This window comes from Clarias gariepinus, unplaced genomic scaffold (genome assembly GCF_024256425.1).
Source record: "Clarias gariepinus isolate MV-2021 ecotype Netherlands unplaced genomic scaffold, CGAR_prim_01v2 scaffold_36, whole genome shotgun sequence".
NCBI lineage: Eukaryota > Metazoa > Chordata > Actinopteri > Siluriformes > Clariidae > Clarias > Clarias gariepinus.
Window position 1 is genome coordinate 188,701 of NW_026521003.1, and position 144,179 is coordinate 332,879.

Sequence of the window (144,179 nt, forward strand, 5' to 3'; positions counted from 1 at the left end):
AGAGGTAAACAGAAAAGTGAAGTTGTTTAGCTGTTTAGTGTCACTATGTCATAACCAGTGAAACAACGTGGACTCATCGCTGTGCTTGTTGTAACTGAAAAAAAACGCTGAAACTGTTTCAAAGTCTTTCCACTTTCTTTGACCGCTGAAATCCGACACGACACCACGTTAGGATACGTCTTGACTCATTTGCATATCGACGGTCATTAGATGTTAACCGAGGGCTCAGGGGAGGTGTGTGTGTGCGTGCGCGCGCGCGCGCGCCTACTTCGTGTACTTTTATAAACATATAAACAAACAACATACAGCTTTTTTTTCTCAGAGGTAAACGGAAAAGTGAAGGTGTTCAGCTGTTTAGTGTCACTATGCAGATGTTACACTCAGTCTAGTTACCGAAATCTTTGATTTAGTTCTCATTCAGTGGCCACACATCACCTCCACATTTCCCTCGCTTTTATTACATGAACATAAGCAGTGAAACATCCCGCAGGTTTATAATACACCGCGGCCAAGTGAACCGATTAGGCGCGTGGTCCGTAGCCTAGCAACACTGAACGAAACGAGACATATTCGTTGTGTTTGCTTCGGTTATGACATAGCATAGTTTATTATTTGCTGTAGTATATCTGATTTATTCAAATTTAATATTGTTTTAGCGATAATTTCACGGAAGCGAGTTCAGAACTAAATCGCTGCTCCGAGACGTTCAGAAGCTTCAAATAGAATGAACAAACTATTTTCTCTATACGATATAAAATTAAGTAGAGCTTTCCTTTTTGTTATAGTACGAAGCCCCTAGATGGACAAAGGAGGAGAAAAAACGGCAGAAAAAAGTCAAAAACTTTGGGTTATAATTCCAAACATGACTCGTTTTTTCCCTCTGACTTGTTATTTCCCTCTTCGTTTGTCCCCTTAGAGACTCTGTAGTAGGTTTTCTCAGTTGAATATGAAAAAAAGATACCGCTTATTATCAACGCGGGAATGAATGGCGCATTGTCCAAGTGCAAGTTGATTTTGGAGCTAAACTATTTGCTTTGGGTGAAAACGCCATCTAGCGATCATTGTGTGTCAGCAGCAGCTTCCCATTCAAAACAATAGTCGGTCAAATGACCGCTGAACCGCACTTTTAGTAGGTGACATTGGCGCGGCGCTTCTAGTGTTAACTCTAAACAGCTGCCCTCCTACACACAAGGCAGGGAATTCTCTCGACCTTGTTTTCTGCCGCCCTTCCCCAGTCACAGATATCACTACTATTCCTCTTCATAAATCTGATTATTACCTGGTATCCTTCACCATAACCCTTTCTATTCTATGTAAACCATACCACCAAAATGTCTCTTTTACCCGCAAAAACCTTTACTCTGTCTCCCCTTCCTCTGTGTCTTCATACACCCTATCATTCCTCCCAGACCCAGACTCCTTCTCCTCTTTACCACTAGAGACTGCGACTGAAACTTTCCTCTCCTCTCTCTCCTCATCCATAGATCTCCTTTGCCCGCTGTCATCTAAACCAAGGAAGACGTTTTGTCCTGCTCCTTGGCTATCTGATGTACTGCGCAACAACAGGAGAGAATTAAGAACTGCGGAGAAAAGATGGAAGAAATCGCAACTTGATGCAGATCTCATCTCTTACCAGACTCTTCTTTCCAAATTCTCATGTGATGTGACTTCTGCCAAAACTACCTTCTTCAGACAAAAGTTGGAAGCCTCTGCACATGATCCTACTCAAACTACTCAACCCACCGACTCCTACTGCCCCTTCCTCTCTGACTGCTGACGATTTTGCCACATTCTACAATGGGAAGATTGCAGCAATCCGCCGGTCCTTCGCTCTCAACCAAACTCCTACGGCAGAATCTCAGGACCTTTCCTTCCCTCCCTTAGCAGAATTCTCCAACCTGTCATCTGATGAGATTCAACAGATCATCTCGTCATCTAACCCCACCACCTGTTCATTAGACCCAATCCCTTCCACAATGCTCCATGCCATCTCACAAGACCTCCTTCCCTTTACCACAGCCATCATCAACCATTCCATACCATCTGGTCATGTTCCTGCTGCTTTTAAGAAGGCGAGGGTTATTCCCATCCTCAAGAAACCCGGCCTGGACCCATCAGAAGTTAACAATTATCGCCCGGTATCACTGCTCTCTTTTATTTCCCAAATTCTTGAAAGAGCTGTTTATAATCAAATGTCTCTTTATCTCTCACAGAACAACCTTAATGATCCAAACCAATCTGGATTCAAAGTGGCACATTCCACAGAGACTGCCCTTCTGTCAGTCACTGAGAAGCTCCATGCTGCTAGATCTGCTAAACTGTCATCTGTCCTCATCCTCCTGGACCTGTCAGCTGCATTTGACACGGTGAACCACAAGATTCTATTATCTATTCTTACAAGCCTTGGAATTTGTGGAACAGCGTGGCAATGGTTTGCTTCTTACCTAAAAGATAGGTCATATGAGGTAATATGGAGGGGATCTACATCTGCCCCACGTAGACTCACTACTGGTGTCCCGCAGGGCTCAGTACTTGGTCCTTTTCTGTTCTCCCTCTATACCCGGTCTCTTGGTAAGGTCATATCATCGCATGGATTTTCATACCACTGTTATGCAGACGACACCCAACTTGTTTTCTCCTTTCCTCCCTCTGACACTTAGGTTTCCACCCGGATCTCAGCATGTCTGGCAGACATCTCATTCTGGATGGCTGCTCATCAGCTGAAGCTCAATCTCAGTAAAACCGAACTGTTGTTTATCCCTTGTGACTCATTCCCAGGTCAAGACCTTGTGATATCCCTGGACAACAACCAAATCACTCCTTCAGCCACCGCCCGCAATCTTGGGGTAACCGTGGAGAATCATTTGTCATTTTCCCCACACATCGCTAACCTTACTCGCTCTTGTCGATTTCTTCTTTACAATATCAGAAGAATTCGCCCATTTCTTTCTTCACAGGCCACCCAGGGAACCCATCCTCATCTGGGTGAAACAGAGAGCAGGAATTGATCTGCATTCATACTGTTAGGTGGCAGGCAGTTCAGCTATAACAGTTTTTAATTGATGCTAATATGGAGTCCAGGTAGTTATTGGAGAGAACCATCTTCATGGTTGAGTGAAACCGTCCCCAGACACCAGACGCATCCAAAAGAGACACACGGGGCATCCATGTGACGATATCTCCGACCAGAAGCGGGGCACCAGGATGGGTCAGACAGGTCCGGAGGGCAGAGGGAGTCTGGATCACTGGCAGCTCAGGAACGACATGTTAAATTCAAAATTCAAATTCAAATTTTATTTGTCACACACACAGTACGATATGCAGTGAAATGCTTTTTCAACTACCAGTGACCTTAAATAAAAGCTTAAAGATAAGAAATAAATATAAATAAAAGGTAATACGGTAGAAAATAAAGTTAACTGGTAAAATATACTGTACAAGTAAAAATAAATATATATTGCAGTAAAAGGAATATTGCAGAAAAATGAAATTGACTAGTAAAAATAAAATATACTATGCTACCTAAAATAAAATAAGAATAAAAATATACTGTACAAATAAGAACAAAACATATATAATATAGAAATATAAAAGAAGAAAATAGAAATTTGTCCATATAAGTAATGCAAAAATGGCTGAGGTGTGCAAAAAATGGTGTCCTGTTGGAGAACATACTGTCTACATCTTATGTTTATGGTTGTATCGCCGGTATGTACTTAAAGTATAAGTTATAACTTTGTTTTTGTGCAATATGTTGCCCGCTAATTCAGTATTTGGCTTTAAAGATAGTTCTTTTGTTAAACTAATTACTCACGATTTTGGGGGTCGTCTGGGACAGCATTAACAGTACAAGTTCAGATAATTAGACATATGACATGCTGTGTACTGTAGTAGCAATGTGGTATGTAAATCTATATTATGCTGCATATATGTATACCATGACTGTATTTTTGTCTTGTTTTTAGTTTTACCCTTTTGAATGTCAGTAAACCTGTTGACAACGTTCATCGGTCTTCAGAGTGGTTATATAAGAAAGGTGTTAACGCCCCTGCATCAGACATGCACCCATAACGGCACAGTAAAACGGCGGCATCTGCACGAACAAAGATAACTCAGTCATCGCACGCTAGAGTGAAGCTGACCACTACTACGCCTCGCAACAATACGGCATACAGCGGTGAGCCTGCAGTTGTCATCTAGTCAACTCCAACATGTCCAGCAGAGTGTCATCCCTCAAGACCCGGTCCGAAGCTTTGTGTGCCTCCTCTACAGGTTCTGCGGCAGCCAAAGCCAGAGCAAAAGCTGAGGCAGCCAAAGCACGTCTCAGCTTCGCAGCTAAAGAAATGGATTTGAAGGTAGAAAAAGCACAAATAGAAGTAGCAAAGGCTAAAGTTGAGGCATCTATTGAATTTTTACAGCATGAAAAAGATGTAGCCTCAGCCATTGCTGAAGCAGAGTCATTAGAAGCAGCTGCTGCCGCACAGACAGAAACACGCAGCAACGTCTGCCCCTCAGTAACAGCAGAACGAACTAAACAATATGTCAATGGCCAATTAGCATTTGTGAAAAAAGAAAATGATGCTCTTCAACAAGCACAAAATGAAGATGTAACAAAAAGGAAATCAAAGCTCAACTGTGATCAGCCACTAAGCCCTAAAAAAGGAAATGGCTCACAAAAAATTCCAATTGAACCACCATATGATTCTGATTGTTGCCAAAAACCCCCCAGTTATTTCCCCTTTTCCTCATGCTAATAAAAATTACAGCACCAATTGGTCAAATCAAGTGTCAGCATCTAGCTTCCAGGATGATAAGCCTTTATGCAAAGAGCTTAGTGAATCAAATGTGAGTGACTTTATCAAATTCAAATTCAAATCAAATTCAAATTTTATTTGTCACATACACAGTCATACACAGTACGAAATGTAGTGAAATGCTTACACGACCGCCAGTGACCTTAAAAAGAGAATTAAAACTTATAAGTAATAAATATCAATAGAAGAAATATGATAAAAAATTTAAATAAAATGTAACTAAAAAAAAATAGAACCTGAAAATAGAAATATATTGTATACATAGAACTATAATTTTGTGCAAGTATGCATAGAAAAAGTGACTTTGTGCAATGGTTATTAAAGTGACTTTGTGTAATGGTCCAGAATGTAAACGTGAACATGTAGTGTAGATGTGATGTGCGTGGAGTTGTCCATATTGTCCATTGATGTATAAAGATTGATTGATTGATTTTGAAAATTGTGAAAATATTGTGTTAGTTTTGCCTAGTGGTGTGGTTGAGAGACCTTATCGCCTGCGGGAAGAAGCTCCTCCTCAGTCTCTCTGTGTTGGCCCTCAGGGAGCGGAATCGCTTCCCAGACCGCAACAGAGTAAACAGTCCATTGTTGGGATGGCTGAGGTCCTTCACGACCTTCCTGGCCTAGGTCCAGCACCGCTTGGTGTAGATTGAGTGCAGGTCAGGGAGCTCGATGCGGATGATGCGCTCAACTGATCGCACCACCCTCTGTAGAGCTCGTCTGTCCTGCATGGTGCTGTTCCCGAACCAGGTCGTGATGTTTCCCGTCAGGATGCTCTCTATGGTGCAGGAGTAGAAATTCCTGAGCACCTTGGAGGGCAGTCTAAAGTCTCTCAAGCGTCTGAGGTGGTACAGACGCTGCCAGGCCTTTTTTACCACGGTGTTGATGTGACAGGACCATGTCAGGTCCTGCGTGATGTGAACACCGAGGTATCTGAAGCTGTCCACTCTCTCCACTGGGCTCCTGTTGATGATGGGGGTCTGGTAGTTCCTCTCCTGCTTTGTACTGAAGTCCACTATCAGCTCCTTTGTCTTGCTGACGTTCAGGAAGAGATTGTTTCTCTGGCACCAGTTCTCCAGATTTCCAACCTCCTCCAGGTAGGCCGTCTCATCGTTGTTGGTGATCAGGCCCACCACGACAGTGTCGTCAGCAAACTTGATGACGGTGGTGGAGTTGGTAGTGGCCACGCAGTCAGAGGTGTACAGAGAGTACAGCAGGGGGCTCAGAACACAGCCCTGGGGGGCTCCAGTACTGAGAGTGATGGAGGCTGAGACATGGCCGCCCATCCTTACTGCCTGTGGTCTGCCAGTCAGAAAATTTGAGATCCACTGACACATGGATGAGCTGAGTCCCAGGTGCTCCAGCTTGGTGGTGAGTGTGGAGGGAATTATGGTATTAAATGCAGAGCTGTAGTCGATGAAGAGCATTTTCACATAATTCCCCCTCCGAGTGTCCAGGTGAGTGAGAGATGTGTGGAGGAGATGTGAGATTGCATCGTCCGTGGAACGGTTTGGACGGTATGCAAACTGTAGTGGGTCCAGTGTGTCTGGTAGTGAAGAAATGATGAAGTCTCTGACCAGGCGTTCAAAGCACTTCATCACTACTGAAGTGAGGGCTACAGGGCGATAATCATTGAGGGAAGCAGGATGAGGTTTCTTTGGGACTGGAACAATAATGGACTCTTTGAAGCATGTGGGGATCACCGACTGAGATAAAGAGATGTTGAATATCTCAGTGAACACAGGTGCTAGCTGGTCTGCGCAGGCTCTGAGAATGCGGCCTGAGATGCCGTCTGGTCCTGCTGCTTTCCTGGTGTTCACTCTCTTGAAGGCTTTCCTCACGTCGTGCTCGGTGATGATAAACGCGCTTCCGGTGCTGGCAGTGACTTCCTGTCTGCAGCCATTAGCGCCGCTAGCATTAGCATCGCTAGCGTCTTTAGCTGCAGCCTCGAAGCGAGCATAGAAAGTGTTCAGCTCATCTGCCAGAGTCACGTCTGCGTTTATCATACCGGATGTTGGTGCTTTATAATCCGTTATTGTCCTTAATCCCTGCCACAGGCTCCTAGAGTCACTCTGTTGGAGTTGTGACTCTAGTTTCCTCCCGTAGTGCTGCTTCGCCTCTTTCACCGCCTTCCGGACGCTGTATGACGCAGCCTTGTATGGTTCCATGTCCCCCGACGCGAGTCCCGTGTTGTAGGCAGCGGTGCGAGATTTCAGAGCGTCGCGGATGGTTTTATCCACCCACGGCTTCTGGTTGGGAAACGTTTTAATAGTCTTTTTCTCCACGGTATCATCCGCTAGTTTCCCGATGAATCCCACAACCGCTTCCGTAAACACGCTGACGTCACCATCGGAGCTGTTTCTGAACATGTCCCAGTCTGCGTCATCGAGTGCGTCCTGTAACGCGGCCACCGATTGGTCTGTCCAGTGCGCGACCTCCCTCTGAACCGGAACTTCCTGTTTCAGCCTTTGTTTGTATTTTGGCATGAGGAAGATGGCGGCGTGGTCGGATTTACCAAGCGGAGGGCGAGATTGTGCCTTGTAACCGTCCTTGACTGTGGTGTAGCAATGATCCAGTGTCCTTTCGCCCCTGGTGGGGCAGGTGATGTGCTGATAAAAGTTTGGCGCTGCACGTTTGAGGTTGGCACTGTTAAAGTCCCCCGCCACAATAAGCGCAGCATCCCGGTGCTGTGTTTGGTGCTGTGTGAGTGCCTCATGCAGCTCGCATAAGGCAGTGTCCGTGTCCGCTTGTGGTGGAATATAAACGGCGCTGATTATGACCGATGTAAACTCCCGAGGAAGGTAAAAAGGACGACACATGATGGACAGTAGCTCCAGATTTGGTGTGCAGGAGCGTGTGAGAGGAACAACACTCGCGCTGTTGCACCAGCTGCTGTTCACCATTAAACACACGCCGCCTCCCCTTGACTTCCCCGAGTCCCGCGTCCTGTCCATGCGGTGAACCGAGAAGAACTCGGCCGGCTGGATGGCGTGGTCTGGCACCGCTGGGTTCAGCCATGTCTCAGTGAAGCAGAGGAGGTTGCAGTCCCGAATGTCTCTCTGGAACTTTATCCTGGCCCTGAGGTCATCGAGTTTGTTTTCCAGTGACTGGACGTTTGTTTTCCAGGTTTACTGCGGTGTGCACGGGCTCTCAGCCTGTTTCTGACGCTGGCTCGTTTCCCTCGAGGCCGCCGCTTCGCGTCGCGTCCTTTGTTGTCCCTCAGGATCTCACTCGGCCAGCTCGGATCCGGAGTTAAAAACGTCGAATTGTGAGTACATTGTATACCAATAGAAACAAGAGTGTCTCTATCATAACTAATGTACTCCATGGTGGTAATTTGATTGGTTTTAAAACGGTAAAAACTAACTTAAAGAACAAAAACAAAGAAAATCTGGTCGGAGCAGTCGTGACGGCAGCCGACCTCACCGGCGCCATCTTGCGCATCGCACATCGCAAGTATTTGCACATATCAGATACTTTGCTCGTCGTGAAATAGTAGCAACAGGGCTGCTCCAGTTTAATGACAAGCCCTAAAAGCTTCAGAGCTTGGAAATGCTCATTTGAAAATGCTATAAGTGGGTTAGATCTAACCGCAGGTGAAGAAATGGACTTGATGTTGAAATGGCTTGGCAAGGAATCGGCTGAACATGCAGAACAACTCAGAGCCATACACATCAACAACCCAGTCAATGGTCTCAACATGATATGGAACAGACTTGAACAATGTTACGGCTCAGCTGAAACGATCGAGGATGCAATGTTTAAAAGAATTGACACATTCCCAAAAATCTTTTCCAAAGACATTGCAAAACTGAGAAAATTTAGCGACCTGCTCATGGAAGTACAATGTGCTAAAGCTGAAGGAGACCTCCCTGGTCTCGCGTTCCTAGATACAGCAAGAGAAGTAAATCCAATCATCCAAAAACTCCCCTTCTACCTGCAAGAGAGGTGGATCACAGTGGGCGCCAACTACAAACGCACAAAATGCGTCTCTTTCCCACCATTTAGTGTTCTAGTAGACTTTGTCGCACAAGAAGCTGATGCTAGAAACGACCCCAGCTTTAACCTCACACCATCACTTGATGCACCCAGACTAGACAAACTATCTTGGAGAGCAAACAGACAAAAGGAGATTTCTGTGCACAAAACTGATGTCATCTCTCGCTATAGTTCAAGCATACAGAGATTCTCAAACAAAGCTGTGGACGGTGAAAAACTTTGTCCAATTCACAAGAAAGCCCATTATCTCTCAGTGTGCCGAGCATTTCGCATGAAAACTCTGTTAGATAGAAAAACCTTCTTAAAAGAAAACAACCTTTGCTTCAAATGTTGTGTCTCATCTTCACATATAGCAAAGAACTGTAAAGCCAAGGTACAGTGTTCCGAGTGCAATGATGAAAAGCACTGCACGGCTCTCCACCCAGGACCAGCCTCCTGGCTAAAAGAAACTGAACCTGCAGCAGAGCATGGCGGGGAGCCTGACCCCATTGAATCAGAGGAGATTACTTCTAAATGCACTCAGGTTTGTGGTGTGAACGAGGCAGGCAGATCATGTTCTAAAATCTGTCCTGTTAACCCTTAGGAGTCTGAGGGTGTTTTGGAGCTCTGAAGAGATTCTGACATGTCCTGACATTTGTGTATTTTTCAGCTACTTATAAACTTATAAATGTCTAAAGTCTGATATCATTTTATTCAGCACAAACTGGGCAACAATAATATATGAGCAGCATGTATGTACAAGTTTGTATATTTGAGAAAAAAAATGTTATGCGTGATTTTTGAAAACAACAAAAAAACAACTCACTGAAATAAGACCACAAAACACATTCGTAACATTTGTGCACAAGACTTTTGTGACCTGGATCTTATAATGTAGAGGTTTTACTTCAAAATGATGTGACAATCACCTTCCTTACTCATTTACAGAAAACAATACATTCATTTAAATTTTCAAGGACACTTTTTGTTTAGAAAGGCAGTATGCGAGGAGGCGTGAATGATCATGAATAATGCTGTAATTCACGCCAGAGAAGACAAAGAATCGCATAATGAGCTGTATAATTACCCCTTTCATGTGAAAGTGTTACACAGAGGAAAGTGTTACAAGAAAATAATTAGAAGACAGAAACATATTACTTTGTTTGTGGTTTATTTAGAATAACTTAAGATTCACTTGCAAAAATTCCAGAAACAGTTCAAAATAAATAAAAAGTGCAAAAAGTGCACACAACATTCATGGTAAAATGGTGCAAACACCTGAGTGGTGTCCTGATGTGAGGTGCTGGTAAAGGCAAGGGGATGCAGACACATTCCTAAAAACAAACAAACAAATAAATAAATAAAAAAGTTAGCCTATACTGTTCATAGTAAATGGATGTGCAATTAATAGGTATGGACACTTAATAGGTATAAAGTGTATACATTTTGTGCCCCTCTGTGTCTGTTGATGGACAATAGACTAGACAAGTCTAGTGCATCTCAAACATTTACACCTGAGGCATTAGCAAACAATCCACCTGACATGCTTTACACACATATTTAACACATTCTAAACAGGTATTTGTAAATACAATCTTAACAAAGGGCATTATGAACATTTACACCACAGAAATATTCATAAACATTCATAAATTCATTATGTCTCTTAGCTACATATGGCAGTATTTTAGCCAACTGGAGCTAGCTTGTTTGTGCTAAATAACATTACCAATAGCAGTGTTATAAGCTAACCAAAACGGATCCAAATATATATTAGCAACCATAATCTAAAGCTATCCAAAACGAGGTGAAATACATTAGAACATTTATAAACATCTGTAAGCTCCATAAAATATTAGCTTAGCCACCGGGAAACAACATGTTTGCTCCATAAGGCAGCCTGTTAGCAGTGTTATCTACATGCTACACTAAACTATATAAATGGCATTGAAAGCAAATGTGTCACACAAGCTGACAAGAGCTAGCTGAAGTGAGGGAAATATTTACTAATATTAGTTTAATATTATCAGAATAAGAGTTATATAAGACTTAATAACTTACCCACTGACACTGCTGGATCTGTTCTCTCCTCAAAATGCTCCCGTTCACCATCAGAGTTACACGGTCTTCTCCTGAGATAAATGTAAACTCCTCCTCACTGTCCAAAATCATCTAAAGAGTTTCCTCGGCTGTACAGCGCGCGCCATCTTCCAAACGTGCAGAAAACTTACTGAATCCGAGTGTTTTCAAGCCGGTGTTCCGGGAAATTCAGTTTCCCTATGTTTCCCCGGTCCTAGGGTTAGAGTACAGCAGGGGGCTCAGAACACAGCCCTGGGGTGCTTCAGTGCTGAGAGTAAGGGAGGCTGAGACATGACCGCCCATCCTTACTGCCTGTGGTCTGCCAGTTAGGAAGTTTGAGATCCACTGGCACATAGATGAGCTGAGTCCCAGGTGCTCCAGCTTGGTGGTGATATGGAGGGAATTATGGTATTAAATGCAGAGCTGTAGTCGATGAAGAGAATTTCCACATAATTCCTTTTCCTAGTGTCCAGGTAAGTGAGTGATGTGTGGAGGAGGTGAGAGATGGCATCATCAGTAGAACGGTTTGGGCGGTATGCAAACTGTAGTGGGTCGAGTGTGTCCGGTAGTGAAGAACTGATGAAGTCTCTGACCAGGCGTTTAAAGCACTTCATCACTACTGAGGTGAGGGCTACAGGGCGATAGTCATTGAGAGAAGCAGGATTAGGTTTCTTTGGGACAGGAACAGTGATGGACTCTTTGAAGCATGTGGGGGGACTGAGATAAAGAGAGGTTGAATATCTCTGTGAACACAGGTGCTAGCTGGTCTGCGCAGGCTCTGAGGATACGACCTGAGATGCCGTCTGGTCTTGCTGCTTTCCTAGTGTTCACGCTCTTGAAGGCTCTCCTCATGTCATGCTCGGTGATGATGAACGCGTTTCTGGTGCTGGCAGTGTCTTCCTGTCTGCAGCCGTTAGCGCCGCTAGCATTAGCATTGCTAGCGTCTTTAGCTGCAGCCTCGAAGCGAGCATAGAAAGTGTTCAGCTCGTCTGCCAGAGTCGCGTCTGCGTTCGTCATGCCGGTTGTTGCTGCTTTATAGTCTGTAATTGTCCTTAATCCCTGCCACAGGCTCCTAGAGTCACTCTGTTGGAGCTGTGACTCTAGTTTTCTCCTGTAGCGCTGCTTCACCTCTTTCACCGCCTTCCGGACGCTGTATGACGCAGCCTTGTATGGTTCCATGTCCCCCGACGCGAGTCCCGTGTTGTAGGCACCAGTGCGAGATCTCAGAGCGTCGCGAATGGTTTTATCCACCCACGGCTTCTGGTTGGGAAATGTTCTGATAGTCTTTTTCTCCACGGTATCATCCGCTAGTTTCCCGATAAATCCCACAACTGCTTCCGTAAACACGCTGACATCATCATCGGAGCGGTTTCTGAACATGTCCCAGTCTGCGTCATCGAGTGCGTCCTGTAACGCGGCCACCGATTGGTCTGTCCAGTGCGCGACCTCCCTCTGAACCGGAACTTCCTGTTTCAGCCTTTGTTTGTATTTTGGCATGAGGAAGATGGCGGCAGGCTCGGATTTACCAAACGGAGGGCGAAATTGTGCCTTGTAGCAGTCCTTGACCATTGTGTAACAATGATCTAGAGTTCTTTCGCCCCTGGTGGGGCAGGTGATATGCTGATAAAAGTTCGGCGCTGCGCGTTTAAGGTTGGCACTATTAAATTCGGTGAACCGAGAAGAACTCGGCCGGCTGGATGGCGTGGTCCGGCACCGCTGGGTTCAGCCATGTCTTGGTGAGGCAGAGGAGATTGCAGTCCCGAATGCTACATGCGTAGCTCAATTCAATTTTTAGTTTATTTACATAGTGCTTTTAACAATGGTCATTGTCTCAAAGCAACTTTGCAAAAATGAAAGAAATTTTTAAAAGAAAATTTATGGAAGTGTGTATGTGTGAGAAAAATGTGTCTAGAGAACAATGAGATGAATGATGAATGAAATGTCTCTGATGAGCAAGCTATAGGAGCCATGTAAACAATGTGTGTGATGTCATGTGACCGTGGGAAAATTTGGGAGTGTCATTAATTACGTCAGAATTAAAGCACCTGTGGTGGGGAAGGGAAGGAAGGAAGGAAGGGGGGTGAGCGCGGGAAGCACGTATTTGTTTGTTGACCGTAAATTCATCCATTTTTGCCTTGATTCAAGAATAATCTTTTAAGGTTTTGTCATTAAATAAATTTCAAGATGCAAGATGATTGACGCGTCACAAGTTATTCCCACACTCAGCTCCTGCGGCTTTGGTTGGCTTTTAGCCGCTACAATTAGGTCAACAAACAAATTGTTTTCGGATGGATAAATTGATTTCGGATTACGTAAAGAGGCCCGTAAGGACAAATGGAATGAAGCAAGTGCACATTGACTGAGTATGGATCTACACTCACTTGTTCTAATGAGAAGGATTGCACGTCTGGATTTTTGGAGCAACGTGTCGATGATTTTGGATGTATTTGATGACATGTATTTGATGACATGTTTTCGGATGGTTTGAAATAGCTGTGGCGGTTTCTGTTTTGTTGCTGCAGCGCTGTTGGTTTGTTTGAGCTGTTGTTTGGGCTTTCGTTAATGTGTTTGAAATGATGATGTGAAATGCTTTGTTATGAAAAGCGTTTGTTTGTTGTGGATGGCGCTCGCGAGTTTTGGGTAGTGCTTGTGTGTTTTGAACGGACGCGCTGAAACGCGCATGTGGTAATCATGAATGAATGTGAATCCAGTCAGGACGTTGAACCTGAACAGGACCAATGTAAAAAAAAAAAGGGAAGCTTACCGCAAAGGCTTTGGCTAATAAAATTGAGCAACTACAGAAGGAGCGAAAACGAAACGTGAATAAGATTAAAAGTTCTATACCAGCCATCAAAGAACTCATGCAAAAAAATTAAAACGTTCCATCTGTTCGGTCTGAACTTGAAAACTTGGTGCAAGTTATTGAAGAAACAGTCAAACTTCATGATTCTGTGCTCCCTTTATTACCCAGTGATGAGCAAACCAAACAGAATGAGTGGTTCTCAAGTGTATATAAACACAGTGATACTTTTATAAAAGACGCAAAGCAGTGGATAAGCGTAATTGAGAGCTCAACTGATAATGCCCAAGATCAACCACTGGAGGCAGCTGAATGTCCTCTAGATTCAAGAGAACAGAATATGTCCCAAATTTCCGTGTATGACCAAAATAAGATAAATCCAAATGACAGCATTTCTAATGTTGGAAGTAAAGGATCAAGTAAACAAAGCTCTGCCTCAAGTCGTTCAACAACATCGTCAACCTCTTCAGCACGCATCAAAGCAGAGGCTGACAGAGGCAGCTCTGTTGGTACATCAAAATTTAATGAAGGAAAAACATTTACTTGAGGAAAAAGAACAAAACATAAGGAAACAGAAGGAGGAATTTGGGTTGTGAATGGAAATTGCTGCAACTATGGCAAAAGTGAAAGTACTTAAGGGCTCAAGTGTGCATTGTGTTAAGAGTGATGTGACGCATCATTCTGATGGAATGAATTCTTATGTTGATAATGGACAACAGACAACTCAGACACTTAACATTGACGCAAAATCATTTCCTCCTAGAGTTGAAACTCAACAAATGGTTTCTTCAGGTCCAAAGGTAAACGAGAGGAATATTTCTCAAACCATTTATCCTCAAACAATCTCAACTTCAAGTCAGCATGGAAATGTGAAAGCAAGTGCCCAATATGCAAACAGTTTCAGTGCTGGTTTTGGAAATACTGATCAAATTCTTCACCTTATGGACAAACAAAATGAAATTACATCTTTACTGATACAGCAACACTGTTTATCATCTTTGCCTAGAAGGGAATTCCAAGTGTTTGATGGCAACCCTTTGCAATTTCACTCCTTTATGAAATCCTTTGAAAGTGGTGTGGAAAAGAAAACTGAAAGCTCCAGTGATCGCTTATACTTTCTTGAACAGTATACAAGGGGTCATCCAAGAGAGCTCGTAAAGAGTTGCCAACATATGCCTGCTCATCATGGCTATTTAAGGGCCAAAGCTTTACTTCAAGAGCATTTTGGTGACCAGTATAAAACTGCGTCTGCCTATATGGAAAAGGCTCTCTCATGGCCAAACATCAAAAGTAAAGATCTCAGAGCTTTACAAGATTATAGTATGTTTCTAAGAAGCTGTGGTAACTCCATGGAATACAGTCAGTATTTGCGTGAGATGGATACTCCTTCTAATATGTTGACTGTAGTGAAGAAATTGCCATACAAATTGAGGGAGAAATGGAGATCAGAGGTCTGTGACCTACAGGAAGTTGTCAATCAAAGAGCTACCTTTAGCGACATTGTTAACTTTGTTGAAAAGCAAGTAAAAATTATGACTGATCCAGTTTTTGGAAACATACAGGATGTCCCAACGTTAACAGGAAGTAAGTCAGTGAACAAAGGCAAGTCTCAGCTTTATCTTAAACCAAAAAGAAGCAGTTTTTTGCTTCTCACTTTGGAATTGTGCCCTCAATTGGAAAAGAGGAGTCACGGTGAAAATATCGTTTTTGAAAGAGAATGGCGTTTGTTTTGGCTGTATGTGTACAGGGCACATCAGTAAAGATTGTAGAAATCGCCTTTCATGCAAAGTGTGTAATTTTAAACATCCAAGTATTCTTCACATCTATTCAAGAGAAAAGGAGACTGATTCAAAGAAGGTGAGGAAACAAACGGACACCGTAATGGGCAGTGCTCCGGAATCTGTGGAGTCTAGTGGATTTATTGGGGCTGGTGAATATGAAAGTAAACTTTCTATAGTTCCTGTGCAAGTGAAATCTAAAAAGGGAAATAAGACTCTGATAACTTATGCTTTTTTGGACCAAGGTAGCACAGCAGTGTTTTGTACATCTGGATTGATGAATAGACTTGGTCTTCAAGGTAAAAGAACTAATATTCTCTTGCGTACTATGGGTCAGGAGAAAGTTACGACTACCCATGTTGTTTCGGGGTTGGAGGTTGCTGGTCTGAATGAAGAAGATTTTTGGGAGTTACCTGATGCCTATACACAAGAGACTATGCCTGTGCATAACGGAAACATCCCAAGGCAAAAGGATCTGCAGGGTTGGCCACATTTGAAACTTGTGAATTTACCTGACATTGACTCTGATATCGAACTGCTTATAGGAATAAATGCCCCGAAGGTCATGGAGCCAATTCAAGTGATCCGCAGTGTCGATAATGGACCCTACGCAATTAAAACTAGGTTGGGATGGACAGTAAATGGTCCACTAAGAGGAGATGGCGGGGATCAATCTGCTCTTAAGTATCCCGATGTTACAATCAACAGGATTTCAGTTTCAGACTTGGGAGAGCTTTGGCAACAGCAATTTGAAGTTGATTTTCCTGAATGTAGCAAAAATGAACAAGTTGGGTTTTCAAGAGAAGATCACAAGTTCATTGAGATGGTAACAGACTCATTAAAGTTAGAAGGGGGTCATTATTCTATTGGCTTACCGTTGAGGAATAAAGATGTTAACATGCCGGACAACAGGATGATTGCAAAACAGCGTGCTCTGAACCTAAAGAAAAAATTGCAAAAGGATGTTTCACTTTATTTTGAATATTCTGTTTTCATGAAAGACCTTATTTCTAAAGGTTATGCAGAGACAGTGCCAGCCGAAGACCTAGGACGTAGTGATGGTAAAGTATGGTATATACCCCATCATGGGGTTTACCACCCCCGAAAAGGAAAGCTCCATGTTGTTTTCGATTGTGGAGCTACATTCCAAGGGATGTCGTTGAATGGCCAACTACTACAGGGTCCAGATCTCACCAGTTTACTGATTGGAGTGATGACTAGATTCAGGAAAGAGCGAGTCGTCATTATTGCAGATATTGAAGAAATGTTTCATCAAGTGCGGGTGCCTAAAGATGATGCAGACTTGCTAAGATTTCTTTGGTGGCCTGACGGCGACCTTACTCAAAATATGGTGGAATATCGTATGGTTGTTCACCTCTTTGGAGCCACTTCGTCACCTAGTTGTGCGAATTTTGCCCTTAGAAGGTGTGCCGAAGATAATAATCAAGACTTCAGCAAGGAAGTAATTGATACAATCTTGCACTGTTTTTATGTTGATGACTGTCTTGTCTCAGTACATTCAGAGGATGAAGCTGTTTCTCTGTTTTACGACCTAGTAACTATTTGTGCAAACGGCTGTTTCACATTGACAAAATGGATAAGTAACAGTCGAGATGTGCTGGTAAGAATCCCAGAGGAACTCAGAGCAAAAAATGTGAAGGATTTGGATTTGGGACAAGACCTACTTCCTGTAGGAAGAGTTCTAGGAGTACAGTGGTGTATACAATCTGATGCCTTCAAGTTCAAAATTGTGTTACAGCAGAGGCCGGCTACAAGAAAGGGAATCCTTGCTACTATAAGTCCTGTTTATGATCCCTTAGGAATTCTGTCTCCAGTGACCTTGTGTGCAAAAAGGATCTTACAAAATTTATGCAAGAAGAAGCTTGGCTGGGATGATATAATTCCTATTTCAGATGCTCAGGAGTGGATCAGCTGGTTGGATGAATTGCGTGAGTTGGAAAGTTTTAAGATCAATAGATGCTTCAAACCTGTGGGTTTCGGAGAGGTGAATACAGCACAGTTGCACCACTTTTCTGATGCAAGCGAAGATGGTTACGGAGTAGTTTCTTATCTGCTTTTGCATAATATTAACTCACAAGTGCATGTTGCTTTCGTGATGGGAAAAGCCAGAGTAGCTCCTTTGAAGCCAGTGTCTATTCCTCGAATGGAACTCACTGCTGCAACGTTGGCAAGTCGAATGGATTCATTGTGGAGACAAGAAATGCGTATGTTTCTTCAAGACTCTGTTTTCTGGACGGATAGTACCTCTGTACTGAAATATATCAGAAACAAAGTTTTTAGGTATCGAACCTTTGTGGCTAACAGAGTTTCCGAAATTCTTAAGGTTTCCCAACCATCACAGTGGAGGTATGTGAGCACTGTAGTAAATCCAGCTGATATAGCTTCCAGAGGATTAAAAGTGAAATCATTTTTGAAAAACAAAAGTTGGGTTTTTGGACCACAATTTCTTCTTATGCCTGAAGGGGAATGGCCTGTTAATCCTACTGACCTTGGAGAATGTTCACCAGAGGATCCGGAGGTGAAAAGAAGTGTCACTGTCAATACTGTACAATTAGAGGAGGATTTTACGACACGCTTTATCCAATACTTCTCCTCTTGGAGTCGGTTAAAGAGATCAGTAGCTTGGATCCTTAGATTTAAGCAGTTACTCCTAAATTTAAGTCAGAAAAGGAAGTCATTAAGGATGACTTTAACACAATCTGGAATGGATAAAACCCAACAAGTACAACAACTGAAAGATGAAATGGAGAAAGTAAAGGCTCAATGTGACAGAAATGATCTTTCTGTGGAGGAACTGAATAAGGCTAAATTGGATATTATTCGTTATTGTCAGCGACAAAAATATCCTGATGAATTCTCAAGTTTGCAGAAGGGAGAACAAGTGAAAAGGAACAGTCACATTTATAAACTCAATCCTATTCTTGAGGATGGTGTCTTGAGAATTGGTGGACGGTTGAGTAGGGCAGCTATGCTTGAAGAGTCAAAACATCCCGCTATACTGTCAAAGGACTTTCACATCTCAGGCATCATTCTTAAAGATATACATGAAGAAGTGGGTCATGGTGGCCGAAATTATGTGTTATCAAGGCTGCGCCAAAAGTATTGGGTACCTGGCACCTCTGTAGCCATAAGGAAGATCTTGTCCAAGTGTATGATTTGCAAGCGTTTGCAGGCAGCGCCTGGGCATCAACAGATGGCAGACCTACCCCTGGCTAGAGTTTCTCCGGATAAACCTCCATTCACTTGTGTTGGAGTTGATTGTTTTGGACCTTTCGAAATTAGGAGCAGGAGAAGTATCGTGAAGAGATACGGTGTCATCTTCACATGTCTAGCCATTCGTGCCATTCATATCGAACTGGTGCCATCGTTGGATACCGATTCCTTTATCAATGCATTATGACGATTCATCGCTAGACGTGGACAAGTCACAGAGATGCGTTCTGATAATGGTACAAATTTTCTGGGAGCAGAACATGAGTTGAGACAAGCTATTGAAAAATGTAACCAATTTCAGATCAATAGCATGCTTCGGCAAAAAGGAATCAAGTGGATTTTTAATCCTCCAACTGGTTCACATCACGGAGACATATGGGAGAGATTGATTAGGTCTGTAAGGAAAGTTCTTAATGCTATCTTAAGGACACAAACCCTTGATGAAGATTGTCTTCATACAGTTCTGTGTGAAGCAGAAGCGATCATTAATGGACGTCCCATAACTAAGGAATCTACTGACCTCAACGACCTGGAAGCACCTAATCATCTGTTACTTTTAAAAACTGCACCATCATTACCACCGGGAATCTTTCAAAGGGAAGATATATATGCTCGTCGACGATGGAAACAAGTGCAGTATATATCGGATCTGTTCTGGAAACGATGGACAAAGGAGTATTTACCTTTATTGCAAGCGCGACAGAAGTGGTCAACGGCAGCCCGCAATTTCATTCCAGGAGATATTGTGCTTTTGGTAGATGATTCAGCACCCCGTAATTCATGGATAATCGGGAAAGTGATTCAAACCTTTCCAGACAAAAAAGGTTTTGTTCGACAGGTGCGACTCAGGACTAAGACCAATTTTTTGAATAGACCAATCACAAAAATTTGCCTTCTGCAGGAAGCAGATATTTGACATTTCCTTTGAAAAAAAAAAACTTTTTTGATTGGTCAATATATACATCGACACTGAACTATTTTAGACATTCTCTTTACACATTGATATGACTGAGTTAAAATCACTCGTTGACATTAAAACATTAAGGGACTTTACATGGACTCCTCTGAATGCAGACATTGATTGACGTATGTAAAAAGAAATAATTGTATTTGAGTTAAATGTTCATGTCTCCTATGTGTATTTATGAATGTAATTATTAAGATGATAATAATTAGGGGCTGGAATATAGGAGCCATGTAAACAATGTGTTTGATGTCATGTGACCGTGGGAAAATTTGGGAGTGTCATTAATTATGTCAGAATTAAAGCACCTGTGGTGGGGAAGGGGAAGAAAGGAAGGAAGGGGGGTGAGCGCGGGAAGCACGTATTTGTTTGTTGACCGTAAATTCATCCATTTTTGCCTTGATTCAAGAATAATCTTTTAAGGTTTTGTCATTAAATAAATTTCAAGATGCAAGATGATTGACGCGTCACAAGTTATTCCCACACTCAGCTCCTGCGGCTTTGGTTGGCTTTTAGCCGCTACACAAGCCAAGGGTGATCGCGACAGTAGCAAGGAAAAACTCCCTGAGATAGCAACCTTGAGAGGAACCAGACACAATCAGGAAACCTATCCTCATTTGGGTGATAACAGATAGAAATTGTATAACCTCATTTGTGTTATGCAGCTAAAAGTTCAATATAACAGAAGTTCTTTGAATTTATATGAAGAACCCCTGGCCCAGGCAATCCGTCAACATGAACAAATACCAGGAGTTACAATAAGACATAAAGATCTTTTAATTAGTTTTTTTGCGGATGATGTCTTGATCTATTTAACAAATCCTAAGGCCTCTCTTCCCGCACTAATGGAAATCCTTGATGAATTTAACCTCTTTGCTGGTTACAAACTAAATATTGCGAAGACACAACTTTTGCCATTTAATTACAAACCTTCTAAAAAAATCAGATATAGATATAACTTAAGATGGGACATCGAAGAAATTAAATATTTAGGGGTGATTATTACAAAAAACCTGAGTAGCTTGTATGGTGCAAACTATAATGTGATTAATCAGAGTATTATAAGCGATGTGGAACAGTGGTCTACCGATCCATTAGATTTTGCCAGTAAGATCAACGTCATCAAAACAAACATATTACCTAGATTGCTATACCTATTTTAAGCTTTGCCAGTAGAGATACCTAGACACCAGTTTACAATCTGGGATAAACTTTTTTCCAGGTTTAATTGGGATGGAAAGAAGCCCAGAATAAGATACACGACACTCCAGTTAGCCAAGCATAAAGGAGGACTGGCCCCGCCGAATCTCAAAGATTACTTTTATGCAGCTCAGTTCCGTCCCCTTTTCTTTGGTGTAACAACAATTATTTTGCTAGATGGAAGGAAATTGAAACATATATGGTGGGTTATCAGATTCAGTCAGTTCTTGGAGAAAATGAAATCTCTTCAGTAGTTAAAAGAGTTTTGGTTTGAATTTGCTAGACAATTGAAATTAAGCAAAGGCCAAAAAGTACTTTGATGGATAGCCTTTGATACTCAATTTAAACCAGGTAAAAGTGATGCCACATTTAAGCAATGGGCAACAAAAGGCATTAGAGCAATATGTAATACAGTAATGAAAAATGACTTTTCAAACACTTAAAGAAAATTTTTCTCTTACTAATTAGGACTTATTTAGGGATATACAATTCAGAGATTACTTTAACAGTAAATGTGCAAAAATAATCTCCATGTTTTACGTAAGTATTATGGAATGTAAGGCTAACTCAACACTATACAGTACCTTAAATCAAGGTGGGAAAAAGAATTAAATGTAGAAATTTTACCAGATGTATGATATGATATGCGCGAAATTTAACATTCCTCCACAAGCTCGCAACAATTGAGGGTATTTAATTGAAAGAATTTAGTACGATTCTTTATTACACCTAAAATCAGCAGTAAAGCTTCTTCTACTCCTCAACAATGTTGGAGACAGTGCGGCTGCTTAGAAGCACACCATACACACATTTTTTGGAGATGTGAAAAACTGAAGCCATTTTGGAAAAATGTACATTTAACCCTAACAAAGGTACTTAGATATGAGATCCCATTTTCATGCATTGTCTTGTACTTGGGTCATATTTCACTGGTTACACTTCAGGAGGACCGATACTTGGTAAAAATACTCCTTACAGCAGCAAGGAAAACCATAACCAGAAGCTGGTATAAGTCTGATTCACCTAAACAGCAACAATGGCTTGAGGTAATTCAGGAAATAAGGACGTTGGAACATATGACTGGTGTGATACGTTTGAAGGCTGACATGTATGCCAAAAGATGGCAAAAATGGAATCTTTACTTTGACAAATCATAGGGGAACTGGCTCTTAGACTGTACTGTGTCAACTGTGCCTATTCTTTTATACCCAATTGTCTTTCCTTTTTGTATGCACCATGTTTTTACTTTTTCTACAGTATTCTCACCACAGGCTCTGTTCCCTATTTTTTTTTTTTTTAGTTATTTGCTTGTTATTGAAATAGCATGTCATATCTGACTCAAATTAGCCTTTTCTGCTATTTGGAAAATTGCATTAGATTGTAACAGTTGGGACGTACTAAAAATGCAATAAAAATTGAAATGGAAAAAAAAAATTATATGAAGTCCAGTTCAGCACGGGGAGTCAGTAGGTGCAGAGGGCAGATGGGGTCTGGATCACTGGGAGCACAGGAGCAGGATGTGTAGCTTCAACCATCATAAAGCAGAATCCAGCTGGAGCTGGTCCTCCTCTGGATGCCTCAGGATCCTCACAGGGTTGGCCTTTGTCTACTGAAGCTGGTACAATCTCCAGATGCCTCGGGATGGGTAGAAAAGTACAGAACAGATGGAGAGAATTAGCATAGTTGCCATTCAGGATAGATGTACTGGAGTATAAGGTTATGTGTATGCCAGATTAATCTCCATCCCACTTCTGACATCGATGTACTGTTTTACCGCTAGAAGGATCTTGGAGAGACAAATGAGCTTTAATTGCTGCCAAATGCAATGGCTGGGAGTACTTTATTTTACACATTCACCGTATAGCATGAGCAGCACATTCACACGAGACCTACGCAATTCAGCCCAAGCATGAACCGGAGCACATTCAACTGGTCTCACACACTCAACACACAAACATGGCCGAAACCACTAACCCAAACAAACCTCCCCAACAGGGTAAACACACAGAAACCCCTCCCGCAAGGCATGATGGTCACCAGCCGCCGCCCCGCCTACGCCACAATATGAAGCACATATATGCACGTTCATTATGAAATATCTTTTGTAAAACAAAATAAAATTCATCTTTGCTTCAGCATTGCAAACAATATTGTTTTAGGCTAACTAATTATACACAGTTCTTTGTTGTACTTGGTCCTTTTAGATTAAGTCTTTCCATGCGCCATCTGGCGGATATTCAGTAAAGCACAACACATTTATTTAAATTTCCGAATGTTGCTTGCGGCAAGTCGCGGCACGCCGCGCGCTTAATTACGGCGCATTTTTAATGACCACATCTGTAAAAGACATAATCTGAATTTTATCCAAGAGTCCATGAACTTTCAGCTGCCTAACACTCAGTATGACTGCAGCAAAAATTTCTGCTATTTGTTTCACCCAAATGAGAATGAGTTCCCTGTTGATTCTGGTTCCTTTCAAGGTTTCTTCCATCACAGGGAGTTTTTTCATGCCACCGCCACCCTTGGGACAGTCTAAACATTTTGATTCATACACGTTTCACATTTCATACACATTTCTATGATTTTTTTTTTGATTTTGTAAAGCTGCTTTGTGACAATGACCATTGTTAAAAGTGCTATACAGTAACGATGCGGGTAAATCGTGCATAAATACTCTGCACTGGTTAGAATGGGCGCGGTCACATAGATGCGCGGTTGCCAGGTAATGCTGCTGCAAGGCAATCTTCCTGGACACGCCACACCTGGCGGTGTGTTTATTTTAAATGTCCTAATACCTCCGCACTTCTTGTTATCATTTAGGTAGCACCAGTAAGGTATCAGGGCCAAATAAAAGAAAGACAGACAGACAGACAAAGCGTGCATAGAGTGCAAGACAGAGGCACAGACCTAGCCTGTGTCTTTCTAGACACCGGTGAACGAGAGAGAGAAAGAGGGAGAGAGCGCGACAAGCATTAGTTAAGCATGTACTCTCGGTCTAAGGTAATTATGTTAAAACACAAAACTCTCTCTCTCTCGTATAAACCCTTGTTTAAGGGCGCAAGATTGTTTCCAGAGCCCCATCTGTTTTTGCGTGTAAACCGTCTTTTATTTTGTGCTTGTATGCATGCGTGTACAGTGCGTGTACTGGTTATTATAACATGTGTGTGCACGAGTGTAAAGCAAAACAAAGTCACATTAAAGAGGTTAAAGATCCATTTTCTCTCTCTCTGTATTAGCCTGCACTGATTCCGTTAGTGTGTGCGCGCGCGCATCATTGGACAGCGTGCCTCTTCCCTTTTCCTCTTGCCTTCACATACACACACACACTCTAATGGAAACACTGCTCTGTCATGATTATTTTCAAAAGTAAAGTGCGGGTTAATTTGTTTATTTTTACTTTACAGCAGTGATTCTGTTAGTGTGTGCACGCTGGAGTGTCAGATGTTTCTTATTAATTTTCCTGATGAGGCTTTCCGTTAGTGTGTGTGTGTGTGTGAACGTCGTCCCACATGTCCTCCGCCCTCTCAAATTAGAGAGGAGGAATGCTTACTGTGTAAGATGAGAGGAGGGTGTCATGACACAAATAAAATAAAATTTAATTGAATCCTGATACCAGTTTACTGGTATATAATTAATAATCAGTGGTAATGTTATGGCTGATCGGTAGACCCTATGTCAGTATTTTGGAATGAGAGATATTGTATTTATATGTATTATCTGTCAGTGTTTTTAAACATTTGTTAGCATTGTTTAAGTTAACATCCATAAGATAGGTTTAATGTCAAGTAACTGCTTTAATGTTTCACAGCAATGTTTGAAATAATTATATTTAATAATATTTTGTATTATTGTGACAAACTAACTTATCCACGGGAAAGCAGATTTTTAAGTAAAGAAACAGTTAACAATTAGTGCCCTTTGGCAGTATATACTGATGCATCATTATACCAGCGGTTGCACTCCCCAAAGTACTGGCTGCTATGACAATAAAGTTCTTAAAGGTACAACCCACAAGCCTACAAGCCCACCATTTGCTCTCACAGTGTTTTGTTTATTGACTTTTATTAGTTAACTGTGATATACACTACTTGATTTGTTGTTTTTGACCTTGTGTTGTTTTTATGTTTTGTCATAGTCCCAAATGTTTCACTTTTAGTCGTTGCGTGACTCTGTGTAAAACTTTATAAGACATTTTAGATACACCACTGTGTATCTGGAGCTACACAGTGATTTTTTTCTGCTGGTACGTATGGGTTCTCCATTGCATATTAATGCGATTGTGTATATAGTAAAAGTCAAAAGTTTGGACACAAGATTGGATTTAATTTTTACATTCTGAAACCAAAAATTGCACTATAAAGTTAGTGCATATGGATGTACAAAAAAGTAACTTTCATCATTGTAAAAAAAAAAAAAAAAAGACACCTACAGAGCTATAACTGGGAGTCACAATTCTACAAATGAGCCAAAAAAAGGTTGAATGCAAGCTTCCTTAAAGCACAATAGGGAGTCTGTTTAAAAATAGAAAAAGGAAAAAGAAAAAGAATATTCATTTCTGCTTGTAACATCAACAAAAATAAAAGGCTTTATAAATTTTTAATAAAATGGGAATGGGGTATCAATTAGTGCTTGTTTTCTTGCAGAAATAGTCAATTCCATTTTAAAGAATTTTTTGGTTTGACAGCCAGCATAATATCTACCAGGTCTAAGATTATTTTTTTCATTTTGTGAGAGCACATAGAACAATCATAGAACAAGATGTTATGGAGCGCTGAGGCATTGAAGGTTTAAAAAAAAAAATTACAATCCGATTACGCCACCCTGGGTAAGGCCCAGGGACCTTAATTAATTAAATCTCATCTTAGGCAGCAGGAGTCTTAAACATGCAGTCTAAAACTAACATCTGATTCCGCTAAATGTACCTAAATAAATGTCTGTGTTTGGATTTCTCATTAACATGAAATTAAATTTCAATCTTCCATTTATCTTCTCTGCACCGTTCTTGAAGTGCCGCTTGTAAAAGTACAGCAAGTAGTACATACCTGAGCTACACTTCTCTCTCATTAGTATTATATCACCAGCTAATGTTATAATATTCAACATTAAATTTACACTCCGACTTCATTCATTAGAAAGCAACATCGGGGAGGTAAAGACGCTAGCCTGTTGGCCACACACTCTGCTGTGAGTCTTGCATCCTCATCGTGATCCCAGCAATCTTCAAGGAGCTCGTGGAGAAGCTGTCCCTGAAAATGAGGTCAATTAGACTCATTATAAAACTATTAGTGAAAAAATGTATGATATTTTTAACATTGTCACAAGAGTAATCTGTTTTTCAATCCCATACTGTAGGTGTTTTTAGGTGGCACTATGGTGGCACCTCTAGGGTTGGGGTACAATTCCAGGCTCTGTGTGCTTGGAGTTTGCACTTGATGGGTTTCCTCATGGAGACATGGTTTCCTCCCACAGGTTCACAAAAAAATTGCCCATAATGTATGAATGACAATCGGGTGTCAAGCTGACAACCTGATCCCTTAAGTAACTGCCACAGAAACTATGGAAATATCTCCAGGGTGGGAAGTATTCATCGCCCGATGTGAGGGATGGCATGTGGATGGACCAAAATATTAAAAGTTGTTTTTAGGCTTAAAGGTAGGCACTTATGTTTAAAGGCAGGGTCAGGAAAAGTGTTCAGGAAAACTATGGCAACCACAGAGGACGTACCTGAGAGACCCTGGCCCATGAACAAGGTATAGTTGGACGCAATCTTTTCTCCAATACAAACATGAGTAGGTGTTCAAGGGAAGGATTGCGTCCCAGTTCCGTCTCATAGGGCAACATATGTTCTGGAACTGGAAAATCTAGAAATGATCAATACCATAACCAGTGACATTGAGACACCTACGCGGAATGTAAATATTTGTTTTATTTATTACTTTTAACCATATCGAGAGGGTACATCAAAGAATTATTATTTAGCCGCATGAACTAACCAGTTGGAATTATATTTAGGCTTCCTTAATTTTACTACAATGTTCTTAAATCCAAATGCGTAATGTTTTTTTAAAGCATAAAGTTTTTTTTTTTACAAGCATCTATTGAAAAAAAAATCTAAACCTATACCATTGCAGAGATCAGAACACCGCATCAGCAGCTCCCAGAGCAGTAGTCCTAAGGAGTACACATCTCCCTGAAGCAGAAATCGACTGCTGCTCAGATTGACACATCCCTCCAAAATCTCAGGCGCCATGTACTGCAGAGTCCCCATCTGAATTCTGCCCTGCCAGTTGTCAAGAAGAAACCGCAATCATCCCATTTCAGTGCATCAAAAAAATCCGTGTTTCATATTACACAATTTCAGATGGACCAGTTATTAAAATCCATTTGTGTTTACGGCCCTGTGGCCAGAATTTGATAATTCTTGACTCTTCATTAACATCTCAATTCATTTCTTTACCGCCTGGTTACTAGTAAAAATATTTACAGTAAGTGGCTACTCTATGCAACCCCTGATCACATTTCATACAATAATCATCCGAATTGTGTTTAACATATCAGAAAAAAAAATACAAGGGTTAGATAATGAATAAATCAAACAAACCTCTACTATGCTAGTATAACCCCGCAAGGCTTTGCACTCTAGCACTGTGGAGCATCCAAAGTCACACAGAACACAAGAACCATCAGCTTTCACCAGAACATTACTGCTGCTGAGATCACAGTGCGCCACTGCTGGTTTATAGGCTTCTACAAGATAAGGAGAAAAACAAACAAACAAACAATGTATTTTGGGTTGCATCATGTGCATCAACTCTAGAATTAATGGCACCTTCTAGAAATATGAGCAGACCTGATTGAAAAACATTTGTCAGGCAGTAAGACAAGAGGCAAAAAGTCTTATTTTCAAAATTTCACAGTTTAGTCAATTTAGTAAATTTGAAAATGAAAAGACGCACCCTTTGTCTCAACAGGCAGTCTGAAAGGGTTGCACCTTCCATTGAGTGATCCACAAAAAAAAAGCCTGAACATCTCCAAGCTCTTGTATAAGCATTTCACGGCATATCATACTGTGTGTGGGTGTCTACATGACAAGTGAAATTTTAAACCGAAATATATTTAAGATTTATATCTAGAATCAGGAACTTCTACAGAAGAGAATAAGGGCCACTATATTGAAATAAATAAATTCCTGATTTTTTTCCCCACAAATTTTTGACTTTAATCAGAGAATTTCGACTTTAAACCCATAATTTTTACATTTGTCCACATGAATTTTGAGAAACAGGTCAGAATTCTGACTTCAATCTTGGAATTGTGACTTTAATTGAGAAAAAAGTTTGAATTCTGAGGAAAAAGTAATAATTCTTAGAAAAATTTTTTTTGATTTTCACTGTTTTTATGCTGTGGCCCAAATCCTCTACAAAATCATGTACAATTGAAATATGGAATGTTACAAAACTTCATACATGCCATAAGGTAAACATAATAAAAAATAAATAAAAAAATAAAAAGTTGTTTAAAAAAAAGTTTCCTTAGAGTAACTGAATAGAGTTTACCTAAACATCAACACTATTAAAGCTTCAGTACAACTGGAATTATGAGATTCATGCAACTTTATTAAAGCGACAAGTTGTTGTTGGTCTTTCGGCTGCTCCCGACAAGGGGTCGCCACAGCGAAATACCCAGTCCACACTACAACTTGGCACAGGTTTTACGCCGGATGCCCTTCCTGACGCAACCCTCCCATTTTATCCGGGCTTGGGGCCGGCACTGCATCCAGTGGCTGGAGTTTGGGTACTGGCTGGGAGTCGAACCCGGGCCTTCAGCATGGCAGGAGAAACACCTACCACTGAGCCACCAGTGCTCTAAAAAACTGAAAAGACTATAATTTAAAATATCTATCCATTCATCTATGAACCTTTGTTGGCCAACTATTACTGATTAGCAGCATATAAATAATTGTCCACAAGTTCCACAGAAACAATGAAAAGTCATTTGAATTGATGGGTTGGTTTGTGTTAAGTTTAAAATGTATTTGAGTAATCTTATATATATATATAAAGCGACAATCATGTGTGGAATTATGAAGTTCATCTGACATCGCCATCATAAGAGCTACAACTGAAATCATGAATTACATTATAAACCATTTCTGATTAAAAAAAACCTTGAAAGCATGGTCATTGCAGTGATAGGACTGGTAACGAATAATTAGTTGTAGCCACGGCTGGTTAATGTCGCTCATTATCTATTTGCTTACACTGCTGAATGAAGGTACAAGATAATGTGTTACACATGGGTCTGAAGTCCTTACCATTCTTTTCTAAGTCTGTATGCAGATAGGACAATCCTTGCGATAGGGTCTGAGCTAGTTTCAGCGTACACGCCCAGTCACACACCGCTCTAGATAGAAATACATTCAAAGAACCCTAAAAGTAAAAAAAAAAAAAAAAAGGAATATATGATTTTGGATGAGCAGAATCAAACTGATACCAAGTAGCAGGATTTCATTACATTTCTCATCTTCTATACCACTTTATTCTGTATTCAGGGTCGAGGGGGAGGGGCCTGGAGCCTATCCCAGGAGGCTTAGGGCACGGGGCAGGGTACACCCTGGACAGGGTGCCAATCCATCACAGGGCACACACACATGCACACACTTACACACCCATTCACACACTACGGGCAATTTGGAAACGGTAATTAGACTAATCTACATGTCTTTGGACTGTGGGAGGAAACTGGAGTACCCGGAGGAAACCCACCAAGCACGGGGAGAACATGCAAACTTCATGCACACACAGGCGGGAATCGAACCCGGACCCTGGAGGTGCAAGGCGGCAATGCTAACGACTACACCACCGTGAAATATGATGATATTTGAATAAAAAAGGCACACTTTGAAATAAATGTTTAACAGGAACACTGAAACTTAAACACTGAAACTGAAACTTTAACAGTGCCAAACAATACATCTCTGCCACATTAGTGTTTTACAAAATAGCACTTGATCCAGCACATCCTATTATTTTCATTGTATTTGGTTTTTCAATCGTGCTGTAGCAGTTACTACGTTACTGAGCACAGCATAAAGGCCACAGCTGAGACCAAATTTGGGTCATGAAATCACAAAGAACTTCCACAGAAAACAATCCAAATGCACCTGGGTTGCCAGTTCCAAAACGAGCACAAACTCGTTCCCCATTTTTCCATTTGCAAGAAATCTAACGATCCCAGAATGCATCATAAGAGGTAGCTTGTAAACATCTTTCTCTTTGGTGAACTCTTGTTTTAGTGCTGTAGGAAACACTTTCACAGCCACCAATGATCCCTGGAACGTTCCCTGCCACACGCTTGCAAAACTGCCGCAAGCAAGTACCTAGAAAATAAACAAATAGGTTAAATGTGAAAAACAACCAACCAACCAAAAAAAAAAAAAAAAAACACTAAAAATTATTGTTTAATAACATTGATTAAATATTGTTGAATTAATTATTTCATAATTTAACAGAATCTTTACCTTTTGCATCTCCAGTTGTTTGCTCAGGTCATTATTAAGTACCTCTAAGGTATAATGTGTGTCTGGAGGTGTTACATGTCCTTTATGAAGAGATAATACATATTTATATAATTATAAATAAGAGATGTTCCATGGTACTGTACGTTTTTTAATTTTGATATGCAAGATCAAAAAATAAAATCATTAATAATATGAAACATGTATATTTACAAAAGGTGTAGCCTAAAACTCTATATAAGAACATTTTCTGGCTATTACTGCCAAGGCATTTATACTCACTGGCCACTTAAGTAGGTATACCTGTTGAATGTTTTTAATAATGCAAGTATCTAATCAGCCAATTAAATGGCAGCAACTTAATACATTTAGGCATGTGGATACAGTCAAGACCATCTGCTAAAGTTCAAACCTGAGCATCAGAATTGGGAAGAAAGGTGGTTTTGAGTATGGCATGTTGGTTGTTGCCAGAGAGGTTGGTCTGAGAATTTCCAAACCTGTCAATCTACTGGGCATTTTCACAACCATATTTAGGGTTTACAGAGAATGACTTTACTTTTGGCCCCTTAGAACCAGTTGGCCATGGTCTAAATGCCACAGCCTACCTGAGTATTGTTGGTGACCATGTCCGTCCCGTTATTATTACCACAGTATAACACGCCATGTCACAAAGCTAAAGTCATTTCGAACCGGTTCCTTGAACATGACAATGAGGTCACTGTACCCACATGGCCTTCACAGTCACCAGATCTCAATCCAGTAGAGCACCTTTGGAATGTGTTGGAACAGGAGTTTTACATCATGGATGTGCAGCCAAGTTTCATTTCAACATTCAAATGTTCCAACATTCAAACATAAATGTTTCCAGGACCTTGTCAAAACTATGCCATGAAGATTTAAAAAAAAAAAACTGGGACCAGCCCCGTTCTAGTAAGGTGTACCTAATAAAGTCGTCAGTGAGTGTAGAGTATAAAGTTATAATGTTTAAAACAATAATAAAAAAAAGACCATCTTACTGCTGCATCTAGAAAGAATTCTCCATTTCATTGCAATTGCATGGAAAATGTACAGAATCAAAGCACCAGCAGGAATAATGAGGATGTTACCGCTCAGTATATCTGCACAGACCAAGACAGGATTTTATATTTATTATTCACAGAGCTGAATTAATGTTTACAAAAATTTGAAGCATGTCAAGCAGTATAAATAAATGCTTTGACAGCAAAATGAGATAAATACCATTTACATTTGTTTTACTCATTATGGAAAATTATCTTTTTCTCTCTTGCCTGTAACAAAACCTTTAATGTCAAAACTTTCTTTAAAAAGTAACATTTTAGGCAAACCAGGACTGGCCACATAACACCTTTTTGTAAGTCGCTCTGGATAAGAGCGTCTGCCAAATGCCTAAATGTAAATGTAAATTTAAACACTGCAAAACCAATGTATCCTGGAAAGATAATCACACTGCATTTTTCTCTCACATGATGAGCAGCAACTACAGTACCTACTGGGAAAAACAGTGGCTCCTATGACTGAATTAAATGCAATCAGCCCACAAGTTCTCAATGGGCGAACTGGGGTCCTCCCAGCTCTGGGGAGTTTCCTGTCCATGGAGCCAAAATTCTGATGTTTTGTTCCCCGAGACATTTAGTTATCACTTTTTTTAAGGTGCTCCAACATGCTGGAAAAGTCAGCCAAGTCCCCAACCTCTTCTTTGATAGTTAAGAGAAGTTGCTCTTAAAAGATCTATTCTTTGTTGATGACTGTGTGATTTAGACCACTCCCTTGGTTGAGAAGGAACCCCACACATGAATGGTCTCAGGATGCTTTACTATTGCCATGACACAGGACTGATGGCAGTGTTCATCTTCATACATTTCAAGAAGGACAGCAAAGAAGCCACTTCTCTCTGGAAAAAAAACATCAGGGACAGACTGATATTCCGCAAAAGGTATAGGGACTGGACTGCTAAGGACTGGGTGTAAGTAATTGTCTCTCATAAATCTCCCTTCCGATTGTTTGGGGCATCCACAAATAAATGTCCAAAGAAGCGAAAGTGAGTGCTACCATCAGTCCTGTGTCACGGGAACAGTGAAGAGACCATTCATGTAAGGGGCTGCTTCCCAGCTCATCGAGCAAAACATTAAAATGTTGGGCCCATGGCCAGGAAATTCCACAGTCCTTAATCCCATTGAGAACTTGTGGTCAATCCTCAAGAGGCAGGTGGACAAACAAAAACACACAATTTCAGACAAACTCCAAGCATTGATTATGCAAGAATAGTCTGCGCCATCAGTCAAGATGTGTCTCAGAAGTTGATTGACAGCATGACAGGGTCAACACTGCAAATATTGACAATCCATCTTAAACTGAATTTTAAAATGAACTTTGTCATTTATAAGGTTCTGTGTGTAACTTATGCATTTGGCCTCTGTACATCACCACATAGCATTTGCAATGAGCAAAGGCAAATCTTTCAGCTTGAATTCAAGGTGCTGGACAAAAGTGTTGCATTAACCCTTCAGAAATTACAGCTATTTTCATACCCACACACACATCAAACCCCTTGAATTAAAGCTATAAGTCTTGACTTTGCTCGCATCTTGAGTGTTTCATTTCAAAACTGAACACGATGGGGCACAGAGTCCAAATATAACCCACCACATAACACCCCACTTCCACAACTTATCTTTCTTCCAAAAGTTATGGATCTGAATATTTACAGTTTTAAAGCTGCATTACATTACATTTCCAAAACAACATAAAGGGGAAAGAACTCACTTGTAGTATCAAATGCATTCTGTGGTTGCTTGGTGTCATTTTGCGTGTTTTTCTGGTTCCAAATGATGTTCGCGTTGCAGAAATCGGAGCTGCACACACACGCAAAAATTTTTTTTTGGTACATTGATGCATGGCATGAAGAGTTGGGGCAGTTGGTCATGTTTCTAGTACAACCTAAACAAGGATAAATAAATAGATAAAGCAAGAAAGAAGGAAAGGAGTCAGTGCTCATGAAGTTGGTACCAGGATTTCGAATGAACAGCAGAGTACAGTAACTGATGATTGCTTTGTAGGGAGGAACCTCAGCAGGACATTACCTAAGTGTTCAGGCTTGGGTTTTCCATCCTCCAGCTGGAGGTAACTAATGCAGCAGTCAGTTATGGCACAGTTCTGCCAATGGTTACTTATGTTCCCTGTGGTCTTGGTCAATTCAGCGTTTTGTGCCATGGCATAGTAGATACATCTTCTCTTTGGAGTGTCTGCTCGTGAAGGGATGCATGTCGACAACCAAACTATGATTTTACAAAAACAAGGATTATTTATTGATCAGCAAGTGTTCTGTTCATAAGTTTTATAATAATGAGAATGCCAGCCATGTTGTTACTTTAAACCACATTTACTGTGATAAATGTGATGATTACAACTAGGATTATTCAATGCAGCATTATATGGACAATACACTAAATTCCGTTTCAGTGCCTGTCATTTTCTCCTTCATACATTGTAATCGTCATAAATCTCTTTTATTTTTTCATTTTTAAAAATACACTTGTTTTTATTTTGTACTGTAGTGTTCAAGTCAAAGTGGGACTTTTGATTGCCTTTTGAATAACAGAAAAGTTATAAGATTAAAACCTCACTTTATTTCTCAATATAATCCCCTGCTTTCACTACTGAAAGGCATTGGACTACAGTTCGGAAGATCCCAGGTTGATACCCCACAACCACCGAGTTGCCGCTGTTGGGCCCTTGAGCGCAGCCCTTAACCCTCAACTGCTCAGATGTGTAATGAGATAAAAATGTAAGTCGCTCTGGATAAGAGCATCTGCCAAATGCCTAAATGTAAATGTAACTCTATTTATGTCCAAAACATGTGGAAATGGAGAGCTTGGAGAGAGGAAAGGACTGTATGGAGGAACTGGCAATAACTCCCGACCGAGTTCCTGTAATGTGTGGAATGATTGTATGTAGCGATGTGCGTTCCACTCGCTGATTGTTCACGGGGGTCATTCACAGACATACCGCCATCTTTAAAACGTTTGCATTCAAATCGGTTTTATGTGTTTATTTACAAGAAGCTTTGTCACAAGTCCCAGATTGACTTGAACTTCACAGCAGAGAAAAAAAAATCTAAGCATTTTCTATCCTGGGTTTTTTTTCTTTTTAGTCTGGAAAGTGCAGTATAGAGTGAAATCCCGGACATTATTCAAAAGGAATTGCAAATTACACTTGTTTCCCATATGTGGAAGCACAGTTGCTTCAGACAGACTCAAGGCCACACAGAAACAGATGGGACAGGAGCCGCTGCTATTTAAACAGGAAGTAAAGGACCACGCGCCTGTTCAGGTATGTGGAAATGTGGAAGTTATGTGTGGCCACTCAATGGGAACTAAACCAAAGATTTCGTTACCTACACTGGTCATGTTTGTTTACATTTAGAATTTTTATAACAGACATACACACACACACACACACGCCTATAGTAAAAGCCTAAGTAAATGAATATTAGTAAACAAATAATACAAAAAACATAATATGATCTGTTCTATAGCTCATCTGCTTTAAGTTAGTTTTTTTATTATTATTCATAAGACAACCTTTCAGTTTTGTAAATATTCTAGTTATAGTGTCTCAATGGACTTTTCTTTTTCATTTGAAATGTGGCAGTCAGTGTGCGTTCGCGAAGGTAAAAAAGCAAACGGTAATGAAAAGTTTGCAATTGCATTTAAATTATGTCACACTTTGTGCGTCCACATATGGGAAACGCAATTGCGAATGTTATTTGTAATTCCTTTTGAATATTGTCCGGGATATCGCTCCATACTGCGGTCTGAGTTCCCCTGAATCCCTAAAGGCAATAGTTGATTAAAAAAAAAACACACACTTTTTTCCTTTTACATCCCCAAAGAAATTTACAAAAAATGTTTTAATTACAGACATTAAGTGTTTGTAAACCAAATGTCACAAATTGTCTTGCATGTTGAGTCCAGTAACAGAAATATAATTGCAAGTATATTATACAGTATATGTCACTACAGTGTTAAAATGTAAGCTTCTTTTTAAACAACACATATAATACACTGGTATGCTTAAGTATGCTTCTTTTCTTTCTTTAAAGCAAAATATGTTACACAAACTGAACAATAACTGTGGTTATTTTTTGCCATTTATTACAACTGATATAAATCTGCAATCAAGTATAGTTTTACCTTACCTATAATGGTCACATTATATTTTAGCTCCATCTCTCAGCTCTGATTCAACCAGGTATCCAAGCACTAGTGAATTCTCTGATTTAACTATGTGTCTGTGTCATCACAGACATGGCCTTGACGGAAACTCCTAAACGGAATGCAGACATTCGGCAGTGGACTGGGTTTAACCCTTTCATGCATGAATTATGAGAACCTCAGTCAAGATTTTTTTATTTTTTAAGTGTTTTTATTGCTCTCAAATGTTAACACATGCACTCGCACGCACACACACACGCACGTTAACACAAACGCACTTAACATATTTAGGGCCCAAACTGACATCAGCCCTATATAGTGTGTGATGTGTGCAGGTTGTGTGGTGCACCTGGGCGGCGATGGCTTTTGTCATTTTCTCTCTCTGTATCAGACTGCACTCTGTCATGGACACTGTGCCCCTTCACACACACACCCCTCCTCATTCATTTAAAAAAAAACTATTTTGGATCAGTGTGGCAATAAAAAAATCGTGACACGTAACTGAATAGATTTTTCCTCAGATCTCTAACAGATACATTTAATGCACTATATTTAAGCCAAATATGAAAAAAAAAGAACTTGGAAATCAGAGCTGTAAAACGTCGGTAGAATGTATTATTCGATTGCACACTCGAGAAAAAATCAATTCAGTGATGTAATGTGATACTCCAGAATTTATTTGTTTAGATTTTTAGCAAAATCTGCAAAAAAAAAAAAGAAAAAAAAACTGAATCAGGATTTCTAAAATCACGACATTTACAAAATTGCAATACAAATCGAATCAGTACCTAGCGAGGGATCGGGAGAATATCGTGTCAAGTGATCCCTTGTGATTCTCATCACTACACAGCACTAATGTTTATCGTCTGATTTGCCTCCAACAGCCCTACTACAGGATTTAAAATATTAAAATCTACAAAACGTATTAAATAAACACTAAAATGCTGTGTAACTTCTGCTGTTTGTTTGTTACATCTCAAACAAAATTATCATCTTATTTTCTTATCTTCTGCTCCATACTCCAGTCCAGTAGATGGCGGTATTGCAAGTTGACCCAAATAAATAAAATGAGGTGAATCGATTAGGAATTGAAATTAATTGACTCAATCAACAAAATAACGATTTGTTTCGCAGACCAAATAGGTGGAAAGCTAGGCCAAAACTGCTATAGTGTAAGAAATAAAACACGTCTCACCTCTTACACATGTTACTTTCGTTACAAAGAATAAATAAATAATAATAATAAATAAATAAAACAGATCATGCAGCCCCGTACCCCGAAACCTCTTCTTTTTTTTTTCACTAATTAAATGTATTATTATTATTATCAAATGAAAAGAAAAATAAAAAAAACTCCCCACCCACCCAACCCACACACACACACACACACACACACACATACATCCTGGCATCCTTCGGCTCAAACCAATCTATGTGAATTAAATTGGTCATACATCCAGTCCGATGCTTGACCCAGTCCAGGTAATAATTCAGGCAGTACCTGTAAGCTTGTGAAAATAAGCAATAAGTGGTTTCCATTTGTGAAAAAACATATTATTAGAACCTCTCAGTGTATATTTTATCTTTTCTAGCTTAAGAAAAAATAATACATTTTTAACCCACTGAGAGATTGAGGGACAATTAACGGACTTCCAGTGTAAAAGTATTGTACGTCTGGCCAACAAAGATGAGAAGGCGACGACGTCTTTACTTAATGGAACTGAAGCATCTGTAATGCCAAATATAGCAGTTAATGGACATGGCTCCAACCGTACCCCAAGTATAGTGGACATGAGATTAAAAAAACCTGTCCAAAAGTTGTGCAGGTTTGGGCACAAAAAGAACATGTGACTTAAATTACAGGGAGAGGCATGGCACTTGTCACATCTGTCCTCAACGACAGGGAATATTTTAGCCAGCCTTGTTTTGGAATAATGGACTCTGTGCAAAAGCTTAAACTGAATAAGACTATGACGGGCACTGGAAGAGCTGGAGCGTATTCTGTCTATAGCCTTCCCCCAACATTCCTCACTCAACTGCAATCCTAGTTCATTGTCCCAAGCAGCTCTGGTTTTAGCAATTTTACAATCACCATAAGATACAATAAAATAATATATATTCTTGATATCACACCTCGCTGATATGGATTAGATGTGATCAGATTTTTCCAGGGCTGCCTGGGAGGTATAGAAGGAAAATTAGGAAAACACTTGGATACAAAGTTGCCAACTTGCAGGTAACAGAAAAAATGAGATGCAGGCAGCTCACACTCCGAAGACAGACTAGCAAAAATTTTAAATACTCCATCTTCATACAAATTATAAAAATTAATTAAATTAATTAAGAAATAAAGGAAGTGATTGAAAAAAATAAAGAAATTTAGGAAGAATGGTCATTTTAACTGCAGTGATTTTTCCAGTTAAAGAAAGAGGCAGATTGCTCCAGATTTAACATCAGCAATAAGAGAGGAGAAGTTGGCATGAGAAAGGTCAGACAGAGAACGAGTCACTGTAATACCAAGATATTTAAAGCCTGAACAATTGAGTTTAAAAGGCAGGTTTAGATGCTGAAGTTGTAAAGCACTATTGTTAACCGGGTAGTGTTCACTCTTATGCAAATTTAGTTTATACCCAGAGAAAGAACCAACATTATCCAAAATGGTTAAAATAACAGGAATAGAGGCTGCAGGATCAGTCACATATAACAACAAGTCATCGGCATATAGGGATAATTTATGTTCCAACCCATTACGAATAATACCTTTAAAAGCAAGAGAAGATCTAAGCTTAACAGACAATGGTTCAATAGCAAGGGCAAAAATCAGTGGTGACAGTGGGCAGCCCTGCCGAGTACCACGCCCAAGAGTGAAATAATCAGAGCTTATATCATTTGTATGAACACTAGCTTGCAGGGATTTGTAAAGGAGGCGAATTTTCTTTAAATTTCTTTAATACTGCAAACAAGTATTCCCACTCAACCCTATCGAAAGCTTTCTCAGCATCAACAGATGTTTGTTGGAGTAAATTATATTAAAAAGTGTACGAGTATTAAAAAACAAATGCCGTCCTTTTATGTAACCGGTTTGCTCCTCAGATATAACATGGTAAAACATCCTCTAAACGGGATGCAATTACTTTAGCCAGAACTTTCACATCAGCATTCAGCAATGATAATGGCCTATATGATCCACACTGAAGGGGATCCTTTCCCTTTTTAAGAAGAAGAGCAATTGAGGCTTGGTTAAAGGTAGATGATAATGAGCCCTGGTCGAAGGATTCATTGAACACACCAAGAAGCAATGGTGCCAATTTATCTATAAACTTTTTATAAAACTCATTTGGAAAACCGTCTGGGCCTGGAGCTTTATTAGACTGCATTGCCTTAATTGAAACTATGATTTCTTCAAAAGATAATGAAGAGTCCAAGTTCCTTACAGATATTGTATCAATAACAGGAATATCAATACTTCGAAGGAAATGATTTAATTTTATATCATCTTTAAGACAGATTTATAAAGGAAGGAGTAATATGATTTAAAAACTGCATTGATCTCCATGGGATCAGCAGTGATGATATTTAAGTCAGTTTTAATTTGTGGTATTAGGCGTAAGGCAGTCTGTCGTTTTAGCTGATGTGCTAACAATCTACTTGATTTATCACCATATTCATAATACGTTCCCCGAGTCTGTGGCAACATACGTTCTGTTTCTTTTGTTGAAAGAAGATCAAATTCTGTAAGTCAATGTGTTGCTTGTACAACTCCGGAGAAGGATCAGATGCATAAATATGGTCGAGTTTGCTAATAGCTGATGTGAGTTCGTTGAACCTAGTCTTGCGACTTCGATTTAGAAAAGCAGAGTATGAGATGATTTGCCCTCCAAGATAAGCCTTGGGAGTTTCCCATAATACTGAATAAGAAGTGGACTCAAGATGGTTAAACAACTAAAATTAATCAATAGTGTTAGAAATAAATGTACAAAACTCTTTGTCCGCTAAAAGAAGTGAGTTAAACCGCCAAGACGATGGGGTCTGTTTATGCGTTGATAATTGGATATCCAGTGATAAGGGAGCATGGTCAGAATCACAATACTTAAATAATCTGAAGAAACAACAGTAGGATTAAGATAACCGTCAATGAAAAAATAATCAATTCTAGGGTATGAATGATGCACCTGAGAAAAAAATGAGAATTTTTTATCTACAGGTTATGGAATCTCCATGGGTCTACAAGGCCATTTTGTGACATGGAATAAAAATCATTTTTAGACATGGCAGACTGGGACACAACGCGAGAGCTAGAGCGATCCAAAACTGGATCAGAAACACAGTTTAAATCTCTCCCAAAAATGATCAAGTGGGTGTTTAAGCAGGGAAGGCTACTAAGTAATTTATTCGCAAAATCTGGATCATCGAAGTTTGGAGCATATACATTTACCATCAAAACCTTGGTCTGAAATAGTGTGCCTGCAACAATAAGATACCTGCCATTTCTGTCAGCAATTATATGGCTAGGTGAAAACTGTACCTTGTTGTTAACTTTTATGGCCACACCCCGTGACTTAGAATTAAAATTAGAATGAAAACTTTGACCTACCCAGGGACGGAGAAGCCTATGATGATCCTTAACTTGAAGATGTGTTTCTTGTAAAAACACTATCAGTATGTAAACGTTTCAGGTGATTAAATACCCTAGATCTTTTAATTGGGTTTCCCATACCTCTGATGTTCCAGCTAAGAAAACGGATAGGTGTACTACTCCCAACTAAACTTGGGCCTACATAGGAATTAGCCATTTATCCAAAAAATGTGAAAATGATAGAGATTCGCAGAGCCAGAAGGATGACACCCCCCTCCCCCCACATGCACACACACACACACACACACTCACAAACACACGCAAAACAAAAATCTAAAATCTCCATCCTAACAAACCCTAGGAGACAGCAAAATAAACTAACTAAAGGAAAAGTCGCTCTCACAGTAACTGTGACCACGACTCGGAGAGTGAGCCCGATGTAGAAGGGGGGAAAAAACAACTAAGGAAAACAAAAAGGCTCCCACAGATTAAATAGAACAAAAATAATGCGCAAATGGAAGTATCCTCATCCCCAGCTTATAATAATGTATAGGTAAATGATAACCATCTTGAAAGAAAAAGAAGAAAAAAAAGAAGATGGAAAAAACCAGCAACAACAACAAACAAAAAAAACCCTAGAGGTGAATGAATACAATATATTAATCAAAAACACTAACTTTGCAAAATAAAAAGCTTGTATAGATAGAGGTAGCATCAGGAAATGTAAACAAATCACACATTTAGCTTTTTTAAAAAAAAAAAAAGAAAGAAAAGAAAACCCCTATTCGACAATAAAACAGAATTAAGGTTTCCCATAATGACGAACTATTTAAAACACTACGAGTGCAGATCGAGAGCAGTTTGGATAGTTTTAATGTAGTCCTTTGCTTTATCGGCCGAAAGAAAATCTTTCCCTACACCATTGTAGGTTATATCCTCAGCCGCGCTGGATAGAACAGACCGTTCCGCGCGCCCTCAATGCCACGAAGTTGTGGTCGGACCTCATTAAAAGAAGCACGCGCTTTTGCAATTTTTGCTGTGTGGTCAGGAAAAACAGAAATACTACATTCCTTTAATTTAATCTGCCCTAACTTTCTGGCAAGCTGTAAAACATCAAGGCATTCCCTATGGTAGTGAAATCTGGCTACAACAGCTCTAAGTGGTTCACCAGGCCTTGATACAGGCTGTAGAGCGCGGTGAGATCTGTCTAAAGTCGGCTCCTTCTCCAGGCTGAGCGCCTCTTTAAGCAACACAGCGACGCTAGAGGTAATGCAGCTGTTAGGACCCTCAGGAACACCGATTATGTGAATATTATTACGACGTGATCTGGTGGTCAAATCTTCGCCTTTGTTATCCAGTTTAATTAAGTCTGCTGTAAGACGTCTCTTACTTTGCATTGCAGTGATATCATCAGTACAACAGTACAAGCGAACGCTCCATCTCACCTACGGTACTCTTTAGCGCAGACGGTCCGGCATCAGTGGCGGCCTTGTCATTAGCCAGTTGTGTCTTTACAGCCTGTGGACAAGTCATCACCCAATGCAGCACGCAGTTCCGCCTTAATAATATTCGTGATTTCATTCCTCAATGAGGATAATATCTCGAACTTCAGCGCACCCGTGTCAATCACAGAGACTGCCTGGTGAACCGTGGGGTCAGCGCGCGGAGGCGGATCACGTGAAGGTGAGGCCGTGACCAGTGGATTAGGCCTCAGTTGTGACTGCGTTGTGCTACAGGTTTTAGTGTTTTTACCGGACATTGTAACCACCTTTAGAGACGAATATACAAATAAAACTGTTAACGGGGAAGAATGACAGTAAAATTCAATCTGGAAAGCGCAATTTAATAACAATTTTAACAATAATCCTCCGGAGCCTCACAAAACACGTCCTACTCCATCACGAGCTTAACAGCGCCCCCACCCGAAACCTCTTCAGCAATACACACCAGGTGTAATATCCGATGACGCTGATGGTTTGGTCTGCATCTGCTACCCTCGTGATCAGCCGCTGTGTGACCACCTGACGCAGCGTGTAAACGTGAGCAAAGTAAGGCGGCTACAAAAAGTTTGGGTCTTCTTTTTTTTCCGTAAAAAGAGGGAAAAGAACATACTTATACACACCACATAATCTAAGTATAATATTAATATAGAAATAATAATAACAATCATTCAACATTTCATTTCAAATGTTTGAAAGGAGTCTCCAGTGTCAGTGCAGGCCCAGTAACGACAATAGCCATGTTTATGTAGACTAGTTCTCTACATCAAAATGATTTATACATTGATTACACATATTCTTTAATTAATAAATAAAATATTAAAATAATATATCTGCAAATGCCAGGGTAATACCAAGTCCAGGTGCCAAGATATGATGGTAAGACACAGCGATTTGTATTCTGAGCTATAAAACTAACACTGACATTGAATTCGTCGGTGTATTTCTTAGGGAAGGTAGCGGATGGAGGAGGTTCTTGAAATCAAACTTCGAGTGCCACACTTGCAGGTCATTAACTGATGCCTGCACACAAAATAATTTTTAGTGTTTGTAAATTACATTTAAAATAGTAAACATGAGGGTTGGACATTCATCGATATGTACAAATGATCCCTTTAAAGAGAACGTGGCTGTCTGTGGCGTGACGGTGTAGTGAGGTAGAGGAGGTCGAATGCAAACGGAATGATCATGAGTCTGGAAAAGAAACAAAAACAGACAAATGTATTTGTAAAAAAAATAAAAGAGCCCACAAATCAACCCTTACCATGATCTCTATAACTACAGTCAGGTTTTCTTTCTGATCCGTCAAAGTGATGTAAATTCCTCCGTACACCAGGTTTCTAACTAAAGTCACTGGAAGTAAAACTTATAAACACGTCCAGAGGATAAAAGACAAAAGGAAAAAAGTGAAAAGACTATGTTGTTGTTGGTCTTTCGGCTGCTCCCGACAAGGGGTCGCCACAGCGAAATACCCAGTCCACACTACAACTTGGCACAGGTTTTACGCCGGATGCCCTTCCTGACGCAACCCTCCCATTTTATCCGGGCTTGGGGCCGGCACTGCATCCAGTGGCTGGAGTTTGGGTACTGGCTGGGAGTCGAACCCGGGCCTTCAGCATGGCAGGAGAAACACCTACCACTGAGCCACCAGTGCTCTAAAAAACTGAAAAGACTATAATTTAAAATATCTATCCATTCATCTATGAACTATTACTGATTAGCAGCATATAAATAATTGTCCACAAGTTCCACAGAAACAATGAAAAGTCATTTGAATTGATGGGTTGGTTTGTGTTAAGTTTAAAATGTATTTGAGTAATCTTATATATATATATATATATATATATATATATATATATATAAAATGCACTCATTTTAGTGTGTGTGTATATATATATATATATATACACACATATACACACTACTGTTCAAAAGTTTGGGGTCACTTTCTAACTCCATGATGGTTCCTGATTTTTATTTCTTTCTACATTGTAAAGGAATGCTGAAGGCTTCCAGAAAATGCATTAATCTCCTTTAAACAGTTAATGGTGAGATGTTTCTGCTACTTCTGCTCTGTAAAGACTTCATAACGCCTCTAATCTAATAGAGGAGAGTAGGAGTATGCAGACATCCTCCTCCTACAGTACGTCGTCGTTGAAGGTGCTGTAATCTTCAGAAGACCACAGCTGCTTTTTCAAGGCTAAGGCTTAGAGTACGGTGACTGTTCAAGGATAGTGAGCCCTGATCAGGTCACACACACACAAACGCAACCACAGGTTATTACATTCCGAATACAACCTGTACGACCTGTACGAGTCAATATATGGACATTCATAAACATCCCTGCGGTTTTTGCGAATCAGGTAAATAACATGAAACAAGCTGGTGTGCAAACTCACTTTGGAAAGTTCTGAGTTATTATATGGGTTTAAAAACACACATTTATCGAATAAAATGGCCGTGACATGGATGAGACCATTATTTACTGGATCAAGCAGTAAAAAGTACAATTATTATCAGCCTTAGATTATTATTATTATTGAAAGTCTGCTATACAAGTCAATTTGAGTTATTAAAATGAGTGCATTATTTGCTTCACAGGCAGCACTAATCAGCGCTGTAGAAAATTAATTATCACGATCCTGAGAAGTTCCTCAATTAAAAGACGACATTAACAATAAATCGATCAGAATGTGTCTAATAGACAATTAAAATACTACTCTTTGTCTCATCCACTACTTCTACTTAAGCTTTCATGTCCATTCTTGTTCATCAAGGGGATAATATGGTGTGTGTGTGTGTGTGTGTGTGTGTGTGTGTGTGTGTTACCCAAGCACATCCATGTGCTCAGGAGTTCAGGATCCAGTAAGAGAAAAAGAGTTATGGGTTCCCGCAACTTGTCACTGGGGATAATTTTGACTCTCTCCAGGCCGTACTTATCCAGAGTGTAGCGCAGGAGCTAATCATGGAACAGAAAAGTAAATCACAGAGTATGAGCATCAGGTGTGATCTGAAACTATCCTGTTCAGAGTACATGATTCTAAGATGGATTTGGCAAAATTCTGATTCGTCCTGGCAGTCTGAACAAGGACTTACTGTATAGCACTTTAGATGCACCAGCTCCACCTCCTGGACTTCTGTTCATGTACAGTAGTGAGGGAGATTTCTCATTTTCAGGTGCCTTGTTTTTCTGCATAGCAACTAGTGTTGTAGAAGCAAACAATTTGATCACAATACAAATCGAATCGCACCCAGGTATCGGGATAATATTGTTCATCATCAGAGATTTCTGTCCCTAATAATTATGATTTTCTCCCTAATTTAGTCGTGTCCAGTTCCTCCCCTTCACTAGGGGGCTCCACATTAAGGCTACTACTACCACTCAGCCGGGAGGGTTGAAGACTATCACATGTTTCCTCCGTCAGCCGACCGCATCTTTTCAAACTGCTCGCTCACGAACCGTTGGAGGCGGTGTAACACACTACATCCGCGCTATCCGCTCCTTCCCCTACGTGATCTCACAGACGCAGCTGATTGGCTGTAGAGCCGTGATTAATGTGGGATCACAAGGTACCTCTCACCCCTCACCTCTGGGAGAGCTCGGCCAATCAGCTCTCTCTAGACCTCCAGCTGCAAGCGAACCCGCTATCTTCAGATAACCATGGAAGTAATACGACAGTAATATAACAGTAATATAGTTATATTTATACCTGAAATGGAAGTTTGCTGGCGGCATCTCGGCTCATTGGCTACAGACCACATGACCACAGAGGGGTGATTCTTATCCCTCCTCACCAGCTCCTTCATGACGACGAGGTGATGGGCCAGTGACGTATGATCAAAACTGCGTCTGAAGAAGAAGAAGTATATAAAAAGTTAACAAATCATTTATGCGGCTCAGTCAGTGTGTAATACTTAACACATATCGCTATATCTTACATGTCTTTAATGCCCACTCCAGGGCACTCGTCTCTGACCACGATGCCATGGCACTCGGCCATTTGCAGGATCTCCTCAGCATACGGGTAGTGACTGGTGCGGAACGAGTTCACGCCCATCCACTTCATCGGGTTGAAATCTTTCACGATGAGAGGCCAGTCGAAGCCCTTCCCTCGAACCTACAGCAGTGGAGAAAAGGTATTTAAATTATACATTAAAATATATATTTTATATATTTATTATATACTATTATGTATATAATAGTTTTTGGAGCTGTAATAGTGATACAAGCCTGTAACAGTGATATAGTAACTCACTGCTTTTATTAACATTGCTGTGTATTACAAGCAGCACCAGAATGCATTTTACTGCCAATGAGGCAGAGGTTTAAAAACTGCTGGATCATTCATTTTGGAATACATCAAGAGCATATATTCTAATTTAATATCACTTAATATTATTTATGCCTTACATTTGATCACCATCTACTCCAAATGATCTGATACCCCTTCACTCAATCTAAATAATGATGATGGGAAGAGGTTCTAGACCAGCTCCAAAGGGAGTTCTGCTGCCCTCTGGTGGTAACTCTCACATCTGCATCCTCATGTTTGTTGACTCCATGGAAGTAGAAGGGCTTGTTGTTGATGAGGAACTGTGTACTGGTGTGTACTACCAGTCCGGATTCCCACAGGTAGCTTGTAGTAATCCACCTCACCACTCTCCGCTGTGAGCTCAACCTGCGTGAACAACAGTTAATCCACGTCAAACATCTAAAGATCTCCGATTCTCCGTCTGCTTCGGTACCTGAATATAACCTGATTCAGCAGGACGGCGTTCTCCAAACATTTTCCAAACAGCTGCACTTTCCAAATTTTTATAATCAGAAATCAAAAAAAAAATAAACATCATTTATCATACTATGTGGGGAAAAAAGATTTAATCTGATGGAGTTTTCACTTTTTTGTTCTCCAATTTATTTAAGTAATAATCATTAATATTTTTAGTTAATAATAATTATTAACTATAATTAATATTCTATTTTAAGAAATAATAATAATAGTTAATAATTATTAATAGTTAGCTGTATGCATATCTTGACTAAATACATATAGCAATTAAAATAACTAGGGCGTTCAAGTCAAACCAGGACATTTTTTTTTGTTGTGCAGATTAAAAGAGTAACTTTCTTTATTCCTCTATATAATCCCCTGTTACACGAAGGCTCTTATCCTAGAGTTTCACCAGTGCTTTGGTACCATCATGGTAAAAAGTTCTCTCATTACACCAGACCCACGATCGGACTGCCTGCGTCACGTCTGAAACCCTGGCCCCCTTAGAATCTCCTTAAATGGTGGAAATGGCTTGGACTAAGGTCAGGACTGTATGGGGGATGTGGCAGTAACTTCCAGTCGAGTTCCTGTAATGTGCATGTGGTGTTTGCGAATGCCAGTGTGTACAGTTCCCACAGACAGATACGTCTCTTCTGAAGCTAGTGACAAGTTACGCATCGATTTTCAAGGATCAGACATTCCACATCCACGTTAAATGTTCACGTCATGGAAGTTCATTCACGGATGTACAGCCTTCTTTAAAACGTCTACACCATTGAAATGCTTTACTGCAGCTAATATTCACATACAGTCCTTTGCTTGAAGTCTGTTTCATGCTTTTATTTAAGACAAGTCCCGGTTTGACTTGAATGCCCATGTAAATGCTACTATGGTCAACATAAATTCAGAATGTGTGTTAAAAACCAGCCTAAACAATAGATCACACACAAAGTTAATCAATCTTTGTCCTAAAAATCTAATTTGGTCTGACTGAAGATAACGTGTGACTCCATATTATCTGCAGGAACAGACAAACCCCCCAAAGCGTACCCAACACCACTCACCTCCATGGAGTGCAGGTATCCTGGGTTCTGGTGCATCAGGTAAGGCCACCACAGGTTGACTTTAGCACCAATGGCTCCGTTAGCAGTGGCCACACTTTGGCCATCTTTATCCATAAGCGTGACTTTTACCAACAGCTTGGCACTGCCCTCTGGTGTCACATCGTAACTCACAATCCCTACAACAAACAAACATCTGTTTAAGTGAAGATACACAACACAAGGCACATATGTAACATCATACAAGTTAATATTACATGTAAATATTGAGGTCACTGACCAATACTGTCTGAGAAGGAAGTAGTCACGGTGATGTCATCAATGTATGCCCCCGGAGTCGTGTACAGTAACACAGAGCGGTGGATTCACGCATAATTAAAGAAATCAAAGTTGGCGTTTTGGATGAAGTAACCGGCAGGATACCTTTAGAATATTACAAAAAGAAAAGAGTTAACACAGGTTAGTGTCTCAAACACTGGGAAAGTGGGAGTAAGGCTAATTATTAATGATAAATAATGTATAATCATTGAAATGGTGGAGATTTCCAAGATGGCGCCAGTGAGGTCGGCTGCCGTCACGACTGCTCCGACCACCTTTTCTTTGTTTTTGTTCTTTAAGTTAGTTTACAGCGTTTTAAAACCGGCAAAATTACCACCATGGAGTACATTAGTTATGATAGAGACACTCCTGTTTCTATTGGTATACAATGTACTTACAATTCGACGTTTTTAACTCCGGATCCGAGCTGGCCGAGTGAGATCCTGAGGGAGAACAAAGGACGCGACGTGAAGCGGTGGCCCCAAGGGAAACGAGCCGGCATCAGGAACAGGCTGAGAGCCCGTGCACACCGCACACCTCTGCCTAGCATCCTGCTCGCCAACGTCCAGTCACTGGAGAACAAGCTCGATGACCTCAGGGCCAGGATAAAGTTCCAGAGAGACATTCGGGACTGCAATCTTCTCTGCTTCACCGAGACATGGCTGAACCCAGCGGTGCCGGACCACGCCATCCAGCCGGCCAAGTTCTTCTCGGTTCAAAGCATGGACAGGACACGGGACTCGGGGAAGTCAAGGGGAGGCGGTGTGTGCTTAATGGTGAACAGCAGCTGGTGCAACAGCGCGAGCGTTGTTTCTCTCGCACGCTCCTGCACACCAAATCTGGAACTACTGTCCATCATGTGTCGTCCTTTTTATCTACCTCGAGAGTTTACATCGGTCATAATCAGTGCCGTTTATATTCCACCACAAACGGACACGGACACTGCCTTATGCGAGCTGCATGAGGCACTCACACAGCAACCAACACAACAAACACCGGAGCGACGAACTTTTATCAGCATATCACCTGCCCCACCAGGGGCGAAAGGACACTGGACCACTGTTACACTACAGTCAAGGACGGCTACAAGGCACAATCTCGCCCGCCCTTAGGTAGATCCGACCACGCCGCCATCTTCCTCATGCCAAAATACAAACAAAGGCTGAAACAGGAAGTTCCCGTTCAGAGGGAGGTCGCGCGCTGGACGGACCAATCGGTGGCCGCGTTACAGGACGCACTCGATGACGCAGACTGGGACATGTTCAGAAACAGCTCCGATGATGACGTCAGCGTATTTACGGAAGCGGTTGTGGGATTCATCGGGAAACTAGCGGATGATACCGTGGAGAAAAAGACTATCAAAACGTTTCCCAACCAGAAGCCGTGGGTGGATAAAACCATCCGCGATGCTCTGAGATCTCGCACTGCTGCCTACAACACGGGACTCGCGTCGGGGGACATGGAACCGTACAAGGCTGCGTCATACAGCGTCCGGAAGGCGGTAAAAGAGGCGAAGCAGCGCTACAGGAGGAAACTAGAGTCACAACTCCAACAGAGTGACTTTAGGAGCCTGTGGCAGGGATTAAGGACAATAACGGATTATAAAACACCAACAACCGGTATGACGAACGCGGACGTGACTCTGGCAGGCGAGCTGAACACTTTCTATGCTCGCTTCGAGGCTGCAGCTAAAGACGCTAGTGATGCTAATGCTAGCGGCGCTAACGGATGCAGACAGGAAGAGACTGCCTGAACCGGAAACGCGTTCATCATCACCGAGCATGATGTGAGGAGAGCCTTCAAGAGAGTGAACACCAGGAAAGCAGCAGGACCAGACGGTATCTCAGGTCGTATCCTCAGAACCTGCGCAGACCAGCTAGCACCTGTGTTCACTGAGATATTCAACATCTCTTTATCTCAGTCGGTGATCCCCACATGCTTCAAAGAGTCCATCATTGTTCCTGTCCCAAAGAAACCTCATCCTGCTTCCCTCAATGACTATCGCCCTGTAGCCCTCACTTCAGTAGTGTTGAAGTGCTTTGAACGCCTGGTCAGAGACTTTATCATTTCATCACTACCAGACAGACAGGACCCACTACAGTGCATACCGCCAGAACCGTTCCACAGACGATGCAATCTCACATCTCCTTCACACATCACTTACTCACTTGGACACCAGAAGGGGGAATTATGTTAAAATGCTCTTCATCGACTACAGCTCTGCATTTATTACCATAATTCCCTCCACACTCACCACCAAGCTGGAGCCCCTGGGACTCAGCTCATCTATGTGCCAGTGGATCTCCAACTTCCTAACAGGCAGACCACAGGCAGTAAGGATGGGCGGACACGTCTCAGCCTCCATCACTCTCAGCACTGGAGCCCCCCAGGGTTGTGTTCTGAGCCCCCTGCTGTACTCTTTGTACACATATGACTGTGTGGCCACTACCAGCTCCACCACCATCATTAAGTTTGCTGACGACACCGTTGTGGTGGGCCTGATCTCTGATACCAACGAGACGGCCTACCTGAAGGAGATTAGGAATCTGGAGAACTGGTGCCAGAGAAACAACCTCCTTCTAAACGTCAGTAAGACAAAGGAGTTGATAGTGGACTTCAGCACTAAGCAGAAAAGGAACTACCAGACCCCCGTCATCAACGAGAGCCCAGTGGAGAGAGTGGAAAGCTTTAAATACCTCGGTGTTCACATCACGCAGGACCTGTCATGGTCCTGTCACATCAACACCGTGGTGAAAAAGGCCCGACAGCGTCTCTACCACCTCAGACGCTTGAGAGACTTTAGACTGCCCTCTAAGGTGCTCAGGAACTTTTACTCCTGCACCATAGAGAGCATCCTGACGGGAAACATCTCAACCTGGTTCGGGAACAGCACCATGCAGGACAGATGAGCTCTACAGAGGGTTGTGCGATCAGCTGAGCGCATCATCCGCACCGAGCTCCCTGACCTGCACTCAATCTACAGCAGGCGGTGCTGGACCAAGGCCAGGAAGATCATGAAGGACCTCAGCCATCCCAGCAATGGACTGTTCACTCTGTTGAGGTCAGGAAAGCGATTCCGCTCCCTGAAGGCCAACACAGACTGAGGAGGAGCTTTTTCCCGCAGGCAATACGGTCTCTTAATCACAATCACACCACCACACAGTAGTGACCCACACATATGGTTTTTACACACACACTGGACATTCTGGACATTTGTTTACACTAGTGGCCACTGCACAACTACACTTCGTGGTAATCATATCACTCTGTCACAAGTCACTTTAAATAAATCACTTTAAGCATATTTGCACTGCATAAGTCACTTTTAATATGTGGATTGCACAACCCTGGACATTACCATTCTTTTATTACCATTTATTCGACTGCTCTTATTGTTTTACATTTTTTCATATATTTTCTATATATTTTCTATATTGTGTATTTTGTGTACAGATATTTTATTTTTAACTTTTATTTGTATATTTTTATTTTTATTTTATTCTTCTCTAGTTCTCTAGTAAACTTACCCTTTATTTTAATTTTCATATTTATTTCCTATTCATATTCTTAGGTCACGAGCAGTTGTCTAAGCATTTCACTGCATATCGTACTGTGTATGACTGTGTATGTGACAAATAAAATTTGAATTTGAATTTAAAATTGTAAATGTTTCACAACATTAAATCTGATTTTAAACGTTATGGTCTATGCACTCCTGGCTCAAGGATCTTACTTGGTAGGATCGTTCATGTATTGGATGGTTCCCGGTGGAAGAGTGTGCAGGGACAGGGTGTTATTAACAGCGATGGTGATTCGGCTTGGCATATTTACACCCATCCGGATCACATCACCAATATTCACTTCAAAGGGAAGATGTCCGCCTTCATGTTCCATCACCCGAAACCCGTTCTGGGGAAAACAGGGAGTTCAGGAAACTGTTATTTACTGCACATTTAAAGTGAGGGACCTCACTGTAATCCGACTGCAGACTTTGTTTCTAAGCTCATGAAGAACAAACTGCAACTGATTTTCTGATTTGCAAAAGTATTGGAACATTTTCAAATACACCGTTTGTGCAAAACAATGTAAGAATAAGCAAATCAAAGAGACTTAAACCAGACTTACGACTACTGTATAACAGTGTGCACTTCCAACTCTGAGCAGAATCTTCGTGTCCTTGTTCTGATCCCAGTGCTGAGGGATCCACGCTTCCTTCTCGTACCGGCCGATGAAATCTCTCAACTTATAGTCCTGAGTTACATCGTTGAAGACTGGAGTTTGACTGGAGTTTGACACAAGCACAGACACAGACACGGTGAGAACAAGTTTCTGGAATGATATGCAGGAACAATAGATCAGATTTTTATTATTTATATATTAATTTATATTTAATCTAAATGGTTCATATTATTTCTACACGAATACCCCACTCACAGTCGCAGTAAATCTATTAAGGTAAATATATCTGTTTAGCAAAGAGAAATGTAAAGTCATTGACATGATTTGTCTCCAAACACCACATGAACATGAGCAAAGTCCTTTTTTTTTCCCCACATGTGCAACACAGAAGCGTCTCAACATGGAAGAAACTCAGATCAGTACCAGAATCGGATCAGTACATTCCTGTCGACAGAGCAAGGTTAACCTTACACCACCAACAGGCTGCCATTTTAGAACCAAACTGCGAAAGTTTTCACACCCCTAGGACTAAAAAAAATCTATCAATTAAATACATAATCTTGTTAATATTTTTATTCTCACTCTGCCAGATCTGTAAGTCCTTCTTCACTTATAACAGAACTGGACACTATGAACTTTAGGGCTTTTTTTGTTTGTTAAGTTTTTTTTTTTCTTGTCTTTGGGTTGGTTAACTACATTTCAGTTTTAATAGTCAGTCACTCACTTGCTCATCATCTATACCACTTTTATCCTGTATACAGGGTCACAGGGGCCTGGAGCCTATCCCAGGAGACTTAAGGGACGAGACCCTGGATGTGGTTCCAATCCATCGCAGGGCATAAACACACACTCCAACGCTCTTTCGAACACTATGGCCCACTATTCCCAATAATTAGGAATGCCAAATTAGTCTAATCTGCATGTCTTTGTCATTTTAAATACAATGTGGTGGTGTACAGAAGACAAATGCTGAAGAAACGTAAAAATCTTTCAGAATGCATGGCCCTGACTGTAGTTACATGTTCATTCATTCATTCATTCATTGTCTATACCACTTATCCTGTGTACAGGGTCTCAGAAAGCCTGGAGCCTATCTCTAAAACTAAGGGCAGGGGACGTGGTAACCCTGGACAAGGAGCCATACCTTTCCAGGACACACACACACACTCACACTCAGACGGTCATTCACACACTATAAGAAATCTGCGAATGCCAGTTAACCTGATCTGCATGTCTTTGGACTGTGGGAGGAAACCGGAGCACCCGGAGGAAACCCATGGATCACGAGGAGACCATGCAAACTCCATGCACAATGACCTGAGGCAGGACTCGAACCCTCGACCTTAAAGGTGCACGGCGGCAGTGCTCACCACCATATGGCACTAATCCGGTTTTAACACTCACTCACTCACTCATCGGAGACTTGGGGCACGAGGCAGTGTGTACGCCGACAGGGAACGCCAGTTAACCTGATCCGCTTGTCCTTGGACTGTGGGAGGAAACTGGATTACCCGGAGGAAACCCCTCCACTGAGCCATTTAATAGAAAATAAAACACAAAGACAATAATAAGGGCAAACTTCAAAGTGGACTTCAACTTACTTCCCTAGATGTATTACGAGTTAAACACTAAATAACAATCACTCTGTCCCACTTACACATATCGCGGTATAATGTTGGTTACATCGCCACTTCCCTGCACGGAACCTTCTGGATGAGTAAGAAACACGTGCCTATCACGTGTATTACGGTACCTCTGTTTAAAGCAGAGAGAAATCGGCTCTGAATGTCCACAGTCCGTTCAGCTCCTCCTCACCTCTCGGGAGAAAGAATCCCGCCGTCCACTGACATGCACAAGGTCCACGCAGCCGAAAAACACCAGCAGTTTACCAGCAACATTGTCCACTCTCTGCAATTCCCCACGTTCGCTTCCGCTAGTCGTCACATGACACATACACCCGCGCCACATGATCACGGAGCATGCTCAGTGCGGCGCACACGGCAGCCCCGCCGCCATCTTGAACGGGACTCGCCTTCCACTTTGCCTTTGGTCGAATTTAGTCAAGTCAAATGTATTTATCGCATCTTTCACATTTTACGCTAACATTCACGTTACTTCAAAACATATTCACTTTGAAAAGCTTATATCATTACCTATGTGAATATCTAACACACAGCAAAAAGCAGAAAATATGCTAAATTCACACAACACACGGACAATTAATATAAATCACCCATAATGACATTAAGAGAATGACACTACAAAACTGTTTAAGGAGTTTTTACTACTGGTTTAAGAAGAAGAGTGTCTGAATTAAATTTTAAGATGAATGAAAAAATAATAATGAAAATAATTACTGTTTCTTGTGTCCGCTGCACTCGGTGGTGTAGTGGTTAGCACTGTGGCCTTGCACCGCCAGGGTCTGGGTTTGATTCCTGGCCATGCTCGGTTCCCGTCTCTGTGTGCATGGAGTTTGCATGTTCTCCCTGTGCTTGGTGGCTTTCCTCAGGATACAGGCTATAGGAAGGGTTACCACATGAGGAATCAGGAAGCACAACAAGGGCGTTGTTTTATGGGCATAGGAACCTTCACATCAGATTATAATACCGTACAATCAGTTAGTCACTCACCGTCTATGCCACTTTATTCTGTATACACACACAGCGTGACTGTATGAGTCACAGCGGACTGGAGCCTATCCCAGGAGGCTTAAGGCACGAGGCAGGGAACACCCTTGTGGGATGCCAACCCATTGAAGGGCACATTCACACAGTATGGCAATGTAGGAACACCAATTAGTCTAACTTGCATGTCCTTCGACTGTAGGAGGAAACCGGAATACTAGGGGGAAACAGAACAAGCGCGGGGAGAACATGCAAATTCCATGCACATACAGTAGAACAGAGGCAGGAATCAAACCTGGACCCTGGAGCTGCATGGCGACAGTGCTAAACCCTACGCCACCATGCTGCCACATTACATAAAATGATCTGAAAAAAAAAGTTTATTCATCTTTAGTAACTGTTTGATCCTCGTAATTGTGATTTAAGTTATTAATTTGTTTGTCTGAATCTGTGGGAGTAGATGAAATCAGTCCAAATTTCTGAAGCTGGGATTGGTCAAATTTTCTGTGTCAGAGTAAGAAATTAGTACTATTTTATGTACTCATAAGTGCAATTAGTTTTTTTTTTTTTTTTGTAGTTTAATTCGATTCAATTCAATTTTATTTATATAGCGCTTTTAACAATGGTCATTGTCTCAAAGCAGCTTCACAAAAATGAAAGAAATTCATTAAAAAATTATAATTAATAAAAAAATATATATATATAATAAAATAATAATAATAATAAATTGTGTATGTGTGAGAAAAATGTGTCTAGATAATAATGAGATGAATGAATTAAATGTCTCTGATGAGAAGCCAAGGGTGACGGCGACAGTGGCAAGGAAAAACTCCCTGAGATGGCAATAGGAAGAAACCTTGAGAGGAACCAGACTCAACAGGGAACCCATCCTCATCTGGGTGATAATGGATAGAGATGATATAACACCATGTGTGTTATGCAGCTGAAAGTACAATATAACAGAAATTCTTTAAATTAACATGAAGTCCAGTTCAGCACAGGGAGTCAGTAGGTGCAGAGGGCAGATGGGGTCTGGATCACTGGGAGCACAGGAGCAGGATGTTGAGCTCCAACCATCATAAAGCAGTATCCAGCTGGAGCTGGTCCTTCTCTGGATGCCTCAGGATCCTCACAGGGTTGGCCTTTATCTACTGAAGCTGGTACAATCTCCAGATGCCTCGGGATGGGTAGAAAAGTACAGAACTGATGGAGAGAATTAGCGTAGTTGCCACTCAGGATAGATGTACTGAAGTATGAAGTTATAGGATGAGTTACGCGTATGCCAGATTAAAGAGATGCGTCTTGAGTCTACTTTTAAACTCATATTTTCTGGATCTAATGAGAACCCTTAGTGGTGCTTGAATTTGTGTTTGGTGTGTAGTGGTTAGCATTGTGGTCTTATACCACCAGTGTCGAGGGTTTGATTCCCATATCGGGTCTGTGTGTGTGTCTTGCAAGTTTTCACCGTGCTTGGAGGGTTTCTCCCGGGTGCTCCAGTTTCTTTCCAAATTTCAAAGACATGCAGATTCAAAGGAAAAGCCATATAGAAGATAAATTAATTAATTATTGTTTGAAATTGGTCCTATTTCCTGGGATTAGTCAGATTGTCTCTTGAAGTGTGTGAAATTGTTCCAAGTAGGTGGAAGGAGTAAGGGGGGTCAGTCCGAAAAGCTCTGGACTCAGTTACAGCCCTGGTCTAGATAAAGTTCTTAGAGATGAGTACAAGCTTCCATGAAGTGTTTGATTAAGTGAAAAAGGCTAGATAGCCACGAGCGGCCGACAAACACTGTATGTTCGATGTGTTCCGATTACATCATGACAGATCTAATGAGCTTATTGTAATGTCCTGTTATACTCAAAACCAGGTATTGTAGGGTATTATCTGTAGGGTGTTATGTGGTGACTCTGGTGTGTGGATAAAAGCCTAGGAGGAGAAACAAGCCACAATGTATGATACTGAGCTCTGTTCAGACAAATCATACTTAAAATAGTGAAAAAGTGAATCCACAGATAATGTGTCAAAATCTCTTCATGTGAAATGTTTTATATACTCATGTATTTGAGTACCACTTATCCTGTACAGGGTTGCAGGGGGTCTGGAGTTTCTAGGACTTTGGGCACAAGGCAAGGTTACACCCTGGACAGAGCACCAATCTATCACAGGCCCTCCCCCTGCAACTCCAAACACACATAGACCGATGTAGGAATCGAACCCTTGACCCTGCAGGTGCCAGATTACAGTGCTAACCACCGTGCTTCTGTCAAGTTATCATGTAAAACTAACTTTTATTGCTATTTTTATATACAGTATGTTTATAAACTTCATAAGAAACTATGAAGATTTTCCTGCACGAATCTCTCTCCTATAGAGGTTGATGATTGTTTACTATTACTGGACTGAAATTTCCACAAATAGTTTTGTACCTGAGCCTCCAGTAACAAAAGTGGACTCCGTATTACCTTAAACACCTTACTGTTATTTTGAACATCCAGCTGCCTAACACACAGCATGACTGCTGATCAATCACTGCTATCTGTTATCACCCAAATCAGGATGGGTTTCCTCTCAAGGTTTTTTCCTGTTGTCATCTCAGGAAGGTTTTCTTTGCCACCGTCGCCCCTAGCTTGCTCATCAGGGACAAACTCATCGTTATTTAGACAGATTTCCTCACACTATTCTAATTTATTTCGATACTTTCTTGATTCTGTAAAGCTGCTTTGCAACAATGACCATAGAATTGAATTGAAGTAAAGTGAATATTAGGTGAAAAATAGGAGACTGATAAACTTTTCAGAAGTAAAATATAATTTATGTAAATAACCAGCATCAGCTACTGAACTTTTTAGTTAAATACACTGTAGATAGTTGATATTAGCAAATTAATAATAAAAAAAAACTGTATTTGATTTTTTTAAATTATATGTAGTTCATGCTTTCTAGGTAGACAAAACAGACAACTCACTTCAAATGAACTGGTTATAATACTGAGGTAGGGCCGGGGGTATTCAGCCTTTAAAGGGGTCATCCAGCCCCATTTTTAAATGTAATTATGATTCTTTAGGGTCCGAATAAAAAGTTTATAATATACTTTAATAAAAAATTCTTATATGTAGTGGACGAGCGAATTAGATGTTTATCAGTTAGATATTTTAAGTAAATCGGTTAACATTGTTAGTTGGAAGACGATGTGTTTAAGTCTTCAGCTTGTAGGAATAATTAGGAAAACGTTTTTAAAAGCCTTCGAATGCATTTAAAACACCAAAATACAAAGTATTTAAGGTTTATGTGGTACACACTCTACTTATAAATGTGGACTCTTTTAAACGTTAACGATACAAATTGGATACAAAGTGGACTCTTTTAAATAGTTAAACGATAACGTTTACATACAAATTATATTTACATGACTTTTCTAGTGAATAAACACGTGATATACTTATTTTCTGGATTAAATTATTGTAAATGTCCTGGTTTATTCATTTATTTATTATAAAAACAATAAATTAACCCGCGACTCTAAAACGGCGGGAAGGGACACGAAGCGGAGGGGGGAGGAGTAACAGGAAGAGACTGAGGTGGTAGGAGGTCCCTCACGTGTAGAGGTTTTAAATATAGACCAATCAAAATCCGTTCTTGGCTTGTGCTTAATTACAATGTGACCTGTACATAGAGGGCCCTCGAGGCAGAGCTGTTCATTCTTCTCTCAATCTCATCCAGAAGTAACAGTACCATGCCTGAGCCAGCCAAGACCGCCCCCAAGAAGGGCTCGAAGAAAGCCGTGACCAAGACCGCCGGCAAAGGAGGCAAGAAGCGCAGAAAGTCCAGGAAGGAGAGTTACGCCATCTACGTGTACAAAGTCCTGAAGCAGGTTCACCCCGACACCGGTATTTCATCCAAGGCGATGGGAATCATGAATTCGTTCGTCAACGACATCTTCGAGCGCATTGCTGGTGAGTCCTCTCGTCTGGCTCACTACAACAAACGCTCCACCATCACTTCCCGGGAGATCCAGACCGCCGTGCGCCTGTTGCTGCCCGGTGAGTTGGCCAAGCACGCCGTGTCCGAGGGCACCAAGGCCGTGACTAAATACACCAGCTCCAAGTAAAGCGCGTCACCGCCGCCTTCATCAACACAACGGCTCTTTTAAGAGCCACCCATGTTGTCCGTCAAAGAGTGACTTCCTGCAGTGTAGGTTTGTGTTTCAAAGTAATTTTCTAGAAACCTCTTATAAATCAAATAGAACTTTTAAGCTGCATTGTTCTAGATCAAAGTAGTTTCTAGCAGTACAGAGCTATTCAGAACTAGCACTAGCATTAAGGCAGCTCTACAATAAGTCTGTTACTTTTAGATGCAACAAATAAAACCATGAATCTCGGACGTCCAAAGGAATATCATTTAATACAACGTAAATACTAAGATTTGGATGGACGATGAGAAACTTCTACTATATAAATATATAACTCCTGTTTTTGATTCACATGTGTAAAGTGACTGGGATTGTTTGATTCCATTATAAATCCACTATAATACATTTTTATAATGTTCTATTAGACTTTTATTATTGACTTTAGCTCTTGTAAACCTCAATTTTGAGCTTGCATTTGTTGTGTACGTCCTGCAGACCTTATTTACTGGAGGTCATACCCCACATTTTTAAGGGGGAAAAAAAGATTTTGATTATATGATAAGATGAAGCATATTGAACTGCTTATCACAGAATACTTCAGTGAGATGTTTACCAAAATCACTTTTTTGAAAGATTTTGTGTGTGTGTGTGTATATATATATATATATACTCCGCAAAAAAGAAACGTCCTCTGACTTCAACTGTTTTTACAGTAGTAAACTTAATGTGTAAATATTTGTATGAACACTAAGAGAGTCAACACCATAAGGCTCAAAATCAAAAGTACCAGTCACCAGCTGCTTGAAGTACTGCAGTGCATCTCCTCCTCATGGACTGCCTATTGCGGACAGTCTGAGCACTGATGGAGGGATTGTGTGTTCCTGGTGTGACTCGGCCAGTTGTTGTGGCCATCCTGTACCTGTCACGCAGGTTTGATATTCGGATGTACCCATCCTGTGCGGGTGTTGTTACACGTGGTCTTCCACAGCGAGGATGATCAGCCGTCCTTCCTGTCTCCCTGTAGCGGCGTCTTAGGCGTCTCACAGTGCGGACATGGCGATTTATTGCCCTAGCCACATCAGCGGTCCTCATGCCTCCCTGCAGCATGTCTAATGCACGTTAACGCAGATGAGCAGGGACCCTGGGCATCTTTCTTTGGGTGTTTTTCACAGTCGGTAGACAAGTCTCTTTAGTGTCCTGCGTTTTTAGAACTGTGACCTTAAATGCCTACTTTCTGTAAGCTGTTAAGGTCTTAACGACCATTCCACAGGTGCATGTTAATTAATTGATTATGGTTAATTGAACATGCATGAAAAACATTGTTTAAACCCTTTACAATGAAGATCTGTAAAGTTATTTGGATTTTTACAACATTATTGTTGAAATACACAGTCCTGAAAAAGGGGCGTTTCTTTTTTTGCTGAGTATAACTTTTGTGTTCCCGGGCACAAATGACTGATAGGATGCGTTGAAAACAAAAGCTTAAATGCACACAGTGAAAACCTATAATAGTAAGTAATCGTTGTTATTATTATAACAGTAGGTCATCATTATTGATGACTGTCAGTTATTTATATGCGCACACACACACACACTATATGTGTATATATATATATATATATATATATATATATATACAGTTGTGTTCAAAATAATAGCAGTGTGTACTGTAGAAAAAAGTTTAAACAAAATTGCTTGAAGTTTAATCTTTCTTGTGCATCTCTGAACTAATATTTAGTTGTATAACCTGCTTTCTGAGAACTGCTTTACATCTGTGACAATTGTACTACACGCCACAATTCCTCTTACAGTTCTTGGTTTTGCCTCAAAAACAGCATTTTTTTTTTTTTGTCAGGCCACAACTTTTCTATTGGATAAGGGTCTGGGGATTGGGCTACCACTCCATAACGAATTGATCTGCATTCATACTGTGTGTTAGTTGGCAGGCAGTTCAGCATAACAGTTGATGTTAATTAATGTTAATATGGAGTCCAGTTAGTTATTGAAAAGACAGGTAGACTTGTATAAAGTTCCAGTCCTGAACTATTGAAGAGTCAAGTCCTTAGAGAAACAGCTACATCCAACAGCCAACACCAGTCAAGGCCAGAACCGTCGTATAGGTAGAAAGAACCATCCCCAGACACGAGACGCATCCCAAAGAGACACACAGGGAAATCCATGTGACGAGATCTCCAACAACCATCTTCAGGAACAACATGTGTAGCTCGACGGAGAGAGAGGGGGAGAGAGGGAAGAGAAGAGATAACAGTTAGGTCTGGTCACAGTCATATAATGTAAATGTACATCTATATTTACTCTATATTTACTGTAGAGTGCAAGCAGAGACTCCGGCAGGACTAACTATGACATCATAACTAAAAGGGAGGAGCCAGAAGGAAACACAAACATGAGGGGGAACTGAGATGTAAAGCAAACAATCACCTCACCGTCAGCAAACCTGAGTGATCAATGAGAGTGAGGAAGACAGCATCTAAACATACCAGTTCACCATAATACTCTACGTCCATGAGTCCCCCAGATCTGCTCCTTTACCTAAGGATAATCTATTTATAAAAATGCTTGGCTAAATAAATAGGTTTTTAGCCTGGACTTAAACACTGAGACTGTGTCTGAGTCCCGAACACTATTTGGAAGACTATTCCATGACTTTGGGGCTTTGTAAGGAAAAGCTCCGCCCCAGCTGTATTTTTCATAATACGCGGTACTGACAAGCAGCCTGCATCCTTTGATCGAAGTAGGCGTGGCGGATCGTAAGACACTAGCAGTTCACTCAGGTACCGCGGTGCGAGACCATTTAATGCTTTATATGTCAAAAGTAGTATTTTAAAATCAATGTGAAATTTCACAGGGAGCCAATGCAGTGAAGATAAAATAGGTGTGGTGTGCTCGTATCTTTTGGTTCTAGTGAGGACTCTCGCTGCTGCAGAGAGTGGTGCGTTGAGCTGAACGAATCATTTGCATCCCAGACCTGCAACTCGATCTACAGCAAACGGTGCTGGACTAAGGCCAGGAAAATGGTGAAGGACCTCAGCCATCCCAACAATGGACTGTTCTCTCTGTTGCGGTCTAGGAAGCGATTCCGCTCCCTGAAGACCAATACAGAGAGATTGAGGAGGAGCTTCTTCCCGCAGGCCATAAGGTCTCAACCACAACACAATACAGGACTAATATCATCTCTTTTACATCCAACACTGACTGGGCATTCATGGACACTATGGACACATTCATGCACACTTTTCGCACTATATACTTATACTTTCATTATGGACCACTGCACAAATCATGCATATTTGCACACCTCAGCCATTTTGACATTACTTATATGGACAAATTTCTATTTTATTCTTTTATATTTCTTTATTATATATATTTTGTTTTTATTTGTACAGTATATATTTATTTTATGTTACTTGGCACAGTATATTTTACTGGTTAATTTCATTTTTCTGCAATATTTCTTTTACTGCAGTATATCTTTATTTTTACTTGTACAGTATATTTTCCAGTTAACTTTATTATCTACCGTGTTACCTTTTATTCATATTTATTTCTTATGGTTAAGCTTTTATTTTAAGGTCACTGGTAGTCGAAAAAGCATTTCACTGCATATTGTACTGTGTGTGACTCTGTACGTGACATATAAAATTTAAATTGGATTTAAATTTTATTTGAATTTGATTTTGAATTTGATTTGCATTCTGGATTGCTGAAGCTTGTTTATGCACCTAGTTGGACAACCAGACAGTAAGGCATTACAATAGTCCCACCTAGAGGTGATAAAAGCATGAACTAGTTTTTCTGCATTGTTTAGCGACAATATATTTCTTATCTTGGCAATATTTCTGAGGTGAAAGAATGCTATCCTGGTAATATTATCTACATGAGCTTCAAATGAAAGGCTGGAATCAATAATCACACCGAGGTCTTTCACTGTTGCATTTGATGGAACAGAAAGGCCATCTAAAGTTACGGTGTGATCTAAAATTTTACTCCTAGCTGTATGCGGTCCTATGACTAGAACTTCTGTCTTATCCGGATTTAGCAGAAGGAAGTTAATTAGCATCCAATTTCTTATGTCCTGCACACATTGCTCAATTTTAGTAAGCTGTTTTTTCTCATCAGGTTTTGCTGAGACATATAACTGTGTATCGTCAGCATAACAATGAAAACTAATACCATGCTTATGGATTATGTTGCCCAGAGGAAGCATGTAAAGGGAAAAAAGCAGTGGACCTAAAACTGAACCCTGCGGAACGCCAAACTCCACTAGAGAACATTCAGAATAATCACCATTTAAGTCTACATACTGATAACGATGGGTCAGATAGGATCTGAGCCAGGAGAGGGCTGTACCCTTAATTCCTACTACATTTTCTAATCTGTGAAGAATAGCGTGATCAATGGTGTCAAAAGCTGCACTGAGATCGAGTAATACAAGCATAGTTACACAACCCTGATCAGAGGCCAATAGAATGTCATTTACTACTTTAACGAGTGCTGTCTCTGTACTGTGATGAGGCCTAAATCCTGACTGATACAGTTCATGTATGCCATTTCTATGTAGATATGAGCATAGCTGCTCCGCTACTATCTTTTCCAGAATCTTAGAGATAAAGGAGAGGTTTGATATCGGCCTGTAATTGGACAGCTGACAGGGGTCGAGGTCAGGTTTCTTAATTATTGGTTTGATAACTGCTAATTTAAAAGATTTTGGAACATATCCAATGCTGAGTGAAGAATTAATTATTCTCAACAGGGGTTCTATTATTGCTGGTATCTGTTTAAGAAAATGTGTCGGTACAGGATCTAATATACAGGTTGATGAATTTGAAAAAGAGATGAGTGAAATTAGTTCATTCTCTTCAAGGGGAGTAAAGTATTCTAGGTTCTGATCTGACATGGCTAGATTAACATCTGCATAAATTACATTGTTCGGTTTCAAAACCTCAATTTTATGCCTAATATTTACAATTTTATTATTAAAAAAGTTCATGAAGTCCTCACTATTGCATGATGTTGTTGTGGAGATTTCTGCAGTGGTCTTATTTCTGGTTAATTTGGCTACAGCATTAAATAAGAATCTAGGATTATTTTTGTTATTTTCTATAAGAGTGGAGAGATATGTTGATCTAGCTACACTAAGAGCTTTTCTATAGTTCAGGATGCTCTCCTTCCATGCTATTTGAAATACTAGTAATTTAGTTTGACGCCATTTACGTTCTAATTTCCGAGCGGTCTGTTTTAAAGTGCACGTGTGATCGTTATACCAGGGAGCAAGTTTCTTATCTCTAATAATTTTTCTTTTAACTGGAGCTACATTATCTAAGGTATAACGGAGCGTAGACTCTAAATATTCAGTCGCCTTAGTATAAGTTGATAACTTTAGGAGATTACTGATAAAACTCTGTTTGGTAGTTGATGTGAATGTACGTTTCATACGGTAGCGCGGCGCTGTGTGTACTTTATTACTATGACAAACTTGAATTGAGACAAGATAGTGATCTGAGATAACTTCAGATAGTGGACTTGTAAATAATTTTTTTTTTACTTAATCCGAATAATATTATTCAATCTAAAGTGTGACCTGCTTTATGAGTGGGTCCTACTACACACTGATTTACCCCTACTGAGTCCAGTATAGACATAAATGATGTTCTCAGAGGGTCTTCTGGATTCTTAAAATGAATATTAAAATCTCCAGCAATTAACGCCTTGTCTACAGAAACGACTAGGTTTGAGAGGAAATCTGCCCTGAAGGTCTGTAAATGACAATTAGCGGAATCGACTGAGCTGACTTAATATAGTCAAATTATCATTGTGAATAACTGCGACGCCTCCTCCTCTACCAGTTAACCGAGGCTGGTGTATGTAGCTGTATCCAGGAGGACTAGCTTCATTTAGAGCTACATACTCGTCCTGTTTAATCCAGGTTTCTGTTAAACAGAGTATATCAAACTCCTGATCTGTGATAATTTCATTAACTATAACTGCTTTAGATGCGAGATTTCAGTGTGATCTGAGTTTGTAATATCTATGTTAAATAAATTACTAAAACAGACTTTCTGGGTCTTTCTACATTTTTGCTTAGCTCGGGGAACAGACACAGTCTCAATAGAGTGAACCCTGGGTGACGACTCTATGCAGCTAGCAGTCGGTTGGTTTAGCCTGTCTGTCTGCTCCCTGGCCTGGGCTCTGGATTGTCACTGATTAACTAGGCCTTTTCTAAGACTATAAGCTATACTACAGGAAATGTCCCGCCCTAACAGGTGTATATCATTAGCTCCAGCAAGTACCACTATCTTTGAGATCCTGTGCTGTCCTAGAGCCCTAAGATTACCTGCTATGTCCGGTGCTCTGGCTCCCGGGATACACCTAACCACTGCCGCCCCTAAAGGTCTAGCTAATTTCACGTGTCTCAGTATAGAGTCTCTTATAACCAGAGCTCTTTCAGGTTTCTCAGCGGGTGCATCACTGAGGAGAGCAAACCTGTTGGACACGTGAAGCGCGGGGGGGGCTAGTCACGGGGGGGGCTAGTCTTAGCGTTAGCTTTGGCTGAACGAGTATGCCGCCGAGTCGTCACCCACTCGCCCCGCTGTGAGGGCTCTAATGCCGGAGTCGGGGGCTGGTTATCTCCGCCTGCGGCACCCAGACTGTCCGCTACAGGAATAACGCTGCTCTCACACTCTCTAACCCTCTCTAAAGTCTGGATGCGCTCCTTTAACGCTGATATCTTCTTCGTCAGAGTGCTCACTAACACACACCTATCATAAATAAAATTACCACTAACAACGGAGAAAGACTATCTAAACATCCTGCACTCCACACACTGAACAAGCTGAATACTATCCATTATATCATACCTGAGTCGGAGTTCAGTTTTTTGGAGCTAAATTCCGTTTGTTGTTCTTAGAAGAAGAAACTCGCGCGTTCTCAAAAAAGGGCAAAAAAAAAAAACAGGAAAAAAGGCGAAGCCAAATAGTATGAAGATGTAAAAACTATTGCTATTAATATTATTATTGTATAAACAAAAAAAGCAATATAATTAAATGCTAATACAAACGCGAAACTTTCACGGCAACGTTTGTGACTGACACATTGGGAAATCTAGTCTTCAAAAGTCTTTCGTTAGTTTTAATCTTTGCTAGTTTTTAAAAACGGTTATGATGTTGTAAAAGAATCAGTATGATAGTGATTAGCATCTGATGGTCTTCATGTATTTAAGCAAAATAAAATGTGTATTCTCCTGTTTTATGCAGATCGCTGTTTTAACTTTGACTAGTTTTGGAAGAATAAAGTTTTTTTTGTAATGTCTGTTTTATTTGTCTGAGTATTGTTAGGCCAACTTGTTTTATTAGAAAAACAATCACTTTAACAAACTACATTAATGGGAGACTTACCTTTTTGAGTCGATGGAAAGTTGTCAACCTCAGAGAAATATAATTAATTGAGCCCACAACCAAAGGGGGGTATTAATGAGTTACATTTACTCTGTTACATTTACTTGAGTAACTTTGTGAAAAACTTTTACCTCTATGAGGAGTTTTACTCTACCATACTTTTTACTTTTACTTGTGTAGATTTGTTAAGAAGAAACACTACTCTCACTTCGCTACATTCGGCTCCACTTAACTCGTTACTTTTCTAACCATTTATTCTTCAAATGCAGCCGGTAGATCTACTGAATGACTGTTTCACCAATCAGCCGCAGCAAACATAATCACATGTAGTCAGACGGCATCCCTGGCATCATATACAAAGCATGTTTCTCTTCTGCAAAAGAATAGCTTCATACTACAGTGTCTGCTCTATCTGCCAAGACACACACACTTCAGCATATAAAAACACGACTTCTAACTGGAAGAAACATGCTGCTGTTAATTTAGCTGTTTTATTGAATGTTGCAATATTGGCATGCATATTAAATTATTATAAGAATAATAATTTCTTAAAGAAGATAAATCGGACATTACGAGTAGTTTTTTTTTCCACGAAATACTGTTTTTACTCATACAGTAATATTTTGACTATTTCTTACTTCTACTTGAGTAATAGTATATTGAAGTACAGCTACTCTACCCAACTTTTCCCACAACCAATCCTACTTGCATATTTGAATTACAAGTTGAGTCAACATAAGATTTGGACTGGGTACATGTTCTGTCCCATTTTGGGTGGCAAATTTCTCTAAAAGTTGAGTGAACTTAAAAGAGCTGTGCAAATTGTTACTTGTAATTGTACCTTTTTTACCTTAAGTTAAGCCTTTATTTGTCACATTAACATTACAGCACAATGAAATTCCTTCTTCGCATATCCCAGCGTAACTTGGGTCAGAGCGCAGGGTCAACCATGATAGCTCCTGGAGCAGTTAGGGTTAAGGACCTTGCTCAAGGGTCCAACAGTAGCAACCTGGTGGAGCTGGGGATCGAACCGCCGATCTTCTGATCAGTAATTCAGTGCCTTAGCCCTCTGAGCCACCACTGTTGTTTTTCACAATGTAGTGAAACCTGTGTTGATCCTTTCCCTGAGACTAATTCCCTTAAATTTTATGTAAGACAAACTAATGGAAACCTGGGTGTTTTATTGGACAGTGATTTTAAACTCGATAAGCAAATTAACTCTGTGGTCATAGCTAGTTTTTTTCATCTTAGGCTCTTGTCCAAGGCCAACCCATTTTTAACAAAATAAGATCTCGAAAAGTTTATACACACTTCCATATTTTATACAATAAGGGTGGACTTTGAATTGTTTTATATTGACAAAGTGTCAAACTATTGGGCTGCATCAAGCAAAGAAAACAATTAAGGAAATGTTTAATTCCTGGACCTGGGAATTAGAACCTTTCTACACATTATTAAAACTCGGAAGAGAAAAGCATTTACAATTTTCATCCAGCATCTTCCCTGATGGCCAAATTCCAGGACTCTAAATATTAAAGACTACAGTGGTGTGAAAAACAATTTGCCCCCTTCCTGATTTCTTATTCTTTTGCATGTTTGTCACACTTAAATGCTTCTGCTCATCAAAAACCGTTAACTATTAGTCAAAGATAAAATAATTGAACACAAAATGCAGTTTTTAAATGATGGTTTTTATTATTTAGGGAGAAAAAAAACCCAAACCTACATGGCCCTGTGTGAAAAAGTGATTGCCCCCCTTGTTAAAAAATAACTTAACTGTGGTTTATCACACCTGAGTTCAATTTCTGTTACTGTAACCACCAGGCCTGATTACTGCCACACCTGTTTCAATCAAGAAATCACTTAAATAGGAGCTACCTGACACAGAGAAGTAGACCAAAAGCACCTCAAAAGCTAGACATCATGCCAAGATCCAAAGAAATTCAGGAACAAATGAGAACAAAAGTAATTGAGATCTATCAGTCTGGTAAAGGTTATAAAGCCATTTCTAAAGCTTTGGGACTCCAGCGAACCACAGTGAGAGCCATTATCCACAAATGTCAAAAACATGGAACAGTGGTGAACCTTACCAGGAGTGGCCGGCCGACCAAAATTACCCTGAAGAAAAACAAAATGAAGACTTTGGAGTGGCCTAGTCAAAGTCCTGATCTGAATCCTATTGAGATGTTGTGGCATGACCTTAAAAAGGCAGTTCATGCTAGAAAACCCTCAAATAAAGCTGAATTACAACAATTCTGCAAAGATGAGTGGGCCAAAATTCCTCCAGAGCGCTGTAAAAGACTCGTTGCAAGTAATCGCAAACGCTTGATTGCAGTTATTGCTGCTAAGGGTGGCCCAACCAGTTATTAGTTTCAGGGGGCAATTACTTTTTCACACAGGGCCATGTAGGTTTGGATTTTTTTTTCCTCCCTAAATAATAAAAACCATCATTTAAAAACTGCATTTTGTGTTTACTTGTGTTATCTTTGACTAATAGTTAAATGTGTTTGATGATCAGAAACATTTTGTCTGACAAACATGCAAAGAATAAGAAATAACGAAGGTGGCAAATAGTTCTTTTACACCACTGTATATAACCTATAAAGGTTCTGGGAGTATGAGGAATGATTTGCATACATGAACTGAGACACACACACACACCTATGACGTTATGCACGATGTAAACGTGGAAAAATTGAGCCATTCTGCTGAAATAGCTTTAGCATTCAAATGCAGATACCAGCACAGAGTGTCTCAATAATAACACACAACAGCACTAAACGCCTCAAAATGTATTATTGAAATGATTTAATTGAAGTAAGGCCATTCTGTTTGGTGATGGGGGGGGGGGAGTCTCATTATATATGCTATAACAATAGTACCATTAAAATATTTATCATGTACAGAGAAACATAACTATCATGCAAATTTTGAAGTAGGACAACGAGTTTTAAATATTCTCTATTAATTAAGCATACTTCCTTACTATTACTTTCTTAAAATAATATCAAGCTTTATCTACTGCATATGTGTAAACTAAAATATCAGCCCAAGTCAGTGTCAAAATCACTTAGTAATGTGATGCTATACTTTTATATTTTACCGAAAAGGTTTATATCAACACAAGTCGTGATATAAAATGCATATTTGCTTTTATGTTATGTTTTTTAAAAAAAAACAGACTTTATTTCAATTGTGTAATACCAGACCACCAAATAAATCTTTACACAAGCATTAAGTGACTAAGCGCTTATTATAAACTTGACTTCCAGAACATTTTATAAAACTTTTTAAATGCCAAATGTCATAGATACATAATGTATTGTGAAAGCTTTTCACTGCAGTCAGTTTGTGTACGAAAATGTGCAACAACTCAACCCTATTAAAAATATGGAAACTTGCCGCCTTTTCTGAAACAATGAAGTGGCTCTTAAAAGAGCCTTTGTGTATATAAGACGTAACATAAGATGTTTAAGCGCGCTCTCCGCGAATACGGCGGGCCAGCTGAATGTCCTTGGGCATGATGGTCACTCTCTTGGCGTGAATAGCGCACAGGTTGGTGTCTTCGAACAGACCGACCAGATAGGCCTCGCTCGCCTCCTGCAGGGCCATGACAGCCGAGCTCTGAAAGCGCAGGTCGGTTTTGAAGTCCTGGGCGATTTCTCTCACCAGGCGCTGGAACGGCAGCTTACGGATAAGCAGCTCGGTAGACTTCTGATAACGGCGAATCTCCCTCAGAGCCACGGTGCCGGGCCTGTAATGGTGAGGCTTCTTCATTCCGCCGGTAGCCGGCGCACTCTTACGGGCAGCTTTAGTGGCGAGCTGCTTCCTAGGCGCTTTACCGCCGGTGAATTTACGCGCGGTCTGCTTGGTTCTTGCCATCGCTTACGAGTACTTATACTTCTTTGGAGAGAAAACAGAATGAGTGACACGAGAGAGCACGGCCTATTTACAGCCTAACGCTCGGCTGCGCTGATTGGGCGTCTTGAAAGCGCCGCCTGTCATTGGTTCCAACGTGTTACGTCACTCCGTAACGAGACGAGGTTTTACTTTTATTGGCTGCTCTTCTCCCACCGACTCGGTTTGAAACTCCCCCATTATCTTTATGCAAAACCGAGCGCGCTGCTTGCATTTTAAAACAAAATGTACCCTAACCCTAAGTTATTTACAAGGTTATACTTGTTTTGTACATTTACATCTCAAAATAATCACATTTATAGTGCAACGTTAAAACATGGCAGCAAATTTCATACACATTTTATTTTCATTCTAAAAGCCACATGAGACCTTTTGTCGTTCCTGACCCTCACATTCCTCTTGTGTAAGGTCCGATAGCATTAGGTAACTTAAAACAAAGTAAAACATCACATACCTCATTGGTTGGAAGAACTCGAAGGGAGATAAAGAACTAAATCTTGTATTCATTCCATAAAAGTCTGCAGAAAACACTGTAGCTCAAAATATTACTGTCTGCCGAACACAACTCTCACATGGACAAGTATATAGTGTCGCACACAATTAAACCCTGGCTCGCCCCTGACTGGAGAACATTGGTTCCACTCTGAAAATACTATTCAGATCTCATATTCCTGCTCAACTAAAATAGACTTGAAAAATAAAAGACATATTTAACAAACAATTTAATTGACAACTGACACTGTAAAATTACTGATGCTAGTAGCTACACATTATATAGAAGAAATCTCAAACGAACAACTCTTTTTTTCAGGTAACATTTACATTTAGGCATTTGGCAGACGCTCTTATCCAGAGCGACTTACATTTTTATCTCATTACACATCTGAGCAGTTGAGGGTTAAGGGCCGCGCTCAAGGGCCCAACAGTGGCAACTTGGTGGTTGTGGGGTTTGAACCTGGGATCTTCCGAACCGTAGTCCAATGCCTTAACCACTGAGCTACCCCTGGTAACCTTATTACAAAATATTTATAATTCCTATTCATTCATAGGTATTACAACAGTGTTTCTGAACTGATCAGGAAAACGCACTTTTAAGGGAGAAGTGGGTGGCTCTTAAAAGAGCCTTTGGATTCTGAAACACAGCAGTGGGTAAATCTACTTTGTCTTGGCTGGCTTCTCGGCCTTCTTGGGCAGAAGCACAGCCTGGATGTTGGGCAGCACACTACCCTGAGCGATGGTCACTCCGCCGAGCAGTTTGTTCAACTCCTCATCGTTACGCACGGCGAGCTGCAGGTGCCGGGGGATGATACGGGTCTTCTTGTTGTCGCGGGCGGCGTTACCAGCCAACTCCAGGATCTCAGCAGTCAGATACTCCAGCACAGCGGCTAAGTAGACCGGAGCGCCGGCACCAACGCGCTCAGCGTAGTTCCTTTTACGGAGAAGCCTGTGGACTCGGCCCACGGGGAACTGCAGACCGGCTCTGGATGAGCGTGTCTTGGCCTTAGTACGAGCCTTTCCACCGGTTTTGCCTCTTCCAGACATGATTCACTACGTTAACGTGTTAGAACAGAAAACGTAAGCAATCACTCTCTAGCGCTCTCTAATATAGCTTAAACTGCTGCATCCTCATTGGCTGCAATTGTTGTGACAAACCAACCAATCACCAACACGCCATTGAATTCCGACTTCTCTCCAACCCCGCCCCTGTCTCATCAAAAGATAACAGAAGAGAGTTTTGATGTTTTCATTTTACACGCATTATTAACACTCATATCATGTAATTGCAACATGTTGCATAACATGTCTACGTAACAGTTTGATCCGGGACTATCTGACAATTTTGATTCATACACATTCAAATTCCGTACAAACTTTAATAATTATTTTGATTGTGTAAAGCTGCTTTGGGACAATGCCAATTGTTAAAAGCGCTATACAAATAAAATTGAATTGAAATAGAATTGAATTAAAAACCTCGTATACTTCCGGCTAACATGCATTTCAATATACTCTTACATGACTAGATTGAAGTGTAAACTTTAACAAATACTCGAAATCATAAGACTCCATACAATCTTATAATATTAAACAACATGGTTATTCTATTCATGTAGTTCGACAAAAAAGTGGATTATTGCTCATTAAACGACAACGTGGGTGGCTCTTAAAAGAGCCGTTTAGGGGAAAATATGAAAGAAATAAATTTAACATGTTTACTTCTCTTTAGGAGCTGCCTTTTTTGCCTTGGGTGCTTTAGGCTTGGCAGTCTTGGATGCTTTAGGCTTGGCAGTCTTGGGCTTAACCGCCTTCTTGGGGCTCTTCGCTGCCTTTTTAGGGGTCGCCGGCTTTTTCGCCTTCTTGGGGCTCTTGGTGGCTTTCTTGGCGGCAGCGGCAGGTTTCTTTGCCTTCTTAGGAGACTTCTTGGCGGCGGCGGGTTTCTTGGCCGCTACCTTCTTGGGCTTCTTCGCCGCCGCGGGCTTTTTGGCGGCCGGCTTCTTCGCTTTGGGTGCGGTTTTCTTGGCTTCGGTCTGCTTCTTGTTCAGCTTAAAAGAGCCAGACGCGCCGGTGCCTTTGGTCTGAACCAAGACCGCTTTTTTCACCAGATTGTTGACGGCGAGCTTGACGCGGGACTTGTTCTTCTCCACATCGTATCCACCGGCAGTCAGAGCTTTCTTCAGGGCAGCAAGAGACACGCCATTCCTCTCCTTGGACGCGGAAACCGCTTTGACGATCAGCTCGCCGACGCTGGGCCCGGCTTTCTTTGGTCGCGAAGCTGCTTTCTTCTTGGGCGCTTTGGCCGGCGCGGCGGCGGGCGCGGGAGCCACTTCTGCCATCTCTGTCTCTCTCTCTTTTAAGGATCTAAGTAGAATAAACGAGTGTAACGCTGAGCGCGCAGTAAAACACTGGAACCTCCCTCCCCTCTGATCTTAAAGCACACATGAGAGCGGTGTAGACTCAACCAGGCAGTCGCTGAATGACCGCGCTTCCGTCACACGATAGCGAGTGTGTTTTCTCCGGACATTTCTCTGCGAATATCCGAGTCCTGACTGCAGATATCAAGCGTTCAAGCACACGTTTAGTGAGAAAGGCCTTTCCTCTTTCTTCCGAGGCCCGACACGGTCAGTTAGACAGCCGCACTCTCGCGCAGTAGCCATAAACGTGCGCCGCGCGCCTGCAGCTCGAGCCGGCGGACTGCGCATTTCGTGCATGTCGTGTGTAAAAACCGGACAAAAACAGGTCGCACCGCTGTAAGAACTCTGGTCCGAACTGAAGGCGAGTCCTGTCAGTGAGCTCGATGTGTGAGCACTGGCCGAGCGCTGTGTGTGGGATATGAAACAGAGCTTGTTTTGGCCTGTGTAAAGCACAGCTTACGGACACACAGGTTGAGAGAGCCAGAGTGTGTGTGTGTGTGTGTGTTTATTTGTTAGACCCTGTAAATGCAAGAATAAAACGCTAACCGCTAAGCCACGATTTTGATTAGTTACCTAAATGAATATTGAAATATATTTTTAATGTCTAATTACAACTGTTTCAACCTGTTGAGGGTGAATTATGAATAGTGTTAGCCAGAAAAATTACACACAGTTGGTCATTCCCATGAAATGTATGATGTGAAGATAAAAACACTAAAATGATATTCTATGCAATGTGGTTAAAGATTGAATTATTATTATTATTATTATTATTATTATTATTTTAACTTTAACTAGTTTTCAAATTTAAAAAAATATTAAGCAATCAAACATTCTATATGACGTTTAATAATCAGGATGGTGCCCTACTTTATTCACTTTATTCATCCTCTATACTCACTCACTCCACCGCCTGTGAAGTACCTGGAGGAAAGTAACTAAGCATAGGAAGAACATGCAGACAGTGTGTATTCAGATCTGAGGTGGGAATCGAACCCTCGTCCCCACAGTGCCTAACCCAAGTATAACAGTGCCACATTTCCCCAAAGGCAAATACCATGTTAAATTCATTACCTCTTCTCAAAAAGAGGATAACACTACACAAACTCATGGCAAATGTAAAAGGCAGTTTATTCTGCTGCGTGAATTCAATACAAACAGAAAAATAGGTTGACTCTGTTATTAATGCAAATTAATACGTTTATACAGTATACTGTAAATACCATTCGACTTTTCACTCATGTTGTTGGTAATAATTTTTTTTATACCTTTCACCTTTTAAAACATTTTTTGTAATAAATTAAATACAAAATGCTGACAGAAATGTTAACAGATGGAAAAGGTGCATTGAAAAGCAAGGAGATTATATGGAAGTTCAAGTTTAAGTTGAAGTAGGCTTTATTGTCACTTCAACCATACTGTATACAGTTAGTACATAGTGAAACGAAACAACGTTTCTCCAGGACCAAGGTGCTACATTCAACATAAATTTACAACATAAATTAACAGAAGAGCTAAAACTAGGTAACTAAGAGACCTAGTTAGCTGGCTAGCAGAGACAGGACAGAGAGACCTGACAACATACTTTTTTGTTGTTTTTTTATCAACATAAATTAACAAAGACTAACTAGCTAACCTAGAGCTAACCTTTTTTTTTTACTGACAACAGACAACATAAAGTGCACGTGCAAATGTGCAAACAAGAGCAGAAAAGTAACGGTGTGACAAACACATCATAACATAATACTCTGTGGTGTCCAGGTTGATGAGCTAAAGTAGTGCAGAACCAGTAAACGTTCCTTAAAGTAGCAGCAAGAATTAGGAAGTTAGTGCAAAAAGTAATCCAGTAATGAATATTGTGCAAAAAAGAGCATTTACAGGTTGGTGTGTAAATACAGTAGTTTGGTAGTGTAGCTCAGTGTGATTGCTCTTGTCTTGAAGTCAGTCCAGTGTGTTTTGAGGTAGTTGAGTTAAGATGAGTGATAATGTTTGTGTGTGTGTGTTGTGTGTTAGCCTCTGCTCTTCCTCTTGTTACGTGCGGCTGTAGTGCACGTATGTGCGCGTGCGTGGCTGTTGGTGCTGCTCTCTCTCTCCCTGCCTGTCTCTCTCTCCCTGCTGCAGGAGGTCCCGCCCTGATTGAGCGTGCTGTGACGTGCGACGGGATTGGCTGGCCGTGGAGAAGCCCGTCTTTTTAAGCTGGCCGGTGAAACCCGGAAGGGCACGTTGTTGGATTGGGAGATGTGTATTGTGTTGGCTAGTGATTGTATGCAAACTGTTGAGTCGCGCCGGTATTGTTGTGAGTTGGGTGAAGTGTTGGTTTTCTTTTGTTTCTATCTTTGTTTTGCGTTTGTTGTAAATATTGTAAATAGTTTTCGGTTTGTTTGTATATACTTTTTTTTGTTGGAAGCAGTAGGGGTTGGGTGCCATTTTCTTTAAACCCATTTTTCTCCTGTTTTTGTGTTAGTTAGGGAGTTAGGTTAGTTTATGTATTTTGTTTAAAGTTTTCTTTTTGGTAGGTTAGTTAGCTTGTGGGAGGAGATAGGGGGAAGTTTTGTTTATTGTTTTGGCCTTGGCCCAACCCTGAAGCCTAGAGCTTCCTGTGTGTGTAAAATAAAAGACCACGCACTCTCTATCCTGTTGTGAAGAATTTCTTTTTTTATTTTCTTCTTTTGTTGCGGCCCTAAACCCTAGACTAAGGGGTTGTAACACTCTGTACGCTGACTCATCGTTCTTGCTAATGAGACCCACCACGGTCGTGTCATCAACGAACTTGATTTTATATATATATATATATATATATATCATCATATTATTGCAAAGGTATTTGTATGTGTAAGTACGTAAGTAAGCTATAAGATAATTCAGTATTTACATGTAACAGTGCAAAGTGCAATGAAGTATTTTGAATATGGTTGCTTTACGTCTCAGGAAGCTTCAAGGTGCTGCATGTTGTCTCGGTAGGAAAAAGAGCAGATACAAACTGTTGACTTGAGATTTAGACTGTGTTCCATAAGGTTAGAAAAAGAGACATTTTACCTGACAGAAAGTGTGTTTGTGAGAGAGAGAGAGAGTCAGCAGAGTGAGCAGCAAAAATATCAGCTCCTGAACAAACTTAAAATTTTAGTTTCAAGTAGAAAACAAAAAAATATCAACTTAAAAGCTAAACAACCTAAGGTATGGAGTTATATCCCGGATGATATTCAAAAGGAATTACAATTTGCATTTGCAATTGCGTTCTCATATGTGGACATAATTCAAATGCAATTCCAAACTTTGCATTACCGTTTGCTGTTACGCCTTCGTGAACGCACACTGACTGCCAAATTTCAAATGAAAAAGAAAAGTCCATTTGTATTTCCCATGTCTTACAAGTCATTTTTTTATTTTATTTTATTTATTTATTTTTTTTACAAATCAAACAGGCTTTAAATGAACCAAAATAAAGTAGTACCAGTACATAAGACAGACACAACTGTAAGATATATACATAGTAGTTACCGAATTGGGTTACAAAATCAAGATAAAAAAAAAACAAAACAAAAAAACAATAAAATAATGAAAATAAATAAATAAAATACATTTACATGACTTTGCAAAGGGGTTGTAAAATATTATAGATCATTAAACTCAGTAAAAAAAAAATAGCTAGTGTAATAGCCTTATTACTCGAAAGGGTACACAAAGATGAGGTAATAATTTTAAGATCATTTATGAAATGAGGAAAGGAAGGTGGAGTTTTCAAAAACCTACATTTTTTTTATTTTTTTTTTTTATAAATTTAGTCCTGTCCAATTCTTTTTTCCCCGATTTTCTCCCCAATCTAGTAGTGGCCAATTACTCCCCGTCACTAGGAGGCTCCCACACACATCAAGGCTACTACAACCACTCAGTCGGGAGGACGAAAGCTATCCCGTGTTTCCTCCGAACCACGTGACGCGAGCCGACCGCATCTTTTCGAACTGCTCACTCACGCACCGTTATGGGCGGAGTAACACACTCGGAGGAAAGCGCTAGCCGCTCCTTCCGTGTGCGCGAGCTCACAGACGCCCCTGATTGGCTGTAGCGCCGTGACTAATGTGGGAGCACAAGTACCTCTCATCCCTCCCCTCTGAGAGAGCTCGGCCAATCAGCTCTCTCTGTGCCTCCGGCTGTGAGAGGAAAACAGCATCACCCGGGGTTCGAACCAGCGATCTCCGGATGATAGGGCGAGCGCTTTACCACTGCGCCACTCGAAGGCCAAAACCTACATTTGTGAATAAAAAATTTACCACAACAAAGAAGGTTGTTAACCAAAAAGTGTTGTGTACAATCTTTTTTAAACACTCCAAACTTAATTTGTTTATAATTTATAAGGTTAATCTGAATATTGACACAGGACATTCTATTTTCTAAATGAGACCAAAACAGCTTTGAATGAATACAGTTGAAGAAAATGTGCTCAGTAGTTTCAATATCACTTTCACAAAATTGACAAGAATTTTCTTCAATATTAAATATTGACCTAAGGAATTCTTTTGATGGATATATATCATTCATTATTTTAAATTGAAGCTCTTTTACTTTTGGGAAAATTGGAAAAGAGAGGTAACTTATTCTTATCTCTTTTAAATCTTTTGAATCAAAAGAAAACAGAATTCCTTTGAGAAATAATACCATACTTTTAGGGATGGCATTTACAACTGTATAAAACTCTTTAGGATGACATACAAATCCATGTTTCAGACAGAAGTCATTATAGCTGAGAATGTCACCATGGTTATCCATCATATCCAGTAAAGAAATAATATTATATTTAAACCAATTTTCATAAAATAAAGACTTATTGCGTTGTAAAATAAAACGGTTATTCCAAATACAAGTCTTGTGAGGACTGAAATTGTGAGAAAATGCTAGTTTGCAACACAGCAAGACCTGTTGATGAAAAAGAGACAATTTGAGAGGTAACTTGGACAATTCAAAATCACATTTGACTAAAAAATTGAGACCACCTACTTTCCCAAACACTGAAGATGATATTGTAAACCATATACTGTTTGTGTTGTTAAGAAATGATCTTAGCCACTGAGTTTTTAAAACATTGTTCAATATTTCCAAGTCAATAACATTCAGACCTCCTTCTTCATAACTACGAACCAAGTCATTTTTGTTTATATAGTGATGCTTACTCTTCCAGATAAAATTAAAGATTGTACTGTTATATTCCTTAAGTAAATGAAGAGGGATAGCTAGTGATGAGGCTGAGTAAAAAAATCTAGAAAGGAATTCCATTTTAGTTAACAAAATTCTTCCAAAAATTGAAATATCTCTTTGTAACCAACTATTAAGAATTAATTTTGCTTTTAGAAATTTGTTTACAAAATCTTCCTGAATGTTATGATTATTATCTTTAGTAATAGTAATACCCAAGTATTTTACAGAGGTTTTAACTGGGATATTGCATAGGACATCTAATTCGCTGTTATGAATTGCAATTAATTCGCATTTGTTTATTTTTAAATGCAAACCAGAGGCATTGGAGAAGAGATTAACTAGTTTAATAGCTCTATCAACTTGATATTTATCCTTTAAAAAAAGAGTTGTATCGTCCGCCAATTGACTAATAGAGATCTGTCTTCCAAATACCGTGAGTTTATCAAAACTATTGTCATTAATAGTCAAAATAGTGAGCATCTCTACAGCCAAGATGAATAAGAAAGGGGAAATGGGACAGCCTTGTCTAATTCCTCGTGTAATATTAAATCTCTGAGAAGTCCCATGCGATAGTGATATAGAGCTATTTATGTCTTTATATAGCATTTTAATTAAAGATATGAAATTGTTACCAAAGCCGTATTTACTAAGAGAATCAAATATGAATTTGTGTTCAATTGTGTCAAACGCTTTTTTAAAATCCAAAAACAAAATGTAACCATCATCCTCAATCCATTCGTGATAGTCTAAAATATCTAAAACTAATCTGATATTATTATGTATTGATCTACCTTTCATAAATCCAGATTGTGATTCACTTATTATTTGGTCTAATCCTTCCTTTAGTCTATTGGCAAATATGTGAGCTAAAACCTTATAATCGCAGTTAAGAAGAGTGATGGGTCGAAGATTATCTATTTGTCGAGCATCCTTTCCTGGCTTGGGTATAAGAGTAATCAGTCCTTGCTTCATAGTTGAAGCAAGTATATTATTATGAAAACACTCAAGAAAAACATCAAACAATAGATCCCTCAAGTCTTCCCTAAAGAATTTATAAAATTCAGGGGTAAGCCCATCAGGGCCTGGAGATTTTCCTGAGGATAATTTGTCAATAGCTTTGTCAAGTTCTTCAATTTTAATGTCCGCCTCACACAAATCTCTAAAATGTTCGTCAATCTGTGGTATATTAGTATATATTCTGTCAAAAAAATTATTACAATCTGTTTCAGAGAAGGCTGAGCTGTATAAAGTGCTATAAAATTTAAAGATCTCAGAAGAAATTATTTTTGGGCAGTTATTTACATTTCCATTAACAAAAAGAGACTTTATAGCATTTTTTTCCTGTCGCCTTTTTTCGAGTCGGCAAAAATAACTATTACTTTTTTCACCTTTCTCTATCCATCTTGCTCTGGATCTCACATAAGCTCCTTTGGCTTTTTGAATATACAAATTATCAATTTTGGATTGTAAAGATAAAATTTTAAGTCTGGTTTCATCATCCATGTCACTTTTGTTACATGGATTATTTAGTTCTCTAGATAATTCTTCCTCCAATTGCGCTCTAGCTTTACTTAAATTTTTGCTGAAATGTATAGAAAATTCCCGAATCTTGTGTTTTAGGTACTCCCATTTACTTGTAAATGAAAGGTGTTCTTTATCTAATTTTGCTCTATTTATCATTGCTCTAATTTGCGAACAATACTCACTATGCTCTAATAAGTCAGAACTAAGTTTCCAGTAACCCTTGTTTCGCGATTCTCTTTTATTTGAGCAGAAAGACAAGGAGATACAGCAATGAACGGTTAAGGGTGCTGAAGAAATTGAGATGTCTTTGATAAATTCAGTCAAACCAGGGGAGGTTAACCAGTAGTCAATCCTAGATTTGGAAATCCCATTTGGTTTGAACCAAGAGAATTGCCTTAGATTTTGATTCCCAGCCCTCCAAACATCCATTACGTTGTTATCTAAACAGAAGTTTAGAAAATGAAGGTTCGGGTACGAATCACTAAATTTAGGTGGGCAACGGTCTAATGTCTCATCCATTACCATATTGAAATCTCCTCCCATAATAACATTGTCAGTTGGGTATAAACGTTTCAATTCAAATAAAAGATTAGAGATTTCAGCTAATAATTTGTTGTTAAGTTGAATACTGTTGTAGCCATACACATTAAATAAAAAAAACAAAACATCACCAATGTTTAAAACAACTAAAATCCAATGACCGTTCGGGTCACTTTTTGACTTTAGTATTTTCCCAGGGAGGTTATTAAATAAAATAGCAACCCCTGCTGACTGTGCAGAGGCATGGCTGAAAACTACTTTGTCACCCCATTGGCTTGTCCAGAATTTAACATCATCAGGCTTTGAATGCGTTTCTTGTAATAATACACAGTGTGCACCTTTGTTTTTACAAAATAGAAAAAAGGCTTTTCTTTTGACAGAGTTACGGAGACCCCTTGCGTTTAAGGAAATACAAGATAAAGATGTCTTCACCGAGAACATCAACTTACTAAACTAAATAAAATAACGTATTATAATAAAGGATCAAAAAATTTAAGTAAAAATGTCTAAAGAACACGTGAACAACGTCTGCCTTAAACAGAGCACTGTAACGAAATCCCGCTCAACAGCAAAACATGAAAGAACATCCCACTTACATCTCTCCGTCAAGGAAAGTAGATACAATTAAAGTTATCAGTTAACATTATTGGAGTCAGCTATTTTTGACGATCCGAGTGCCCACAATATAGCCGTAAGGGCCGCGGTAGTACGCTTTCTTCCCCGCAGCTCTGGCCTCGCTGATCACCGGCCACAGCGCCGCACGAGCCTCTCGATCTCCCTTGGATAAGTCCTCAGTAAACTTTATCCCCTTGGTTTTACAGATGTCGGAAATTTCGTGGAGCGCCAGAACTCATCTCTGTATTTCCTCATACAAAAGTGAATGATCACCTGTCTGGATTTATCCTTTTGCAGTGGGCCAACGCGGTGGACTGTATCCACGATGTCATCAAGCTTGTGCCGCAGGTGAGGAGCTATTTCAGCTAACAATGAGATGACGTCTTCACGGATGGCTTCATCTGCAGGTCTTACAAGTCATGAGACGGGATTGTGTGGGAAGTGACGTCACTTGCAGTCGCCGACCAAGAGGGGGAAATTTGAGCAATTTTTGTCACTGCAGTGACGTCACTCCCCACACAATCCCGCCCCACAGTATAGACCCGCCCCTGACGCTTCTTAAGTTCTCACTCACCTTCTGCTCAGGATGTAAAGCTCGTGCCATGGAGCTGATTGTTTACATCAGCGTGTTTAATGGTTTAAATGAGATGCTATCCCTTTTAATGACTGACATTTACACTCGCCTCTGCATTTTCCAACACTCCAATAATATTAGCACTGCTACAAAGCTATAAAGCTACTGCTTACTGCTCTAAACAGTAACATCCAATTAATTTCACATACACTATCTGGTATGATAGTGTTGCAAATTCGCAATTATCACGCTATAATTCACTGTATATTCCATCATGATAAGTCCTGGAGCTGCACCGGCATGGTTCTGTGTTCACTGTGTTTCTGGGCTAGTGATGGATCGTTCATGAACGATTCGTTCTTTTTGAACGAGTCTTTAACATGTAAAACACAGACACTCCTACCGCCGTAATAAACACGGAGATGTTAGTCCCATCCGAATGCATACATGAAATGACAGACGTCATTAAAAAAAAATTCAAACTCAAACGCCGTTTGGAAAACTAGTCCCGTCCGAATAGGGCTTAAGTCATTTCAAATATTCTTAGTTGTGTTTATGTCCTTGGCAGGCTAGTAATTTCACCCTTGGGAAACAGTAACCTGCTGACAAAGACAAAGTTTAAAGAAACTATTCATGAACTAAAACGACAAAGAACTATGGACGAGATGTAAAATTAAAAAAAAAAAAAAAAACATGATTTGAAATTATGATAAAATAGTAATTCAGTTTTTTTTCCCCGTAATTATATTATGAAATAGCATTAACTGAATTGAAGGCTAAAGACCTTTGCTCTTCTGTTTTTTTTTTTTTAAGTAAATAATAATAATAATAATAACCATATGGTTAGCTTGAGATGTGATCTTATCAATGAGCTTGGTAAACATTTCTCCTCAGTCTCCACCCAGGTCAGGAATCTTGGTGTCATAGTGGATTCTGAACTCTGCTTGACCAAGCAAATAAATACAGTTGTTAAGAATAGTTTTTATCAGTTACGGATCATTTCGACACTGAAATCATTTTTGTCTTTTCAAGACCTGGAGAAGGTCATTCATGCTTTTATCACCTCTCGTCTTGATTATTGTAACTCATTATACTTGGGTCTTCCTCAGTCATCTATTGCACGTTTACAGTTGGTACAAAATGCTGCTGCAAGGCTGTTGACCAGGGCAAAGAAAACTGATCATGGTACACCAATTTTAGCTTCTCTGCATTGGCTTCCTGTCTATTTTAGAATTCAATTTAAAATGTTGTTGTTTGTTTTTAAAGCTCTTAATGGTCAAGCCCCTTCTTATCTCACAGATATACTTACTCCTTTTTCATCTTCCAGATCTTTAAGATCTTCTGACAGGGCTTTTTAAGTTGTCCCTCGATCACGATTAAAAACAAAGGGTGATAGGGCTTTTTCAGTCGCCGCCCCCCCGTCTTTGGAATAAATTGCCATTGGACATCTGTCTTGCTCCATCTATTACAATTTTTAAAACGATGTTGAAAACACACCTTTACTCCCAGGCTTTCTGATTGGGTTTTATTTATGTTTTACTGTCTTATTTGTTTGTTTTATGTTTTTATCTCTTGATTTTGTTAAGCACTTTGGTCAGCTTGCTGAGAGAAATGTGCTATATAAATAAACTGTACTTACTTACTAGCTAATTAGCAGAAACGTCTAAAGAAGGAATAATGAGTTTTAGGCGGCACTTCATGTTTTGGATGGTTATTGCCTGCCATCTTGTGGCCGAGTTTAGTAAGTGTTTCCTTAAGCACTGTGATCTTGTAGCTCGAGTGTTGGAGGTTCTGTGCTTGTCGGGTTTCCTCCTGGTACGAGCGTTTCATACCAAAATCGTTACCAAATTGCCCGTATTGTGTGAATATGTGTGTGTTTGTGTGTGTGTGTTTGTGCGCTCTTGCGGTTTTAATCAAACTTTATTTAAGAAAGGTTTTACACATCACACGACACATATACATGGTTACAAATGCTTTATTTATTTTTACACTGTTAATTACACTGATATATAACAATGTTTCAACGTTTATGCCGTATATGCAAAAATATACAAAGAACTACTGATACTTACATTACATTAGAATTTATATTTTTATCAGGTCTCGCGGATGCTTGTTTGCTGTTTGGATGTATGATTTATTTGGTATAAAATGTAATCACGCATTTTATATATCTTTAAGGAAAAAAAAGTACTTCTCCAACTATTATTAAAAGAAAATCATATTACACGACCGTTGGTCTTAGTCCCGCCTCCTCGCCTGGTCTCAAGTAGGTCCTCTGGAGGCGAATAAACATTTTGGCCTGTAAGGTCCAGTCTGTCATTTAACTCTGCGAAAATAGTACTTAGCGGTTTAATTTCGTAAAAGCAGTACGATGTCAGGAAGAGGTAAAGGCGGGAAAACGCGATAAAACGTCCCCTGACCACAGCAGTAGGGAGGCCGGCGGCGCTGGCCTGAAGGCCTCCCCCCCCCCCCCCCCCCCTTTTTTTTTCTCTAAGGTTTGGAAGGCCGGCAGCGCAGGCTTGAAGGCTTCCTTTATTATTTTAATAAATCGGAAGGCTGGCGAATAGTCCAACGACTGCCTATGCGCCCCTTCTTTCTGTTTTTGGTTTTAATAAAGAGAAAAGAAATTATACGCATATTAATTTTGCGGACAATTTGAAAAAAAAAAATGACGGCCCACGCGGGTCTCCCACCGACGGTTGTGAGACATTGGGCCCGTTTGAAATACACAGGCTCAGGGGAAACCCCAAGCAGGAAAGAAATAGGAGCTAACCTACTACAAAGTTAATGGATCACAGCCTTAGATGTTCACTCTTTCATTGCTATGACTAATAAAAAAGACTATGAGATTTGTTTCAACAGTGAGCAAGCTTTGCAAAAATTTACATCAATTTTCAATACAAATGGCAATAGCTTCTGGGAAAACTGGGAGATTAATTCTTCATCCCCAGTTGACACCAAGTATGTCATTGTAAAATTCTGGACTGGTAGAATAGCTGATGCTGATATTGAACAATATCTCTTGCGGTTTTGTCAAATCTTACAACCTGTTCACAAGCCTGTTGATGAATTTGGTTTTTGGTACGGAGTTAGGAAATATAAAATTAAACTAAAAAAAAATCCTGATGGTACTCTGATGAAAATTCCCAGTTCTATTTCAATGGGCCCTTATAATGGAAAAATTTCTTATCCTGGACAGACTCAAAGCTGTTTCATATGCAATGCACATGACCACCAAGCTAAAGACAGCGGAGAGACGAGGTGCTGGAAATGTGGCAATTTCGGGCACAAGGGCAAGGACAATAGAGAAGTGTGTAATCTTTGTCAGACAGAAGGTCACACTTTCTTTCAGTGCCCAAACTCGTACAGTAATAAACTCAAATCAAGACAACAACAGGCAGGTGAACCCAGCACTGTCCAAATCGCTCAGGTTCAATCAACAGCAGGAAAGAAAACCAAGCAAGGAAATCAAGTAGCAAACAGCTGGGAAGAAACAAAACTCGACGACGACGAGGAAACCTCCTCTTCTGGAAGCAGCTCCACCAGTGGTAATGACAGCGACAGCGACTCTGACTCATCGGAGAGCGACAGCAACCGCTCAGATGCTTCCGGAAGACATCAGGATGCACAACCAGGAGGAGAGACACAGGAGAGGAACACACGCAGACCTGACGAGGCAACCAAAATCAACCCAAGTAAAACACGTGAGACTGCGGTCAAGCGCAAGGGCAACAATGCTGTAACACAACATGGAAAAGAGACGGAGATGGCAACGTCAACACCGGACATGAGGCAAGATCTAGGAATGAACAACAAATCAGCAAAAACCGACACGGAGACTAAAAAGAGGATTCTTGCATCACCAGATCGAAAAATCCAAGATGAGAAAGACAAAGGTAAATGATCACTGACCTCTTCTCCATTGGATTAAATGTCATTGAATTTGATAATCGCTACCTGCAATGTAAGAGGAATCCAATCCAAGGCTAATCGATTTAAAAAATTAAAAACTCTTTGTCATGAACAATTTGATATCTTATGTTTACAAGAAACTAGACTAACAACGTTTTCAGATGTTAGAGAGACAAAAGAATTGTGGGACAGAGGACCCTCCTTCTTCTCAATTGGGGAAAATAAGGCAATATTATTTTATAACAACAAGATTAAAACTATTAAAAGCCGAGAGATAATTCCAGGTAGACTCATGTTCATGGATGTCTTTTATTGTGGTCGGAAAATTAGAATAATTAATCTGTATACAGCACAAGACACGGTTAGGAAAATCCAATTATTTAGAAAACTCAAAATGTTATTATGTGTCGGTTTCCCGATAGTAATCTGTGGTGACTTTAACACTATTACTGACGAAAATGATAGGATTTCAGATAAATTGTGTAAAATTAGGAGAGAAGGAATCTTCTTAAGAACCATGATGAATGAACACCAATGCCTGGACACTTTTAGAATTTTATTTCCAATGAAGACTGACTTTTACAAGATTTGATGTTAATTGCAAAACCCAGATTGACAGAATCTACATTAGCAACAATTTTGGAGTAAAGTATTATAAGACTAAATTGTTAATTGACTCAGACCATCCAACTGTTATGTGTGGACTTTATTTTAAAAATGTTCCAAGAGTTAGTTATTGGAAGTTAAATGTGCAAATGTTAAAAAGCCTTTCTTTGATCCTAGATACAAAAAACGAAATAAATAGAATACAATCTCTAGATGTACTCACAATAAATAATTGTGAACTATGGGAAGTTTTAAAAAAACAATTAAAGGCCTTCTTAAAATATAAAAGTCGTACATATAACAAAGAAAAAAATGATAAATATAATGGTATCATGAATGAATATATTGAGTTAAAAATAAAAGCCTACTGAAATGAAATCGAAGAAAACACTTTAAATAACCTTAAAAAAGAGATTGAATCTTATCATAATGAAACCTTGTTCAATATTCAGGTGCACGCAGGAACAAACACAGAAGAACTTTTAAATTCAAACAAAAGTATATCATTATACAATAGAAGAAAAGAATCTAAGTTTATAGGATTAATTAAGGCAGAAGATGGAACGGTGGTAAATCAACCCAAAGAAATTAGAAAAACAATCCGTCAACTATGTTTAAATATGTACAAAGAAATCGAAATTGATGATAACCTGCTAAAAACCTTCTTAAATGATCAAAGTCAAACAACTACGTTTTCAAAAAATATAGATCAAGAAGTCGAAGAGAGCGAAGTCAACACAGCAATTCAGCAATTAAATTTTAAAAAATCACCAGGGAAAGACGGTCTTCCTCTAGAATTCTATAACACATTTTCTTTAGACATATCTAAACTGTTAACTAAGGCTTTCAATGAGGGCATTAACAAAGGTTACATGTATGACTCCTTTTATGATGGAATATTATCTTTACTATATAAAAATGGAGACACACAAGACATTAATAATTGGAGACACTTAACTCTAATGAATGTAGACTATAAAATTTTTGCAAAAATAATCATGAATCGTATGACTGAAATATTAGATTTAATTATTTCCAAAGAGCAAACGTGTGCAATTAAAGGTAGACTCATGTGGGACAATTTAAACACCTTAAGAGAACTTGTGTATGAGAAACACGAAGCCGGTTTTTACGTGGTGGCTTTGGATCAAAGAAAAGCTTTTGATCTTATATCTAGAAAATATTTATGGGAAGTCTTAAGAATGTACAATTTCTCTGAACACTTTATAAAAATGGTTCAATGTTTGTATGCACAATCTAATATGCAAGTCAATGTCAATGGTCATCTGACGGAGTCTTTTACAATAAGATGAGGTGTTAAACAAGGATGTCCCCTGAGTGCAGCCCTTTATGTTCTGGCAATAAGTCCATTAATTCATAAAATTCAAAGTGACAAGCGACTTGAAGGAGTAAAATTAGGGGAGAACAGAATTGTAATATCTGCTTATGCAGACGACATTACAGTTTTTATTAAATCAAAACATGACCTAGAAATAATACTCGAGCATTTTAAATCGTATGAAAAAGTCTCGGGAGCGTCATTAAATATGAATAAAACTGAATGTGTATGGATCGGAAATCCTACCAAGAAATTTAATGTCCAAATTCCAAAGACTCAACATTTAAAAGTTTTGGGAGTTTACATTGACAATGAAGGATGTGTTGAACATAATTGGGCTAAAAAAGAAAATGTAATTAAGGAAGAATTAGATAAATGGAAAATGCGGAACTTAAGTTACAAAGTGCGAATTAATATTATCAAAACCTTTATACTATCTAAAATAATGTTTTTAACATGTATCTTTCCACCACCAGATAAATGGATAAAAAAACTTAACAAAATATGCTGTAACTTCGTCTGGGACACGACCAGAGAAGTCACTAAACGAACATTGTTATTTAAGAACAGAGACCTAGGCGGATTAGGTGCCATCGATTTCGGCATCAAAACCAAAATCTCTGCTATTAAAATAATCTCGAGCGGGATCAACAGAAACGCGAAATGGATCGGAAACATCACCAATTGGAAACAAAAAAAAGGCCGCCTCAGAACTGCAGTACCCTACTATAAACTTATATTTTCGGATTTTACATATAAATATTGAGATTTAAACATTAATTGGATAAATGACTCTAATAAAAAAATCTTTACTTTAATTAATGACCAAATCCATGGACAAAGAATAGCATTTAAAAATCTTGAAATCGACCAAAATGCTGAATGCATAAAAAACTTACAAAATAAAAACCTCTCTGAGAACATTCGAGACACATCCTGGCTGGTGGCTGTAAGAAGACTCCCAGTAAGAGCAGTAGTCAAATGGAGCTGTTTTGTTAAGATGACCACGTTTCCCATGCCAGGATGTGAAGAGATTGAAACGCTTGAACATTTTCTCCTCAAATGTTATCGCTCTAAGGAAGTGTGGGACAAAATAAGTGACATTGGTGTAAAAATTGAAATTAATATGAAATCAGTGTTTTATGGCATTTTTAATGGAAAATACAATCAAAAAGAACATGATGTTTCCTGGTATATAATATGTGTAACAAAGTCAAAACTTTGGAAAACACGCTCTAGGATGACCATTGATCAACAATTTGTGTCTAGTGAAAAAGTTGTTAAAAGTATTCAAATACATCTGAACAAAAACAAGGGACTATAAACAAAACACTGGGGGATTCCGTTATGTGGGATTCACTCTCCTTATAGATGTGGACTCTATGAACTATAACAATTGTTAAATTTTGTTTGCAAATTTATTTATTATTATAATTATTCTTATTGTATTATTAATTATAATAATAATAATAATTGTCATTATTATTTCTTATTATTACCCTTTGACCTATTTGTCCTTTGAATGAAATTATCGTTGTGGATATTGTAATGTAATGTGACTGTCACTGTAATTATTTACAATCATTATATGCCTTTTCTCAATAAAAAAAAAAAAAGTAAAGGCGGGAAAGGGCTCGGGAAGGGAGGCGCTAAGATGTACCGTAAGGTTCTCCGCGATAATATCCAGGGGATCACCAAGCCCGCTATTCGCCGTCTGGCGCGCCGTGGTGGAGTGAAACGTATTTCCGGTCTGATCTACGAGGAGACTCGCGGTGTGCTCAAGGTGTTTCTGGAGAATGTCATCCGCGACGCCGTCACCTACACCGAGCATGCTAAGAGAAAGACCGTCACCGCCATGGATGTGGTGTACGCGCTGAAACGCCAGGGACGCACCCTGTACGGCTTCGGCGGTTAAACACTCCAACGGCTAACGACACGAACACAACGGCTCTTTTAAGAGCCACCCACATCTCCAGCAAAAGAGTTCCTATCTCCAGTTGTGTGTAAAAAATTATTTTAAGCTTATAAAAAAAAATTTAAAACTTTCATGACACTTATATATCTGCGGGCAGTTGAGAAAACTAGATATAGAAATTTTAAGTATGAACAAAGCATTTAAAGTTTGTTACACACACACACACACACAATTTAAAAATGTGGACGCAAAAGGATAACGTTTATTTACAAATTATGTACAGGATATCTTTTGATGGTCGAACACGTGATATACTTATTTTCTGGATTAAATTATTGTAAATATCCTGGTTTATTCATTTATTTATTATAAAAACAATAAATTAACCCGTGACTCTAAAACGGCGGGAAGGGACACAAATCGAAGCGGAGGGGGGAGGAGTAACAGGAAAAGACTGAGGTGGTAGGAGGTCCCTCACGTGTAGAGGTTTTGAATATAGACCAATCAAAATCCGTTCTTGGCTTGTGCTTAATTACAATGTGACCTGTACATAGAGGGCCCTTTGAGGCAGAGCTGTTCATTCTTCTCTCAATCTCATCCAGAAGTAACAGCACCATGCCTGAGCCAGCCAAGACCGCCCCCAAGAAGGGCTCGAAGAAAGCCGTGACCAAGACCGCCGGCAAAGGAGGCAAGAAGCGCAGAAAGTCCAGGAAGGAGAGCTACGCTATCTACGTGTACAAAGTCCTGAAGCAGGTTCACCCCGACACCGGCATTTCGTCCAAGGCGATGGGAATCATGAATTCGTTCGTCAACGACATCTTCGAGCGCATTGCCGGTGAGTCCTCTCGTCTGGCTCACTACAACAAACGCTCCACCATCACTTCCAGGGAGATCCAGACCGCCGTGCACCTGTTGCTGCCCGGTGAGTTGGCCAAGCACGCCGTGTCCGAGGGCACCAAGGCCGTGACTAAATACACCAGCTCCAAGTAAAGCGTGTCACCGCCGCCTTCATCAACACAACGGCTCTTTTAAGAGCCACCCATGTTGTCCGTCAAAGAGTGACTTCCTGCAGTGTAGGTTTGTGTATTTCGGAGTCGTTTTCTAGGAGCCACTTGTAAATCCAATAGAATTTTTAAGCTGCATCGTTCTAGATCAAAGTAGTTTCTAGCAGTACTAAGCTATTCAGCACTAGCCCGAACTGTTCGTTCTTTTGTCACGTGACTCCCATAGATGCTATGCAGTGCAGTACACAGGAAGCAGTATTGAACGAACGGTTCTGCTAATGAGTCTTTTGCAATTAATAAAAAATATTATACAAATATAATGTACTCAGAAATTATTTTTGTATTTATTATTTATTTATTTTGGAAAATGTGTAAACATGTGCTTGGATTTAATATTACAGTAGTTGATCAATTGGAATGGTTATTACCGTCGCGCTCACCGCCGCGTAAAAACGTCAGCGGCCAAAATAAATCAGTTGCATTTCGAAGTAATTCGTAAATCGGCCGCCAGGTGGCGCAAACTGACATTTTCGCTCGTTGCCGTAAATACAACAGTGACCGTTATACAGCGTATCTCTGTATCGGTTTATTGTTATTTAAGTTCTGGATTATTTCAGGTACTTTAAACACATTGTTGGGTTGCTCATGTTGGCTCATATGAGATGTAGTTTACAAATGAACACCTGGTTGGGTTATTTTGACCCAACAACTGGTTTATTCATTATTCTTTCCTTTCTCCAAATATCAGCCTGCAGAATGTTTGAAATATTACTGTTATTGTGTCACAGGTGTAGTTTTAAGAGTTGTTTAAGCAGGAATGCGTGTTTATACAGCTCAAAACCTCCATCAGTTATTAAAGATAGCATCTATTTAGAAAACATGCCCCACGATTTCGAAACTTCAGGACATCTCCCGGCGCTCTGCGCATAACACCGGGCCAACTCATGTCGGAAAGAATTTATAAACGGTTTCTAAACATGGGCTATTGTTTTTTTACTTATAATATTTGTTAATTTAATTTAAATGAGGTTTGGGCTCAGGACTTCGATTCGGCATCGTAATTCTCCTCTTTAATTTACTACATAGTTTTAATCAGCGCTCAGCCGCATGCATTAAGTTTTCCAGAGCGCACCGGCAGAAGTAGACTAATGATTATGAACGCGTCGGGAAAACAGCAAGCAGACTGACTCTGACCATTTAAAAAAACGTTTGCGTTCATTTTCTGACGCGCTCAAGTTTACCAAAAACAATACAGAACAGCGCAGCTTACAACACTTACAAAATCACAACACTTACAAAATCACAACGTTTTTTCGTTATTGTGAGTGCGCTTAAATAAAAGTTAAGTCTTATAAAGGCATGTAGTCTTATATAGTTTTATTATATAGTTTTTGCACATTAATCTGACAGCAGTTTTTTCAGCCTGTCACGGCGTGCGCCCAAATCAATATCGCTCCTCGCTCACTAGTTAGGCGGCCTTTCCTTCAGACATGCGAAGCAGCGGGACCGCAGAATTACACATGACTGGTAAGCTATCGTTGCTATCGTTGCCCGGGCTTGCACCTCGCGCTATAAAATACTCGGGGTTTGTTGGGCTACAGTGGATTTTACTACGCGCTGTGTATGCAGCGCGCGTGCAACAACCCGGAAGTGCGGCATGCAAGCAGGGCAAATGGAACGCGCCCCACAGACTTCAAAGGAGCGAGAGGTGGGAGGGGGGCGGTACGGCCATCCGCGGAGAGCAGAGTCAGCGCGAGCAGACGGATGGCCATTGCACTCACACCGCGTAGTAAAATCCACTGTAACCCAACAAACCCCAATCATCACCAGCCGTGCCTTATTCCGTCATGTCATGTGGGCATTATAAGCTTTGTATTGAAAACTTCTAACTAAAAAGTGGCAGCTGGCACGCCTAAAAATAGACGCAGGTTATTTTTTTAATAGTCTAAATAAAAACCCTCCGATTTAATTTCCTATAGTCTAACCAGCGCTCAACCGCACGCATAGTTTTCCCGAGCGCGAGGAATTTTTTTGTGCTAAATAATGTTTATGCAGTATAAGAATTCCTATTAATCCTGGGTTGTTCTTTTAGTGTCACTATAGTGCTTTACAATGCCAGACAACATTCAAATACAAATGATTCACCCTCCCCAGGTGTGAATCGGCTGTTCTCACCTATACATTCAGAGAAACTGTAATGGACCTCTCCACACTTTAAAAACCTCTTGAATCTGAGGCTCTTCTGGAGACTTTCAGTGATTTCAATTTGTGTAATTTTAATCTCCTGGATTCTAGATTCTAAAGTTGACATTGTTACCTTTTTTAATCATTGGAATGGAAGAACTTGTTATTTTCCTTATGATAGCATAAATTGCATTGTTTTTAATCAGTCTATACACAATAATATTCTTTGTTTTTTTTTTTTCTAAACGGGTATGGGGGCTATCTTGGTTCATTAATCTCCGTGCCTGGTTTAGGTTTAGTATTCAGTGCGCATCTGTTATATTACAACTATCATAACACTCAAATACCTTTTATTGGGGGTTAAGTGACTGATGTGCCTAACATTTTTCAGCTGAGCCTTTGTTTCACTGAAAACGACCGCGACACCCCTCTCTCTCTCACACACACACACACACACACACACACAGAGCCGACCAAATCATTAGCACCTCCCTCCCCCAGCACCTGAACTGAGTTGTTTGAGTAACATGGATCGAACCCATTACAAATCATAACAGTCTACTGCATTTCATTCTTATAATAACGCAAAAACACAAGCGGGGCGGAATGACCGGCATCAGCTGACGCAGTAGAACGTCCTAACACTGTTTTAATTTTATGGTAATTTATTTCAGTTAATAAATCTACTATAAATTTAAAGAACACAAGAAATAAGATGACACAAATCCCTACACGCTTTTTTTCTAATTACAAGTGATAGAATCAAAAGGCTCACTGTGTTAACATTTATTTGGTTTAAATTTGATCCTAATAAGATTTAATTTAATTTAAATTCTACATTTGTATCGTCATTTTAGTTCTGTGATTATAAATTTGTTTAACTACAATGTTTTACTTGATTTTATCCGCTACTACCTGCAGTTCTAAAACTCTGTTTCATTAATCCAGCAGAGAATGAACTAAGGCATGAGGCGTCAGCCTGTAGTTATATAGCGCCACTCAATGGTAAAAGCCAGCAAACGCACAAAGCCAAACGGTACCGCCGAGCGCGGCGACGGTAGGACCTACATTCCGATTGATTAACCACTGTAGGTGCAAATTAGTTGCAAATAATAATACTATTAATAACTAAACATTTGCTTCATAACATTTGCTTAATATTTTGTGAAAAAAATAGTAAGGGACACAGTCATATAAAATTAAATAACAGATTTGAATACTTATCTACAAATGATTGGGTCGAACAAATGTCACCTAAATACTAATATAAAGTGTTGGGGTCAAACAAAGTTCAGGGTGTCACTCAAAGCTATCTCCAAGGGAACCGCCACCCCTCCCCATCCATCCCCACACTTTTACACTAAATGAGGTGCAGCACCCACCACCATCTAAGAAACAGTTCGGGCACGGAGACCACATCTTCAAACCTCAATGGGCAGTTTCATAACAAGACCGATGGACCCATTAAGACATAGCAAACTTGATGAGGCCTTGGTCAAAATGATTGCTCGTGACTTTCAACCATTTTCAGTTGTTGAGAATAAGGGCTTTAAAGAATTTTCAAATCTCCTGCACCCATCATACGTTCTACCAAGTAGAAAAACATTGTCAAAAACCATACTGCCTATGTGATGTGGATAACAAAATTGTTGCTTGTGTAACTGACAATGCCAGCAATATTGTTTCAGCTCCACTGGGACCACATACCATGCTTTGCTCATATGTTAAACCTCATTGTCAAAGCTGCACTGAAGGAGGTCCTAAATGTACTGCAATTGGTGAAATCTATTGTTGAATACTTCCACAGAAGCACAGTTACTTTGGACAGACTCAAGGCCACACAGAAACAGATGGGACAGGAGCTGCTGCGTCTAAAACAGGAAGTGTCCACAAGGTGGAATTCAACTTATTACATGTTGAAAAGGTTCACTGATCTGAAAGATCCAATCATCTCTACCCTGGCACTCGCCAATGCTTCTTTGCCAACATTAACACCAGAGGAATGAGAAATTGCCAAAGAAATTACTGATATCATTAAGCCATTTGAGGAGGTCACCACTGGAGTGAGCGGAGAAAAGTAAGTAGTTGAACTTTTTTTGCTTATCATTTATAATAAACAAAATTTTGTATATTTTTATACAATATTATATATTTTTATACTTACATTAAGCTAATCATATGTACAATATGGATGTTGATTTAGTTATGTAAAGTTGCGTAGTAGAAGAAGCCAATTGCTCGGTCTGTCTGCTGTGCTCCGGTAAGCTTTTCTGGTGCAAGGAGAGACTGAGTCAAACACACACACACATACACACACACACACACACACATTGTCTGTCAGAAAGGTCTATGTTTATTAATAGCAAAAGATGGGGTTTTATATGTTTGACCAAACGCCTGTGCAATCGACATATGTTACTAAAAAGAACATGAACCATTGTAAATGTTCTGTTGAGATCCTGAAGAATCAAAGGAGAGGAAGATAGAGAGATGTCCATCCAGAGACGAATCACAAGATGATGGCTTGAGTTGGGGGGGAGGGGCGGGGCAGAGAGAGATAGAGAAAGACATGAACAGAGAATGCGAAGGTGAGCGTGGGAGCGCTTGCACCTTTAAGAACAGATGAAAGAGGAGACAGGAAGATGGCAGCAGGGAATATTTACTACTAATATATATATATATATATATATATATATATATATATATATAACATAACTTACGTCAACATAGTTTCATCAATAGATGATGTGGTAAAAAAGAGGGATAAAAAACGATTCATAAAACAGATTTAAATCACTCAATACACAACCCATGATGCTTATGCTATTTTTAATTAATGATTAATTTAATTAATTAATAAAACTACTTATTGCAATATTTTTCAGGACATCCTTAATAATACTTAAAGACACGGTAACATCTGTAATTTATCTATACCAGTCGTTGTACGGAATACAAATGCGGCCTATGTACAGTATTTTACATTACGGTGTATTTTATCTATTTCCGTTTAATACACTGGTAGATAATATTTTGCTGCCAAGTAACGCTTAAAATTTAACTTCTGCTTGGGTTTGTTTTCGTTATATTTTTGATGTTTTTGCTGGTGTTTTTTTTCGCTGATAGTCAAAAATTGGCATAACAAATCGATTAATAACGAATAATATCTGGAACAAATATCTGTTCATACGTATCAGTATGTCTTTAGTCATTTAACCAGTATAACGTCTCCCATTAAAGATCTGATGGGACATTAATCACTTATCACTACGGTGAATAGATGCGGCAGCAGTGACAGATTAAATCCCCATAAACATTCACACTTGAACACAATACTAACAGAACTAAACAGTTCCAGAGGGTCAGCGCCTGTTATCAGGACAGGAATCACCTACAGGAGACTACTGTAATTTACTGCTTATATATTTTTGCCATAGTTTCATTTGGTTTTACGCGATTTCATGTTTTATTTGTTTGTGTGTGTACGTGTATGTGTGTGTGTGTGTGTGTGTGTATGTGAGAGAGAGAAAGACAGAGAGAGCGCGTGCTTTAGAGAGGGCTTATATTGTGATTTGTCCAAGGTTACTAAAGACTGGCTTACTACTACTAATAAAATATTTTAATGTAACCCATGGGTCTCAATCACAAAATCAGCCAACGCTGTAAACAGATGACAAGACAAATTATATAGGCAACTCTGAAACGTTAATTTGAACATTTAAAAATATATATATATAAAAAAAACAAATATAAAAACAATCAACTATTATTGTCAGGGTCAAGTTTACGGGGCTTCTTAGTCTTTCGTTAATTTTACTACTGACTGGAAACCAATGCGGCTTATTAAAGATGCACTGTTTTATTGGACATGGCTGTTTTGTAATGTTATGCAGAATAAACACTGTCTACGGTTTGAATATACTGTGAACGTCTCAAAGTCACGTCTCTAGATCCTTCTGCAGTAATGTTATCGTGGTGTAAATTATTAACGTATCGATGTATTTCACTTGCAGACAAAATAGTCTAGTAACGAAAGTAATGAATTTGTCACTACTCTTCTCTTACGCAGCACGGCTAAAAAGATAATAAAAGTTACACCAATCCTGCCATGATGCTACCCTGTCCATACACAACACTGGCTGGGGAGATGAACTCAGACTTTACAAAACTTCCTATTATTTCATGAGATGAAATTAAGCTAGGATGAAGAGAACAGAAGTGAACTCCCTTCTGTGTAAAATCTAAGTAGAGTGTAACTGGGGCAGCCACAAAATCCCCCCCGTCTAACTCTGATTAGGAAAAGCTCACAGACACCAAACCTGCAGCACTTTGGTGTAATTTTTATTATCTTTTTAGCCGTGCTGCATAAGAGAAGAGTAGTGACAAATTCGTTAATTTTAATAACGTGATGTTTGATTGGATATTATATCATTTCCAAGTTTGATAGTGTCGATTTTAGAGTGCATTATACGTGCGATGCGAGAAGGAAATAAATAAACACGTAGCAATGCGAAGAGGACAGAGCTGCGAAATATTTAAGCAATATAAATTCAACAGTGTGATCATAATGGTTGTCGTTGCTGCTGTTTAGGTAATTGGTTCCATCGTGTTACTGAACGCAACTGTGTTCACAAAACCGAGCGGAGGGGAAGAAAAACACTCGCTAACGCGTTTGAATGAAAAGGGGCGGCGGCTTTTCTTTGAAGATAGCGATTGTGTAATAGGGGGCAATCCGTGGCAGGGGGGCGTTTTAGGGCATAACACACCTCTGAACGTCTTTTGTCTTGTAAATGATTATCTTCGTTCACCTTCCCATCCCCCACAGCGCACACACTCTCTACACTGTTGCTATGTCTGTTAGGGCACTTGGTTATACACAGCACCTTAATGTATGAAACACTTCCTGGTTTGTTTTATTTTAAATATTGCTTATTACCTTTTCCCGCAAAATAAACATTAAACATAAACAACATGTTATCATTGTGTAAATTATTAACATATTGGTGTCTTTTAATTAAGAACAAAAACAGACCTTGCGCTTGTGTTTAGGACTGATGCTGAACAGCTGTGTTCATAGGTTTAATCAACGATTTACAAGACAACAGTTAAAGCGTTTGTGGATGAGAGGTGTGTGTGTGAGCTCCTGCATTTCTCCGTTGGTTTAACACAAACATTTGGGCACAGACAAGTAAGTCTGAAGTACCCCTCCCCCCACCAAAAACACACACACACACATACGCGTTTTTGTGAAAAACTGGTACCAGTGAAAAATTCATTACATTTGGGAACATGCCTTTCTAAAGCTGCTAGAGCCATACTGTAAAAGACATTTATGTTGCCAGTGGCCTTGTTATGACAGTCATCTGTTGATATTTTCATTTAAAGAATATTTTTGCACAATGTGATTTTTCACCTACATATGAAGACAATATTATTTTCATCACTTTTCAGGACATGAACACACACACACTAATGTCTAAATCACACCTACATATTGGGACCATGGTGAATACCAAGTCCTGACCCACACACACACACACACTAATGTCTAAATCACACCTACATATTGGGACCATGGTGAAAACCAAGTCCTGACCCACACACACACACACACTAATGTCTAAATCACACCTACATATTGGGACCATGGTGAATATCAAGCCCTGAAACACACACACACACACTAATGTCTAAATCACACCTACATATTGGGACCATGGTGAATATCAAGCCCTGAAACACACACACACACACTGATGTCTAAATCACACCTACATATTGGAACCATGGTGAATATCAAGCCCTGAAACACACACACACACATATATGTCTAAATCACACCTACATATTGGGACCATGGTGAATACCAAGTCCTGACCCCCCCCCCCCACACACACACTAATGTCTAAATCACACCTACATATTGGGACCATGGTGAATATCAAGTCCTGACCTACACACACACACACACATATATGTCTAAATCACACCTACATATTGGGACCATGGTGAATATCAAGCCCTGAAACACACACACACACACACACACACTGATGTCTAAATCACACCTACATATTGGGACCATGGTGAATACCAAGTCCTGACCCCCCCCCACACACACACTAATGTCTAAATCACACCTACATATTGGGACCATGGTGAATACCAAGTCCTGACCCCCCCCCCCCCCCCCCCCACACACACTAATGTCTAAATCACACCTACATATTGGGACCATGGTGAATACCAAGTCCTGACCCACACACACACACACTAATGTCTAAATCACACCTACATATTGGAACCATGGTGAATATCAAGCCCTGAAACACACACACACACACTGATGTCTAAATCACACCTACATATTGGAACCATGGTGAATATCAAGCCCTGAAACACACACACACACACTGATGTCTAAATCACACCTACATATTGGAACCATGGTGAATATCAAGCCCTGAAACACACACACACACACTAATGTCTAAATCACACCTACATATTGGGACCATGGTGAATACCAAGTCCTGACCCACACACACACACACTAATGTCTAAATCACACCTACATATTGGGACCATGGTGAATATCAAGCCCTGAAACACACACACACACACACGTCTAAATCACACCCACATATTGGGACCATGGTGAATACTAAGTGCATAAACCTGGTTGGGACAAAGAGAAATAAATATATCAATCCCGGTTTCCAACTTTATGTTTTCTTTGTCTTGAGGTTACACATCAGGGTGTATCATGTTAAAGTGTGGCTTAAAGAGGAGTCTTATGCTGGCTTTCAGTAGTAAATAGGATGGTTTAGAATGAGACGTTTGAATGATCCGTCTTAGCTCTTTGATTCAGAATGCATGCATTTCAGATGAGACAAACAAGTTCTTAATCACATACCTCAGGCACGGTCAACTCTAGCGCTGTTTCCATTAAAAATGCTTGCCAACAACATATAATTAAAAGTGGCTGTGGTGCAGAAGTTCTTGCAGCAGAATCTGTTGTGTGATTTGTTTTCTGTCCTAAGGTCGTATGGGATGCGCAGGGGGCAAATGATGTGTGCATAATTGTAGCTGGCTAGTCAGAATGGATGAAGTGAGAACATGGGTGTGCCACCAATGGCAGAAGCTCTCTTTCTGCCAAACCATTTTGCCCAGAATCTGCCATACCGCTCACGCTAGAGTCCAGTTTATATTAAAGTATATACCACATCAAAGTTTAAAGCAACACCAGCCATCATGTGCCATTTCAGCCCTCACATAATTTTCCCTTCGTTTGTTTGTGGACACCTCAGATGCCAGTGGCAAATATTTGAATTACACTATTACATTACACTAATGCAGTAAAATCTGACTTCTATTTATTGTAAAAAAAAAAAATTATATATATATATATATATATATATATAGATAGATAGATAGATAGATAGATTGTATATAACTAGATGAGCTACCATGAATGAAAAATTATAAGCAATAAACTTAATGTTAATTCCAACATTTATTATTAAATTTAAATGTTGCATTTGTCAATCTTATTTAATTGACTTAAACTAACATTAACAAAGATGAACAAAATACGTTGCTTATGTACATAATATGCAAGTACAGTACTCATTATACTGATTACAATTACATGGGACTAACACGGTACTAACCCTAAACCTACCTAAATGTGTTTGGACTTCCGGGATGGAGTTCTGAGATAAGAATTCTGTCATTAATTACTCTCCCTTATGTAGTTCCAAACCCGTAAGACCTCTGTTCATCTTCAGAACACAAATGGAGATATTTTAGATTTAATCTGAGTCTCCCACAGACAGTCAACACGCTTCACGTTCAAAGCACAAAAAGACCAAAAAACATTGTCAAATAAGTCCATGTGGTCAGTCAGTGGTTCAATCATAATTATATAAAGCTACAAGAATACTTTTTGTATGCAAAAATAAAAAAAACTAAAATCGTTCTTTGAAGATGAACAGAGGTCTTACGGGTTTGGAACTAAATGAGGGTAAGTAATTAATGACAGAACTTTCATTTTTTAATAAACTAACCCTTTAAAGCCTTCTTTGTTATTACTGTCATGACACGTCAAGCCACAGCCCCGCCATGATCACCTGAGAACTCCCATTCCATTTTCCCAACCACCTCTTATATCTCTCTCCACACACCTGTACACTATCAGTGATCACCTATCATGCCTATTTAAACTACGCTATGACACCACCACGTCGCCAGTTTATTGAGTTTTCTACCAGCCCAATTTACCAGCGTTTCTCTCATCATAGTTTTCCAGGATATCAACCTTGTTTTGTTTCACCGACTACGTCTTCGCCTTTTGTCCCTTTGGATTCTAACTGTTGATATTTCCCGTTACCTACCACTTACCTGTTACCGACCACGAGCTTGGATCACGGACTGACTCTCGACTCCCCAGCTTCGACCCTTGCCTGTTTAATGACGACGGTTCATCCACGCTCCTCATCGAGCTCACGCTGCTCACCCCAACCAGCTCACAGCGCTTTCCCTTTCCACGCCGGCCCTGCACGCTCCCGCGTCTCTGCAAGGCTCAAGTTCATGCTGGTATACATCCCGGCCAGCACCTCCATCGTGCCGGCTCTACGCGCTTCCGCATTACTGCAAGGCAAGCGTCACACACACCGGCTCTTGCCTCGGTGCGCTTGTGCCGGCGCTCTGTGCTTCCGCATTCCAGCAAGACTTTACCTGCTCACACCACAGCGCGGAGCTTGACCCACGCCTACCCTTTAAAACCACTCGGCCGACTTAGTCTGCTACACAAGCGCAGTCACGAACACATACTTATCATTAGTAATCACCTGTTTAAATCTGCGTTTGGATCCATCGCGCCCCCTGCCGTCTTTGACAGAATAAACTGGCCTCTGTCAGAGACGGTAGGGTGCGCGATGGATCCAACCCTAACCCCCCTGTTTAAATCTGCGTTTGGATCCATCGCGCCCCCTGCCGTCTTTGACAGAATAAACTGGCCTCTGTCAGAGACGGTAGGGTGCGCGATGGATCCAACTCTAACCCCCCTGTTTAAATCTGCGTCTGGATCCATCGCGCCCCCTGCCGTCTCTGACAGAATAAACTGGCCTCTATCAGAGACGGTAGGGGGCGCGATGGATCCAACCCTAACCCTAACCCCCCTGTTTAAATCTGCGTTTGGATCCATCGCGCCCCCTGCCGTCTTTGACAGAATAAACTGGCCTCTGTCAGAGACGGTAGGGTGCGCGATGGATCCAACCCTAACCCCCCTGTTTAAATCTGCGTCTGGATCCATCGCGCCCCCTGCCGTCTCTGACAGAATAAACTGGCCTCTGTCAGAGACGGTAGGGGGCGCGATGGATCCAACCCTAACCCTAACCCCCCTGTTTAAATCTGCGTCTGGATCCATCGCGCCCCCTGCCGTCTTTGACAGAATAAACTGGCCTCTGTCAGAGACGGTAGGGTGCGCGATGGATCCAACTCTAACCCCCCTGTTTAAATCTGCGTCTGGATCCATCGCGCCCCCTGCCGTCTTTGACAGAATAAACTGGCCTCTGTCAGAGACGGTAGGGGGCGCGATGGATCCAACCCTAACCCCCCTGTTTAAATCTGCGTCTGGATCCATCGCGCCCCCTGCCGTCTCTGACAGAATAAACTGGCCTCTGTCAGAGACGGTAGGGGGCGCGATGGATCCAACCCTAACCCTAACCCGCCTGTTTAAATCTGTGTCTGGATCCATCGCGCCCCCTGCCGTCTCTGACAGAATAAACTGGCCTCTGTCAGAGACGGTAGAGGGCGCGATGGATCCAACCCTAGCCCTAACCCCCCTGTTTAAATCTGCGTCTGGATCCATCGCGCCCCCTGCCGTCTCTGACAGAATAAACTGGCCTCTGTCAGAGACGGTAGAGGGCGCGATGGATCCAACCCTAACCCTAACCCGCCTATTTAAATCTGCGTTTGGATCCATCGCGCCCCCTGCCGTCTCTGACAGAATAAACTGGCCTCTGTCAGAGACGGTAGGGGGTGCGATGAATCCAACCCTAACCCTAACCCGCCTATTTAAATCTGCGTCTGGATCCATCGCGCCCCCTGCCGTCTTTGACAGAATAAACTGGCCTCTGTCAGAGACGGTAGGGGGCGCGATGGATCCAACCCTAACCCTAACCCACCTGTTTAAATTTGTGTACAGACTGAGTCGACCAAGTGGTTTTAAAGAGTAGGCGTGGGTCAAGCTCTGTGTTGATGTGAGCAGGTAAAGTCTTGCTGGAATGCGGAAGCACAGAGCGCCGGCACAAGCGCACCCAGGTGAGAGCCGGTGTGTGTGACGCTTGCCTTGCAGTAATGCGGAAGCGCGTAGAGCCGGCACGATGAAGGTGCTGGCCGGGATGTATACCAGCATGAACTTGAGCCTTGCAGAGACGCGGGAGTGTGCAGGGCCGGCGTAGGAAGGGAAAGCGCTGTGAGCTGGTTGGGGTGAGCAGCGTGAGCTCGATGAGGAGCGTGGATGAACCGTCGTCATTAAACAGGCAAGGGTCGAAGCTGGGGAGTCGAGAGTCAGTCCGTGATCCAAGCTCGTGGTTGGTAACAGGTAAGTGGTCGGTAACGGGAAATATCAACAGTTAGAATCCAAAGAGACGAGAGGCGAAGACGTAGTCGGTGAAACAAAACAAGGTCGATATCCTGGAAAACTATGTGTGTGTGTGTAGGTCAGGACTTGGTATTCACCATGGTACCAATATGTAGGTGTGATTTAGACATCAGTGTGTGTGTGTGTGTGTGTGTTTCAGGACTTGGTATTCACCATGGTCCCAATATGTAGGTGTGATTTAGACATATCTGTGTGTGTGTGTGTGTGTGTGTAGGTCAGGACTTGGTATTTACCATGGTACCAATATGTAGGTGTGATTTAGGTCAATATCCTGGAAAACTATGATGAGAGAAACGCTGGTAAATTGGGCTGGTAGAAAACTCAATAAACTGGCGACGTACTGGTGTCATAGCGTGGTTTAAAGAGGCATGATAGGTGATCACTGATAGTGTACAGGTGTGTGGAGAGCGGAGAGAGATATAAGAGGTGGTTGGGAAAATGGAATGGGAGTTCTCAGGTGATCATGGCGGGGCTGTGGCTTGACGTGTCATGACAATTACACTCAAAATGAGCAACACTACACACAACAAAACAGGTCTAAAATATAAATCCATATGTTGAGTTGTTTAACATGTTTCATACAGTATGTATGCGGGAGATATCATATCCAGCTGAACAAACCCTTTAACTCAACATATAACAGCATATAAATTTTAACGTATGTAACATATGTAACAGCAAACAGTATAAATGTAAAGAAACCCTTACTGACTTTGTTGTCTTTTCAACGCAGTAATTTTGTTATTGACATTAAATTTAATAGCAGACCAGTCTCGGTTTCCCAGTGCCAGAGGTTCAGCCAAAAGGCATGAGACACAGTCGGCCTTCCCAGGCACTCGACAGGTGCGTATGTAGTTCATCATATGCTTCTCGACAGCTGCAACCTCGTCTTCTGACCACTTCTGTTTCACACTGATTTTTGTGCCTAAAAACAAACAAAGATTGAATTTAATGTAATTCCCAAAAATACAAAGCTAATCAAAAAGAGAACAAAGTCCCATAAAATATTGTTATTTGGTATATTGTTATAGCATATACCAATGCTATATAGTAACACTGTTTTTTATAGAGTACCATGTCTCAAAAGGGCTCAAGACACTGCGTGTATACAGTATATATATATATATATATATACAGGTCCTTCTCAAAAAATTAGCATATTGTGATAAAGTTCATTATTTTCTGTAATGAACTGATAAACATTAGACTTTCATATATTTTAGATTCATTACACACAACTGAAGTAGTTCAAGCCTTTTAATTATTTTAATATTGATGATTTTGGCATACAGCTCATAAAAACCCAAAATTTCTATCTAAAAAAATTAGCATATTTTATCCGACCAATAAAAGAAAAGTGTTTTAAAAAAGTCAAACCTTCAAATAATTATGTTTAGTTATGCACTCAATACTTGGTCGGGAATCCTGTTGCAGAAATGACTGCTTCAATGCGGCGTGGCATGGAGGCAATCAGCCTGTGGCACTGCTGAGGTGTTATAGAGACCCAGGATGCTTCGATAGCGACCTTAAGCTCATCCAGAGTGTTGAGTGATGTGTCTCTCAACTTTCTCTTCACAATATCCCACAGATTCTCTATGGTTCAGGTCAGGAGAGTTGGCAGGCCAATTGAGCACAGTAATACCATGGTCAGTAAACCATTTACCAGTGGTTTTGGCACTGTGAGCAGGTGCCAGGTCGTGCTGAAAAATGAAATCTTCATCTCCATAAAGCTTTTCAGCAGATGGAAGCATGAAGTGCTCCAAAATCTCCTGATAGCTAGCTGCATTGACCCTGCCCTTGATAAAACACAGTGGACCAACACCAGCAGCTGACATGGCACCCCAGACCATCACTGACTGTGGGTACCTGACACTGGACTTCAGGCATTTTGGCATTTCCCTCTCCCCAGTCTTCCTCCAGACTCTGGCACCTTGATTTCCGAATGACATGCAAAATTTGCTTTCATCCAAAAAAAAGTACTTTGGACCACTGAGCAACAGTCCAGTGCTGCTTCTCTGTAGCCCAGGTCAGGCGCTTCTGCCGCTGTTTCTGGTTCTAAAGTGGCTTGACCTGTAGCCCATTTCCTGCACACGCCTGTACACGGTGGCTCTGGATGTTTCTACTCCAGACTCAGTCCACTGCTTCCGCAGGTCCCCCAAGTTCTGGAATCGGTCCTTCTCCACAATCTTCCTCAGGGTCTGGTCACCTCTTCTCGTTGTGCAGCGTTTTCTGCCACACCTTTTTCTTCCCACAGACTTCCCACTGAGGTTCCTTGATACAGCACTCTGGGAACAGCCTATTCCTTCAGAAATTTCTTTCGGTGTCTTACCCTCTTGCTTGAGGGTATCAATGATGGCCTTCTGGACAGCAGTCAGGTCGGCAGTCTTACCCATGATTGCGGTTTTGAGTAATAAACCAGGCTGGGAGTTTTTAAAAGCCTCAGGAATCTTTTGCAGGTGTTTAGAGTTTATTAGTTGATTCAGATGATTAGGTTAATAGCTCGTTTAGAGAACCTTTTCATGATATGCTAATTTTTTGAGATAGGAATTTTGGGTTTTCATGAGCTGTATGCCAAAATCATCAATATTAAAATAATTAAAAGGCTTGAACTACTTCAGTTGTGTGTAATGAATCTAAAATATATGAAAGTCTAATGTTTATTGGTACATTACAGAAAATAATGAACTTTATCACAATATGCAAATTTTTTGAGAAGGACCTGTATATAAATGTAATGCATCTATAGCAAGCAAATTAAACAACAACTTCAACTACACATACATTGATGTCTAGATTATAATGTGTAATTAAAAATGTAAAAATACATTAAAGATTCACTGATACTACATAAGGCACAGTGTAGTGGTTAGCACTGTCCCCTTGCACCTCCAGGGTCCAGGTTTAATTCCCAGTCAGGCTTGATCCCTGCCTTCGTGTGCAGATTAGGTAGATTGGCGTTCCCAAATTGCCCATAGTGTGTGAATGCGTGTGTAAGTGAGTGTATGTGTGTGCCCTGCGATGTAATGACACCCTGTCTAGGGTGTACGTCACTAGCCGCAACCTTGTTGAGATAGGCTCCAGGCCACCCGCAACCCCGAATACAGGATAAAGTGGTATAGACAATGAATGAGTGAGTGATCCTACAACATCCAAAAAACTAAAGTGTACATCACATTTTAGGGGAAGCTGAATGATTCAGAGTTTTAAATTAGAGGTTTCTGCTAGTTCCTGTTTTCCATATTACAAATCAGACAAGCCACAGTGAATACCAAGTCCTGAACTACACACACACACACACACACACACTGATGTCTAAATCATACCTACATATTGGGACCATGGTGAAAAGTGAATCCTAAAATAATCTCCTAATAAAACCTTGTTTGCGATGAGCATTGTCCAGGTCTACCATGGACCGGGGTTTAGTCCTACCCACACATGCTTTCTGGGAGCCTATTATGAAACATTTCAATAATAATTTGTTTAAGTCTTTACCTAAATATTAAGAACATGCCAATGCTTTACTTATATGACTTTGCAAGCCATGTTAAATATCATAATATTGCAAGAAGAAGATTCCTCACAAGATATCTGTGGGGAGAACATAGCACTAAATGCCACTATATATATATATACTAAATGCCACAAGACAAACATTAAGCATATGAATACTGAAAGGCATTTTGATGCCCCACCAACAAAAAATAATAGCGCCTACCTCAGATTGATCATTCTGTGTGTAACCAGTCACCGCTTTCAGTTTCACGTGTGGTTGTTAGCAGCTGTTCATAGCGTTGAGCACATTTATCATGGTGTTGTCTTAGTCTGTTTAACCGGGAAACAAACCTGTGTACCTGTGGTTTAGAAATAGGTAGTTAAGAATTAGAAGAATGTTGAAAAAAATAAAATTATTATTTTAAAATTATTTTTGTTAAAATAATTTGATTATTTACATGATTGGAGCTTGGTTAATGAGCACATGGCATTACCTGTTCAGTTGGCTTGGTAGGAGGGCGTGTCTCTTCCTCTGAGGGCGGAGTCTCTTCCTCTGAGGGCGGGGTCTCACCACTGTGAGGGACTGCTTGGTTTATCTGTATAGAGAGAACAGCAGCTCCTGTGAGGAACACACTATATTAATGTCATAGTGGAGAAACATCAGGACATCCACACACACACACACGGCACGTTTCACACCACACCAATGTGAGTACAGTGGACAGGCTCTCATCACACACACACACTCGTGGAATCCTCTAACAATGTAACAAGTAAAAATCAGGACAAACTATGGAATGTGAACATTATGTGATATAGTAATTAAAAACCTGACACTTTGGTAAAGAGAGGAAGGAAAGAAAAAGAGGATTCACTTAGTGAAGTGAACACTACAATCAGGGCTTGGATTTTTGTTTTGTTTTTTTTAACTGGAGGCAAATTCCCCTCTTACTTGAGGGATTTAAGGATTCTGGGGAGGGGAACCGATTTTAACACATCCGACTACATCACTCATCAGATACAATACTCCCGATCTGATTAAATAAGACCACACACACATTAGATCAGGGCAAAAAACAACCAGAAACAAAGATAATCAACAGCAAATGGATCTGTAACTCTCTTTACAAGTCTCCATTGTAGCGTGTGTGAAAGCATGTAAAACACACTCCATCAGATCCCACAGCACTCCTAATTACAACAAACACACTATATTCATTTCATAGCGGAGAAACATCAGGACATCCACACACACATGGCACGTTTCACACCACATCAATATGAGTACAGTGGACAGGCTCTCATTACACACACATTCGAGGAATCCTCAAACGTCATCACAGTTAAAAATCAGGACAGTTTTTTTTTTTTTTTAAATAAATCTATTAACCTATACTGAAATACAGTGGTGTGAAAAAGTCTTTGCCCCCTCACTGATTTTTTTTCTTTCATGTTTGTCACATTTTAAAGTTTGAGATCTTTAAACAAATTGAAATATTAGTCAAAGATAACACAAGTAAACACATTGTGCAGTTTTTAAATGAAGGTTCTATTATCAGGGGGAAAATAAGATCCAAAACTACACAGCCTGTGTAACAAAGTGAAGTAGACCAAAAGATCATCAAAAGCTAGACATCATGCAGAGATCCAAAGAAGTTAAAAAACAAATGAAAAAGAAAATAATTGAGATCTATCAGTCTGGAAAAGGTGCTAAAGCCATTTCTAAAGCTTTGAGACTTCAGGGAACCACAGTGAGAACCATTATCTTCAAATGGCAAAAACATGGAACAGTGGAGAACCTTCTCAGGAATGGCCGGCCGACCAAAGTTGCCCCCAAGAGCGCAGCGACAACTCATCCAAGAGGTCACAAAAGACCCCACGGCAACATCCAAAGAACTGCAGACCTCACTTGTCTCAGTTAAGGTGAGTGTTCTTGACTTCACCATAAGAAACAGACTGGAGGCAAAAATGGTTTGGATTGCAAAGTTCCAAGACGAAAACCACCACTGAGCAAAAAAAACATGAAGGCTCGTCTCAATTTTACCAGAAAACATCTTGATGATCCCCGAGAGTTTGGGGAAAATACTCTGTGGACTGATGAGACAAAAGTTAAACTTTTTGGAAGGTGTGTGTCCCATTGTGTGTGCCAGAAAAGTAACACAGCGTTTCAGACAAAGAGCATCATACCAACAGTGAAATATGGTGGTGGTAGTGTGATGGTCTGGGGCTTTTTCGCTGTTTCAGGATCTGGAAGACATGCTGTGATAATTGGACCGTGAATTCTGCGGTGTACCAAAATATCCTGAAGGAGAATGGCCATCTGTTTGTGACCTTAAGCTGAAGCCAACTTGGGTTCTGCAGCAGAACAATGATCCAAAGCACACCAGCAAATCCACTTCTGAATGGCTGAAGAAAAACTAAATGAAGACTTTGGAGTGTCCTAGTCAAAGTCCTGACCTGAATCCAACTGAGATGCTGTGGCATGACCTTAAAAAGGCGGTTCATGTTCTAAAACCTCCAGTGTGGCTGAATTACAACAATTCTGCAAAGATCAGTGGACCAATGTTCCTCCACAGTGCTTATCAAAAACGCTTGACTGCAGTTGTTGCTGTTAAGGGTGGCCCAACCAGTTATTAGGTTTAGGGGGCAAACACTTTTTCACACAGGGCCATGTAGTTTTGGATTTTGCTTTCCCTTAATTATAATAACCTTCATGACATGTTTACTTGTGTTATCTTTGACTAACATTTAATTCTGTTTGATGATCTGAAACATTTAAGTAGGGATGCACCGAAATGAAAATTTTGGGCCGAAAACGAAACCGAAATTTTTGGATGCACTTGGCCGAAAACCGATACCGAAACCGAAAATGGCTTCATTAAAAAACATGTTTAAAATATTTTCCTTTTGTTTGTATTAAAAAAATGTTGCATATTGCAACTTTGCTGTCCTCATCTGAAACTTTAAAGTGCTTCCAAACCGCGACATACTCCGTGTTTGATGCGTAATGACAGCGCGAACGAGACGGGAGGATGGGAGAGGCGTGGCGACAATTTCAGCTTTTATTTTCGGCGCTTTCTTACGTTTCGGCCGAAACCGATAATGCTATTTCGGCCGAAAATTTTCGGCGGCCGAAATTTCGGTGCATCCCTACATTTAAGTGTGATAAACATGCACAACAATTAGAAAGCAGTAAGGGGGCAAATACTTTTTCACACATGGTAGATTACACTTGAAATCTACTGAGGGTCTAAATGGATCAATACGTCCGTTGCGTTTATCAGAAGATCAAGAGCTTGATTTAAACCAAGAATATTTACCTGTTCAGTTGGCTTGGTAGGAGGGCGTGTCTCTTCCTCTGAGGGCGGAGTCTCTTCCTCTGAGGGCGGGGTCTCACCACTGTGAGGGACTGCTCGGTTCCTCTGTATAGAGAGAACAGCAGCTCCTGTGAGAAACACACTATATTAATGTCATAGTGGAGAAACATCAGGACATCCACACACACACACACGGCACGTTTCACACCACACCAATGTGAGTACAGTGGACAGGCTCTCATCACACACACACACTCGTGGAATCCTCTAACAATGTAACAAGTAAAAATCAGGACAAACTATGGAATGTGAACATTATGTGATATAGTAATTAAAAACCTGACACTTTGGTAAAGAGAGGAAGGAAAGAAGAAGAGAATTCACTTAGTAAAGTGAACACTACAATCAGGGCTTGGATTTGAGTTTTTTTTTTTAACTTACTTGGGTTTTATTATATGAAAAATTATTATTTATCATTCTGGACATCTGAAATGTAAAGTTACTTGATATTTTCAGTCACTTTATCATTTATTCCTGTTGAAGTCGTCCTGAAACTCTCCTACTTGGTGATGTGGATGTTCTGGGAGGAGTCCTCAAACACACAAAGACACTAAACGATTGTGTGTTTGACTGGAGTCAGTACTTGTACAGTCGCCTATGCAGGATCTCATCTTTTCACATTTGTTACATTTTAGACTCATTTCTGAAGGGACACTGATTAATCCTAACTCCTCGACCTGTTAGAGGTCAGCAGCGTGAGTGCTTTCTGTGTCAGGTGACCAGTGTGGGAATCTGGTTGTGTGAGCGTCACTGTGAACAGTGGCTTTACTTAATAGATATTCATGAGGTAATCAGCATCCGCTCCCAGCACTGTACGCATGCAAACTGCTTTTACAACAGAAAGCTGAAAGTGTTCCAGTCCCTTTTACAAAACAGAACCAGTTCTGAATATGTTCGATACCCAACTCTAAATGCACTACAGCTTTAAAGTACTTACACTTCACTCTATGTACGATTCCCCATCTGCTCCAGTATCTTCCTGTGGAATGGGATGGATGAAGCAGTGGAATTCTCATACTAACCTTTATGGGTGTTGATGAACCTCTCCTCCAGGCATGGTTTGTCTCTGCCAGACAGAATGTGTGTAGTGGCATCCTCCACCGGACGAACTCTCTTCCGCTTAGGCATTGTCTGCAGATATTTAAATTCTGTAAAGGATAGTAAAAAGGCAAATAATTAAAAGTGCAGTGATTAATATTACAATGTTAAAATTATATCCAGCACATTGTTTATTGTGTCAAATCAACTTTACACCTGCCAACCTGCTAATAACACACAAAGCATGTATTTTTAAATAATATTAACAATAAAATAGAGGAATAAACACATATTAACCAAATATTGGTAGAGTTAGTGAGTCTGAAATGCGCACGCGGTTGTTCTGACGTCGTCTCTATCCAATTCTCTGCAGCACGCGAGCATTAGGCCACGCGCGGCAAAATGGCGCACAAGTTTTTTTTAGTTTTTTTGGGGGGGGCCTATTTTTATAAATATGCTTTTATATTCAGTGGCATAAAATGTCCTAAAATGACAGTAATAATGTTTCACGCAATTATTGAGGTATGGCACAACAGAAAGTAGCAACACGCAGTAATTTACAGCCCTGTAGGTAGCTATTAATAATTAGTTTAATTGGCCAACGTTTCACAATTTAAAAAGATGACAGTTTATAAAATAAGACAGTAAACTTACCTTTTTTTGTTGACAATCTGTCCTCCTGTGTGGGATAACCGGGCTTCGTCGCGCCAAAAATGTGTTCTGATATTTCGATGAGCGTCTCGACCCGAGTCTGACGTCACGAGCTGCGCAGTGTTAATTACGGCTCGCTCATCTTTTTTATTCTTCTTCTTTTAGGGGAGTTATTACATATTAACTCACGGAAACGTGATAAAAATGTGGTGGCAGCGATATCCATGTATGTATGAAAATGTAGACCCATGTACAGTATGAAGCCCTAACCCTAATAAAACCAGGACTATTTGATATCAGTGTTTCCACCAGAAGGTATATTTTAGAGCCCTGGATCTGAGATGGTTCCTGTTAGGTGTTAAATAGACATTTATAAACCAAATAATAATATAATCATTATAATAATAATAATAATTATTATTATTATTATTATTATTATTATTATTAAACAAACGACTTAAAATATTATGCTACAACACAATAAGTTAATGGAATAAAAATACTGAGAATGGTTTTTTTTTTGTCAGGCTAAATATGACTACATATGCACTCTATGGGAATTTTATTGGAAGGCAGAGCTGCACTGGGACACGGTTTCAGACTGAGAAATCAGACTGGGATATCCCACACCAACCCAGGCCATCCTATGCACCCAAAAAATTTTAGAAACCACAGACAGCCTTATTTTTCCCTCTATAAATCTCTGGAAAAAAATATTCTTACAGGTTCATGTGTTCGTGAGATTAAAAGTTTTGTTTAATTTTTATGAACTACTGACAATATTTCTCCTAAATTCAAAATATAACTATTGTTATTTAGTGTATATAGTTAACGGAAATTACATCACAACACATCAAAATAACCCAAGATCATGCAGTATTTCTTCTTCTTTGTATTTCGGCTGTTCCCTTTCAGGGGTCGCCACAGCGAATCATCTGCCTCTATCTAACCCTATTCTCTGCATCCTCTTCTCTCACACCAACTAACTTCAGGTCCTCTTTCACTGCATCCATAAATCTCCTCTTTGGTCTTCCTCTAGACCTCCTGCCTGGCAGTTCCAACCTCAGCATCCTTCTACCGATATATTCACAATCTCTCCTCTGAACATGTCCAAACCACCTCAATCTGGCCTCTCTGACTTTATCTCCAAAACATCTAACATGGGTTGTCCCTCTGATAAACTCATTCTTAATCCTATCCATCCTTGTCACACCCAAAGAGAACCTCAACATCTTTAGCTCTGCTACCTCCAACTCTGCCTCCTGTCTTTTCTTCAGCGCCACTGTCTCTAAGCCGTAGAGCATCGCTGGTCTCACCACTGTCCTGTACACCTTTCCTTTCATTCTCGCTGATACTCTTTTATCGCACAACAGACCTGACACTTTTCTCCACCCATTCCAACCTGCCTGTACCCGCCTCTTCACCTCCTTTTCACACTCTCCGTTGCTCTGGACCGTTGACCCCAAGTACTTAAAATCCTGCACCTTCTTTACCTCTGCTCCCTGTATCCTCACCGTTCCTCTTGGGTCCCTCTCATTTACACACATGTATTATATCTTACTGCAGCTAACCTTCATTCCTCTGCTTTTCAGAGTATACCTCCACCTCTCCAAATTTTTTCCACCTGTTGCCTGCTCTCACTACAGAGCACAATGTCATCTGCAAACATCAGGCAGTATTTGCGCAGTCTTAATAACTCAAATAAAACAAAATGCTAATAATTTGTAAACAAATGGTGTTAATGCTTTGGCTAAATAACATTAATAAATCAGTATTTGGTGGAATAATAACCCTGATTTGCAGTTACAGCTTTCATGTGTTCTGTCTCTCCATCAGTTTTTCACATTGCTGTTGGGGAACTTTATACCACTCTTTCTGCAAAAAAGCACACAGCTCAGCTTTGCTTGGTTTGTGACCCTCCATCTTCCTCTTGATGACATTCCAGTAAATTGCAGTGCTCTCTTATTTTTTCAGAGCTGTACATATGTAAAGTATTTTTCTTGTATCTGTCACTTCTTGTGCTCTAGTGTTACGAACAGCACCCTGCGCGTGCGTCACCCCGGCCTGTCTGTTTAAACGCTTTCCCGCTCCGGGGCCACGCGGAGACAACACAACGTCCCGATGTCGAGACTGACACAATCAGATGAATGAACAGATCAATATGGTTATTAATATTTAATGAACTAATATTCAATGATCACTTCGCAAATCATCACTTATGTACGCAGGGTGGGCAATAATATAAATATTTATTAATTATAATATTTAAAATAAAACACGCTGGCTGGCAGCAGGCCAAATTAGTCGCCAAGCCACCGGGAATCACCGATGTCCAGTCCTGGTGCTGTCTGCTCATTTGCAAGGTTTAAAACTTTTTTCCCTCTTATTTTCATATTAAGGCAGTCAGCCTAGCACTCGCTCTGGTGCAGTGACACACACACCAGCTTCAGCCAGGGACTGAGACAGAGAGAAGGATAATAAGAAAAATCATTTGTTATAACATATTGGATGAAATTGATTGTTTTGCTAATTTGGGTATCCAAGACATTTAAACATAAATAAATAAATTGATATTTATTTATATTCTGAACAATCAAATTACAATGAGGTGGTTGTTTTGCACCAAGGTGGAGACAGTACTGTTTGTAATCAGAGCAGAAGAAGTGACAAGAAAAGTATATAGTGGAGGGTCACAAACCAAGCAAAGCTGAGCTGTGTGCTTTTTTGCAGAAAGAGTGTTATAAAGTTCCCCAACAGCAATGTGAAAAACTGATGGAGAGACAGAACACATGAAAGCTGTAACTGCAAATCAGGGTTATTATTCCACCAAATACTGATTTATTAATGTTGTTTAGCCAAAGCATTACCATATCTTGTGTACAAATTATTAGCATTTTGTTTATTTGAATTATTAAAGCTCTGCGAATACTACATGATCTTGGTTTATTTTGATGTGTTGTTACACTCTAAATAACAACAGTTACATCGTGAGTTTAGGAGAAATATTGCTAGCATTAAAAAATTTTACAAAATAGCTCACCAACACATGCACCTATACGAAAAAAAACATAAGAAACTGTTTTTTTTTTATATATAACATTTTTAATATTATTTTTTCCAGAGATGTATAGGGGGAAACAAATAAGGCTGTCTGTGTGTTTTTTTTTATATATATATATTTTTTTTTATTTGGGTGCATAGAATGGCCTGGGTTGGTGTGGGATTTCTCAGTCTGATATCGTGTCCCAGTCCAGCCTGCTTTCATGTTACATTGAAAACACCCGGCACTTGCGCGCGCCTGTGATGGGCTGCGCCTCAACCTGTCGTCGGTCCTCACTCACTCTCTAGGCTCCCTACGTAGGCGCCCCCATTCTGCAGGTGCGCGAAGGCGCGAGGCCGCCAGATCGGGCCGGCTGGCGATAATTGATATTAACGGATCTCGCGCTTTCTCCGCATTAAAGAATCCTCAGCTTTCCCCTTCCTCCTTCCTTTAACCCTCTCCTTCCCAGTTTGTTCTGAATAAACTCCCCCTTCTCCAGTGAGACCTCCCGCCTCGTGTCTGTGGGGCCGCGCGTGCACACAGTGAACCCGTCACAACATCAAAGGTAAAACTACACAACTCTCCGACCACTGATTAAAGCGCGTGCTCATTAACTGTCATTTTAACGAACATGATTTTTAAATGCGTTTTGATTCATCTCTAAACACTACATTTGTAACGCTAGTGACGTAATGCTATTGGCATTGGTAACTAATCAAATCACATGCCTTTAAAATGAAACGTGTCATATTATTGCGTTATCAGGAAAAGTGATTCGATTACAGTAACACATTATACACAGTAACACAGTATACACAGTAACACATTCTACACAGTAACACATTATATATATATATATATATATATATATATATATATACAGTAACACAGTATACACAGTAACACATTATACACAGTAACACATTATATATATATATATATATAGAATTTTCCAACTTGTCATCTGACGAGATTCAACAGATCATCTCGTCATCTAACCCCACCACCTGTTCATTAGACCCAATCCCCTCCACAATGCTCCAGGCCATCTCACGAGACCTCCTTCCCTTCACCACAGCCATCATCAACCAATCCATATCATCTGGTCATGTTCCTGCCGCTTTTAAGAAGGCGAGGGTTATTCCCATCCTCAAGAAACCCTGCCTGGACCCATCAGAAGTTAACAACTATCGCCCGGTATCACTGCTCTCTTTTATTTCCAAAATTCTTGAAAGAACGGTTTATAATCAAATGTCTCTTTATCTCTCACAGAACAACCTTAATGACCCAAACCAATCTGGATTCAAAGTGGCACATTCCACAGAGACTGCCCTTCTGTCAGTCACTGAGAAGCTCCATGCTGCTAGATCTGCTAAACTTTCATCTGTCCTCATCCTCCTGGACCTGTCAGCTGCATTTGACACTGTGAACCACAAGATTCTATTATCTATTCTTACAAGCCTTGGAATTTGTGGAACAGCGTGGCAATGGTTTGCTTCTTACCTAAAAGAAAGGTCATATGAGGTAACATGGAGGGGATCTACATCTGCCCCACGTAGACTCTCTACTGGTGTCCCGCAGGGCTCAGTACTTGGTCCTCTTCTGTTCTCCCTCTATACCCGGTCTCTTGGTAAGGTCATATTATCGCATGGATTCTCATACCACTGTTATGCAGACGACACTCAACTTGTTCTCTCCTTTCCTCCCTCTGACACTCAGGTTTCCACCCGGATCTCAGCATGTCTGGCAGACATCTCTTTTTGGATGGCTGCTCATCAGCTGAAGCTTAATCTCAGTAAAACCGAACTGTTGTTTATCCCTTGTGACTCATCTCCAGGTCAAGACCTTGTGATATCCATGGACAACAACCAAATCACTCCCTCAACCACTGCCCGCAATCTTGGGGTAACCGTGGACAATCATCTGTCATTTTCCCCACACATCGCTAACCTTACTCGCTCTTGTCGATTTCTTCTTTACAATATCAGAAGAATTCGCCCATTTCTTTCTTCACAGGCTACTCAGGTGCTTGTTCAGTCCCTCGTTATTTCAAGACTGGACTACTGCAACTCGCTCCTGGCAGGCCTGCCTTTGTCCACGATTCGTCCTCTGCAACTGATCCAGAATGCAGCAGCACGACTCGTTTTTAACCTTCCCAAGTTTTCCCACACCACCCCACTCCTCCGCTCCCTGCACTGGCTTCCTGTAGCTGCCCGCATCAAATTCAAAACACTGATGCTTGCCTACAAAGCTAAAAATGGCCCAGCACCCACTTACCTCTCTGCGCTAATTACACCACGAACTGCACCACGTTCCCTCCGATCCTCCAGCACTGCTCGCCTCATCCCACCATCTCTCAGGGATCGAGGGCGGCATTCATCCAGGCTCTTTTCTGTTCTGGCACCTAGGTGGTGGAATGAACTTCCTCTAGATGTCCGTACATCAGAGACTTTGACTATCTTTAAACGACGACTCAAGACGCATCTGTTTCTCCAGTATTTGGACTAACCCCCCACCCCCCCCAAAAAAAAAAAAAAAAAAAAACTCAGATGTGTTGGACTAATGGTACTTAGTTATTAACCTAGTTAACCCAGTGTAAGTATGTATCCAATGTTGTAAACATTAAAGCACTTTTTGTAAGTCGCTCTGGATAAGAGCGTCTGCCAAATGCCTAAATGTAAATGTAAATATATATATACAGTAACACAGTATACACAGTAACACAGTATACACAGTAACACATTATATATATATATACACAGTAACACAGTATACACAGTAACACATTATACACAGTAACACATTATATATATATATATATATATATATATATATACAGTAACACATTCTACACAGTAACACATTCTACACAGTAACACATTATATATATATATATATATATATATATATATATATATATATATATACAGTAACACATTATACACAGTAACACATTATACACAGTAACACATTATATATATATATATATACAGTAACACAGTATACACAGTAACACAGTATACACAGTAACACATTATATATATATATATACAGTAACACATTATACACAGTAACACAGTATACACAGTAACACATTCTACACAGTAACACATTATATATATATATATATATACAGTAACACAGTATACACAGTAACACATTATACACAGTAACACATTATATATATATATATATATATATATATATATATATACAGTAACACAGTATACACAGTAACACAGTATACACAGTAACACATTATATATATATATACACACAGTAACACAGTATACACAGTAACACATTATACACAGTAACACATTATATATATATATATATATATATATATATACAGTAACACATTCTACACAGTAACACATTCTACACAGTAACACATTATATATATATATATATATATATATATATATATATATATATATATATACAGTAACACATTCTACACAGTAACACATTCTACACAGTAACACATTATATATATATATATATATACAGTAACACAGTATACACAGTAACACAGTATACACAGTAACACATTATATATATATATATATACAGTAACACAGTATACACAGTAACACAGTATACACAGTAACACATTATATATATATATATATATATACAGTAACACAGTATACACAGTATACACAGTAACACATTATATATATATATATATATATATATATATATATATATATATATACAGTAACACAGTATACACAGTAACACATTATACACAGTAACACATATATATATATATATATATACAGTAACACAGTATACACAGTAACACATTATACACAGTAACACATTATATATATATATATATATATATATATATATATATATATATATATATACAGTAACACATTCTACACAGTAACACATTCTACACAGTAACACATTATATATATATATATATATATATATATATATATATATATATATATATATACAGTAACACATTATACACAGTAACACATTCTACACAGTAACACATTATATATATATATATATATATATATATATATACAGTAACACATTCTACACAGTAACACATTATATATATATATATATATATATATACAGTAACACATTCTACACAGTAACACATTATATATATATATATATATATATATATATATATATACAGTAACACATTCTACACAGTAACACATTATATATATATATATATATATATATATATATATATACAGTAACACATTATACACAGTAACACATTATACACAGTAACACATTCTACACAGTAACACATTATATATATATATATATATATATATATACAGTAACACATTCTACACAGTAACACATTATATATATATATATATATATATATATATATACAGTAACACATTATACACAGTAACACATTATACACAGTAACACATTATATATATATATATATATATATATATATATATACAGTAACACATTATACACAGTAACACATTATACACAGTAACACATTATATACAGTAACACATTCTACACAGTAACACATTCTACACAGTAACACATTCTACACAACTCTGCTTGTTAATGTTGTGTAAAAATGTGAGGCATTTTCTCTCTGCAGATAGTGAAGTTATAATATTCCACAGCATCTGAAATGCACAAATGAGTTTAAGGTTACAGTGTAGTTTCATAAACAAGTATGTTTATGAAGGCCAAAGTAGTAAAAATAGAAAGTATGTAATACATTTATGTGTTGTTTATGCAAACCCAGGTAATAATTAAGAAAAATCTTCATATGGATCATATTTCTGTTAATTACCCCGTGGAGAAGGGGCATCTTAAACTGAACAGAGCTGCTTCTGTTAAACTACAGGGGGGAAAATTGGTAGGAAACAAGTTACATTTTATAAGTTCATATGTACTGTACAGACATTTTAATAAATAATGAATGTACTTGTTTAGAGTGATGACAGTCTGTGTAGTTGATGCTTGAGCTCCAGAAACCATTAATGAGATGTAGGTGTTTTGTCAGTTACAGATTTGAAAAACAAAAAGGCAGGAAATAAAGAACCCTAAAGTCACACAAAGAACCTGTTCAGCATAAAAGGGTTCTTCAGGACAATATGGTTCTAAATATAATTGTTGCTATGTAGAAACATTGTTTAAAAAACGCCTTTTTAAAAGTGTAAATGAACCGCACAGGTCACCTTCTGCACAAGTACTTGCAAAGGAAACTCTTGGTTCCTTCAACAAGTGTAGAATGGTGCTGAGTATGAGTTGTTGCAGTTGTGTGTGCTCAGTCAGCAGGATGTAATGAGCCAAAGCCAACAGATCGAAAAGAAACGTGCTCTGACCTGGGGGTCAAGACTATTGCTCTTCAAACCACCTTCAAGGACAAAGCCCTCCATATATGTAAGTCAACACTTGTGGGCTAGTCGGGTTTGCTTTCAGTCCTGGAAGTCACGCTTCAATTTTGTGTTACATTTAGATAGTGATATAGCCTACTGTATATATTTGTTGTGTTTGGTTGAGTAGATAAGACTGGGGTAGGAGAAGGCTATTTGTTTTCCCATTTTATTATTATTATACCAAAGTGTCCTCGTATTGTATTGACAAGACTGGTTAATCACTGAACCCTCAAGCATACCTGACTTAATATGATTCTAGAAGGACCCAAATAAACTCAACCAAATGACACATGGTGCATATGCATGATGCCATGTAAGCCCAGATCAGTGAGACTTGCTAGCCGTAGTGGTAAGCAGGATGGATGGAGGCCTAAAACAAAATTAGTGCCCGACCCTTCTTTAAGGATTTCTTGAAAGAGGATGTGAATCAGTTTTAAAAGTGTTATATATATATATATATATATATACAAACATTGAGTTTGACGATGGTGGGTCTCTAGTAAAGCAGAACTTGCATGGACTGTCCGTAACACATTACACACATTCATGCAGGCTACCAGTAAAAACTTTAGAATAACTGACTGCTGGATTCAATTACATTTAAATGTTTGTGAAATATAATGTTTTTAGGTTTTCAAAGATTTGTTTATATCATGTAAATGGACATGTTGCAAGTAAATGAAACAGTATTAGTGTTTGCCTTCCCTAATAATATAAAAGCACATACATTGTCGCATACAGTTTACTCTCTTTATTAACGTATTAGATATAAATTGATTATTAAACAGAGTCTGTAAAATATGAACACGGAGAATATGAGCACTGTATGCTCAGGCGCACCCAGGCGTTCTCAGTGCTGCCAAATGAAAGGTCCCACTCTATTACATGGTCATAAAAGATCACAGTATCTACAATTCACTTGAAAAGTAGATTGTGCTTGTCTTAAAGATCAATCACGATATAAAATTGCTAGACCGCCCACCCCTGGTTCAGTGGATGTGGTTAACCATGCATTTTGCATATTATCCAGCTTGTGTATTAGTTAACAAGAATCTGTTACTTTTAGCTAGGGAGTTAGCAAGAGTCTGCTAACGTGAGCTAGCCTATAACAGCATTCATCCAAACATCACATTCCTAACTGAATTTTTCTTAAATGAAAGATTAGAACATCTCTGATCGTGAAAACATCAGCGGCCAAAATAAATTAGTTGCATTTCAAAGTCATTCGTAAAATGGACGCCAGGTGGCGCAAAGTGACATTTTCGCTCGTTGCCGTAAATACAACAGTGACCGTTATACAGCGTATCTCTGTATCTGTTTATTGTTATTTAAGTTCTGGATTATTTCAGGTACTTTAAACACATTGTTGGGTTGCTCATGTTGGCTCATATGAGATGTAGTTTACAAATGAACACCTGGTTGGGTTATTTTGACCCAACAACTGGTTTATTCATTATTCTTTCCTTTCTCCAAATATCAGCCTGCAGAATGTTTGAAATATTACTGTTATTGTGTCACAGGTGTAGTTTTAAGAGTTGTTTAGGCAGGAATGTGTGTGTATACAGCTCAAAACCTCCATCAGTTATTAAAGATAGCGGCTATTTAGAAAAAATGCCCAGTGATTTCTGAGCTTCAGGAAATCTCCCGGCGCTCTGCGCATAACACCGGGCCAACTCATGTCGGAAAGAATTTATAAACGGTTTCTAAACGTGGGCTATTGTTTTTTTACCTATAATATTTGTTAATTTAATTTAAATGAGGTTTGGGCTCAGGACTTCGATTCGGCATCGTGATTCTCCTCTTTAATTTACTCCATAGTTTTAATCAGCGCTCAGCCGCATGCATTAAGTTTTCCAGAGCGCACCGGCAGAAGTAGACTAATGATTATGAACGCGTCGGGAAAACAGCAAGCAGACTGACTCTGACCATTTAAAAAAACGTTTGTGTTCATTTTCTGACGCGCTCAAGTTTACCAAAAACAATACAGAACAGCGCAGCTTACAACACTTACAAAATCACAACACTTACAAAATCACAACGTTTTTTCGTTATTGTGAGTGCGCTTAAATAAAAGTTAAGTCTTATAAAGGCATGTAGTCTTATATAGTTTTATTATATAGTTTTTGCACATTAATCTGACAGCAGTTTTTTCAGCCTGTCACGGCGTGCGCCCAATTCAATATCGCTCCTCGCTCACTAGTTAGGCGGCCTTTCCTTCAGACATGCGAAGCAGCGGGACCGCAGAATTACACATGACTGGTAAGCTATCGTTGCTATCGTTGCCCGGGCTTGCACCTCGCGCTATAAAATACTCGGGGTTTGTTGGGTTAAAGTGGATTTTACTACGCGCTGTGTATGCAGCGCGCGTGCAACAACCCGGAAGTGCGGCATGCAAGCAGGGCAAATGGAACGCGCCCCACAGACTTCAAAGGAGCGAGAGGTGGGAGGGGGGCGGTACGGCCATCCGCGGAGAGCAGAGTCAGCGCGAGCAGACGGATGGCCATTGCACTCACACCGCGTAGTAAAATCCACTGTAACCCAACAAACCCCAATCATCACCAGCCGTGCCTTATTCCGTCATGTCATGTGGGCATTATAAGCTTTGTATTGAAAACTTCTAACTAAAAAGTGGCAGCTGGCACGCCTAAAAATAGACGCAGGTTATTTTTTTAATAGTCTAAATAAAAACCCTCCGATTTAATTTCCTATAGTCTAACCAGCGCTCAACCGCACGCATAGTTTTCCCGAGCGCGAGGAATTTTTTTGTGCTAAATAATGTTTATGCAGTATAAGAATTCCCATTAATCCTGGGTTGTTCTTTTAGTGTCACTATAGTGCTTTACAATGCCAGACAACATTCAAATACAAATGATTTACCCTCCCCAGGTGTGAATCGGCTGTTCTCACCTATACATTCAGAGAAACTGTAATGGACCTCTCCACACTTTAAAAACCTCTTGAATCTGAGGCTCTTCTGGAGACTTTCAGTGATTTCAATTTGTGTAATTTTAATCTCCTGGATTCTAGATTCTAAAGTTGACATTGTTACCTTTTTTAATCATTGGAATGGAAGAACTTGTTATTTTCCTTATGATAGCATAAATTGCATTGTTTTTAATCAGTCTATACACAATAATATTCTTTGTTTTTTTTTTTTCTAAACGGGTATGGGGGCTATCTTGGTTCATTAATCTCCGTGCCTGGTTTAGGTTTAGTATTCAGTGCGCATCTGTTATATTACAACTATCATAACACTCAAATACCTTTTATTGGGGGTTAAGTGACTGATGTGCCTAACATTTTTCAGCTGAGCCTTTGTTTCACTGAATAATCAACCACCGCGACACCCCCCTCTCTCACACACACACACACACACACACACACAGAGCCGACCAAATCATTAGCACGTCCCTCCCCCAAACAGCACAGACATTTACTTACACCTGAACTGAGTTGTTTGAGTAACATGGGTCGAACCCGTTACAAATCATAACAGTCTACTGCATTTCATTCTTATAATAAACGCAAAAACACAAGCGGGGCTGAATGACCGACATCAGCTGACGCAGTAGAACGTCCTAACACTGTTTTAATTTTATGGTCATTTATTTTAGTTAATAAATCTACTATAAATTTAAAGAACACAAGAAATAAGATGACACAAATCCCTACACGCTTTTTTTCTAATTACAAGTGATAGAATCAAAAGGCTCACTGTGTTAACATTTATTGTGCTTAAATTTGATCCTAATAAGATTTGATTTAATTTAAATTCTAGAACAGTGGCAGCTGGAACACCTAAAACAGATGCAGGATAATTTTTTTATAATCTAAATAAAATGCTGTTTTAAACGTGGGCTATTGTTATTTACATGCAATATTTGTTAATTTAATTTAAATAGGGTTTGGTCTCCGAAATGTTGAGCATCAGGATCCTCTTCTTTACTTTCCTACGTAGAATCAGCGCTTAATCGCACGCATTAAGTTTTGTAAATTCGTTTAATGTTTAATAGTAAATAATGACCCCCGTTGCGCTGTACCACCGCTCGGAAAACCTTATGAAATACAAGTTTAGGACAATTATGATGATCTGCCACGGCGTGCGCGTGTGATGGGTGTACGCCCAAATCTACTATAACTACTCCCTCACTCCGTAGGCTCCCTGAATAGGCAGCAAAGGGACGGGAGCCGCCTATTTGTGCCGGCTGGCGATAATTAACGTTAATATGATCTCGGGCTTGCTCCGCATTATAAAAGCAAGGCGCGGAGGTTTGTCTGAGGTCTGGGAAGTACGTGATGTAATGGAGAATATGAAAGAAGCATGTCAGTGGGGAGATGTGACGCGGCCCAGGCGCTTTAAACAAGGACATTAGAATTCCGCCCTTTGATCTCCGCGCTGAGGACAGCGCGAGAAAGAGCTGCGCGAGCTCCCGCGGCATCTTCACTCCCGCACCGTGCCCGCCCTCGCAGCCCCGCTGCCGAAGAGAAAACGTGGTTAGGTTTTTGCGTCAGCGAGAACTCGCGCCGGCCATCGACAGCGGGAGAAGCGCCGTCACGAGGGAGCGTGCAGGAGCGCTGCCTCCGCGTGCTCAGTTCTGCCACTCCGCGCACCAACACTTATCGTCAGCTGTGTGCCCGCATGCCAGTGTGGCACAGCCCCCGGAACTGCACATGCACAACCTTTATCCCATTCTTTCCATTCTCCCTCCTTCAACACTTTCCTTCCCCATTTTACCTAAATAAATTACCCTTTTCCCGTAAGACCTCTCCTCGTGTCCGTGCTTTATGGTGCCGCCTGTGCAACATGGGTCGAATCCGTTACAGATCATAACAGTCTACTGCATTTCATTCTTATAATAACGCACAAACACAAGCGGGGCTGAATGACCAACATCAGCTGACGCAGTAGAACGTCCTGACAATGTTATAATTTTTATGGTCATTTATTTTAGTTAATAAATCTACTATAAATTTAAAGAACACAAGATATAAGACGACACAAAACCCTACACGCGTCTTTTCTAATTACACGTTATAAAATTTAAAGGCTCACTGTGTTAACATTTATTTTGTTTAAATTTGATCCTAATAAGATTTAATTTAATTTAAATTCTACATTTGTATCGTCATTTTAGTTCTGTGATTATAAATTTGTTTAACTACAATGTTTTACTTGATTTTATCCGCTACTACGTGCAGTTCTAAAACTCCGTGTCTCATTAATCCAGCAGAGAATGAACTAAGGCATGAGGCATCAGCCTGTAGTTATATAGCGCCACTCAACGGTAAAAGCCAGCAAACGCACAAAGCCAAACGGTACCGCCGAGCGCGGCGACGGTAGGACCTACAGTCCGATTGATTAACCACTGTAACAGTTTGATCTGTGTAGTTAGTGCCCTTGTATAGAATAAATAAATGAATAACACATTCCAACCACCTCTCAAGAGAGTGCCATAGTTTTGCAAAAATACTTGCAAAACATCAGCATACATTGGAGGGAACTTCTGAGGTGGTCAGTGATTGATGGCAAGGTCGTTCAGAGGGGGTTGTGATCACACCTACAGTTCTTTTGTTCTAAGCTGTCGGTCAAATATCTCTCCACTTGAAATGGAAGCACAAAATTGAGGGGCAACATGCAAGGGATTTCAGCATCTCGACACACAGTAGAAGCTGTTTATAAAGAAGACACTATTTGTTTTTTTATTTTGTAATCTTTCTCGTGTTTACCTTGAACTGTACAATGTATATTTATTTTTTAATGAATTGTTGTGAATAAACTACATATGCAGTTGATTTACCAGAAAGGACTTTTCAGTTTTTGTGTGCTAAACTAAACTTCAGGGTCAAGTAATAAGTAATAGCGATTTTATTTGAAAAGTATATATATATATAGGGAAAGATTAAGAAACACGCTGAAGTGGAATATATATATATATATATATAGCATGCATCTTTATACATTTGGAATCTGCATCTACATTTTCTGTTGCATGTAAAGAATTAGTTTCAGCTGAAACTCATGATCAGGGGTGTTGGGGTACTTATGTAGTGATAATTAGTTTCAGCCAAATCATTAAAACTAACAATAGACTATGAGAGGTGGTTGGGGGGTGTTACTCTGAATATAAACAAACTAAATACAGCTTTTTTTTCTCAGAGGTAAACAGAAAAGTGAAGTTGTTCAGCTGTTTAGTGTCACTATGTCATAACCAGTGAAACAACGTGGACTCATCGCTGTGCTTGTTGTAACTGAAAAAAAACGCTGCAACTGTTCAAAGTCTTTCCTCTCTGTGACCGCTGAAATCCGACACGACACCACGTTAGGCTACGTCTTGACTCATTTGCATATCGACGGTCATTAGATGTTGACCGAGAGCTCATGGGAGGTGTGTGTGTGTGTGTGTGTGTGTGTGTGTTTGTGTCTGTCTGTGCGCGCGCGCCTACTTTGTGTACTTTTTTAAACATTCTACATATAAACAAACAACATACAGCTCTTTTTCTTTCTCAGAGGTAAACAGAAAAGTGAAGTTGTTGAGCTGTTTAGTGTCACTATGCAGATGTTACACTCAGTGTAGTTACCGAAATCTTTTATTAAGTTCTCATTCAGTGGCCACACATCACCTCCACATTTCCCTCGCTTTTATGCATAAGCAGTGAAACAATTCGCAGGTTTATAATACACCGCGGCCAAGTGAACCACGTTTCGGCCGATTAGGCGCGTGGTCCGTTGCCTAGCAACACTGAACGAAACGAGGCATAATCGTGGTGTTTGCTTCGGTTATGACATAGCATAGTTTATTATCTGCTGTGGTAGATCTGATTTATTTACATTCAATAATGAGGCTTTATATCCTCAGGAGGGGTCGTTACATATGTAATATGTAAAACAATATTGTTTTAGAGATAATTTCATGAAAGCTTCTAACAGAACGAACAAACTAATTAATTTTCTCAAAACGTTATAAAATTAAGTAAAGCGAAATTCCCTTAATGTCCTTATAAAATATCGCTGATTATCAACGCCAGAACGAATGGCGAATTGTCGATATTTTACGGAAGTATATATATATATATATATATAAACTGCATATATGGAATGAAACCTGAGACAGTTACATATACGCACTGAATGACGCATAGATAGTATGCGCGATTCCTTGCGCCATCTGCTGAGAGAAATGAAAATCGCAGGTTGGAAAAGACAGGAAACGTCATGCCGCCGCGCAGCTGTCAGCGATTTCACGTAAATAAGAGCAAAATAGCTTTATACTGGCTTTTACTGGTGCGATTTTAAAAATTTAAGCATACAGGGTGATTAAGCTCACAGAACTAGGAAAAGTCATGAAAGGAGGGTCCTGGAAATTGATCGAGTGTTAAGTATTATTTTTTTTTTACCCCCTTGCGGTCAAATGACCGCTGCTCGGCGCTTCTAGTGTTAATTCTTTGTTTCCCCCCTGAAGTATCAAACATTTTGCAATTCTATGTTTAGAATATACAGTAGACCTAAACATCATTCTAAAGCTGTGACGTCATCCCTTCTACAGCTCCCTCAACAGGCTCCTCCAGTAGCTCCAAAAGGCCAACCGTCATCCGTCTGACCCCCCAATCTACACCACATTGTGTGTAAAATACTGTTTTGGGGAATTCTGGAATGTAAATAAACTGGGATAACTTTAACCATTGAACTTTGTTAGTGTTAACCCCGGTCTGTCTGTATTATCGTCTGCATTAAATTAACCGAGAATTTACTTACACGCGGTCAGATTCTAAAGGCATTTTTATAGAGCACAAACACTCTTAATCCGGTAGTGCAGCTTTTGTAATAGGGACATTAATAGTATTTTCGAAGATTTAGTGTCTTTTTTAGTTAAAGAGGAGTGACATTGTGAGTTTGTGACACTGACAGTAAGCTGTAACTCCAGACTTGGTAAACAGATCATTAAGTTATCTAATGTCACATCTGACCGCTGCTGGTGCTGCCAGTGATTTTCAAAATGGCCGGTAAAAAACTAAACTGGAAAATAAACTGTAAACTAATCCCAAACAAATTTTTGTAAATTAAAACACCACTTACCGCGAATAGTCCATTAAGCCGCCATCTTCATCTCTAGTGCAGTTTGGCAGCGTCAGTTCGGCGGGGGTGGAGGGTGGGTTGTTAAAATCACGTGATTGCAACTCAGCGCAGCTAAATTGTTGGCTTGTGTTAACGTGTCCTTGAGAACGAAGCGCCATCTAGTGGTGGAACCAGGTAAATGCATAAATAGGGCTTGAATGGGCGTGTTTACTGTGAAATCTTGACACGCCTTTCTCGAAGGAAAAGGAGGGGGGATTACGGCTTGCATAGGGCAGCCGTACGCCATTTGTACGTAATTCACACGGCCGCGGCTATTTGGCGTGGCTCCATCTGTATCAGATATATGAGCAGGGGAGTAGAAATAACTCCTTTTTATTTAAAATAATTATTACAAGTTATAAGATATTATATTAAATATAATTGTTCATCTTTATAGGTTTGTGACTGCCTTCAAAGTCATTTTGATGACAAGAGGTCTACAGAAGATTGTTGTCAGGTTTCAGAGAAATCCATCCTGTCTAGAACCTGTTAACAAATTAGTGGACACCGTCATGGCTGAAATGAACAGAAGGTTTGGCAAAGTTGAATTTATTGAGAAACTTGCTGATGCTACTTGCTTGGACCCAAGGTTCAAAAAGCAAGCCTTTGTCAACCAACAGGCTGCAGATGAGACAGTAAAGAGGATCACTACAGCTGCAGCACATGTTAACCCAACTCAGGGTGAAGAGGAGACTGTTTCAGATTGTGCTGCAATTGTCACTGCAACAGCCATGTTTTGGGAGGACTTTGACGAAAGGGTAGCAAGCATGAGGCCAATTTCTGCCACCACGTCCCATACTGCAGATACAATGATGGAGATGCGGCCCTATCTTGCAGAGCCACTTTTACCCCGCACATCAGACCCTCTGGCATGGTGGAGGAAGAGTTCCCCTGTTTACAAAAGCCTCTTTGAAGTAATGAAGGCTAGACTTTGTATTGTGGCTACATCTGTGCCATCTGAGAGAGTTTTTTCTAAGACAGGGCAGATTATCTCTGACAGAAGAAACAGACTGAGCCCATCCAAAGTCCAGGAGCTTGTTTTTCTCAATGCAAACCTGCTCTGAACCAGGTCACAGTGTGTCTGTGCGTTTTGTGTGTTAATTTTTTTTAAAACAATATTGATGTTAGGCTTTATATTGTAATATATTGATAGGGTGAAAACTTTCACTTTTCACATTTTCCAATTTATTTTTATTTTTTATTTAAATTATTAAATTTTACAAAAAATAAAAGCAACAGTATGATATTTTCTTTGACGTTTATTTTTGTTAATATTGTGCTCTCATTTGTATTTATTTGTTTTTGTTTTTCCATTCTTGTTTCTGTTACTCTGTGGGACAGGTAGTCACATGGCAAATTGTATGTCATGTGACCTAATCAGTGGCTGAATAAAGGCATATGCCTGTTTAATTAAAAGTATGCCAGGCAGAGCAACTGAATGATAAGGAAAAGTACTACGTGTTTCGTGTGTTTTTTGTGTGCGCTCTGCAATTTTATTTACTTAAATATAACTGCATAGCGTCTATGGAAGTCACAAAAGAACGAACGACTCGGGGACTCGTTAGCAGAACCGTTCGTTCAATACTGTTTCCTGTATACTACACTGCATAGAGTCTATGGGAGTTACGTGACAAAATAATGTACGACTCAGGACCGAAAGACTCAAAGGTAATTACTCTATTCTGTTTCCTGTATATATTATATTATATTATACTATATAACATATGGAGGTTTTGCGATGCTTTGCGCATGCGCGCCCAATAGAGAATGAACGAATCACTCTCCGGGACGACTCGTTCATCAGAGTCATGTTAAAGATTCGTTCAAAAAAAACGAATCATTCATGAACGACCCATCACTACAATACACAGCTATTCAGAACGAGCATGTAGAAGCTCTACAATAAAAGTCTGTTACTTTTTGTTGCAACAAATAAAACCATGAATCTCGGACGTCCAAAGGAATATCATTTAATACAACATAAATACTAAGATTTGGATGGGCAATGAAAAAATTTTAATATATTAATATATAACTCCTGTTTTTGATTCACATGTGTAAAGTGACGGGATTGTTTGATTCCATTATAAATCCACTATAATACATTTTTATAATGTTCTATTAGACTTTTTTATTATTGACTTCAGCTCTTGTAAACCTCACAATTTTGAACTTGCATTTGTTGTGTACGTCCTGCAGACCTTATTTACTGGAGGTCATACCCCACTTTTTTAAGGGGGAAAAAAAAGATTTTGATTATATGATAAGATGAAGCATATTTTACTGCTTATCACAGAATACTTCAGTGAGATGTTTACCAAAATCACTTTTTTGAAAGGAGATATATATGGCACAAAATAACTTTTTGTGCCATATCAGTGACTGATAGGATTTGTTGAAAACAAAAGCTTAAATGTACAATGTATATAATTGTAAGTAATCGTTATTATTATAATAGTAAGTTATTATTATTAATGACTGTCAGTTGCACACACACACACACACACACTATATATATATATATATATATATATATATATATATATAAATATAAATATATATATATATAAAGAAACGCCCCTTTTTCAGGACTGTGTATTTCAACAATAATGTTGTAAAAATCCAAATAACTTTACAGATCTTCATTGTAAAGGGTTTAAACAATGTTTTTCATGCATGTTCAATTAACCATAATCAATTAATTAACATGCACCTGTGGAATGGTCGTTAAGACCTTAACAGCTTACAGAAAGTAGGCATTTAAGGTCACAGTTCTAAAAACGCAGGACACTAAAGAGACTTGTCTACCGACTGTGAAAAACACCCAAAGAAAGATGCCCAGGGTCCCTGCTCATCTGCGTTAACGTGCATTAGGCATGCTGCAGGGAGGCATGAGGACCGCTGATGTGGCTAGGGCCATAAATTGCCATGTCCGCACCGTGAGACGCCTAAGACGGCGCTTCAGGAAGACAAGAAGGACAGCTGATCATCCTCGCTGTGGAAGACCACGTGTAACAACACCCGCACAGGATGGGTACATCCGAATATCACACCTGCGTGACAGGTACAGGATGGGCACAACAACTGGCCGAGTCACACCAGGAACACACAATCCCTCCATCAGTGCTCAGACTGTCCGCAATAGGCAGTCCATGAGGAGGAGATGCACTGCAGTACTTCAAGCAGCTGGTGGCCACACCAGATACTGACTGGTACTTTTGATTTTGAGCCTTTCTTCATTCAGGGACACATTGGGAAACATTTTTAGTTTATGTCTTATGGTGTTGACTCTTTTAGTGTTAATACAAATATTTACACAAGTTTACTGAAAGTAAAAACAGTTGAAAGTCAGAGAACTTTTCTTTTTTGCTGAATATATATATATATATATATATATATATACTGTATATTCAGTTGTGTTCAAAAGAATAGCAGTGTGTAGAAAAAAGTTTAAACCAAATTGCTTGAAACTGCTTGAAGTTTAATCTTTCGTGTGCATCTCTGAACTATTATTTAGTTGTATAACCATGCTTTCTGAGAACTGCTTCACATCTATGACAATTGTACTACACGCAACAACTCTCTGCATTTCTTGGTTTTGCTTCAGAAACAGCATTTTTAATGTCAGACCACAAGTTTTCTATTGGATTAGGGTCTGGGGATTGGGCTGCCACTCCATAACATTAATCTTGTTGGTCTGGAACCAAGATGCTGCTTGCTTAAAGGGGTCATACAGCACTACATGCACTATTTTAAGCTGTTCGGACTAAACTGTGTGTTAGAAGAGTGCGTACACAACCACTCTACGATGATAAAGAGCCGCCCAGTGGTTTTCTTTTCGTTTATTACAGTAACATCCCCCTTCTGAAATCAGGCCAATCGCAAAAGCCTGTCGATGTGACGCCAAACCGACAGAGGCCGCGCCTACACAAGTTGATTGACACTGGTGTTTTAGCAAAGATCCGCCCCGAGTGAGAAGACGCTGTCGGCCATTGTTTTTCGCCGCTGGAGCAAAATGACACCTAAGCGAGTGTTGTGTACAGTTGTTGGGTGTAATAGCGAACACAGCAGTCGTCATTCACTACCTAGGGTTAGTGACCTAGGGTACCTACCTAGGGTTAGAAATCTGAGCCACTGAGGACGCAGTGGCTGAATTTAGTTTTTAAAGCTAACGTCCCCGCCGATTTACCTAAATGCGTTCATGTTTGCGATAATCATTCTTCACCAGACTGCTTTATAAACGCGGGTCAATATAAAGCAGGTTTTACTAAGAAGCTGCTCCTAAAAATCGGATCTGTACTAACGCTTCGTGTTCCTGCTTCATCTTCACCAGGCTCGGTGAGTGTGATTTATTTTACTATGACTCTTTGCAGATAGCCTTTTCTAATAATCACGATGAATGCGGAGTGTAAGTTAACTTACACTCTCATAGAACATGGTTATGGCTTCTTCTCTGTGTACATCCGTCTCTATATAATCCCTAATCGCCCGTTTATAATAAACAATGCATTAAGGTGATTGTCTAGTTGCAAACTGTGTACGTAGTCGGAAAACTATATTATGCTTACCTTTGTTACGTTAGATGGTTTATAACGATGTCTGTCGAAGATTAAGAAGTCATGTAAACACATCAGTAAACACATTGCGTCCGTATCTCTCTCGGTAAGTTTCTCCGCTTTTCTTGTTGTTGCTCGCGGCAGCGTAACAGCCCGTTAATTCATGCCCATGCAGTGATGAGAAAGACAAACGGGTCGATGCATGTCCATTCTTTTAATTTCTGCGTTGTCAGGCGATATTACAAACTTCCGCGTAGGTTCCGTACTTAAATCAAACCAAAAACGACTGAAGAAAACAGGCTCGGTCTCTATAATCCATAGTTTTCCAGTTTGGACTGCATTACCCACAAAGCACTGCGTGGCAATGCTTTGTGGGTAATGCAGTCCAAAGCATTGCCCGCACTGGACTACACTTCCGTCGCTATACCCGACGTATCACGCCCCACAGAACGGGGGGGGGGCGGGCTCAGCAGAGGTCATGAGCATTTAAATTAGCATGTACTGAAACAGGTTGCTGAGAACAAAGCTAGTTTTTACCAGGTAAAAGTAGTGTTTTTTTTACACAATCCTTTTGAATTTTTAATTAACGTATAATACAAACTTTTCATTAGGACCCTAAAGATCATATTAAAATTTAATGAAAAATATAATGTGTAGGACCTTTAATGGTGTGTCTGGGGTCGTTGTTGTAAGGGTCCGCCACTAGAGGTCACTGTTTTTCATTTTGTAGTTTTTTGTTGGCTGACTCAGTTTCCCAGCAGGCACCTCGGAAAGGTTTAGACTGGGAAACTAGGTTGAGCATTTTTGGTATCACCACTGTCACTTGTGTGGGCATTTAGTTTTAGTTTGTTTAGTTTATTTTGATTTTAGTTGTGTTGACTTGGGCTCTCTTATTGGCAATGTTTCTGTGTATGTTCTGTGTGTCTGTGTTAGTGGAGCTGATTCAGTCCTGTCTTAAATGTATGTAAGTACTGTGGTTGTTGTCCTCCTGTGTTCTTGTGTTTAGCTACAGCCAGGTAAGTAGTTATGTGTGTGTTTGGCTAGGAGCGTGTTTAGTTAAATCTATGTTGAGTTACAGCAGTGGTTCTCAAACATTTTCGGTCATTCCCCACTTAAGGGGGTGGGTGAATTTTCAAGCCCCACTTGTCAACAAAATGAAAACGAAATTGGCCAGGTTTAAAATTTCAAATTTATTGAAATATCAATTTTTAAATCAATAAGATCAAAACAGGTAAACAACAAGTGCAACTGTTATAACTTAGCCTTACTTTGTCATTTTGCCATCTCTGCAAAAAAGAGCAAACGCATTTGGCAATAACCATGAACAAGTCAAGAACAGGAGGAACAACAGAATCAACATGTGAGTCTTATCACTGCATTAGTGGCTGCAATGAGCCTGTTTTGTACTGCACATCTTTTCAAAACGTGGTTGCAGGCTTGATACAGCTACCCTGAAGTCATGCTCAATGTTGAGCTGAGATCTGTACTTTGTTTTCAGTGAAGCAACAGCTGAAAACCCCATCTCACAGAGATAAGATGTGGCAAAGGGCAGAAGAATGCTCATAGCCCTTTGGCTGATGAGTAGATGCTCCCTTTCCACTCCCAGCCAGAATTCACTCAGTGTCTGACCTGTAAACCTCAGTCTCAGAGTGGAATCACATGTCAACTCAATAAATTGGTCCAGTTCAGCAGAGCTGAAACCGGCTGGTGCTGCATAAAGAATATAAATAAATACTTTGTCACTGCATATAAAAGACAAAGATTCCAAAAGTAGCATACAAAATCAATTAAATGTATGTACAATATATGAGTATAATAAATGTTATAGTTATAGTCAGTCAATTAAATTAAATAAAATAGCAAAATAGACCAACCTGTTGCTTTGAATGGATCCATAACCCAGTCATACTGAGCACTGTTGTTTGGGAAGTATTTTTTAAATAACTCTCTCAGGGAAGAGATGTGCTGCTTAAAACATGGGATTACTGTGGAGGTTTCAGAATCACTGGTTTCAGCAACTTCACTCAGATTCTCAAAGACATCAGTAATGCCGTGATCGAGGCGCCTGTCCCACATCTCGAGTTTTCGGGTGAATGCGGTGATCTTGTCTGCCAGGTGTGGTAGGTGCTTGTCTCTGCCTTGAAGCTGAAGATTTAATTCACTCAGCTTTCCAAATACATCACTGAGATAGGCCAGTTTCATCAGAAATTCATCATCATTGAACTTCCTCCTCCAAAAAGATGCGAATCTCCACTCTGAGTTCAAACACTCGTGACAACACTTTTCCTCGGGAAAGCCACCTCGACTCACTGTGAAACAGCACAGCTGAATGATCAGCTCCCATCTCCTCACACAGTGCGGAAAAAAATCGCGCTTTTAGGGGTCGGGTTTTGATAAAATTCACCACGCTCACAACCTCTGTCAAGACTTCGTTTAATTCGGGGCTGAGCTGCCGTGACGCAAGCGCTTCCCTGTGAATGACACAGTGTGTCCATTGCGCATTTGGCGCAACCTTCTTAATTAGTGCTTGCAGTCCTTTTCTTTTTCCTGCCATGGTCTGTGCGCCATCCGAGCAAAAGCCCACACAGTTCTCCCATTTCAGCTTGTGTTCTGTAACGTAAGTGTCAAGAATCTTAAAGAGCTCATCAGCTGTGGCTCTAGTTTGGACGTACTTGCAAAATAGCAAATCTTCACTCACGGTCTCTGAATTTATAAAGCGTACATATGAAATAAACAAACAGTCATTGTTGCTGTCAATAGCCTCATCCACCTGTAATGCAAAATGTGTGTCTTTGAGCTTTTCTACGAGTTGATCTTCAAGGTCACATGAAATGTCGCATATACGTCGTGCAATGGTATCGTTTGACAGGGGGATAGCTTTCAATTTTGCTGCACTTGTCTCATCCAGCATAATCGACACCATGTCTACAGCAGCAGGGACAATTAGCTGCTCAGCAATCGTGTGTGGTTTTTTGCACTGGGCAATTCTGTATGCAACTTTAAATGAAGCCATTTGTGCTTTGCTGTTCACCGATGCAGATTTTACCATGCGATTCTCCTGCTCACGGTATTCTGCCAGCTTTCTTTCGAAGAAGTCGAGTGGCTTATTAATGTGACTGGGGTGTGTTGTCTCTAAGTGTCTTCTTAATTTGTTGGGTCTCATGCTGTCTGCTGCCAGCGGTTTAAGACACAAGACACACATGGGTCTCTCCTCTGCCCCCACCATCCCCACCGTGAATCCAAGCGCAAGATAGGCTTCATCATATTTTCTTTTCGGCTGGATTTTTGATTGATTAGGCTTATTGCCTGTCGTTTTCTTGTCTGCTTGCCCTGAATCACCTGCTTTTTTTGCGGTCCATGTAACAAATTTATCCATTGCCCACTACATACGCTACTGACCCGCTTTGTGAATGATTCCTTATATTGTTCCTCTGCAATTAACATGCCGATGTTAAACCGTTATTGTTGCATTATGGTTCCACTTTTTCTCCCGGGCCCCGAACTGATGATATTTTAATTTACTTGTATTAATGACCCATTTCTTTGTTTTGTTTTAAGTTTATGATTTTCATTGTCAATGAAGAAAAGCATTAATTAAATTAGGCACTTTAAAAAAATATATTTTCCACTAATTCCCTCCCGTTCATTGCGCCCCACCTGTCATGTCTTTATTCCCCACTAGTGGGGCGCGCCCCACACTTTGAGAACCACTGAGTTACAGTAACTAGCATGCTTCTAGCCATAGCCCCTTTGTGTCTCTAGCTGTCCTGTGTTTCCTCTCCCCCTAGTGTCCCAGTGCGCCTAGCTTTAGAGTGCTGCCCCTCCTAGCTTTGGAGTACCGACTAGCTTGTGAGTGCCGCCTCGCTTATTCTTGGAGGGCTGCCTCGCCTAGCCACTGGGTATCCTCTGTCTGTTTCTGTGCCCCTATTCCCTAGTGTGTGTTAAGCTATTAGGTAAGTGTAGCTTAGTGCATGTTGGGGCTAAAGACATGCTTAGCTAGGTGTATGTGTAGCTAACTGCCATGATTAAGCACAGCTTAACCATGTTTAGCTAAAAGCCATGCCTAGCTGATTGCCATGTCTTTAGCCCTCGTCTCGTCTCTAGTGTCTCTACGTGTCTCCCTCTAGTGTCTCTACGTGTCTCCCTCTAGTGTCTCCCTCTAGTGTCTCTACGTGTCCCCCTCTAGTGTCTCTACGTGTCCCCCTCTAGTGTCTCTACGTGTCTCCCTCTAGTGTCTCTACGTGTCTCCCTCTAGTGTCTCTCTTCTCTCTGGTGTCTCCCTCTAGTGTCTCTCTTCTCAGTCCAGTCTTAGCTCCACGCATAGTCTGTGTGTCCTGTTATGTTTGTCCTCCTCCTGCCTGTGTCTCGCCACAGGGCGTGTTGTGTGGGGCCAGGGGTAGCTCAGTGGTTAAGGCATTGGACTACGGTTCGGAAGATCCCAGGTTCAAACCCCACAACCACCAAGTTACCACTGTTGGGCCCTTGAGCGCGGCCCTTAACCCTCAACTGCTCAGATGCGTAATGAGATAAAAAATGTAAGTCGCTTTGGATAAAAAGCGTCTGCCAAATGCCTAAATGTAAATGTGTGTCTCCCTCTGCCTGTGTCTCGCCACAGGGCATGTGTTTGTCCTCCGGTCTGTGTCTTGCCAGAGAGCCCCTGTTAGCACAGAGTTAAGTATTGTTTGAGTTTGTTTGTTCCTTTGTTTGTGTCTTTTTTTATACTTTGTGTTCAACCATCATTAAAAGACTTTTTTTTTTTTTTTTTTTGATTACACAACCCCTCTGCCTCTATGCCTGCTCCTTCCGCCCACGGCGTTCAACACCTGCCACAACACCCCGATCGTGACAGTTGTCTTGTTGAAACACCCATTTCAAGGGCATTTCCTCTTCGGCATAAGGCAACATGACCTCTTTGAGTAGTCTGATGTACTAAAATTGATCCATGATCCCTAAAATGTGTGTCAGTGTGTTCTTTGAACTGTAACCTCTTCAGCACATGTCTTTTTTTAACAATGGGATGTCTTACTGATAGCTTGGCTTCACATAGCTGTCTTCTAATAGTAACAGCACTCAAAGGTAACTTTAGGTGTTCTTTAACCTGCTGGAACTGATCATTGGCTGAGTCTTTGCCAATTTTAATTATTCTTTAATCTATTCGAATGGTAGTTTTCTATTTTCTTCCACATCTTTCTGGTTTTGATCTCCATTTTAAAGCGTTTGATATCACTTTAGCAGAGCAGTCTATCATTTTCTGCACTTCTTTGTATGTTTTTTTTCAATCTCTAATCAACTTTTGAATCAACGCTGTTGTTCTGAACAATGTCTAAAACAACCTGTTTTACTCTGATTTTAAGAGGGAAATGCACAGGACAACCTTTTCTGCATTTATCCTTAAATAAGGGGAACTTGTTTGACACCTGTTTTTCACAGAATGATTTACTTCTCTAATTGTACTCCACACTGCTATTATTTTGAACATGCCCCATTTCAATTAATGATTAAATTACACAGAATCAGGTGCATCCAACCATGACTGTTGGGTCTGTTGGTTTTCTATTACTCCACTACACCTACAAGTAAAATATTTACCATGAAGAAATATTATTTCTCTCAAAACCAATTATTGATCTGGTTATTGGTGTTGGACTGCTATTATTTTGAACACAACTGTATATACAGTGTATGTATATATATATTTATATATTATACTTAAAAAAAGTTTGATCTGTGCTCTAAACATTAAATTTCAAAAGGACTGGACGTACACTTATAAAGCCATCCGAACTATTATTATTGGACTTGAAGAGACTTTTATTGCCATAGCTTCTTTTTTTGTGTCGGACACATTGGGAAATCTAGTCTTTAAAAGATAGTGATAAGCATCTGGTGGTCTCCAGGTATTTTATTGATCTTTAAGCAAAATAAAATGTGTATTCTCCTGTTTTATGCAGATCGCTGTTTTAACTTTGACTAGTTTTGGAAGAATAAAGTTTTTTTTGTAATGTCTGTTTTATTTGTCTGAGTATTGTTAGGCCAACTTGTTTTATTAGAAAAACAATCACTTTAACAAACTACATTAATGGGAGACTTACCTTTTTGAGTCGATGGAAAGTTGTCAACCTCAGAGAAATATAATTAATTGAGCCCACAACCAAAGGGGGGTATTAATGAGTTACATTTACTCTGTTACATTTACTTGAGTAACTTTGTGAAAAACTTTTACCTCTATGAGGAGTTTTACTCTACCATACTTTTTACTTTTACTTGTGTAGATTTGTTAAGAAGAAACACTACTCTCACTTCGCTACATTCGGCTCCACTTAACTCGTTACTTTTCTAACCATTTATTCTTCAAATGCAGCCGGTAGATCTACTGAATGACTGTTTCACCAATCAGCCGCAGCAAACATAATCACATGTAGTCAGACGGCATCCCTGGCATCATATACAAAGCATGTTTCTCTTCTGCAAAAGAATAGCTTCATACTACAGTGTCTGCTCTATCTGCCAAGACACACACACTTCAGCATATAAAAACACGACTTCTAACTGGAAGAAACATGCTGCTGTTAATTTAGCTGTTTTATTGAATGTTGCAATATTGGCATGCATATTAAATTATTATAAGAATAATAATTTCTTAAAGAAGATAAATCGGACATTACGAGTAGTTTTTTTTCCACGAAATACTGTTTTTACTCATACAGTAATATTTTGACTATTTCTTACTTCTACTTGAGTAATAGTATATTGAAGTACAGCTACTCTACCCAACTTTTCCCACAACCAATCCTACTTGCATATTTGAATTACAAGTTGAGTCAACATAAGATTTGGACTGGGTACATGTTCTGTCCCATTTTGGGTGGCAAATTTCTCTAAAAGTTGAGTGAACTTAAAAGAGCTGTGCAAATTGTTACTTGTAATTGTACCTTTTTTACCTTAAGTTAAGCCTTTATTTGTCACATTAACATTACAGCACAATGAAATTCCTTCTTCGCATATCCCAGCGTAACTTGGGTCAGAGCGCAGGGTCAACCATGATAGCTCCTGGAGCAGTTAGGGTTAAGGACCTTGCTCAAGGGTCCAACAGTAGCAACCTGGTGGAGCTGGGGATCGAACCGCCGATCTTCTGATCAGTAATTCAGTGCCTTAGCCCTCTGAGCCACCACTGTTGTTTTTCACAATGTAGTGAAACCTGTGTTGATCCTTTCCCTGAGACTAATTCCCTTAAATTTTATGTAAGACAAACTAATGGAAACCTGGGTGTTTTATTGGACAGTGATTTTAAACTCGATAAGCAAATTAACTCTGTGGTCATAGCTAGTTTTTTTCATCTTAGGCTCTTGTCCAAGGCCAACCCATTTTTAACAAAATAAGATCTCGAAAAGTTTATACACACTTCCATATTTTATACAATAAGGGTGGACTTTGAATTGTTTTATATTGACAAAGTGTCAAACTATTGGGCTGCATCAAGCAAAGAAAACAGTTAAGGATTTTTTTTTATTTCTGGACCTGGGTTAAGAACCTTTTCTTAACATTATTAAAACCCTGAACAGAAAAGAACCTTAAAATAAAAGAAAAATAAAAGCATTTACAATTTTCATCCAAAAGTTCACCACCAAACAGAATGACCTTACTTCAATTAAATCATTTCAATAAAACATTTTGAGGCATTCAATGCTGTTGTATGTTAGTATTGAGACACTCTGTGTTGGTATCTGCATTATTAAGGAATTATTAATTATTATTAATTATTAATCTGCATTATAACCTCTTATTACATTATAACCTCTTATTACAAAATATTTATAATTCATATTCATTTACGTTTTATATATGTTTGTGAACTGATCAAAAGAAAACAACACACTTTTAAAGGAAAAATACTTTGGATACTGAAACGCAGCAGTGGGTGAAATTACTTGGTCTTGGCCGGCTTCTTCTGTCCTATCTTCGACATGACAAGCGCTCTCTAATATTGCCTAAACTGCTGCATCCTCATTGGCTACAATCGTTGTAACAAACCAACCAATCACTAACATGCCATCGAATTCTCTCCAGCCCCGCCCCTGTCTCGACACAAGATAACAGAAATAGTTTTGATGCTTTAAAAAAAAATATTTTTTTTCATTGAGAAAAGACATAGATGATTACAATGACAGTCACAATACACAACAATATCCACAACGATCATTTCATCCATTTTTTTCATCAAAAAAAAAATTTCAAACTTGCAAACGAAAATGAACAATTGTTATATTTTACATCTACAAGGAGAGTGTGTCCCACAAAACAGAATCTTCTAATGTTTTGTTTATCGTCCTTTGCTTTTTTACACGCATTATTAAAAACCTTTTATAGTTCTGGTTTACCTGCATGCATTTAATATACTTTTACATGACTAGACTGAAGTGTAAACTTCAGAAAAATCTTAAAATCACAGGATTCCTTAGAACCTTATAGTATTTAACAACATGGTTATTCTATTCATGTAGTTCGACAAAAAAGTGGATTATTGCTCATTAAATGACAACATAGGTGGCTTTTAAAAGAGCCGTTTAGGGGCTTGGGCGCTTTAGGCTTGGCAGCCTTGGATGCTTTGGGCTTAACCGTCTTCGCCTTCTTGGGGCTCTTCGCTGCCTTTTTAGGGGTCGCCGGTTTCTTCGCCTTCTTGGAGCTCTTGGTGACTTTCTTGGCGGCAACAGCAGGTTTCTTTGCCTTCTTAGGAGACTTCTTGGCGGCGGCGGTTTTCTTGGCTGCTACCTTCTTAGGCTTCTTCGCCGCTGCGAACTTTTTGGCGGCCAGCTTCTTCGCTTTAGGCGCGGTTTTCTTGGCTTCGGTCTGCTTCTTGTTTAGCTTGAAAGAGCCAGACGCGCCGGTGCCTTTGGTCTGAATCAAGACCGCTTTCTTCACCAGATTGTTTACGGCAAACTTGACGCGGGACTTGTTCTTCTCCACATCGTATCCACCGGCAGCCAGAGCTTTCTTCAGGGCAGCGAGAGACACGCCATTCCTCTCCTTGGACGCGGAAACCGCTTTGACGATCAGCTCACCTACACTAGGCCCGGCTTTCTTTGGCCGCGAAGGTGCTTTTTTCTTGGGCGCTTTGGCCGGCGCGGCGGCAGGCGCGGGAGCCACTTCTGCCATCTCTCAGGGATCCAAGTAAAATAAACGAGTGTAACGCTGAGCGCGCAGTAAAACACTGGAACCTCCCACCCCTCTGATCCTAAAGCACACATGAGAGCGGTGTAGACTCAACCAGGCAGCCGCTGAATGACTGCGCTTCCGTCACACGATAGCGAGTGTGTTTTCTCCGGATATTTCTCTGCGAATATCCGAGTCCTGACTGCAGATCTCAAGCGTTCAAGCACACGTTTAGTGAGAAAGGCCTTTCCTCTTTCTTCCGAGGCCCGACACGGTCAGTTAGACAGCCGCACTCTCGCGCAGTAGCCATAAACGTGCGCCGCGCGCCTGCAGCTCGACCCGGCGGACTGCGCATTTTGTGCGTGTCGTATGTAAAAAGCAGACAAAAACAGGTCGCACCGCTGTAAGAACTCTGGTCCGAACTGAAGGCGAGTCCTGTCAGTGAGCTCGATGTGTAAGCACTGGCCGAGCGCTGTGTGTAGGATATGAAACGGCGCTTGTTTGGGCCTGTGTATAGCATAGCTTAGGGGACAGGTTGAGAGAGCCAGAGTGTGTGTGTGTGTGTGTTTGAGTGTGTGTCAGGTGTGGGGGGAGGTTTTGTTTATTTGTTAGTTAGTGAGCACCCATCTAAGAAATGTCCCTCACTATTCCATCCTATGATCACATGGTGGACCTTCAGTTAGTACAGTGATTTACTGTTGCACGTGACTGTGTCCTGTTATCACATGTTTTTAATGTATTTCTTGTCGACATATTAAGCTTGACATCAAACTACAATCACAATATGATGAAAATGATAAAATACGTGTGAATACGTAATGTACTTACAGTGTTATTCTTCTAGTTAGGATGATGGTGGTGATGTCACTGGTTATATCAACCAATTTCTCACAGTTTCCCCAAATGACAGGATGGACATCAGACTTAGCGACATGTAAAAAAATGTTTACAATTTTTATGAAAAAGGAATATAAAAATTCTTATTAAAGGATTTTCTGAGAACAATAAGAACATAAAGTCATCTCCTGGACAACAGAAAAGTGAGCAGTCTTCCCCATGATTATGGTCGAGTATAATAAACTAGACATAGAAAGAGACTGAAAGAGACACACTGTATTTGAAACGAAATATTTGATTTATTGTATATTCATTACAACTGAAGTGAAATATTTTCTTTTTGCTTTTGATGTTTTATGAAAATTAAAACATTTGAGTATACCTTTAAAAAAAAATTATAAATTTACCCAATATTCTTCTTTCTTTTATTCACATTGTTTCGGCGACTCATTATACTTCCGGTTTTCGAATGTTGTGGCGGTTAGCTGGTGATAGTTTGCACCTACGCTCTGTTCTCTTTGTGTTGTTTTTATTTGACGGCGCTTTGTTGGTTACTACTTCTTCACCCAGTACGAGTTGTTGGACTTACAGTACCTCCAATTCACGGTGTCGAGTCGAGGTAAGTATGCCCGAGGGTCTACATAAGCAGAGTGAGAATTTGTTTAGAAACACTAGTTACTGTAGCAGTGGGAGCTAGTATTTATATTTATGTTTGGTAAGTCAGTGTAGTTAGTGGGCATCCTACGCACAGTTTATGATTTCAATTTTTTTTTTTAGATTAGATTGACTGCCACGTAAAAGTTAAAGGGTGTTTTGTTTTATTTATTTATTTGCTTTAAGCTCCGCTTATGGCTCCCATCATTGAATTTGCAGTTTAAATATTTATGTAAATATGATTTCTTTCTTCATCTGAACTTTTGGTTTCCACTGTAACTATGAAGCAATTGGGTGTATTGTTATACATTACTTACTAAAGTTTTCTGACGCTCATCGCAAGTCTCGAGTTTGCCTCATTCATATACACAGTTCACTCCCCTGGTAGTAATCAGGGACGGCCTTTATTATATAAATATTCCTCCTTTTTTATTTTTTTTATGTCGGCTTCTTATCTCCTCTAGACATCAAGAGCGAGAGTAACAACTGAATAGGAAACTGTAACACTTGGATAAAATCTCTTATGTACTGGTTAAAACATTGATTAGCTCCTTAAGCTCTTTACATCTCTGGTGCAAAAACACGTTCATCATCCAAACTTCACACACAGCTTCCCCAAAGTGCTTTTCAACTTTTTGCCATTTTATTCTGTCTGCTGATGTATATGGCCACTTTAGCCTGACATAAAATTAAATTGATCAGGTGACACTTCAACTTTTTATTTTCTGGCTCACTAATTGGTGGAGAGACGGATTGACGGTTGGAGTTCATGCGACGCCGACACTGCTAATC

General features: G+C 40.0%; 8 protein-coding genes, 1 long non-coding RNA gene and 1 pseudogene across 9 annotated transcripts; 3 read left to right on the forward strand and 7 right to left on the reverse strand.

Moving 5' to 3' along the window:
• Positions 1-25,229: 25,229 nt before the first annotated feature.
• On the reverse strand, positions 25,230-45,464 carry LOC128517147 (anti-Muellerian hormone type-2 receptor-like). Its single transcript, XM_053490944.1, has 13 exons — positions 45,381-45,464; positions 44,767-44,871; positions 44,500-44,629; positions 33,463-33,657; positions 33,146-33,319; positions 31,378-31,479; positions 30,365-30,444; positions 30,008-30,223; positions 29,159-29,273; positions 27,446-27,591; positions 26,968-27,124; positions 26,569-26,705; positions 25,230-26,090 (listed from the first exon to the last, which is right to left on the reverse strand). Exons 3-13 carry the CDS (start codon positions 44,507-44,509, stop codon positions 25,953-25,955), a joined length of 1,470 nt encoding a protein of 489 aa, XP_053346919.1. The 5' UTR covers positions 44,510-44,629; positions 44,767-44,871; positions 45,381-45,464; the 3' UTR covers positions 25,230-25,952.
• On the reverse strand, positions 45,248-53,968 carry LOC128517136 (beta-glucuronidase-like; annotated as a pseudogene).
• A 4,375-nt stretch (positions 53,969-58,343) lies between these two features.
• LOC128517151 (histone H2B-like) lies at positions 58,344-58,887 on the forward strand. Its single transcript, XM_053490949.1, has one exon. The coding sequence runs from the start codon at positions 58,356-58,358 to the stop codon at positions 58,728-58,730; it is 375 nt and encodes a 124-aa protein (XP_053346924.1). The 5' UTR covers positions 58,344-58,355; the 3' UTR covers positions 58,731-58,887.
• A 10,744-nt stretch (positions 58,888-69,631) lies between these two features.
• LOC128517149 (histone H3-like) lies at positions 69,632-70,051 on the reverse strand. The gene has a single exon (XM_053490947.1). The coding sequence runs from the start codon at positions 70,049-70,051 to the stop codon at positions 69,641-69,643; it is 411 nt and encodes a 136-aa protein (XP_053346922.1). The 3' UTR covers positions 69,632-69,640.
• Positions 70,052-71,242: 1,191 nt separating this feature from the next.
• Positions 71,243-71,629, reverse strand: LOC128517137 (histone H2A-like). Its single transcript, XM_053490939.1, has one exon. The coding sequence runs from the start codon at positions 71,627-71,629 to the stop codon at positions 71,243-71,245; it is 387 nt and encodes a 128-aa protein (XP_053346914.1).
• A 671-nt stretch (positions 71,630-72,300) lies between these two features.
• On the reverse strand, positions 72,301-72,969 carry LOC128517150 (histone H1-like). Its single transcript, XM_053490948.1, has one exon. The coding sequence runs from the start codon at positions 72,919-72,921 to the stop codon at positions 72,301-72,303; it is 621 nt and encodes a 206-aa protein (XP_053346923.1). The 5' UTR covers positions 72,922-72,969.
• Positions 72,970-88,890: 15,921 nt separating this feature from the next.
• On the forward strand, positions 88,891-89,270 carry LOC128517138 (histone H4-like). Its single transcript, XM_053490940.1, has one exon. It carries the CDS (start codon positions 88,891-88,893, stop codon positions 89,215-89,217), a length of 327 nt encoding a protein of 108 aa, XP_053346915.1. The 3' UTR covers positions 89,218-89,270.
• A 186-nt stretch (positions 89,271-89,456) lies between these two features.
• Positions 89,457-90,207, forward strand: LOC128517140 (histone H2B-like). The gene is made up of 2 exons (XM_053490941.1): positions 89,457-89,494; positions 89,772-90,207. The coding sequence occupies exons 1-2, from the start codon at positions 89,457-89,459 to the stop codon at positions 90,205-90,207; spliced, it is 474 nt and encodes a 157-aa protein (XP_053346916.1).
• A 12,997-nt stretch (positions 90,208-103,204) lies between these two features.
• Positions 103,205-107,139, reverse strand: LOC128517152 (uncharacterized). The gene is made up of 4 exons (XR_008356800.1): positions 107,064-107,139; positions 106,793-106,928; positions 106,453-106,527; positions 103,205-103,999 (listed from the first exon to the last, which is right to left on the reverse strand). It is a non-coding gene; the product is annotated as an uncharacterized LOC128517152 (long non-coding RNA).
• A 34,100-nt stretch (positions 107,140-141,239) lies between these two features.
• Positions 141,240-141,899, reverse strand: LOC128517141 (histone H1-like). The gene has a single exon (XM_053490942.1). The coding sequence runs from the start codon at positions 141,897-141,899 to the stop codon at positions 141,240-141,242; it is 660 nt and encodes a 219-aa protein (XP_053346917.1).
• Positions 141,900-144,179: the final 2,280 nt, after the last annotated feature.

Bases quoted from the DNA above. Each gene is read 5' to 3' on its own strand.
- LOC128517137 (XM_053490939.1), bottom strand. From the start codon at position 71,629: ATGTCTGGAAGAGGCAAAACCGGTGGAAAGGCTCGTACTAAGGCCAAG.
- LOC128517141 (XM_053490942.1), bottom strand. From the start codon at position 141,899: ATGGCAGAAGTGGCTCCCGCGCCTGCCGCCGCGCCGGCCAAAGCGCCC.
- LOC128517147 (XM_053490944.1), bottom strand. The intron at 30,224-30,364 runs GTAAAGATTCTG...TTTATTTTCTAG, and splicing joins AACAACTGGAGATGCAAAAG to GTACTTGCTTGCGGCAGTTT. The intron at 27,125-27,445 runs GTTTGTTTGATT...GACAACTGGCAG, and splicing joins GTTATACTAGCATAGTAGAG to GGCAGAATTCAGATGGGGAC.
- LOC128517150 (XM_053490948.1), bottom strand. From the start codon at position 72,921: ATGGCAGAAGTGGCTCCCGCGCCCGCCGCCGCGCCGGCCAAAGCGCCC.
- LOC128517151 (XM_053490949.1), top strand. From the start codon at position 58,356: ATGCCTGAGCCAGCCAAGACCGCCCCCAAGAAGGGCTCGAAGAAAGCC.
- LOC128517138 (XM_053490940.1), top strand. From the start codon at position 88,891: ATGCCTTTTCTCAATAAAAAAAAAAAAAGTAAAGGCGGGAAAGGGCTC.
- LOC128517149 (XM_053490947.1), bottom strand. From the start codon at position 70,051: ATGGCAAGAACCAAGCAGACCGCGCGTAAATTCACCGGCGGTAAAGCG.
- LOC128517140 (XM_053490941.1), top strand. From the start codon at position 89,457: ATGTGGACGCAAAAGGATAACGTTTATTTACAAATTAT. The intron at 89,495-89,771 runs GTACAGGATATC...ACCTGTACATAG, and splicing joins AACGTTTATTTACAAATTAT to AGGGCCCTTTGAGGCAGAGC.